At 34.7% G+C, this 124,846-nt stretch overlaps 3 protein-coding genes across 5 annotated transcripts; 1 reads left to right on the top strand and 2 right to left on the bottom strand.

The window, feature by feature from the left end:
* The first annotated feature begins 19,414 nt into the window (after positions 1-19,414).
* LOC128993968 (ATP-binding cassette sub-family D member 1) lies at positions 19,415-63,226 on the top strand. The gene is made up of 13 exons (XM_054418115.1): positions 19,415-20,368; positions 31,036-31,274; positions 40,233-40,405; positions 42,756-42,930; positions 43,363-43,481; positions 44,985-45,144; positions 45,977-46,074; positions 46,399-46,544; positions 47,459-47,570; positions 56,375-56,493; positions 57,602-57,727; positions 62,003-62,072; positions 63,033-63,226. The coding sequence occupies exons 1-13, from the start codon at positions 19,740-19,742 to the stop codon at positions 63,075-63,077; spliced, it is 2,211 nt and encodes a 736-aa protein (XP_054274090.1). The 5' UTR covers positions 19,415-19,739; the 3' UTR covers positions 63,078-63,226.
* On the bottom strand, positions 62,763-82,728 carry LOC128993969 (elongation of very long chain fatty acids protein 4-like). 2 transcript variants are annotated; one of them, XM_054418116.1, is made up of 8 exons: positions 82,677-82,728; positions 79,619-79,693; positions 70,501-70,709; positions 69,277-69,354; positions 67,925-67,981; positions 67,429-67,534; positions 66,690-66,826; positions 62,763-66,012 (listed from the first exon to the last, which is right to left on the bottom strand). In XM_054418116.1, the coding sequence occupies exons 2-8, from the start codon at positions 79,686-79,688 to the stop codon at positions 65,848-65,850; spliced, it is 822 nt and encodes a 273-aa protein (XP_054274091.1). In that variant the 5' UTR covers positions 79,689-79,693; positions 82,677-82,728; the 3' UTR covers positions 62,763-65,847. The 2 variants fall into 2 exon arrangements, with proteins under 2 accessions (XP_054274091.1, XP_054274092.1); XM_054418117.1 differs by lacking the exons at positions 79,619-79,693; positions 82,677-82,728 and adding an exon at positions 77,760-77,901.
* A 20,495-nt stretch (positions 82,729-103,223) lies between these two features.
* On the bottom strand, positions 103,224-118,245 carry LOC128994429 (elongation of very long chain fatty acids protein AAEL008004-like). Of its 2 annotated transcripts, none has more exons than XM_054418989.1 (8): positions 118,137-118,245; positions 116,591-116,657; positions 113,823-114,013; positions 110,017-110,103; positions 108,975-109,031; positions 107,954-108,059; positions 107,270-107,406; positions 103,224-103,476 (listed from the first exon to the last, which is right to left on the bottom strand). In XM_054418989.1, exons 2-8 carry the CDS (start codon positions 116,652-116,654, stop codon positions 103,276-103,278), a joined length of 843 nt encoding a protein of 280 aa, XP_054274964.1. In that variant the 5' UTR covers positions 116,655-116,657; positions 118,137-118,245; the 3' UTR covers positions 103,224-103,275. The 2 variants fall into 2 exon arrangements, with proteins under 2 accessions (XP_054274964.1, XP_054274965.1); XM_054418990.1 differs by lacking the exon at positions 118,137-118,245 and adding an exon at positions 117,786-117,857.
* Positions 118,246-124,846: the final 6,601 nt, after the last annotated feature.

The raw sequence follows: 124,846 nt of genomic DNA on the forward strand, positions 1-124,846 counted from the left end.
CTTTTTGATTGTTAGTTGAGCTTTGTGTTCTTTGTGTTGTGTTGAGTAATTAATAAAGTTGGGTTTTGTAAGCGAGTGCTGAGTTTCATTCCTGAGCTACGTCACCCAAGGTAACAGTAGGTATTCCAAGAGGAAAACGACGGTTACAAGGTGATGGAAGCGCCAGGAGTTTTGTAATTTTTTACAAAACTTCGATCTTGGTACCTCTTAGAAAAATAATTGGCTTTAATTTTTGGGGTTCTAGTAATGTGAAAAGTTTGGTTTTTTTTTAATATATTTTTTATTATTATTTGTAATCATCACTTTGGTGCAGTTTTTATTCAGTTCTATTTGGGGGTTCAGTTTTTTTTGGGACAGCAGTGAAGCGCTGGAATGCCGTAAATGTGAAGTTTTTCAGTGTTATTTTGTGTGAGTCTATGCGTCATGTGCGGGTTGCACGTGAGTTCGATATGTGTTCGTGTCGGTTACACGAGTGTTCTATGTGTCATGTGCGGGTTGCACGTGAGTTTGATATGTGTTCGTGTTTGGTTACACGAGTGTTCTTTGCGTCATGTGCGGGTTGCACGTGAGTTCGATATGTGTTCGTGTTGGGTTACACGAGTGTTCTATGTGTCATGTGCGGGTTGCACGTGAGTTCGATATGTGTTCGTGTTCGGTTACACGAGTGTTCTATGCGTCATGTGCGGGTTGCACGTGAGTTCGATGTTCGATATGTGTTCGTGTTGGGTTACACGAGTGTTCTATGCGTCATGTGCGGGTTGCACGTGAGATCGATATGTGTTCGTTGAGTTTATTGTGTATCGTGTTTGGAAGCACGAGAGAAATTGTGTTATGTGCTGAGTGCACATGGTTGTTAAGCATTGCGTGCTGGATGCACGAGGTATGTGTTGTGCTGGATGCACAGGGTTTTCATTTGTTACGTGCTGGGAGCACAAGGTGAATTTGTGTTATGTGCTGAGTGCACGAGGTATTTTTGTGCTGTATGCTATGTGCTAGCTGTACAAGGTTTTTATTGGTCCTGTGCTGGGTGCACATGTGTAATGTGTGTTTCAGATGTTGTTGCTGTGCACAAGTGTGTGTATTTGCCTGGTTAAATTTGTGTTGAATCTGGGATCTTGTAGTTCCCAGGTTTCTCGAAGATGTGATTCTGTGGTTGCAGACCTGCTATTTCCACCCTAGAGTGTATATTGTGCGAATAATGTGGCGGACACATGTTGTCAAACTAGTCTGTTTCAGCTCTTTATGCGCAGTAGATGCAGTGAATAATGGATCAATATATTATATTTTGTAGAAGTAGTTTGAGGGATAGTTAATTATTTATAGTGTATTATGGTGTACTGTTTTAGAAATATATTTGAGCTTATACTTTAATTTGATAGTAATATATTTTTTTTCAGATGGGGATTTTTACAAATGGTTAATACTGTTAATGATTAGAGTAGGTGTTCATGTTGATATTTCAGAGTATAGCACGAGCAAAGTTGCGGTGAGAGAAGTCAGCATGTTTGTAGGCTGAGGAATGCTGAGTGTGGTGTAAATGGCCTCTCTGTGACCTGACCTTGCTGAGTGCTGACCGTGTTGTGTTACACTGTTTACCTTTTAATACTGATGCTCTAGAGTTTGCTTTGGGAAATCAGCAATGCATGAATGTTTTATTTTGGGAACAAATTTTTGTTTTTACAGGTGATAGATTGTTGGAGAAATTTTAAAAGGGAAATTGGTTTTGCTTACGGGTTAGTTTGTAACGATTTGGGCCCAAATCATTTTTTTTTTCAGCAATCATGTTTTTGAATTTTTATCAGAGAATTACACATGCAATTTTTCAAGTTCATTTTCTGAATTTATGTATTGCTTTTTAAGTTTTTGAAGTATGTGATTTAAAAATGTAGCCTACTGAAGTAAAATGTTTCACTTGTTTTAACACCAAAGCAAAGTAGGGAGTGATTTGAAATGTTTGTTTAACTATTATTTTTTATAGTAATAAATTTTAGTTGTGTTTTTAAAGATACTAAGGGAAATTGAATTTGATTCGGGAGATGATTTTGTTTTGTTAGGTAAGAGATAAATCGCATGACTCCCCGAAAATAACTGTATTGGGAAATAATGTTTTAAATGTTGCAATAGTGTCCTTTAGTGAATTTAATAGTCTCACAAAATTTAAAGACAAAGACGGATTATGTATTAAAAGAATATTTTATTAAAATATATTTTGTTGTTTAGATTTTTAATTATCAGGGACTTAAATGGGAGACAAATTGAATATTTTTGTTTATTCAGAATTAAATTAAATTATACTAGAAGACTGTTCCATCATTTATTGTTTTAAATGCTTTGAAAAAGGTTATATTTGAAGAATTTAAAGTAAATCAATCTGAAATTATTTATAATGTTTTGTTGTTTAATCATAGAGGCCAATGATTTGTTAAGGTAACACATTCCAAACACTTCCCTTAGTTTCAATAATTTTTGTTTCAATTTTGGTTGTTTTGTTTTGTTCTTAATGTGAGTTTGAGAATTTCTTTAAAAGTCTAGGGTTTTTTTTATAAATTATATGTTGTATTTGTTGTGAGTTATATGTTTGTATAGGCTTCCTATTTACCCATTCCCACTGACCAACTGTAGACAAGGCTACAAGAACTTCATGATTTGCCCTGTTATCTTCAACATTGTGATCGGAGGAAGAGACTTTGTCAAACTCAATGAAAACTGGGGAAACGCAGCTGGGGGCAAGGGCTTTTAAGAAGAGGAGAACTTCAGGCTGCTGTACACTCAATCAATGGCAAAATCAGTCCAACATCATTGTCAACCAAAGTCGATTCATCATCAATGCTGTCAAGGAACGCTGGATGGACTACAGACTATAGACACCGAAGTGGGAGACATCGCAGAAGACATGGCTGTGGTCAAACATCTGAAGACCAACGACTGTTCGAGGAGGCTTTATCAACGCAACTGCTGAGGAAGTCAGCAAACAGTTGGTCAGTTGTTCCCCTCCTAAACCTTATTTTGATTTTGTTTAGGTACAATTTTAAAAGATTTTAATCAGTTTTTGTTATTAATTTTTTTTCTCTCTCTGAGTGGATGTATCTATGTAGTTGAGACGCTGGGGACATCGTCTGGAGGAAATGGGGGGATGTAATAGGAGGGTCAAATATTGTAAAGAGGAAGTGTTTGGCAATGTTGTGTGAGTAGGCTGGTAGTGTTGTTAAACAATAACTTGTTGTGCTGACCTACTGAAGGCTGTTGCTTTAAGTAGGCCAGTGCACTTGATCAAGGGGTCAGTTTTGGTGTGTAGTGTTTGTGTGGTGCACCTGAGGACGGGGTCCTGCTGGGGGAGCTGGAGCCCAAGGCCCTTGGCCTTGGGTCCAGGTAAGAAAATGTTAAGGGTTTTCAAAATTGGGGTTTAGAGTCTTTTCCAAATTGGGTTTTAAGTTCCTAACTCATTTATACAGTTCCAGTCTACTCTACCTTTTTGATTGTTAGTTGAGCTTTGTGTTCTTTGTGTTGTGTTGAGTAATTAATAAAGTTGGGTTTTGTAAGCGAGTGCTGAGTTTCATTCCTGAGCTACGTCACCCAAGGTAACAGTAGGTATTCCAAGAGGAATACGACCGTTACATTAGTGATAAGAAAATTCAAATGAAACATAAGTATTCTATTTTGTACTAATTAACTTTATTTTATTAGTTACTGTGGTTTAGTACAGTTCTAAATTATGAACATTTATAACAATTTCAAACTTCAAATACAAACTCACAGCCGTCAGGGCTGTGAGAACCAAAATTGACCACCACGCGGAGTTGGACAGTCGGGTTTGACAGGTATCTGACTCCTTGAGAAAAGTCATTAGGTTTTTGATGATTTGGAATCGGGCCCACCTGTTCCTGATCATTGGGCTAATGATAAATGATCCTGATTGATGAACCAGCTGATCTTAGTAACAAAGCTACACAGATCATCTCACTCCATTCTACACTCATCCTTCACTCATATTTGGGTTGAAATACGCACCTAGCGTGGGATCTTCATCTTAAATTATTGGTAATCATAACAAAATAATAAATTAGATTTACACTATGCCGAAAGGCCAGGGTGAGTACTGTGTTTTAAGGTGAAGATGAGAATGAGGAGAGTGTTGAAAGGATGAGGATACCGTATAGCTTAGTTACTGATCAGCTGGTGCATCCAGGTCTATTAGAGTCCAGTGATCAAAGGCAGATGGGTCCTGTTTCGAGTTATTGAGAAACTACTGAATCTTCGAGTACCGTATCGATAATATGAAGGCAATCACAATATCCACTCAGATATAGAAAAGGTGACTAGCCTTCCTCCTGGGAGTCTCAAGGATAGAAACAGCTTCCATATTCCTGGTCGTCGGGTGTCTAGGCGGAATGAGCCTTTCACGCAAGCAGTATACCTACTCACTACTCAGTCGCGTTCACATTGAGAAAGATAAATGTAACTATTGGGAGTTGAAATGGAGATCAATGGACAATTTGTAACATTATGCAGTGTGTAGTGGGACAGAGTGCAGGGTTCCAAACTGAACTAGGTGAAGTTTGTCCTTTGACGCTCTTCGTGGTGTATGTCAGTATGCCTAACCTTCAAGATAGATTTTCAATAAGTTTGAGCCTCACAGCTTTGTGAAAAATAGGCTCTGTTTTATTTAAGACTTTCAAGAACAATTAAAGCGCCTGCATTGTAATATAATGAAGTTTAACTATACATATTACATGGGATGGTAAACTAAAAGGCGAGCTAATATAACCCAACTAACCAAAGTGATCCGGTAACTATTAAGATAAAAAATGTGCCAATATACTTAAGGATAGAGGCATTGAATTACGTACATGTCAGACGACAGTATAGGTTTTAAGTGAATTGAGGAAATTGAAAAGAAACTTAGATAGGTTTAAAAACCGCTTGAGTGAATTGGCAATACTTCTACCGTCGGAAACGTTGTGGTAGAGGAATCAGACCAATGTTGAAGATTTACGATTACTATAGAAGGAACCTGCTGTAAAAAAGAGCAAAGAATCGCAATTTAAGTGCGACAGTTGGAAATCCGGCCTCGAATTTTATTACTTTGCTATAAAATTGATTGGACTATTTTCGTTCTCTCTGCCTTGATACGCCAAAATAGAATGTCCTATCCAGGATTCCAATCACTCACCAGCCCTGTGCGAATTCTACTCTTATTCTAAAGAGAATGGAATGTAGTCCCACAACTTCCTTCATTTCCTGTGTCGTAATTTTTTTTTAGAGAAATTCTGACCAGTAGACATATTCTACATCCGGATTGATAATACGCAACATAAATTAAAGGAACTGAATGTTTCATAATTGACCTTGAATGGTGCAAATAGACATCCAATTGTAAGTGGTGTACCCAATACAAGGATAAGCCTGCTTTTATGTTTTACGTTTAAAACGTTTAGAGTGCGCTGATATCGGCTTTGAATTTCTCTTTTTAGGGTAGATTTGAGCTTTACTGTTTGGTAATAATACCAGAAAAAAGCATTTGGTCATACAGTAAAAATAATTTTATTTAGTTTATTGAAAATCAAGCAGTTAAACAGCTAAAAACGAAACACCCTCTGCATAAACAGACGGAACCAACCTTAAAATTTTCTTCCGCGGATACATAAGTATAAATCGACAAGAGTAAGTGTAATACATGCTTTTGTACACCCAAACATCCATATTGTGTAAACACAACATGCTTACTCTATGGAAACGTAGAGTACATTGCTCTCTGGAGAGAGGTCAGTGGGTTGTTCGGGTCGCGCGGGAAAGCTGTTTTGGAGGCAAGGAGAACCGCCTGCAATCCTCGCTTGAGAACCACTCTAAATTAACCTTATGCTACAATCTTGGGCAAACTAGTAATTGGCATTAGAGCGCGTTACTTCACTACTAGATGGTAATATGTCTATGGTGCATTATGTCGACCGTAGAGCTGGCATAGGGGATATCTGTTGTCGGTGCCTTCGTCTAGTCAGACTAGTAGACCTAGAATTTAATCGACCCTAAGTTTTCCCCCCAAATTAACTTTCTCCTCTAAAGCTATTGTGAAACGTTTCACCTTTTACGAATAAAATACCATAGTTACTCCTACGGCTTGTTCACGATAAGGGTTGTTGACAAGCTAATAACTCCAGTTCGTTTAATTTTTTTTTATTGTGATTTTTCCACAACATTCATAAAATATTAGATCTGAATTTAACAAAAATGACTTTTGTTTTGACTAAAATTTAGTATTTCATAGTCCTTTAACTCTAAACAAAATTCTACAAACAACCCCCAATCCTGTACAAATTACAGGTTAAAAGTTATTGCATTTTTGTGATTTTACCCATAAATAGTTACTCGTTGAGCTACTCCCACCAGTCATGATAAGGGTTGTTAACATTTAAGCTAATCGGAGAAAGTGTGTGTCAGTTTGCTGATACCGTTTATTTATAGTAGTTTTAGGGGAACACAAAACCACTTAAAGTCCATGATTAAAGCAGTATTAAGTGGTTTATGGAAGGGTGAAAATTTTTTGTGTTATAAATTACGTTATGATGTGGAAGATATACATATTTTCTTGAAAAGATGCAGACATAAATATTCCAATTACTAGTATTGTTTCGTAAATTAATAACTTGATATTTGACTTGAAAACGAACCTTGGTTCGGAAACACTTAGGGCTTTGGCCAAGATTAAGGTTTCTAAAGGGGCCTTGAGAAATAATTATCGACACTAGTAAGTTCATTGAGACCATCGATTATAGAAACTACGTTAGCTCCTGAATTCATTTGTCAACTATACCTGTTCACTTACAATATCTAAAGAACACAATTTTCCTATGGTCACAGCTCGTTGCGAAGCACGGACAAAGGAACTTAATAAACTACCTTAATCACCTTTGGTCAATCAGATATAATTCTTTATCACCCACATTCATTCCTAGTTAATTGTCAATCGACCTGCACGTGTCTTGTCTGTGTGTGCGTGTATGTGTGTAAGTGTGTGTTGGTGTCGGATGACTGACGATTACACAATGTATTGCAAGTTGATGCAATTACAAGCTGATGGGTTTATATCTCGTGGAAAACTGTTATGGTTACCTCGTAGCCATGAACTGGGTGTTATGAGTACTGTAGCTCTTCTGATGTACAATATAATATGATCTCTAGAACGCTTCCTAAGGAGAAAAATATGAATTTAAATTATTTTCGGTTAAATGTAAGATCACGTTCTATCTTAAGCTTCGAAACAAACAAAAATCTCATATAGCTTAATTAATTAAAAACAATAACGTTCATAAGGTAAAAACTACGAAAATAACCAGTTTCTTTCCTAGTCCCAACATGAACATTCAGACGCAAACATACACTGCCTCACTGCCTGCTACATTAAGGCCAATAAAAAACCCGCCATCCCCAATACATACATCCCCAATAACATCTTATGATATACATTCTTTCTGGTTATATTTTTGAAATTTTAATCTTAGGGCATTTTGATTTAATATTTGACTATAGAATGATTGACTGATTTTTTAAGGTGCTTAATTTATTTCGGGATATTTAAGTTTTTTAAAGCATTACATCAAGTACCGATTAACTGCTTATGAGTACTATGTATTTTATTTTTTTTTATAAATTTAACTAATTATCCTGAGGTATAATATAATTTGAACTAAGCAGCAACAAAAAACTGTGATAGGCAATGAAAACTGTCAAAGTAGGATTGTTTGTTATGTTTATAATTTAATTGAATGAAAAATTTGTGATATTTTGTGAATTATTAATCGTTTCTTTTTCCATATTGTTTCGGTGAAGTGGTAAAACATAATGTATTGTGTATGGTATCTATCATAGCCATAATGGCTATAATAGATACCGTAAATTTAAAGAAGGAAATTTTATCAAACTATGTGTCCTCCCCCATTGCAAACGCTAAGTTGGAATATAACTGCAATACGCATTTTACACTAATTATGCCAACCCCGTACGAAGGACGGGTACCTACTCTGCTAGTTTTTTTTTTATAAATTTAACTAATTACCCTGAGGTATAATAAAGATGATGTTTTACTTGTCCTAGTTAATCTGAACCCTCCAAAAGAATATAAAGAGTGTACAGAGGTTCTTTGAATGCTCATAAGGCCCAACCAACGAACACAGAAAAATAATTATAATAAATGGACTTTGTGAATTCAATACATCCCATTGTTAACACACTTGGGGGGCGAGCTGGTCTAGTGGTTAGAGCGCGGGTCTTTGGTCCCTGAGGTCTTGGGTTAAAATCCCACAAAATCACCAATGGATTTTATTTAAGTGATATTGCCGCAACCCTTAAGGTCTAGCCTGAAGTAATGTGAAACACAATCCCGGGCTCATGCCTAGCGTCCTAGGACAAAAAAATTGTGACACTGCAATTGTCCATTAGCGAGTATTCAAACCATGTCCATGTTGGTATGCAATTTGTTTCATAAAGGTGGGGGAATCGAACAAGAAAATGTGATAATGACATAATTCTACTCACTACGAGGAAAATCCGGAACGATTTTACGATAACGCTGGCAAACGATTAAAGACACTGGCGGAGGCGAAGCAGCATTAAAATAATTCCCGCCTAGCCGGGTGATGCAATTGGCTGATTATTGTAATATCTTTGCACGTGACTGTTGAAACTCGTGTTCGTCATACTTGCCTTGAGGTCCCTACCCTGTCTCAAAGTCGGAAAAGGTAGACCTACGATAATTATCGTAGACCTGTGTGTGTGTGTGTGCCATAATTAAATATGTTGAAACTACTGCTCCTCCTCACTATACCTAGAAGTGCTTATGCCTACCTTACTATCATTGGTGACGCTGAAATGATGACTATTGTATCTGTACCACAATTTTCAGGTTCCGTACACCGTGCAATTCGCGTATGCTTAACACTGAAGTCCGTACCCTACCTCATTGTCAGGGACGACACATGTAATCATTATTGTATGTGTACGATAATTTTATTATTCCTTGCAGAAAGTTACAAATTATAGAACTGTAGGTATCGTCTAAATATTCCTACTAAAGTAAAATCATGTTGATTCTACGACTGACCATTGGTTTGGAAGATGATCACGATATAAACTACACACCTACAAAGTATAGATTTGAAGCATGCGGCTAATCAGCACAACAAGATTTTCTGAGGTAGGCCTACTTAGTTGAGTTGAGATGTCGTGTTCCCTTTTATAAAATATACACTGTAAAATATATGCTACATTCTCATTAGGAGAGTAAAGGATTAATGTAAATGCCTCTTCTATAATATTTATGAACTATAAATTCCTTAAAGCCCCAAAGGTATTTATATGGATTGTTCTAAACCCTATAGGGCGATCCGATGGAACCATACTGCCCCCTGACAAGCCTTGGACGTTAGGTAACAATACAATGGTGTTCTATTTGATTTGATCCAAGTTTTATGCCGTGATCCAAGTTTTTATGATCTTTATTAAAAAGTCAATAATTAATTGTGGTTTTAACACCCCAATGGATAATTTTTTTGGAAACAGCGACAACAAAACATCCTTTAGTTCTCAATCTACTTCCTAGAATCTTATTTCAAACAAAGAAGTAACGAACTACGAATGAATATTTAAATATATCCGTTTCGATTCTTGTACCAGTACAACCGCATTTTACCGATTTTACTCTCACGGATGGTTCCCGGAAGATTCTTGCTACTTCATACTCCTTATTACTTCGACCTTGTACTTTAGAAGTGCAAAGCGCAGAAGTATCTCGCTGTCTGCTCAATGTCAGAACTACAGCCTCCAAGGCGGCCTCTGGTCGTCCTTCGGTCCTGGAGGACGTCGCTCCAGGAGGAAAATGGAGTTCCGTGAAGCTAAGCCACGCGCCGCGCCTGTGCTACCTCATCTTGGACTAAGGTGGGGTCCTTCCCACGTGGTTCATTGTTGAACTTATATAGGATCAAATTTGTAAGTCAGTCTTCTAGAAGATCGAAATTAAAAAAATATCGTTGTTAAAACTAGGTCAAGGTTGGCCAAGGCTAGGTTTTTACTAGGAAATCTTTAGGTCCAATTTACCTTAGGTTGCCATTTTACCTAGAATTCCACAAGAGTATAAATATTCAGAATGTAACAACACACCATCAATGTGGTCGTATCCTTGAGATATTTTCGGAGTTCACAAGTTTTTGTATGAGCAACCTTTGTCAACTTGCGAGGACGTATGTGGTTGTGGTTTCTAAAACCACGAGTTTGCGGGTACAAACCAAATTCACCAATAGTGGCACTAGTGTAAGAAGACATTTACGTAATAGTTTAGTCTAGTAATAAATCTCTTTAAATCTCTGGTAGCTAAAACTTTGCTTAAAATGGGATTAGGACGAATGAAAGAATTTAAAAAGACTTGGACAACAGTTACACCTTCCACCATTCTGAGGTCTAAAATTAAAGAGTCTGAATTATACAACTCAGTTAACAAAATTATGTTTCATTGACAGTTTGATTCTTACAGACAAAGACCTCTAAAAACTACTAAATCAAAACATGTTAATATTGAAATAATTTTAATCTATCCAAGAAAACTAATGAATGAAATTTATCACAAGTCTAACACAATAAATTATGGACATAACCCTAAAGGGATTTTGAAACCAAGAACAAGACAAAATCTGTTTGAGGGCAATCATAAGAACGCGTTGTTTAAATTCGTAGTCTAATACCCCCGTGGCAGAAAACCTGCAGACTAAGTGAATTTCCATTTGCCTGATTAGATTTACACGTAAATACTCGTATTATTCCTTAACCACGAATACTTAAGTTTTCTTCACCAGGTATGTTAATTGTGTTTTTTAGTAAAATTTTAATAGCTTGGTATAAAATAAATAAATTTGCCAAGTTTGATACATATATACAAGGCCTTTTTATTCATAATTTGCCTGCAGAAGTTCTGTAACATAATAAGTAATTTACTAAATCATAAGATTACATTATCCTGTGTGCGTGCAATTCTGCACGTAGGCTGCATTCTTGCAGATTGCAGACTGTGGATTGCTGATTGCACTATCTCTGCAACTCTGCAATAGCGTCAGTAATGTGAAATGCCTATAAGAATGACAACTGTTAAGTATATACAGGCTGTCTTGTAATCGTACCAAAACTTGCTAGTTTGTTTTATGGAATGGAACGAATCTTTTGTTTGTACCTAATGAACTTTTATAAAAGTCACTATATTTTTTTATTTTTTTACGTTTTAGAAGTCTAAGCTCAATTTCTGTCTGTCTGTCTGTCACGGCCCAGAGGGCATTTTACGGGGCCTTCTCCTGAAAAACGAGAGCATGGATCAGCATTCAAATAGTCTTTTTGTTATTTTTGGATTGACGAGAATGTCTTTAGCCAATAAAATATCACCTCACTACATTTGAAATAAAATAACGGACGTTCAAAAAACAGCTGTTCGGATACAGATTATTTTGTCTAGCTGTCACTGAATATTATGTTTACATTAAAATGTTGTTTACAAATACTGCTACCATTTCCAATGACGTTTTGTAAGAAAATCCAAAACCAAGTGATATTAAAAACGTTGTGCCTTACATACATAACGGATTTTATTAATCGCAAAAGTGCAATAATGTGTAACTGTAAATGAATTTAAATTTCTAGTCATCAGTATGTACCAAATTGTACTTGAGTTTTGATAACCGGGAAACGGACCCTTAAAAAGTGCTGTATACGGAGTTTCGCCTGCATATCTGGAAAAATGCACACTAAATATGCAAACCAACTGCTGTTCTGATTATATGAAGGTTTCAACTGACTACATGATTCCGTCCGTAGAACGGGTACACAGCTAGTGAGTATATAAATAAGTAGGCATACATAATTAGTAGATATAATGAACCTCTATATCCTATTCTACGTCCATATCTCGAGCGAGAAACACAGGTAAAGAAACTAGTACAATGATATGAGCTGTTTTTCATGAGGAAGGGAGACATCTCATGTGTCCATTGCATCTTTTGCATCCTACAAAAACTAGTCTACTAGCTTTATGAGTTATTGCACAACACAAGATATCGTCAAGTCCTCCACTGTCCACTAGAACAAAAACACTAAAAGTTAGTTACAACATAACCGGTTGTGGCACACTATAGTGTAAGATTATTTAAACGACTTGAGTTGACTATAAAGTGTTTTTAAGTGTTTTCTTCTGACATAAAATTGATTAGGCCTAGTTGAGTAAATAATCCGCAAAAACATATAGGTCTAAGGTATAAAAATCGTGTCACTAGGACAAGGTTACTATTTGAGGGGTTTCGTGGGGTTTACAACTATGTTAGAGAACTAACTTTCTCAAATAGTAAGAAGTTAAAACTACATGTTGTTATTGTTAACAAACAAATAACATACAAATATACTTATTCAATTATATTTACATTTTGTTTTTCATTAGATATTGAATACATTACTGCATTTATATTTTGGAATAGAAATTACGATTATTTTCCAATTTTGTTATGTATTTTTCACTAAATTTTGTAACTTATTTTTTGCTAAAAGGTATTTTTTATTGAGTAATGGAGAACTGTAATGGTGGGAATATAGTGAAGATATTTTTATGTGTCTTAGTGATCAGCTGATCAGTAGCATACCCCCATTGATGTATTTCTATGTTTCTTATAGATATCTCTCAATCTGTTTATGATGGAATACTATTTGGACTTGCTGTATTCCTCTATACAGCAAGTCCAAATAGTCTCGGAATCTTTGAAGAAACAATATAAAAATAGGACGGAAGATAAATCTATGATTATTCAGATACAACATAAACAACGCTACATGAATAACAAACACAAATATTATTTACTGGAAAGTTATCGCAAACATGCGTTATCACACAAATATTTACTTTTCCCGAATTTCAACTTTTACAACAGGGTGAAAGATCACAGTTACGTATAAATTTTATGGGTTGCATGTTTGACTACAAGTTGTCCTGAGCCGCTTTCTATATTCCTGCGGTCCCAGTGTCGGTTACAAAACAAGGAAACGTGTCCAGAAATAACAGTCGTAAAACAACACAGAGATCCGCTGACAACGGCACTTTCTTGTCGAAATGTCTACTCATTATTATTGGAGTTGATATAATAATTTTAGTTTGAAATGTATAGTAAATACTGTAGGAAGTTCAAAGAGTACGCTTAGCACGAATTTTAGCAGAATATTTGCAGATAACAGTCAGAAGGTAGCCGGTTCGATCCACAAAAGCTCAGAAGTTTTTCAATGTTTCGAACCTGGACTCAGCTTCCTTGATAATTGGGCTTTCAGGAAACGGCTATGATTCAAACAGTTGATCTTACAATTCCAGGGGGGTCAAATTCCACCCCGTACATAAATAATTTGATGTTGGCAGGGGGTACAATTCCAGGGGCTTCAATTCCAGCGGCTACAATTCCAGGGGCTACCATTCCAGCGGCTTCAATTCCAGGGGCTACAATTCCAGCGGCTACAATTCCAGGGGGTACAATTCCGGGCCGTAGATCTCCTGCTCTTTTTAATTTGTAATATAACCATCCGGCTCACTGATCACTTGCTCACATTAAATAGATCACGTTAAAATCAAAGTGTACGGGATGGAATTGTACCCCCCCCCCCCTCTAGGCGTGACGTCAAAATGACGTCAACAATCGGTGGGATACACTTCCAGGAGGGTACAATTCCGGAGACCCGATTCGTTACTTTCTGACTTAAATCAGCTGTTTCTCAGTACTCTGTTTATTAAATTACCATAGTGATCAAGGAAAGCTACAGCTGATATCAATCTCCAACTGACAACGTGGTTGATGTTTTGCCGTAGTAGTTTTTTGCATCAACAGAGTTGTCAGTTGAAGATTGATATCAGCTGTAGCTTTCCTCAATCATTGGCCTTTGAATAAGTAGTTCTGTCTGAAGAAACAGCTGATCTAAGTCAGTAACGAAGCCAAACAGATCATTTAGACTCCATTCCACACTTGTTTATCTATGGCAGAAGCGAGAAGCGGTGAAAGCCACCAAATGTATAGAAGTGCTCGATTGTTTCATGCCCAGCCGAAGTCCGTCACGTTTCTAGACTTTAACCGCGCCCACCGTTCCAGGTGTTGTTGTTTCTTACCGCATACCTCTACGACATAACTCCATACCCGGGGCGACGGGCAACATCCCTGGTGAAAGGCGCTGTCCACATCTGGAGTTAGGGAACGCAACAGGTGGGATGTAGGACTGTGCTGTAATCGGTTGCTGGGGATCAACGGTTGCGCAAGTAACTGTGACCAGATGAATGTCACGTGACCAACCTTTAGACCCGTGTTGCGATACGAGAAACGGTGGAAACGGGACGTGTTGTGCAACAGATGTGAGGGGAATAATGGATGTGGACTGCTGTATCAGTTGCACAAGGAGATGTATGTGAATTGGATGAAGATAAAAACGTGCTTGTTTATCTGCACCGGTTACAAAAGAACTGTTCTTATTGTACAATTTTCTTTTGTCAGCTGATTTAATGCAACAATTTGATCAAACATAGTTATTTTCGTGATTATTTCAAATGTTTGCTAACCTTAGAATTTGTACTCATAAAGGTTTGGGAGGAAACAAGGAATTACTAATGTTTTATGACGTTCCAATACGTTCAAGCTGTGATATATATTCTACGTGAGCTGAGAGACATTTATTAAGACGAGTGAACCGAATTGGACGATTCTTTTTTTGTTGTGTTCCTTAGTGCCAGGGGAAGGTTTTTATGTAAAGAAAATGTATAATCCATCCAACCGTTATTGAGTTAAAAAAAATTGTTTTAAAAAATTCAAAAAATGTTTTCATTAAACTGTGGGATACAATAACAAGTGTTAAAAAGTGTTAATTTTCAAATAAAACCTGAAGGCGAGTGAGCACAGCAAACGAGCTCATCTTCAAAATAAACTAGAGTTTGAAATAAAACCACATTAGGACAGGACGACGTCTGTCGGGCCAGCTAGTGCTAAATAAAATTTGTTTCAACAAAGCACAATGAAATATAAATATAGATGAAGATATTCCGCATAAAAGTAAGATAATTTAGAAGTGAGGGTGAAATTGTATCAAAATACTATATAGTTTTTTATACGAACATTAAACAAGTCTTAAATCAAAACTTCAGCTTTTTAACTAAACCAGTATCCAGTACACAGTAGAATGTAACTTTTTAGTTTACAATCTTATTATTAAATCTTTTAAACTAATCGAAATCCTCTATCTTATGATAACCAAAAAGCCTACAACTAAACTTCCAGAGTTAAATCCATTAGAAACGTGGTAAAAGATGATGGACGACGGAAAGAAAGCGGTTGAAAGATTATTCAAGATAAAAGCTGTTCCAAAGACGTTGTTGATTACTCTGTGGTAGCGTTCTCTATGAACCTCAAGAAGAAAGGTCAGCTCCACATTTTCAATCACAATCTAATTAGGAATAACTTCTAAAATTAGTGGATATCTTCTATCTATCCTTTATTATTATTTCCACAATCCTATAACATGTTTTCCTGAGATAAAATGCATTAGTAACGATGACTCAAAACGATGGCTTAAGAAAACAACAAAATTAAAACCGTGGAAAGATTCTTGATTAGGTTGTGTCACAGATATCAGCGCATCATCAAGATTAGGGCCTACTCTATGGCGTCGTTCTCTTTTGTGCCGTAAAGGCTGACAAACCACATCCTACCAAAATTTAAGATGATCGAAATCATCTTTCTATTTTAGTATAGTGACCACAAATCCTTTTAAAATTTTCATTGTTCATCAACATGTATTTTACAGATTGCAATGGGAGATTTCCACAATAATTCTTCCAACATCATAAAGTTCACATAACCAAAAATTAGGTTCAATCTTTAATACGTATTTCATAGATAAAGGTAATTTAAAACACGTCAAACGACGACTTTTGAAAACGAAACTCCTGTAAAGCGGTTACAAAATGCATGATTACTGAGCCAAAGATATCATCGCGTTGTCGATTACTCTATGGCGGCGTACTCTGTGTACCGTGCAGACTTCCCGCGCCCGCGGCTACGATCAGCTGTTATGTAGAGTCGGCTGCTGTGCGCTGTGGCTGTGCCGCTAGATCATTTTCACTTATCCTCAGTAAACAGCTCATTACAGTAAGTCATGCTTGATGTACCAGTCGTTAGTGGTGTTACTTTCCAACGCCTGCAGCTACAGTAGCAAGACGATGGGAATGTTTCTTGACAATTCATCACTTAGTGATCGTTAGGGAAGAAGGAAGCGGATAATTAGTGTTAAAAGCTTAACGTATGTCGTATAGGTATACAAAGTGTGGTTGCGGTTGTAAATTATACTGAAACATACTGTATTCCTCCTGTGATTGTTACATTCTCGCTCGATCGTTCGGAAAAGAAAGTAGTCTTTTTGGTGGTTCGAAACTGGACCCAGGTGTCCTTGATCATTGGACATTTAATAAATAGTCTTGGCTAAGGAAACAGTTGAATACACTGGTTATCACACTCTTCCCTCACCTTGATTCATATTAAGCTCAATACATGTACAGTGTGCATACCTATCTCGAGTTGACTGATTGGAAGAAGTGGTGATAAATTGATCGGCCTACGTTACCTATAAGAATCAATCCAAACAAATTGTATCTATCGACACATGATTGTTGAACTAAATATCGTTCTTAAAATTGCAAAATAAAATAAAAATACCCAAAGTGCATAAATTTTAATTATGAGTATTGTTTGTAAAATACTAGATCATAATATATGTGAGATACAGATTATATGTGAGATATATGAAGATAATATATGATAACACGTCACGCTGCTGATCTATGTTGTATATATATTATTTTTTTATATTAAAAAAAAGGTGTTCTGTTCTCTTTGTGCAGGATTCTTAAATGCATTTGTCATTAGTTAAAGTAATTTATATTGGTACGTGGGTACATACATTTCCTTTTAATTAACTTTCTATATTTGACATGTCTCTAAAACATTTCAAATGTAATCCTTTGATATTTTACTTTTTATATTCTGAACCAAGAACAAAAAATATCCAAAAGAATAAACCTAAAAAATACACAAAACAGCGAAAAAAAAACAACACAAAGAAAATCGAAACTACCTGAGTAGGTAAATCACGTTTTTGTTGCGGTCAATTACAGTTGCGAGCACGATTACTAGAAAAAACTGCGAGTGACGCATCAAAGATACGTTTACAGCTGATGTTGTGGCGGGAAACAAAGCAGATCAGCTGACTAAATTCACGTGATCAAGTGAGTAAGAAGGCTATCAGGTGATAGAGGACCTGACTCACTACATCAGCTTCGCATTAGCTGCTTGGCTACGTCATCAAGTAAACAACGTGTCACTTTGCTGTTAAAAAAAGCTGTAAAATCAACACTCATTTGATAGCCACTCTGTTATTTTCCTGTAGAAAATTGAGAAGCCATCATTACCCCTTAAAACCAAGTGCTTTCACGTTTTCCGTATAGCGAACATAAACTAATACTACTTGTTGTACCATGGAGTAACAATAAACATACCGTAACTGTAGTCTACTTCCATATAGATTTTATTTTCTTATAGATGAGCTAAATTCTCTTACAACGTTTTAAGACATGTTTCTGTCCGGTATTAGTGAAGCAATCTTTGAGATTTTAAAATGTTGGTTTGGTTGAAACGATGCCTCTAGGAATCGAATGAGGTGACTATTGAACAGATTATTAATTTTATACGCAGTGTCAATCCAAGAGACGGGACGGGTTACTTCTTACACAAAGATACACTCAATATTAATTTTGCTTTTATCCATTTACTTTATATTCATACACACAGATTTTAGAATATTAAAAACACTTTTGGGTGTAACTCAAACGTAACATGATTAATTGATTATGCCTACAGGACATGAATCACACATTTACGAAAGAGGCTTTCGCTTTTACAATAGCTTGATACGTGTAGATATGCGGTGTACAAAGTCAATGCTTGTAAGTACGTTACCTTTATGATTGACAAAAAATGTACAATTTTTTATCATTGTATGTTAATTGTTTGAACATGCAAACTTATTAGAAAAAAGTATCGAATTGAACTTAAGAGATTGAATAATGATTGTTCACTAAATATGAATTCAAAATCAGTGTAGAATGGAGTGAATGGAGTTGTATCTTTCAGCGTTGTTTCTGGCTTAGATCAGCTGTTTCAAATACCAATGACCAAAGACAGGTGGGCACACTGAACCATTCATAACTTCCGTTTCACGAAAGAATGAAAAGGACATTCTTTTTCTTTAAGAGAACAGATGAGTTCTCCTAGACTCCAGAAGTGATGTCTCAACATACGATATGATTGGTCACAGCCACGTAACCGGAAGGGAAGCAGTCTGCAGAGTTTGTTGTGTCTGCTACTGTGCCATTGTGATCTGTGGTGTTGTGGAGAAGCAGTGAAAGTATTGCATTGTTGGGTCCAAACCCAACGGAACATGTCATGGACCAGCGAGAGTTAGTGAAAGCCAACAGCCTCCACTGTCACTTTTTAGAGTTTTATCTCATAGTGTGGAGTCACTGACCCTCCTTTCTTTTGGATAGCTAATCTACTGGTATACCTTGGTACTTGGCCATATGAAGAGGTCTGACTGATACCCATGTTTATAGTGTACTTCGAAGCTCGTTCAGTTGATCTTTGACTACGTTGAAACGCCAATCGCGATTCTCGGAGCAAACTCATCAGTCCAAACCACATATAGTTCGATGGTCCAAACCTATAGAGAAAAGTTTTACGAACACCGAAAGGTAAATTACTTAAAAATATAAGTTCTCAAGAGACCCAAAAATACCTTTTTAGAGAAAAAATTTCAAAAAAGAGTGGTATGGGCTTATACATCAACATCACATTATGGGCAAAACACGACAAGGGTCTTGGCCGTTTTCTTACAACGAACATAACACATCCAAATATATTTTTACAAGATCTAGGATTTGTTTAAAATTTAACAACTCTAATAGAATCAACTATTATAGTTTTATACAAAAGCGAAGCATTGAACACGTTTTTTTATGATTATAGGAAGAATAGAAAAGTAACCTTTTTAAAAACTTACTTTAATGAAAACTTCAAGAGACATTTGTTATCAATAAACAATAAAACTTACTATTCCATGGTCATAGAAAAAAAAACATTCTAGTAAGATATCTTAGAGGTTGATACTATTGAACAATATTCAAAAGAAAACATGAGATACATTTATTGTCATGTGACGTCACAGAACGAAGTTTTCTCATAAAGATAAACTCAAAGGCCACAGATATGACGTCGGTTTGCTTGGAAGTGGTGGTGGTAGTCGTCGGCACTCGGCAATGCATCAGCATCAGTGTTCCTCGGGTCGTTGAGCAGTATTGACGCCGTTCGCTCGTGTACTGTCTCTAACTGACAGCTCCCTCCTTCAGCTGATTTGTGTTGTCTTGTCAATACTGACATTGACTTCTAGGCTGCGAACTGTCAATGTTTCGCGAGTGATTGTGAAGGTGGAATGTATCTTTAAACATAATGTAGACTTAAGTGTGGTGGGAAAGTGAGTGTTTAGTGTAATTTCAATCCCGGTGCTCAAATGTCATATCGTTCCTTTATAATTTATCTCTAAACTAATATTAATTTCGCTTTCAAATTACGACGCAGTAACAACATAACCTCAAAATGCCCGCTGTGATATCCAAGTATCTCGAAGAGACCGCTGTAAAATATAATATAAACAAACAAAACTGTAGCAAAGCCTTGGTTGCTGCTGCTGTTTTAATGTACGGTTGTAAGATTAGTTACCCCCTGGTGCAAAACCTATATAATAGGACTAACAAAATAAACTATACCAAGTTTAGGTGTAGCCCCAATGAAAGTAGTCAAAGTGGACAGTCTGATTCAGAAGATGAGAAGTTACCACCAACAAACAACAACCTTGCAGTACCAAATGGTAATGTTAAAAATGGTGAATATGTCGACAACAAGAGAAAACCCAAGGTGCGACCAATCGCTCCTGGATTCAATAAGGAATTTATAATTCAGCTTTACAAGCTTATTCGGCTAATGATTCCTGGTGTATATACCCGTGAAGTAGGATTACTTATCCTTCATACGCTAGCTCTGGTAACTAGAACATTTATGTCCATCTATGTGGCAACCATGGAGGGAAGAATGGTTAAATTCATTGTGAAGAAAGATGTGAAAAGTTTTTCATTCATGTTATTGAAGTGGTTAGGTGTGGCTCTTCCAGCAACGTTTCTCAATTCTACCATCCGTTACCTGGAAAACAAACTGGCTTTGGCCTTTAGGTAAGTGTATTATAAACTTAGACTTATCATTATTCATAAAAGTAATGGATTCCCAGGTCCTATGCATTACTAGAGAGTTGAGAGAAATCCTAAATAGAAATCTTTATTGTTATTGATCATAGATAGGCCTAGTTAAATAAATGATTCAAAGTAGCGTTCAAAACTTTAAAATACAAAGACAAGTTAAGGATATAAGTTACATTATCAAAAGCTGTCTATAATGTTACAGCTTGGTGAGATGCATCGTTGCATATACAGTAGACTCCCCCTTATCCGGAAACCTTTTAACCAGACATCGGTTTAACCGAACTACGCTCAGTAGAGGTGACATCTCTTTATCTGTACAATTTTTATCAGAACATCGGTTTACCCGGAGTAGATCGGCAGGAAGTAGGCGGTACTGATAGGAATATTCTTGTGGAAAAGATTTGAGACCAGTTATCACATGTATAAATACAATGCATTCATAAATTTAAGTCAAATACTGTATACAGTATGCATTTAAACGGTCCGTTTTAACAAATTTTTGAGGACGTCGGTTTTACTGGAAAAACTATTATCCAGAATGGCCTCGGTCCCAAGGAGTCCGGATAAGAGGGAGTCTACTGTACTGTTTAAAAGCAGACATTTGATATTGGGAACTTGTAAATGGACAAGATGGAGAGATCACCTGCATGTGATGCAGAGCCTCTCTCTTTATAATATTGTTCAAAATGTACCATTGAACCACATTTTAACACATTGTGTTTTGGCCACTAGGGACATAAAAAGAAAAATTAATCGGACCCAGGTATGTCTTACCTAAGGGCCTATGTATGGAAATTTAGTAAAAAAACAAGTTATATATTATCTGTATGATGTAAGGTAAGTTTTAAGAGAGTGTCTGATCAACAAATTGTGTCTGTAGACCTCTAAGGAATCAATATACAATTCTTTCTTCTCCATTTGAATTGGGGGTAATACAGTGAGAAACCAAAATAAAGCTCATTTTCTCCTCTTTGAGACTTGCTAATTGTTAATTCAATGAAATAGTGGAATCATGAGGTTTTTATTTTCTTTAGAATTTCTAATAAAGCTGGGGTTTCCGTTTTCCCTCGCAGTGGTTCACAAAACAGTTCATAACTCCTGAACTGTTTGAGATATTTTGATGAATAAAAAATCAAAATGAAAAGCTAATTTTTTCCTCTACAATCCACTTGCCCAAAAATCAAGTAATATGCAGTGGAAAGCTAAAATAAGAGGGGGGGTACACTTACCCCAGATCAAGGGGGAAATGTACACCCCAAACATCATTTTATGGAAAAAATTCTTAAAAACACAAAATTCATATTTTTACAAAATAAAAAGTACATATATCCAAAACTTTCCAAATAATAAGCTCAGCAAATTTGATTTGTATAGCACCTACAGGTATATTTTAATCTGTGGTCAAAGTTGTACTATGATTTGGGCCGTACGCTTATCCTACTTGAACTTACCCAATTATTCATTGCTAACTAAAATGTTTATTGCTCATTTTAAGATTTGGGTTAAAAATGCGATACCGGATTGTAAAAATATAGGTACGGTACCGATAAGTATTTTTTGGGTTGGAATGTAAAGCTTAAAGTGTGCCAATTCATTCTACACTCACCTTTTATTGAGATATAGGGATTGCTTAGTATCATTATTGGTCTTTACTGGTCATTGTATGATGATCAATCAGTTACTCAACTTGTTCCGCATTCTATATTAGGCCTAAAAACTTTGTTTGGAAATAAATTGAATTTTCTCAACACCAACTTTCTCTTAGTTTTATTGCACTACAGTGCAGTATGACAAAGATGCCAAAGTCTAGGAAAACAAACCATACCGGTAGTCATGTTGAAACTACACACATAGTATAACCATAACTAGTTCACTAGGTCGCTTGCTCAATGCCAACTCAGATCTATAGTGTGGGGTGATATATGGTTGGTTATTGATTTGTTTAGTTTGCACTCAAGACTATGCCTACGCCCCTGCCCCATACAGTAATAACAATTTGAAACAATTGATACAAAATTATTGTCTCAACTGAGAAATAAATAAATTCAACTTGGGTAGTGTAGAATTTTAAGGGATTAGAGGTATTTTGTTTGCTTATTAAATGTCTCTTACTAAATTATGTCCCATTTATTAATACTTAGTTTGCAATTTAAATTGTTACTATGGAAATTAAGATTTTTTTCTGTTTAAGATGATTTCTTCTTCATCAAGGATTTTTTTTGCTGGAAATAAATATGGGCAGATATTTAAACATAAAATAAATAGATTAATTGCAATTAATACTAACATAATTATTCATTTGTAGAGACAAACATGCATAAAGCAAACGTGAAGTTACTTTGTTGAATTTTTTTGTTACTTTTGTACTATTTTAGAACTAGGCTATGCCAGCAAAACTCTGTGCATCTCTAATTCATGAGTATTATTTATATTAACTGTAAAATTTAACCAACATGTTTGAAAACATTTCCTTAAAGTGCTGAAAACTTAACTGAAACTGATAAGTATCTAGGCACCTCTAAGGTAGGTAGATAGGTTAGTCACGATGTTTTCTATTTAAAACCCACTAATATTGCTGATAGCTAATCCACTATTTTTCTGCGCTAATAGGAGGTGGTTTTAATATCACACTAGTTTAAATTTTTTGACACTCATCTAAATATAGGCTACTAAATGCAGATGATACCTGAAATAAATGTGAATCCATCTAGTTAATTATACAGTCTATTTTGTTTTTCTACATTAATGAGCTCATTTTCCCACAGAAAAATTACTTTACATTATACCTAAAGAAACTATTAAAACAAAAAATGTTTCTTTATTTAATCACAACAGGTCAAAATCAAAACTGATTGTTGGAAAGTAGCATTCCTTCTTTGTAAACTAATGAGGTGCTCATGTCATTACAAACTTTTCTCATTATATTTCTAAGATTACTAAATAAATTAACGGCAAGGTAGGCTGCATGTCATGTAGTCATGCTGTCTTTATTGGGCAACTCACTGGTGGAACAAACATACCATGACATTTTGTTTAGATCTGGCTATTTCACTGGTTACGGCTATTGGTATTGAGGGTGATCATGGTTTAATCTAAACTAGGCGAACCCGTGCGAATTCGCACGAATAAATTAGGATAGCCTATATTGTAGCAATGTAGAAGTTACGTCGTTGTATCGACGTTGGTCTTGAGCTCTATCGTTGGCTATATACGTTTTTTTGCTGTTCAGTAGGAGTATTTTGCAGGACGGAGCTTATCATGCTGAAAACTTGCGCGAATGGATTAATATCAACCAAATGTTTAGTCAAAATGTGCATGAGTTCAGTGCTGCAAAAGCCATTAGCTTTGTTTAGTATTCTTTCTTGAACATCGGTTTCGACGTCGTAGATATACATTTGGGCATATGTGGGATACTCCCCTTCTGACGGTTGAAAGGTGCCAATAGAGTGATGAATTGTGTCGTGCACCTTATACATGAAAGGCCCTCCACCGTTATGTTCTTCAATTTTAGCTCGAGTGCTGACCATTGCGAGCGCAGAGTTGTACAATCTAATGTTCTCTTTGTAGTTTCTGCTCAAATTATTTGCTCCATTAGGTAGGCTCTGGATATAATAACTTTCTCGGTATGGTGGTAGATTAACTTTTCCTTTATTGCAGCAGGATGAAAATCCTTCGCCTCGTCCTCTTTGTCCACACCACATTTCTGACATTTTAATGCCATCTCGCCGAGTGAATGCTGCTGAGTTCTTGTATTTGTCAGTGTAATTTTGTAAGTACACGTTGCCACTAACTGTTCCAGCTCCTCGTCTGGGCGCATTACGTTTTGCATTGCTTGCCGTATTTTGACTCGCAGTTTCCGACCTGCAATATTTCTTTGTCGTCGGGTCCTTGGTATGTTTAAACTAAAATAAAATGTAAAACTTTTCTCCCGTCGTGTCCTATAGGTAATATTTCTTTGCCGGGTTTCTAATTATTTTTTTAAAACATGCAAACTGTTTACATTTCAAAACCAAACAAAACAGCTGGGATTTCTTTTACTTATGTATTGACATCTGTTTCAGAATATAATAACATTCAAATCAATCACAATGTTATTCTTATGGAAGGAACTTTGAGGGCAGCCCACGCCCTTCAAAAGATATATTTTGAAAATCTAAAGCCAGTTTGCACATCTACACACCTAGACGAACATTTTGGTATATAATATGTGGGGTTAAATCTTAAAACAAAAAAGCCTTATTGTTCACAAAGTTTCATGTCGCGTATTAAATATATAGATAACTTCTATGTTAACATGATTCATATGTATGTTTAGTTTAGCATATAAGTACTTTTAAGTAAACATGCAGTTTTGCAATTTTAAATCCCAACATCTTATTACTCCGATTATATACGTAGTTTTTACAGAATTTGACGTCAAAATGACGTAAAAATATCTTTTATATTGACATCTTTTACATCAATTTTACACAACATTTGTACAATCTGAGTAAAAAAATGTGTGTTAGTCCTTCATTCTTTACCAAGCCATCCATATACTTTACACTATGAGAAATATCTTTCTATTTTTCTAAGGTAGGTCTGATATTACAATATTGTAGTACTCGGCCACTCACTCTTTAAAAGTTACCATGCAATTGAGTGGAGCGAGAGAAGTTCTTATACTACACTCCTGCTTTTGTTTTAAAAGTACTCCTCCTGAACAGCCGAAGCGATCCACATGAAATTTAGCACACTTAGGGTACAGTACGGTAATTAACTATGGGAAGGTACCGGTATAAATCTGAAACGGTACAAATCGGACGAAAGGACTTTTCACTACCGTACACAAATTTAATTTTTAAGAAATTTAACATGGACCTTATAGGTTTATTGGTCGCCATGACATTATTTGCATGATAACAATAAATAGGTAAACAAAAGAGTTGTAACATCTATGTTAGTCTACGAATCATCTAAAATAGCACATTACAAATAGGTACAGAGCAAAAGGGAAGAACAATTGGAATAATATGAATAAATGAATACGTGAATAAATGATATCGTGGAGCATAATTTACTACAAAATGAAGAAGGGTCGCCGGAATTAGGCTAATGCACCTTCAGATACTCCAAATAGCCATTCCATTTATGTTAACTTAGCATACCATTGACTTTGGATACTGTAGGTGGTAGACATTCCATTTACGTGAACCAGACGTACCATTAACTTTGAATGATGCAAATAGCCATTCCATTTATGTTAATCAAATATACCATTGATTTTGTATACTACAAGTTGGTCTATATTTCTCATTTATGCGAACCAGATGTAACATTGAATAATGCAAGCAGACAACTGCATTATACACCTAGTCTTATTGATTTTGTTCCATGTGCAAACAATAAGAAAGTTAGAATGTTTGGATTTTTTGCTTTGTTTACATTTTCTACATTTCTATGTCGATACCATCGATACAGTTCAATTTCGCTCTACAACATACAAATTTGATAAACCAAGAATATTTTATGAAGCTCAAGACCTTGGCTTTGACCTTATAATCAATCGTAGAATATAGTAAACTGTTTTTGAAGTTTCTTTTAAAGAACCACATTACTCTGTTGTGAAAAGCTCAAGCTTATTTTTCCAAAACCCTTCCACCATAACTTTAAAAAAATTATGTATTGATATACATATCAATCTGCCTAATAGTAGTAAATAAATATAAACTACTGGTACTGCAAAGCTAAAAGCAAGAAATTACATTATTACTAATACAGTGCAATACAAAGTTTATAATTTGTTTAATTTATTATTGTCTAGACCCTTAAAAATAAAAATTTCCAATAAATTTCCAATTTAAATAAACTTTTCTTGGTTCTGTGTATTATTTTTAGACAATTAAATAATTTCTGATCGACTATTGACTTAAAAGATTTAACATTTAACCATCATGAAAGAGAAGGGGATGATGATAACATATATCTATATGCCTAGTGTCTCGTATGAAATTTTCGGGGGAAAAATAAAAATTAAAAAGTTGTCTTGATAAATAGGTTTTGATGAAAATTAAAATGTCAAGCAAACAAAAGTAAGGACATGACAAGCCCAACTTGACATGATGGATTTGCCTTGGTCCAACATAGAGTATCCTTATTACATAACTGAGGCCGCTACACCTTCGTCAAGGTCAGCCTCTGACATTGATTACATTGTTACCTTGCAGAGGCGCTGTCACTTCGAGTCTTTGTTTAGTTATCATGTCTTGAACTTGCATTCAATGTTTGTGAGGGGCATTTACAGCTGATCGATTTTAATACAGCTGATCTTATTAAACAAACGGTATCAGTAATCTGACAGATATTCTCTCCCATCAGCTTGTCAACATTATCATGGGAAAGCAGTAGCTATGATATTTTATATGGAAAATTACAAAAGTTGCAATAACTTTGAAATTTTAACTTTACTGCATTGGGATGGTACCGTTTTGTTTAGAATCATAAGGACCATAAGGTACTAAATTTTAATTAAAATCTGTCGAGCAGTTTCTAAATTAGATTTTTTGTTACTTTATGGGGAAATTGAATTAATTACAGTAAATTTTGAACAGTTATCTTTACAGCAATGAGGGTTGTACCAATAGTCAATGGTTGTACCGTTTGGTTTAAATTTGTAAGGACTATCTTAATAAATTTAATTCAAAATCGTTCAGGCCATTTTTAAGATAAGTTAATATAAGATATTATTTTAATTTTATGGGAAAACCACAATTAAATATCAAAATAGAGATGGTACTATGAATTAGTACCCACATACCAAATTTCTTCAAAATCGGACCTACCTCTGGTGTGGTCTGTTGTAGCCTGTACAGATCCACACACACACACACACACACTACTTTTTTGGATTCAGAAACTCAAACTACAAAATGTTGACGAAATCAATACTTTCATTTCATGGGCCTACAAAAAAAGTATACCAAAAGGGAGAAAGATTATATAGCCTATTGTAATGGTTTTTTTCTAGTTAATTGTGAGAATCATTAAAAAAATACATAGGACTTTGTTTGAAAATGATACGTTAAATTTAAATTGTGGCAAGCTTCTAGTGTATCCAGTATTATCCTCAGTATCAATTGGAATTTTATTGTAGATATCAATAAGAATTAATTAATAGCTTACCTATCTAGTCTTTCAAAATTTACTAGTCCTACTTTAAAAAAAAATCCTTTGAAAGACAAAGAGGCAGTTTTTTTAGTTTGAGAAATCAAACACTGGTAAAAATGTTTGGCCACACCTGATAATTTGATCCCACCTAGTCATTTAATTGCTATTCATGGCTACACCTGGTCTTTTCAAGGTTAGATAAATGATCGATACCATAGAGTTTAGAAGATTGTGAATCGAGTTGTCCTGGAGCCAGAAGCATTTTTACTGCCTGAATTTTAACACTCAGTCATTAAAGAATTCTTTTGAAGCGCAGAATGTTGATGTAGAGTTAGTTGAGTTGAGTATGTATAATGGGTGGTGTTGTGATGGTGACTATTATGTCCTGATCTGAATTGAACTCAGATGGTTCATTTGAAGGTCAGATGAGTGATTAAGAAGTAGAGGACAATGAACTGCTTTGTAATGGGTCCAGATATAAGACCTGGTAATTTAGTTGTAAATAATTTGAAGGTTGCAGAAGTGTTATGAAGAGGTGATTGTGAACTTTGTTTATCAAATACATTGTCATTTGCTTTAAACCCATGTCATTTTAGGGCCAAAGGCATCTAGGTGTGGAGAGGATGTTGATTATGTTTAGATACAACCTGATCATTTAAATATTGATCATTTAAGGGTTTATTATGTATAAGATTATACAGTGAACTAAGATGACTAAAAGTCTTGTACATCTTGATAACTAAACACTCTTGGTCATTAACCATAGTAATTTAAAGGTCAGAAGAAATGACGAAGTAGATTACTATGAAAGGATGATAAATTGTGTTGCGTTGTCCATGGATCTGATTGCTGCCTGATTTGGACCCAGTCATCTAATTAACTTAATTATTGGAAGATGAGGAGGAGGTGTAGTGAACTGCATGTGCAATATTGGAGTTAAATTAGATCGTGAGGTAATTTGAACATACCTGGTTGTTCAATCACGAATAACTTAAAGATCAACAGTGGGGACAGTGAACTGTGTGATGCATTTTGGTCACCTTATTTTATAAACACAGAGAAGTAAGGTACAGAGGAAACACACTTACATGGTGTCTAGAGTTCGACCCTAGGGAAAGTTTTGAAAGCTTATCGATGGTTTGAAACTGGGCCCAGCTTCCCTTCTCATAATATGATCCTGATTAATGAAACAGCTGATTTGAGTCATTAACAAATCTACATGGATTATCTCACGCTATTATATACTCATCTTTACTCATATTTAGCTACGCACCCAAGTGCGCCCTGTCTCAAAGAATTGATAATTGATCATTTATAAAAGTAGTAGAAGAAACAGTAAACTCGTAGTGTAAAAGTTAAACCATACCCTTTTTGGAACATCTAGTCAGGAACAACTGTTTGTGGCATTGCAAGAAAATTTAGCCATGTATCTTTTAACCGAACCTGGTCTTTGAATCCCAATTCGTTCTGATACTGGGATAGGAGGTGGCAATGAACTGGGGTTAAATTTTATTATAAAATCATTCAATATACATCTGGTCATTTAAAACCAAGACATTTGAAGGTCAAGGGAGTGACCAGAGTGTTGTAGGGGGACGCTGAACCTCTTGTCCACGAGTCACGCTCAGACTCCATTCTTCTGTCACAGCCGAGTGATTCCCAGTGTCCTTGGCCCCGTAACCAGTCCAACGCAACACAAAATAGCCTCCTCGCACGACAGGGAAACATCCGTTCTCTAGAATACCTTGTCAGAGAGAAAACCCATGTCTATTGTATATGCCTTTTGCAAGCATGATACATCGGTTTGAAACATTTTTGGGCGATGAAACAAAAATACACCTGTTGATAAATATTGGCAGAAAAATTCAACAGAATTTATGTTTGAAGTAATAAATGCATTGCAACCAATAGAACACTCAGAATGAAGAAAAAATGCCAAGAAGAAAACGACTACCCTACATGCGGGACCTGAGTGTAGATGAAGTTGCCTTAATATATTTCGATCATGATTAGAACAATTTGATTTTGAATTAATATGTTGAAGTAAAGGAGAGGCAAATTTAATTACAATGAGTAGTAAATGGAATTATGGGTAGTGCAGATTTTGGTTTTTCTTAAGGTGATGCCAGGGAGTCAGGGGTTCTATTAAGTATAAATGCATTATACTGAAATAATGCAAACAATATAATAATCATTTATCGCATATATCCTGTGATGCAATTTTATGTTGCAGGATAAAATCTTTTATTACCGTACTGACTCTTTGCATTGTTTTGTAAAAGTATGACATTATGGTGTTCAACTTAATAAACCCAAATACTTTAACTTTAGCAACCCCAGTTACAACATAGATAGAAAAATATAATGTTACCATAGAATCACACAATTTCAATAAATCTTTATACAGATTCATCTTTTAAATTTTATACAGATTTTTAATAGACAATTGTAAAACAAACCACTAAAATAATTCAAACTTCGTACCGGTATGTTTATTTGAACAACCCTTTTATAGACTAGAATATATTTCATTTTAAATCACAATCACATTTAAAACATTCAATGAAATTTTAAAATTTCAAGGAAAGAACATGTTTGGATTGACATTATTTTTGCTAAGTGCCTTAGAATGACTTGTATGGCTTGCAATTGTACCTACTGTGTTTCTGACATTATTCAATGTTGACTTCTTATTACCAAACAAAGATTGTTATTATTATCACCATTGACAAATCGGTATAAACTAAGGTTTCTCTTGACAGTTTCAATTAGAAGCCTCATTTGAAACCTTCCTGGCCAAAGGCAAATCAGTAATGAATAAAACATGTAGGCCCATTGTGCCAAGAATCCACTGACATTGAGCTACCTTATCTTTAAATTTCACAAAAAAGTTGATTGGTTTGTTGAAAGCAAACTTAAAGAAAAATGATTGTTTTGTTGAGTCAACAATGAGTTACGTGGTTGTAAACAAAAGATTTCTATTTATTTGTCTTTTGTAGTTCTTAACTTTAGTTTCCTTTAATTATATTGGCTTCAGAGTAATTCAAACGCTAGCAATATGCTGTTATTATTATTGTTAAAAACTTTTTATTTGCATAAAATTCATAAAGCTTCCTTGGTCACTACCACTACGAAATATATCTTCTGAGAAAGACATCTTCAGTGCAGTATTATCGTTATCATTCGAGACGGGAACACCACGTATGTGCGCATTTGAATCAAATATGAGTGCAGTATAAGTGTAGAATGTTTTTAGCTTATGTACCTTGTGTAGCCCTGTTACTTACCAGCTGTTTCATTAGTTAGGACCATTTATTACATCTTAGCGCCTGACACGTGTTCCAGTGCACTGATGATTCTGTCAACAAACGTCATCACTTTGTAAGAATTTCCTGTCTTTGAAGAGGTCATATCCACAACTTAGTTTGTAGTGCCATCATTCTTTTGGTAACAATTTTCAATACAATTTTATAAAAACAGATTTTCTTTCACAGGACGAGACTTGTAAACCACTCGTATTCCTTGTACTTCAAGGACCAGACATACTACAGAGTGAGCAACCTGGATGGTCGGATAGAGAATGCAGATCATCGTTTGACAGAGGACATCTCAGCGTTCACCACGTCCGTCGCTCATCTCTACTCTCACCTCACCAAGCCACTGTTTGACTGTGCGCTCATCGGGTTTGCTCTCATGAGGTCGAGCCGGGAAATGGGAGCAGCCGTCGTACCTGGTATGTTGTTGATTTATGTTGATTTCCCTTAATTTGATTTCCTTTCAGATCTTGCATGACTAATATTACTAAATTAATTGTTTTAATGTACCATGGGGGTGAGATGTGCCTAGAATGGTAGTGGATGAAGTAAAGAGTGCTCTCAGATTTTATCTAGCTCGCTTGTCTGTGTCGAGAGATTTCTCATCAGATCGGATTCCGGATAACCAATGAATATAAAAAATGTATAAATACTAGATTTTCCTGATAACATATCAGATTAGTTACTAGGTCCAGTATAAAAATAGTGCTATTCCCAAGTATTTAAAAGATTCATTTACGTTTTACATCGCTCAAGACCGTAAATTATCAATCACCAAAATGACGAATTAACTTAGCTAACACACAAAGCTGTACAGATTATTTCACTCCATTCTGCATTCAAACAGCATTCATATTCCTCTTAAGACATACTTGATTGTAAGTCTATGTCTCAAAGAATTGATAGATTGAATGTGAATATTTTGTACTGTGTACACTAGTCTCAAAACAACTGTCAATTAATCAAAACCATACCATATCTTAAAGGTTATCAAATTAAATATCTTGTTCAAAAAATATTAAAGACACTGAATATTAATTGTACCAGCGCCAGACCCTCAGATAGCTTTTCTGCCAACTAGCTTAGTTACGTTATTATATTACTATTCAGAACATTCTGCTGACTTGGGTCATCAGCATATGCAAGTTGTGAATCAGGTCGTCAACATACAATCGGCAGTTAATGATTTGGCAAATCAGAGGCAGAGCAAGGTCACAAAAGACAATCAATAACTGTCATTGATTAAACCCTCTCACAATTTACTATGTTGTAGCTTTTCCCACGCTTTCCAACAGGATGTGAAAATAAATTTTAACAAGTTTTAAAAGTTTTAACAAATAAACGGTATCAGCAAACTGACACATACTTTCTCCCATAAGCTTGTAAATAACCTTTATCATGGGTAAGCGGTGGGTGTGATCCGTATATTCTATAAGGATAATTCACAAAAGTTAGAATAACTTTTGAACTGTAATTGTTACAGCAATCGGAGGTTGCACTATTTTTGTTTGGAACAATAAAAACCAAAACACATTTTATTTTAATCAAAACTGTATTTTTCCTAAAATCCAATATTTTGTTATTTTATGGGTTTTATAGAAAATAACATAAGTTACAGTAACTTTTGAACCGTACTTTTTACGAAAATGGGATCTGTACCACTTTTTTCAAAATTTTAAGGACCATAACATACTAATTTTAATCAAAACCGGCTTTTTTTCTAAAATCCAATTTCTTGTTTTCATGGGAAAATAACATAAGTTACAATAACTTAGGAACCGTAATTTTTATGGAAATGGAATTTGTACTATTTTGTTCAAAATTTAAAGGACCATAACATACAAATTTTTTCATCAAAATCGTTCAGGCCGTTTTGAAAAAATCCTATTTTTCCATTATTTTATGGGTTTTATGGAAAAATTGCCATTTAAAAAAATTAAAAAAAAACGCCTGTAGGTATAATGGATTAGTACCTACGTACCATTTCATCAAAATCGGACCACAGGTGTGGTCTGTAGCCTCTGTACATATCCACACATACAGACATCACTTCGAAAACCACTTTTTTGGGTTCAGGGGGGCCCAAAACGGATATATCCACCCAAAACTCAAACTCTAAAATATTGACGAAACCAATACTTTCTCCATATACTGTGTATAGGAGGAGAAAGTAAAAATAGGTTGTACAGTATTACCATTGATGATTAAACTGCCCATATTCTATACACTCAATGGCATACTAGACTAATTAAAGACCACATAATTTTACAAAATATTCATGTAAATAATTATACTATTCAATACATAGAAATCTACTTAATATATTTAAGAAATGGAATTACATTTCTTACCATAATACCAAAGACATTAAGATAAAAGATTATTGGCTCGATTTTGATAACTGTAACTAATGCTTTTATAACAGGCCTTTAATTGAAATTATCTTATTCTGACCAATCCAGCTCCTATCATGCATCTAACTGTCTACTCCGAGAAATAATCAAATACTAAGGAGAAATTGAATTTTAATACCAGTAGGCTATACAATATCTATTTGTGTAACTAGTGGGCAAAGTGGCACTTTGCTGCACACGAGAAAAAATGTTTACGCACGAGCCGTAGGCAAGTGTGGAAAGTATCTCGTATTACACATTATATTTTTCCTACAGTAATGAAGCATATAAATAATTAGTCTTTCAAATACTGTACAACATGTTTTTAGGTTAGGTTGCTACACCTGCTGATCGTAGTTGTAATATCTTTAAGTATTGCCAACTTATTTTTTTAAACGTACACGTATTACATGCCTAATAAAAGCACACTGTTTTGGGTTGTTTGGTTGGAATACTGGTGTGCGGTAAAAAAAATTAAATAAAAAAATAAGTAGGTGCAGCAATTAGCAAATTTCTGTGCTATAATCAGTGCAAGGAAGGCCACTTTGTCAGGTGACTGTAAGAAAAATATTTTAAACATTATCAGTTAGGCTAAATACTTTATAGCCTACTGTAAGAAGATTTTTCTTATAAAAAGACTTGTAATTTTTAAAAAGTTGAAATATTATCAGTTACTCATCTTGAATATTGAAGGTGTGCAGTATTTCTTATTTATTTACATAAATAAAACTTCAGGATTTTTACCTTCTAGTATAACAAATACATAGGGTATCTAAATGATCAGGGTACCGATTAGGTATTAGGCCTAGAAGTTTGTATATTTTGGTATAGGTTTTACAAATACTTTAAATGGTTAACCACCTTCATATAATTATTTGTCCTGGTTTTGTTAATTTTCAATATTGTACTACCAATTTAAGATTTAAAGAATGTCCTAATTTTTAATTATAAAAACTTTAAACAAATCTTGGATAGGTATATCAATACTGGGAGTGTGCCAACGTAAAAAACACTTTGTCTATAAAAAATGAAGTGTAAATGTATTTTGAGAAAAGTTTTATGAAGTGAAAACTTTACCAAGACAACAATTTGTTGAGATAAATTAGCAATTTGTGGAAGGGAACAATTAGGTTATGTGTGCATGTATCTATTCAGCTCACCCCCTATCTACAATTCAATCACTGCTTTACTTCCTGTATTGTAATAGAAGACAGGTCTTTGATCTCTGCATACCATTGTTTGCACTAACATGAGTAAGCGAATTAAATGCAATTCTAATTTGGCTGGTATTAGTTGCATTAATACGTTCTAAATAGATTTGATTACAAGTTCTAAACTAGTTTCCTAGGACCCAATCTTTTCTCGAAATCCACACAATATTACAAAATTCCCACCGTCACCTTTTTTGCATGTTTTTGAGACTACTTTTCTTAATCTCATCCTACTGTTAACTTACTTGCAAACTAGTTTTGCAGTTTTAATTACTACTATCGATGCATCATGGAAATTCCAGTACAAAAGTCAAGACAAACAGGACAAATTGCATTAGACTTGATTCTGTTGCTACTTACAATATTCCGGAGATTAAAATTAAAAGGACCCAATGGCTCTTTTTTTACATTAACTTTACCCTACACATAAGCTTTAAGTGTGAGGTCATAAAAATCTTGTTTGATAAAAAAAAACTAAGGGATGATTTTGTACAGTTTGTGTTTTACTAGCAGTTCTATAATTCACAGTCTAATTTGTTTGATCAGTTACACAAAATACAACTCAATTTTTTGTTTGCTATCCCAGTTTCAATAACTTGAATTATATTAGAATTACCTTTGTTGTTGGCTGAGATCTCGGAGGTAAAACGTCTGTACCACCCTACACCCTAATCCATTAAGGTGCATTAGACGTCACCCTACACCATAATAGATATAGGGTGGCAATAACATCTTAAGAACTCATGCAATAATAACAAAATTAAACCTAAACAACTCTATTTTGTTAAAAAGAGGATCAGTATGTCCTTAACATAAAGCTAAGATTAACACTAATACCGAAACCCCGGTCTGACAGGCCCACGGGAATTTTCAAAAACGCATGTTGGCAACACTGTTTACTTGGTAGATTCCATTCCCCCAATACCTTCCCCCCTTTTCCTCCCCTACCTATTGATATATCGTTTGTTCATTTTGCATGGGTGCCATGACCTTGACAGGTTGTTTGTTCATAACATGTCCGTCTCAGAAGCCTAGCGTTAGTGTATTTTAAAGTGGGGTCTCACAGACCGAGGGTTTCGGTTTGTGTGTTTCTAAGCGGGGTCCATTATTTTTCAAATGGGGTCTCACAGACCGGGGGTTTCGGTTAACGTCAGCCTAGGTGGGGTTTCGGTATTAGTGTTAAAATAATTTAACATTTTGACATTTTCTTCATTTTGACATGTTCACATTTTGTTTCACCATTGTTTAGTTAAGTTAAACAGCAAATAATAACAAGATTTCAAAAATAAAAAATAAACGGCTTCTTATGAAAGTATATGAGATTTGCAAGAGACATATTTAAAAGTATGTGATTTGTATTACTTTTGTGAATGGGCATCAAGTAAATTCTAATCAACAAATATTGTACGAAATTTACAAACTTTAACGTTCAATTTATTTTAAAGTTTCACGTTCAGATTTGGTTTTTTCTTCTTTATGTCCCAAGTTCTTTTTGGGTAAATTTCTCTTCTTTTCTATATTATTTAACCGATGACCATCGCCGATGGTGCATGACCCCATCAGCTGGAACTTGTAATCAACAATCAAACGTAATCATAGATAATACAGGAGAGCCAGTCTGTGAAAGTACAGCCGTTTCTCCAGTGTGGTTAGTGACGGACGGGCGCGGGCACGGGATGGATAGAAAGTAAAAGCTATTACGGTGAAGAGAGTAACCTGAGATTAGTCACAGTGGTTCCTCTGACACGTCTCAACATGAACAGGAAGTGGTTGGTGGCTTGGATGATTATACGCTGGCTTCAACCCTTTGAGCACCAGGGATTTTTAATTGAATTAATTGTTTTATCATGTTTTTATCGACTTTTGATCTCAAAAATCCATATTTTGTGATTCCTAAATGAATAATAAACAAAAAAAACCTTAAAATAAAAACATTAACTTAAACAACCAAACACAAAACATGAAGATATCAGGCAATTACCAAATAAAAATATTCTGAATGTCACAACTGCTAGATGAAATTATTATTTCAAGAACAAGTAATTCAAGGGCTTATTCAGAAATCAATGCACCGATGAAATCGGACTTCGGAAAATATTCTTAATCGAAACAGAACACGATTTTAAAAATATAAGCCAAAATTGAGGAATATGAAAAAAGATTGATAAAAACAAAATTACACATGATGTTACAGAAAATGTTTACATCTTCAAAACTTATTTAAGGCCATAAACATTTGCAGATCATGGAAATTCAAAAACAAAATTAGGAAAACAATTACACTTTAATAAAAAAATATTTGTAAATCTTACAAAAAACTCTTATAGTATTTATAAAATTAGAAAAAAATGAAAACTTACAAGTCAATAACTAATTTAAAAAAATTATCATTTTATTCTGTATTTATTTAAGTTAGACTATTGTAGTATTTGTAACGGGGAAGACAAAATCAATATAACAATTATTTAAAACTAATTGTAATATAAGAATCAAGAACTTTATTGTCATTGTTAATGATATTCACGACTTGATATACCGTACATGACTTAACAAGGCCTCTGAGTTAACAAATGTGCTTAAACATTACAAATTACAATATTAACCCTAATTATAATAATTTATTATTTACAATCAAGCGAACATTAATACTTTCATATTAATAGTAAGGATAGCCTTCAAAAGAAGTAGCGAAATGCCTATTTAAGGTGTAACTGAAGATTCCACCTATCCCATCAGCTCCCTCATGAGTCGTTTCCTGTTTATTTTAGATGGGCCTCCTTCATCAAGCTGAATGTGAAACGTATAAGGTATATTTTCCTCATATTTCTGAACAATGGGCATTTTTATCCTATGGGTTTTATTTTATGGGTTTTTACCTTAGGCGTGATATAGGTCAATGTTTTCTATAGTAATCTCAGGGTTGAGTTCCGATATGAACTCAAGATTTATCTGGAACCTTGCCTAACCTAACCTAACCTTGAATATATTTAAGTTATTTACCTGATTCATCAAACTGTCAACCGATATAGAGTGACATGTAATCCTTGACTCATTCAGGAGTTCTCTAGTACTTGACGATAAAATAAAACTCCTTGAGAGTGATTTCCGTATCTAATGATTTTCAAATATCTTTACATTAATTTTATCATTTCGTTGAGACCGCAGCACAATTCTATTCATGAGTGAGATACTTTGTTTAGGTTTGTTACTGACTATAACCAGCTGACTGGACCAGCCAGCACTCAACAAATTATTGAAAGCTAAATGATAAGATCCAACTTATCCAGTTTTGAACCTTTAAAAAACTTGTCTTACATTCAGACTGGCTCTCCTCTGATTACTTTAGTATCAACAAATAGTTGTTTCACATACTAAGTATCTCTAGGGTCGCTATAACAATCAGCCCACAACCGTTCAATATTCCATTTCTGTTGAGCAGCCATTGTTTACTTTCTTTATCATTATTGACAGAATAACCTCCAGTTATTGTTTTGTTGAGAGTCTTGAAGATAACTGACTTGCGTAACATCCACGCTCTAAAGTTATGTCAGTGGAGATGGCATTTTAGTAGTTGTAATTATCAAGGTTTCCTTTATTAGGTTCCTAATTATCCAAGGTTTCAAACGTTTTGTAGCAACATCAAATAAATTATCCTGATATTTTTTTAGAAGGAAGATGGAATGAATGGTCTTTATATAAGTGTTTTAAACATTTTACTATGTCTTTTGATTTTCACAGTAAATGTTTTGAAAAATTTTATTATTTCTTTTGTTTGTTTTGATCAGCAAACTACGGTTACTACTAACAACATTATTGATAGTTTTCTACCCTCAAGTTTAACCCTATCAAATTAAACCCCCTGAAATTCGAGAATTCATTCGTATTGATTTAATTACGCTGTTATAGAGTATAGTTAACCTGAAAGTATTTTTGATACGATGTCTGATATAAAGTAGGCTTTGTTGTTTGATTGTGTTCCAGTTCCATTATTGTGTATCGATCCTTGTGAAGGTGACACCAACTGCAGTAGAAACTAGAGTCCCCTACCTTCATTTTAAAATTATGGCTACTATCTTGATTCTATGTCAATGATTTAAATAATTTCTCTAAAAAACATTAAAGTTTGATAAATTTCTTTAAAGACTGAGGAAATAATTTGATTATTGGAAATATTTAGACTTTATAACAGCTAAATAAGTTTGGTTCACCCCCCACGATTCCAAAAACAAACTCAACCCTTCTACATACTTAAAATATGTTTGTTTTATAAACCTCGGGTTTATTAAGAAAGATTATTGTCTCTATCTGCTATAAAAAAATGTATGCAAGCATAATCTTGTGGGGTGGTGTGTGTAGCATATTGTGTTAGTAGTGGAGCGGAAACACATGGAAGTAGTTTTCACTCTGCGGTTTCCTAAGAAACTATATCAATTATAAATTATCAATCATTGAGAAGGGGACGCCATCTATGTGCATATTTTGACCAAAATATGAGTGAAGGATGAGTTTAAAATGGAGTGTGATGATCTATGTTGTAGCTTTGTTACTGACTAAGATCAGCTGTTTAATTAGTCAAGATTATTCATAGAGCCCAATGATCATGAACAGCTGGGTCCAGTATCAAACCATTAAAAAGCTACTGACTTTTCTCAAGATTGATCCGGCAACCTTTTGATTGTTAGGCGAGTACTATAACCACTCAGCTACTCAATCAGTTATTTTGGAGTTATTATTAAGGAACCAGTATTTTTCCGCAACAATGTGAGGGTTCCCGCACTGGAAAATTTACAACTTCATCACTGTTCTTGTGTGTTCAAACTCAAATAAACAAAACTTAGATATCAACTTAACCTGAACAAAATATGATAACCCCAAATCATGTTCTTTCCTTGGGTGTTGGTAATAGGTCAAATAATGATTGAGATGTCATTTGTTGTTTAGAGTAATTGATTTATTCCTTGAATGAATCTTTTATACTAAATGATCAAACTAGTTTATTGATTCCCTCCCCCCTTTTTGTTTATCAATTGAAAGCAAATGCCTGGATTTTTCGATTTATATTACTGAGTATACAAATTATAATGAAGAGTTTATTAAATTCAATGAAGTGCAAATACAACTAGGTAGAGTTTGAAATAATTATTATAATAACTAGCTGTTGGCCTGTCCTACGTAAGGGAATCAAGTAGACAATTAAAACTGAATTTAATTCTTAACAGCTAGTTTACACACATAAAGGAAGATTCTGGCAGTTTTAGTAGGGTAAATTATCTTGTAAACAAATATAACGTGACCATCCATTTCTTTCATCTGATTATAGGCCTATACGATTTAATATTTAATTTTAATTAAAAACCTTAAATGTTATTTAACCTTTAAATTGCCTTATTTTCTGTACTTTGCTTGCTGTCGAAGTATGACATTGTAAACTAAAAAAAAATATTTGCTTTTTCCTTTTTACCGCCTTTGTTAATATGACGTTGACTGAAATACAGACTGGCTAGAAGAGTCGTCAAGTATGCGTGAAGCATGGGATCAGGTCTTAATGTCTACGAGTAACACTAGGTCCAAATAGCAAATGTACGATGTAACTATTTAAGCTTTACGTTGTTTGCCACAGGGGCATCTGCAGTGTCGTAAGTAACACCAGCAAGGAGTTCTTAGGGTTTTGTAAAATTGTTGTAAAAATATCAAAGGATTTGCTGAGAAATTAGTGCTGCTGGACTATCAATTGTCCAGTTTAACGTAACAAAGAAATGGTCTCTGTTTCCAGGTCCTCTGTTGGCGTTTGTGGTGGTATCACTGACTGGACAGGTGTTGCGAGTGTTATCTCCCAAATTCGGAGCTCTCGTTGCCGTGGATGCTGAAAGAAGCGCCAACCTCCGAAACATCCACGCTAGAGTCATCACCAACGCTGAAGAGATTGCGTTCTATGGAGGTCACAAGGTATTCACTCAACAAGTTTTAAATATTCTTATAATGTTGCAGTTGCAGAGCTTTAAACTTTGACTGGCAAGAGAGAGTGATTCAACATTCATACCCCTTAAATGTTTGTGGATATGCCAAACCTTAACCTGTAACCTATATCTAACCTCTCATTCTTGCAACAAAGTCAAAGACTTTAGCCTCCAGGCACACACGTTAGCAATATCCGACGTTAGTAACATACCTGATCAATTGAATTGTTAGATAAAATATACCAAGTCTTAACTACAGACAATTAAAATTCAGCTATCAATTGTTTTGAAAGAGAACAGTCTCTGGTCTTTTTATTACAATTACAGTGGCCTGTCATAGAAAATGAATTGAACAGAACCGTACCTCGTAAACACCCTCGAATAATCTATAATCAATTGCTAACCTTTTGAGCCCATAAACAAATATATTGCACAATTTTTTTCAAATTAAGTCAAACGTTTTACATGCAAATTTTGTCTGTTTTAAAATGTTTTATAGTAATGTGCATGCTTCTGATAGCTAAACCTAATGGATATTGGGGAAAATGTGGATAAATTGGTAAATGGTACATAGTCCTACACTCATCTCCATTCATTACTTGGATTAAAATACCTACTTTGCATGGTCGCCATTTCATTGAAAAGTAATCAAGTAGTTTCTAAGAATTTCCAATATTTATATGTTTGTAAGAACAAAATGTATTTCTGTTACATTTAAAAATAAACCATTGATTATCTACAACAAGTATTTCTAGAAACTTTTAAAAAGTTTCTAGAGAATAACACATATCACAGGTAGAACATTTTTTATACGTAATTGCCAACATTACAACAGTAATTTGTCATAGTCTGCTGAGTGTTGAGGTAATCGTAATTGAGTTGAGGTAACGATGATGCATGGTAGTCCTGACCTTGAGGTAAGTCCATTCTGTCAAAGGAGGTCTAAAGTCAAGGTGAGGTGTCTAATTACAGTTTCAATTGTCTTCACAGTTTATAATTGCAAGTCACTACTTTAACTTGGTTTTTTGTGTGATAATTTATTGCAATTATCTAGTTATCAAATGACAAAGCGTTAAAAAGATGAAGTACTCTTCTTAACTCGTCACAAGGAAATTACATGGTTGTGTTATAGTTTGTTCATAGTCATTATGTTAAATCACACAATAGGGGATTAACATAAATTTGGCAGAATTAGTATTTCAACTTGAACTAATTTAGTGGCTGTGGTTTTCTTAGTATTCAATTGTCATAAGTTTAACGTTTTTGAAAAGGCTCTACTCAATTGCATTGTCAGTTATTATTATGTTTTGTTTAAAAAGAGGTTGTGGCTCCTTTTAATTTTTGAATTTCCATGTATGCCCCAAAGGAGTGCAATGTTATGCTAAATTTTAAGGGGCTGCACTGGGACCTAGCCTCACTACCTTTATTTCCCATTCTGTCACACTACCAACTGAGCCATCTTTACTCGTCTAAAGAAGAAATCACAATGAGACGGAATATCCAAAAAATAATTTTAACTATTTTTGAAACTCAAAACTCTTTTTCAATCATAAAAAAATTTTAATGAACTCGTCTCAAATGGCTTGGATTTCATACCTTCATAAAGATCACCAAACGTTTAACAACTAATAAAGTTTAAAATTCCCATGGAACCAAATAATTGACTACATAGATAATTGACTAAATAGTGGAATTGTATGGGTGTGTTAATTTAAATTTACTGTATAAAAGGGAACAGAGTTCAAGATATTTTTGGCTAGAGGTTGTAGTGAATAGTCTTGAAGCTGTTCCTCAAGTCAAGTGTCAATATCACATGAATCAGTTTGACAAACCATTAGCAACCCTTAAAACCCCCCTGAAAAGACTTTTAACCCTAAAAAGTTATCGTCATACAGCATGTCGCTAAGGGTATCAATACGTAAATTTGACGTACTGCCGGCCGTTTTACCATACACAAAGGGTATTGACACGTAAGTTTGACGTAAGCGTTCCAAGAAACTGACTAGCAAGTGCATAAAGAAATACTACGACCCAACCAAGGCAGCCATCGCAAGGCAAATGACTGCTGAGAGCACTGCCGGAAGGAGGGTATTGTCAGTTGAGGGGGTGGGGGGTGAGATACTAAAAATAACTCGCACTACGTAAAATTTACGTGCAAGACCCATCTAGGGTTAAAGCAGAAAATCTCATCTTACAAGCTGTACAGCCCTTGCTACTCAGTCAAAAAGTTATATGCATTTAAAGACTTCTATTATCTTGTACCATTTTTCTTTCACTTTACCTTTTACGTTTAACAACTAAATAAACGGTTTGATTTATCAATGTGTTCTTGTCCGCAGGTAGAGATGGGTAACCTGAGATCTTCATACAACTCTCTGGTCCGTCACAAGAACCGCATCCTGGTCCAGAGGTTGTGGTACGTCGTACTAGAGCAGTTCCTCATGAAGTATGTTTGGAGTGGCACTGGCATGATCATGATCTCCCTACCTATCGTCATGAGCAGCCGAGAACTAAGTATGTTGTTTGACTTAGTATGATTGAATAGTAAAAACATTGTTTTAAGCTATGATGATAAACGACCTACTATAAGAAATTATTGATAACAGCAGGGGGTAATAAATGAACTTCAATTTACAAGTTCACCTGCTCCTGCTTTTTGGCTGCCGGTTTTTCTAAAGCAAAACAAGTTGCCTTGTAGGTCTTGAGGATTGATGTCTTTACTGCTCATTTCCTTGTCAACCATTGCTTCAAGAAAATCATTTTGTTTCCCTTGAGATGCTCGTTAAGTGGAAGATATTGCTGGGAGACACTTTTCATCCAGCTATTAAAGGCACTAAATACAGTAAACAGTCATGTGGAAACTTGAACTATTAATGGCTTAAAATTAATCATTTTTGTAACTGTCCAAATGCTATACAGTAAGTGCTAAACTTATTTTCTACACAGGTTCCAGTAGTACGGACGAGTCATCCAACGTGAGTGAGCGTACGCAATACTTGACAACGGCTCGTAATCTCCTGGTGTCGGGGGCTGATGCTGTAGAAAGGCTAATGTCCTCGTACAAGGTTAGTGATAGAATATTATATTTAAATAACTGTATTCCTACAGAAAAGAACTATAAGGTTGGTTTTATTTTAGAGTAAAGCAATTGTAAAAGGGCAATGTGTAAATTAAGGTATGTAAACAAGCCTTATAATAACAGAGTAATATATTGAAAAATTTGAAAGCAGCCCTGCGTTCTTTACTTCCTTATACTGGCCGTATATCCTGGCCGTGTTAGGTGGTTGGTTATATCCCTGTAGTTTAAGGTTTGGACCTTATTTTAATCCGTTGCCCGTTGACACAAGTGTATGGAAGTAAAAGTTTTATTTAAATGGTGTTTTGTGTTTTGAAAAGGTATTGTAATGTGTATGATGTTCCATTATTGTGGTCCATTGGCTATAAGTGTCAGTTTGAATGATTCAGTGTTCTAAGTAGGAAAACTTTGTTAACGGAATATCCATGCGGTTGTGTGAAAAATTACCAAACTAAAGAGAAATATCTAAAAAAGCACTGTTTACCATTATCCATGATAAAACCGGTACTAATGTACAAACAACCTCTGTATTTTGCTCTTATCCTCCATAAGATATTATAAGACAGCTTTAGCAAATTCCCATATAGGGAATAAGCTACTGTAGATCTCATGGTAAGTTCTGGACCCGGATCCGATGTACTTTTTTGTTTTAAGGTCTCCAGAAGCCAAAAACACCATCTGTTCTAATTCATATAAATGGGTTTTTCTCATTTTTAACCCTAAATATATAAAATTTTGCAATTTCTTTCAAAACCACTTTGTGAGCTTAAAAACAAAAATTTAGTATATTGAAGCGTTGTTGTGCTTATGTTATTCTTATGGAGAAAAAGTTAACTGTTTTACTTGATGGAGAAAAAGTTAACTGTTTTACTTGTTTATAAAAATATTTTGATCAAATTTGAAAATTTTATTTATATTATACTATAACATTTTGCTATTAACATTAAACTATATAAACACTTAATTACCTTTCCTGTAGCAGAAAACCTAAGTACTCGTTAAACTAATAGTATTTAAATAGGGAATTTAATATTATATTTTTAAGAAAATATTTTAGTGCAAATCCAATCAGGCAAATGGAAATTTTGAAATTGGCCTAGTCTGCAGGTATTCTGTGGTGGGGGTATTTATTTTATGCTCTGGTAACTTCTGAACATAAATTATTGTAAAACCTGTAAATAAGATGAACGATATCTGGGATAGCTCAAACAAACTGCAAAAAGAAAATAGTAATAGTAGTAAATTTTATTACTTGATCAAATCAATAAAAAAACTAATAGTTTTAGTAGTCAAGATCCTCTAAATTTAATTGGATAAAAGAAGAGAATACCAGGGTATAAAAAATGTGTTATGAGGATTATTTTAAATTAGCATCTAGTGTTTACACACTTTGTTTACACTCAACGTTCAACCGCTAAAAGCTCTAGACATTAATTATACTATATAAACTGTTTTGTATCCTGCCTAATTTGACATTCCCCCGGTTACGCAGGAGATAGTAGAGCTGGCAGGATACACGTCCAGAGTCAGTCAGATGCTGGACGTGTTTGACCAGGTCAGTCGTGGTCAGTACCGCAAGACCACGGTCGCTGCCAAGTCTCTCCTGAGGTCATCATCACTACAGTACATCAACGGACAATTGCTGGTCAAAGGTACATAACCTCTCATCCTATTGAAAAACTGAAGCCTGTTAGATAATTTCTTATAAAGAGACTAATCTATTACCATAGGTCTTATGGTAAGACCTGGACCTTGGATTGATTTACTTTGATGTCTCCAGAGGCCAAAAACACTATTCTTCGAATTCATACATGTATATCTGTAAGCCCGATAACTGGAGTAAAAATATTCCGATTTTGATTACGTTTGGTACAAACGTGTAAAATTACAATTATTTGAACAAGTTCACGAACCAGCATGATCGGACTGTGGGAACGGTTTTTTTCAGGGGTTTTAAGCGGTAAAAACTTTTTTCCCAAACCCTTTTGTAGAGCTTAAAAATAAATATATATTGAAGTATGATTGTACAACTAATGGTTATGGAAAAAATCACAATAAACTGTAAATTTTAAATTTTTATCTTATTTTTATGGAGGATAAGTAAACTTAACTACTTTGCTTGTTTATGGAAATATTCTAATCAAATTTAGCAAATTTACATATTTCATCCTAATCTAATGTTAGGAACAAATAGTTGTTATAATAATATAAATATTAACAATAACAATATTGACATTTTAAGTGAAATGTAAGTTCATTTCACTTAAAAGGCACTTTATCACCTTCAGCAGCAAACCTAAGTCCTTTTTAAATTAAGTAATTTAATAGGGAATAAATATGACATTTTTAAAGGAGATATTTGCGATAATTCTATTAGGTAAATTGAAATTCGCTTAGTCTGCAGGTTTGCTGCAACAGGGGTATTTGTTATCATTGAAGGTAAATCTTGTTATGTATTTTGAGGGTATCTCTATTGTTTTCCAGGGGAAGTTTGTGACAGTCCTGATGGCAGTATAGAGTTACGAGAAGTTCCGATTGTCACTCCCAACGGTGATGTTGTCGTACCTAGTCTCAGCCTTAAGGTAAAAGAAGATTATGATATATTAAATTTTTCCTTTTTCATAGAGGATGCAATTTCACTTTTGATGTCTGCCTCTCTAGTAGGTTTCCATTATAACACGTTTTTATTAGCTCATTTTCTTGTCTGTACGATATACATTTTGCAATCAATTTTTCAACTCAATCAACCAACTGCAATCAATCAACATACTTCCCGATGAGCTATAGACTTGAAACTTATATCATAGCTCACAAATGAATGACAATGCAATATTAAATAATTTTTTTTTCACATTTCCCAATAACTTCAGCTTAATCACATGAGAATTGTGACAATTCTGTTACAGGTAACGCCTGGCTCCCACCTTCTGATCACAGGTCCGAATGGCTGTGGCAAGTCATCTTTGTTCCGAGTGATCAGCGGACTCTGGCCCGTCTACGCTGGCAAACTCATCAGGCCGATGAACTGCACAATGTTCTACGTTCCCCAGAGGTGTGTTTGACTTTTTTCGTGATAAAAAGACCAAAATAAAATACTCAATACTTGAACAAGTACCAGGTAGGGGTGTATAATTAATTCTGACGAAGGTTCTGAGAAATTTGAATTCCCTCATGACAAGTCTTAAACTTGGTGTCTTTGTCATGCTTATGGAATATTTGAACAAAAGACACACCATCATCAATGGCGCTCAAACAAAAGCTTCTGTATTTCATGCATATAGTTTTTAAAGTTTGGTTTTGCCTGTCTAAATCCACATTTCCTAACATACTAACAAGACACCAGTTTCTTTATTTGTCTCTTCTTAAATCTCAAAGCTAAGCAAGGACAACAATTTACTAGTTAGTGCTCTAACTTCCATAGCCTGTGTTAAATCTTTACTGTCAACTGTTTGTCAGTACCTTGTATGAAAACCCTTGTAGCGTCAAATATTTGAGGCTTGTCTATGGGCGAAGCAAAGAGAAGTAAGGTACAGAGGAAATACGTTTAATTGACTGTCGAGCACTTTCAGCTCTGGTATGTTCGGCTGGAAATTACTTGTGATGAGCGAGGAAGAGCCCGAATATCGAGCAATGTGCGGAAATTACTATTCCACAGGGCACAGTCTTCCTCCACCATGAGCATTGTAGTACATGAGAGCCAGGGGGTGGTGTTGGACTTTACCCTAGACACAAGCACTAGCGCTAGACTATACTTAAGTGTACCATTCATTGTTTGCTCTGTACCTTACTCTGTGCTTCGCCCATGGACAAGCATTAAATCTTTGATGCGACAACAATGACATACAAGATACTGTAAAACTGACAGTAAAAATTTAATCTATACAACCAAGATACAGTAGACTTCCTCTTATCCGGACACCTTTTCATTGAGTGTCCACTTTGACTATAGTCTTTCTGTTTGTACAGACCCTACATGACCCTGGGCAGTCTGAGGGAGCAAGTCATCTACCCTGAGAGTTTGTCTGAGTGGAGCAACAAGGGAGTATCTGACGCCATGTTGGAGGCTTGCCTTGAAAAGGTAATGATCAGTAGTGACCAGTCAAGCATGATACAAGCATGATGTGAACAAGATAAACTAGATTGGAATCAACCCAGTGTTGGCCGAAATTGTAAGGGTAGCACAGAGAAAACAATTTATTGTTAGATATTGACCCTTGGAATTTCAAAGAGCCTAATTTAGTATTCTTAACAAACTCAGTGTCTTACTCAATTTTCAGTATAATACCTTTCGGATAGCAAACTGTTCAATATAAATAGAAACTTCAGTATCCAAAAATTAATGTTGCTACATACAAAAGAATTAAAATGTTGGTAATTTTATTAACTTTCTAATAGTCTAGGCATATTAGGAAAGTTAGCAGAAAGTTTAGGTACAGTCCTAATCATCACTTTTCTTTATGTTTTTTGGGTCGCTGAACACGAATATGAGGTTTGCTGACAGATATTTTGCCCGGAACATTGGTTATTTAGTGAAAAACCTTAAAATTTGGGCACTTTTTTTGGTTTTTTGGGCAAATCTCAGTAAGTATGGGTTTTTAAGAAAATCCAGCTTTTTAAAATTAAAGGTGACAAAATTTACTGCAAGTTTCCTATATAATGTTTGTTTCTACGACGAACCGTTTCGCCACTAGAGCACAGTAAAAAAGGCCAGAAGTACAAAAAAATTAAAAACATTGCTAAATGCTGCCGTTTTACATTACGTTTCCATGGAAACAACCCATGTTACGATAATTTTAACTATTTATTCATGATAACAAACTGAAACACACTTAAAAATATCCCCGCCGCAGCAAACCTGCAGACTAAGCGAATTTCCATTTCCCTGATTGGATTTACACTAAAATGTCTCCTTAGAAATATCACAGTTATTCCCTATTTAAATAAAAGTTTAACGAGTACTTAGGTTTGCTGCAACAGGGAGGGTGAAAAGGTGTTTTTTGTAAAATGTAATAATTTAGTATGAAATTAATGCATTTTCCAAATTTGATCAAAATATGTTCATAAACAAGCAAACTACAACAGTTTACTTAGTCTCCATAAGAATAACATGGGCATTTTAAATTTACAGATTTTTGGAATTTTCTCCGTAACCAATAGGCGTATAACAACGCTTTAATATACTAAACTATATGTTTTTTTAAGCTATACAAAATGGTATGGAAAGAAATCGCAAAATTTTAAGTTTATAGGGTCAAAAATAGGAAAAACCAATTAAACCCCCCATAAAGGCGGGGACACACTTGTCATACACCCTTCCGATCCGACTCCGATCATACTGTGGTACGACTGTCGGAGAGGGGAATGGTACATAGCTTTGAACGCGGTTGTTTACACCTCTCCGACACGCGTCACGTCATACTCCGATCCTACTCCGATTTTGACTCCGATCACGCACCGACACTGCAGTCTATTTGTTTGTCGGATGCAGGATGGGTTGTTTCTTAAAAATCGCATTTATTCTTAAGATTTAAGAATAATGGTTTAAGATAAATATATGCCGATGCTTGATGTGAAATCTGTGCGTGCATACCTTCAATTTGAGACCTCGATCATGAAAATCGGACGGGTAGAAGAGCCAAACGAACTCGAGAGAGAAAACCCAATGTGCTTAATATATAATATGGGCACTTAAGTAAACCACCTAACTTTCTTTCCATACAGAATGAACCCAAATTCTTCGTTTTCCACTGCCCTTCAGAGATGTCTGACTTTCTTCCTCTTCATCTAGACAAACCGCCATCATGGCTGAATCCCGAAGTCCAAAGTTTTTGAACATGTTTACCACCTTCTACTGCACGTAGTTTACAAATCAGACTGGCAAGTGTTGATCGACCAGTGGAGGAAATCGGAGATGGGTCGGAAGCGTGTATGACATGTGTGTTCACCCCCTCCGATCCCGCACCGATCCTTCTGGAATCCCGCAAATCGGATCGTAGTAGGATCGGAAGAGTGTATGACAAGTGTGTCCCCGCCTTAAATCCCTGTTCCCATAGTCCGATCATGCTGGGCAAAACCAAAAATGAAAATAAACCCTAACCGTTTTACAAAGGTTTTACATTGGGTGTCCATGGAAACAACCCATGTTACGATAATTTGAACTATTTATTCATGATAATGAACTGAAACACACTTGATCAATCTATGCCAAGATGTATGACTGATGACTGCTGGAACATTTCCCGTTCCCACAAAACCCCCATTTATTTTCTCAGCACAGGGATGTTGCTGGCCACAGGGTTGACTGCTATAGTGATTGAGAAAAAAGGATGAAATACATTAAAAGAGTTGTACGGTAGATAACTTTTAAATTTGTTAACGTCAAATTCAGACGAGTAGACCGTGTCCAGCCACTTGCCATAGTAAATAACGCGATGAAAAAAGTAGAGAATTCTTACCCGTAAACCCCAACACATTGTTTCAACGTATCAGCATCGCTAAGAATTCTGATGAAGAACTAAAACACTTCTTGTCCTACGAACTGGGTCCTTACTCTTTCTCGTTGTTTGATAATAACAGTTTGCACAAAGAACCAAATCAAATCTTTAAAGGCCTAAAGCTCCTGTCCCCATTGAAAACAAGCACTTCCATGGTCAAGTGCAGTATGTTATTGATGGTGGGTTCCTACTACACAAAAGTTATGACCAGAGCATCAACCTTTCAACCTTAAAAAACCAAGCATCAACCGAGAAAAACTTAATCGACCACATACTACCCACTCCTTGCCTTGCTATAAAGAAGAAAACTGTAGGCAGCTGAGAATATTCAAAGATAACCTTGGTCCTCAGTTTCTTACCCTTGAGGAAGCCTTAGAAGTGAATTAGAAGTGAATGAGGATGTGGAAGAAGATGTTTTTTCTCTCATCTTGGGCCCATAAAAAATGGATGGAATGCCAACCTTCAACCCGAAGAGTGAATTACATGATCCTACCAACCAACCTATTCTGAGATTATTAACATTATAAAAAGAAAGATTGTCTCCATTTTCCACAATTTAATCCTAAAAGACGGGTATTTCTTTCAGGTGGAGTTTTGCGGTCAGAAGACACACTAGTTAGTTTATTAGTGAATTTCCCCTATAGGGAATAAGCTATTACCTTAGTACTCATGGTAAGACCCGGACCCGATTTATTTTTTTCGTTTTGAGGCCCCTAGAGACCAAAAACACCATCCGTTCAAATTCATATATGTGTCTGTTAGGGCGAGAACTCTAGCAAAAATCATCCGATTTTGATGGAAATTGGGACAAACGTGTAAACCTACGTCTATTCGAACGAGTTCCCGAACCAGCATGGTCGGACTATGGGAACAGGGATTTATGGGGGGGTTTTATGGGGTAAAAATTGGGTTTTCCTATTTTTGACCCTATAAACTTAAAATTTCGGATTTCTTTCCATACCATTTTGTAGAGCTTAAAAAACAAATAGTTTAGTATATTAAAGCGTTGTTATGCGCCTAATGGTTACGGAGAAAATTCCAAAAATCTGTAAATTTAAAATGCTCATGTTATTCTTATGGAGACTAAGTAAAATGTTGTAGTTTGCTTGTTTATGAACATATTTTGATCAAATTTGGAAAATGCATTCATTTTATACTAAATTATTAGTCCAGGCGCTAAACGGGTTGAGTATGCACTGAAAGTCTGACAAAATTTGACTTTTGATTATTGTTGGGGACATCTAGTAGATGAAAAAAATCTATGATGTCGCATTTCTAGGGTGGTCACAACTCGGGGGGGAGGGGGGGAAGTTGCGCGCGTCAGTGGTTTACGTTTCCGCGTCTAACTCACAAACGGTTAATGATAGAAAGGTGAATTAAGCGTCTATCTACGCCTAAATATATTGTATTTTAAAAAGGTTATTACAACCTTTCTTCTATCTCTGATACTTTAGGCGCTAATCAACATTTATTGCAAAAAATAAAATTGAAAAATACTTTAAAATGAAATATCGGAAATATTGCGCTTGTTTAGGGCATGTTACCAACTATTTATGGTTAGAAAAACTAACAAGTAGTACAAAAACACAAAGTTTAAAGACATCTGTGCAAAAACAACAGAGCTACGTTGATTTCAGTAAGAGTAAACGTGGAGAATCCGTAGTAGTATCGAGGCGCGCATGGATGGTACGTAGCCCACAGTCAATATAGGTTTGATGTTGTAAGTAACTATGGGAAAGCTGAATTTTTCTATGCTGTTAGACCATGTTGAGATGATCATTTCCCCGAAAGTCAACACTCCTCCCCCCTTGTGCTTTCCTCTAACCCCCCTTTTTAGATAAATTTACAGCCTCTTAGAAATTAAGCCATAACTTTAAAACGGGTAAGGATAATAATGCAATCTTTTATTAATCATTTTGCGTTACGATAATCTACAAAAAGAATTATTAGATAAATAAATATTTGAAAAGAATTATTATAGATTTCTAAAGAAGAAGAAGAAGAAAAAGTGTTATAAAATATCAATACAGTGTTTTTTTATTTAAATGCAAAGAACAATGGTCAAAGACCGTCTGTTTTGTGTTAGACACACTTATTTTAAAATATTTTAAAACAGTTTAAAAGAGTCCATGAATCACGTACCATTTTTCATCAAATAAACTGATTTCAACTACAGAATATACACAAATAGCACTACATAATAATAAAGACCAGATATTAATTGAATGAATAATAAAATTTGTAGCCTACTGAGAATCTGAATTTTTCCTACAAACAGTTAATAATTTATAAAACAAACCTGTTACTTTTATAATTTACTTTGATAGATACTTAACAAACAATATTTTATAATTTTTTTTTTAAATTACGTAGATTTTCCCCACTTTTGTATTGATACCTCAATTCTTAAATTTAATAATTATAGTCCATTATCAATTCCCACCCTTTACTCCACGCCTCTTTAAGATAATTTCCATGTGCCCGCCAATCTTTGCCATTTAAAAATTCAAAAAAACTCATATTAATTTAAATATATAACTTGTTAAACCAAAATTGACGTATCTTTTTTTAAATTGGACATTCTGCTATAAAAGGGTACACGTTTCATCCCGGTTGAGATTACATAGTGAACATACATAAATTTGATTTTCCATATAGAGTTAACTTTTTACTAGACGACCCCCTTTATTTCTAAAAAAAATGTTTTTAGGGATGGTTACGAATAAAAAAAATATATATCCACCATTTTCCAATATGGCCAACAACTTTGTTATTTCTTATGGAATACGCTGTATTTTAGTATTCTTTTAGAATTTAAAAGCTATTTTTTAACGTTTCTATTCGTGACATTTTTTCTCTAAACCTACCCCATTTAGGAGTTACAGCGTGTTATATAAAAGAAAGGCTTGTGGTGTACATTCGGCATCCTGTAGCTCATAAAAGAGTAAGTTGAGAGAGAAAGTACAAAGAATAAATAAGTCACATATAAGTCCTCGTTCAAAAAAAATATATATATAAAATATGTTACAAAATACTGATTTTGTTGTTTTAAAATGGCCACCATTTTCAAAAATGGTAGCTTACTTTGATATTGGAACAATTTATTTTATGTTTTTTTTAATGTAGATGTGATTTGAAAACTTGTTTATTCTTTGTATTTTCGCTCTTAAACTTACTCGTTTATGAGCTACAGGATGCAGGATGTACTCACAAACCGTTTCTTCTTCGATGTAACACGGTGTAACTCCTAAACAAGTAGCTTTAGAGAAAAATGTCAAGAATAAAAAGGTTTAAAAATTGTGCGTTTACATTCTAAAACAATCATAAAATACAGGGTATTCCATAGGACTAACAAAGTTGTCAGCCATATTGGAAAATGGCGAACAATATTTAAAATTCGAAACCACTAAAAAACATCTTAAAATAAAGGGTAGTGTCCCATAAGAAGTTAACTCTATATCTCATAATCAAAAGTTATCTATTGGTTCACTTTAGGTGAACCCTGTATAATAAAATGAGGCTCTGGCGTACAGCAGCAAATGCATGATATTCATTCATATGTATCCACTACAGTCTGTATATGTACTGAATGAGCTACATAACGTTAATATAATCTATATAAAGCGGCAAATTCAAATACAAAAACCATAATATACGTAATTTTTTTCATTGTTGCGGTGCACAAAAAAGCCAGAGTCGTGTAAAATCAATATACTGTATTATCTATAACCACTATATGCAAACAAACTGTTAATAACTATGTATCATTTTAAAATGTAAACTATGCACCCCAAATTTTATATCAAACATTTTGTTGTGCGACCTCGTATAAAAAATCCACAAAAAAAAGTTTCATAAATTAATCCGTAAAAAATATTTTTTTATGTTTATGATATTTTTTAACTATGAATATTTAGGATACCATGGTAAATACACTTTTTGTAGATTATCGTAACGCAAAATGATTAATAAAAGATTGCATTATCATCCTTACCCGTTTTAAAGTTATGGCTTAATTTCTAAGAGGCTGTAAATTTATCTAAAAAGGGGGGTTAGAGGAAAGCACAAGGGGGGAGGAGTGTTGACTTTCGGGGAAATGATCATCTCAACATGGTCTAACAGCATAGAAAAATTCAGCTTTCCCATAGTTACTTACAACATCAAACCTATATTGACTGTGGGCTACGTACCATCCATGCGCGCCTCGATACTACTACGGATTCTCCACGTTTACTCTTACTGAAATCAACGTAGCTCTGTTGTTTTTGCACAGATGTCTTTAAACTTTGTGTTTTTGTACTACTTGTTAGTTTTTCTAACCATAAATAGTTGGTAACATGCCCTAAACAAGCGCAATATTTCCGATATTTCATTTTAAAGTATTTTTCAATTTTATTTTTTGCAATAAATGTTGATTAGCGCCTAAAGAATCAGAGATAGAAGAAAGGTTGTAATAACCTTTTTAAAATACAATATATTTAGGCGTAGATAGACGCTTAATTCACCTTTCTATCATTAACCGTTTGTGAGTTAGACGCGGAAACGTAAACCACTGACGCGCGCAGCTTCCCCCCCTCCCCCCCGAGTTGTGACCACCCTAGAAATGCGACATCATAGATTTTTTTCATCTACTAGATGTCTCCAACAATAATCAAAAGTCAAATGTTGTCAGACTTTCAGTGCATACTCAACCCGTTTGGCGCCTGGACTATATTACATTTTACAAAAAACACCTTTTTACCCTCCCTGTTGCAGCAAACGTACTCGTTAAACTTTTATTTAAATATGGAATAAATTTGATATTTCTAAGGAGACATTTTAGTGTAAATCCAATCAGGGAAATGGAAATTCGCTTAGTCTGCAGGTTTGCTGCGGCGGGGGTATTTTTAAGTGTGTTTCAGTTTGTTATCATGAATAAATAGTTAAAATTATCGTAACATGGGTTGTTTCCATGGAAACGTAATGTAAAACGGCAGCATTTAGCAATGTTTTTAATTTTTTTGTACTTCTGGCCTTTTTTACTGTGCTCTAGTGGCGAAACGGTTCGTCGTAGAAACAAACATTATATAGGAAACTTGCAGTAAATTTTGCCATATTTAATTTACAAAGCAGCATTTTCTCAAAATCCCATACTTACCGAGATTTGCCCGAAAAACCAAAAAAAGTGCCCAAATTTTAAGGTTTTTCACAAAATAACCAATGTTCCGGGCAAAATATCTGTCAGCAAACCTCATATTCATGTTCAGCGACCCAAAAAACATAAAGAAAAGTGATGATTAGGACTGTACCTAAACTTTCCGCTAACTGTCACTTATATTCCTAATATGCCTAGCCTATAATCCTAAAGTGAACACTCACAGAAAGAAAAACGTGCTAGGAGGAATGGATACACAACTAACTTAACTTACACAACAAGTGAGTTCCAGGTAGTTGGCAGTACTGTACACACAAAAAGTTAACAATAATCTATTACTTATTTAATACGTAAGCAGGTTTTTTGTGACAATTACTCCTCCGAAACTACTGAACCGATTGACATGTTTTTGGTGTCATTGGAAAGAGCGTAACGTGAAGTTGTGCAGGAAACTTTCTTTTTAGGGAAATAATTAGAGAGTGAGGCCCTTTGACCCTTCAAAGTTTTGTATTTCTCCATAAGATTAATTAACATGGGAAACAAACACAGTTATGAAACTCCAGCTGTTGCTGTTGTCAGAAATTAAAAGTGAGAAGAAGAACATATGTTAATTGTAAACAGTCAAGTGTGCTAATATAACATTTTGCTACAAACATTTACTGACTTGGTTGAAATGAAATATTTACGATTTGAATTCGGGGAAAAATGATAAGATATTTACAAGAAATGTTGATTATATCGATCTGTTATGTACATCTTGAGTATTTCAAAATAACACCCGTAATACTTAGCAATTGCTTGAATTAGAGCAACAGGTACACTAGTATTAAAATTACTTTTGCAACTGCTCGTTTACTACTTCATTCTTAAGAAGCCCGCTTGTAGTGGTGACAAATTACAATGATTGCGCTGTGGTGTGTAGTAAACTGCCTGTAGATTTTTTCTTGGGTAAGTTAGTATTCATTCCTACTGATGTAATCCTAAGCCATGTCCTTTTCTCTCCATAACTAACCCTCAGAAAGAAAATTAAATTAATTGTCCTACAAAGGAGCCAAATTTTTCAACCTTCCTCTAAAACACCTGAGAAACAAAAATAATCGGTTTCAAGATTCAACCGCTAAAGAGACCCTTGAACAGGTTTGTAAGAGTTCATTACAATAAAAACACATGATTTTCTTGATAAGTCAGTTAATTGAATGCAATCTCTATTACATGTATGGTGTAGAATGTACTTGACCAGGATTCTGTATACAGGTCTCCCTTGCCCACCTGGTTGTGAGGGAGGGAGGTTGGGACGCCGTGGCTGACTGGAAAGATGTCCTATCTGGAGGGGAGAAGCAGAGGATGGCGTTGGCTCGTCTCTTCTACCACAAGTATGTCAACAAGTTATTCTCAGTTTAAAATCTTAAAATGATATTGATCCCGGCCAAGGAAAATTACGCTTTGATTTTTAATTTTTTTGTTGACAATACATGAAACTTGAATCTGAAGTAGTCCTTGCTCGCTGGCATGAGAAAACCGATTGTATTATAAACAATTATTGGAATATTTGGCTGTCACTTACAGAATTTTTAATCAAGAAGGTTTTAATTGGGAAGAAAGAAGACTGAATTCTTGTAGGGAAAAATCTTTCCTTCCATCAAAACAAATATTAAACATTCTGTCAGTGACAATGGAGAGTGTCAAATAGGTTTTGAGTTTTCTAGTTATTGTGTACAGTTTAAAGTTTTGGCAAATCTTGCATTGGGAAGGACTGTTTCCGATTGGATCATCTTCAAATGGTCCAAAATCGTTTGGTCCAACGTTTTTATTGACGTTGGTTTGGTACAAAATTCTTGATCCAATTTCATTTGGTCCAAAATCGTTTGGTCCAACGTTTATATTGCCGTTCGTTTGGTCCAACAGTTAAAAAACTCGTTCGTTTGGTCCAAAATCGTTTTATCCACCACTTGTAAAACCGTTCTTTTGGTCCAAAATTGTTTTATCCAAAAGTACAGGCCAAACTAGAAGTACAATTTTGCATTGTGGAGTAAACCTATGAAAATATACTGTACGTTTCACGGTGAGGGACACCTTCAATGTGAGGGACGCAATAGTTCATACTGTTGGACCAAACAAACTCGTATTAGAGTGTTGGATAAAACGACCCGATCAAATGGTCCACCGTGAAACGTACAGTCTATTTCATAAGTTTACTCCACAATGCAAAATTGTAATTCTGGTTTTGCCTGTACTTTTGGATAAAACTATTTTGGACCAAACAAACTGTTTTACAACTGTTGGACCAAACGATTTTGGACCAAATGAAATACTCCCTTCCGATTCAGGTAAGCCATCCATCCCAACAGGAATCATTAAAGTTAAAATATATGCCTTTGTTCAATTTGATCTTATTCACAGTTACACTGACATATTAACCAAATCAAAATTCATTTAATTTTAAACTGATTCCCTAGTTAAAACATTGGACCATTTTTTCAGGCCTGCGTTCGCTTTGCTTGATGAGTGCACAAGTGCAGTCAGTATAGATGTCGAGTGCAACATCTACCAGATGGCTAAGGATCTTGGAATCACCTTGCTCACCATCACCCATCGACCCAGTCTATGGTATATGCAATGCATTATCATCATTTACCATAGCACTCATGAACCGATTTTCCTATGGTTCAATTTGTGTGTAAATTGTGTCGGAATGCATTTAATACCACTGATCAATAAAGAGAGAATATTTCTGCCTTTGACTTTGTCAACTTAATCTGTTTCTCCGTCACAGAATGTTCCTCGATTGTAGATGAATTGTTAGCAGTCTGTAGATAGCTGTGAAGTGGAAATTCCACTTCCATGATAAATTGTGACATGAAAACCCCCTCACCAACTGTCATAGTATGATAAACTACGTCAGAAATTCTAAATCAATAGTAGCACTTTCTATGAGGACCACTCAAAACATCACAATCAAATTTACCAGGCATCAGTAATTACGGTCTTGTATATTTTCAAATTAAATATCAATTCTTGTTTTTTTTTTCAGAGAAAGTATTTAGTGTCAGTAAAAATACATGATTGTAGAAAAATAAAAATGTACAATACAATACTGACTTTCCTCCTAAAGGATAATCTGAAGAAAATCTTAAGCAAAGTTTCTTTCTGGTTTTGAGTTTGTATTTGGTTTAAAACCTTTATCATCAAATAAAAAGATCTATTTACAAACTGCTGTACTTAATAACTGAAGAACAGATTTTAGTATGTGCTCTAAATATGTACTGAACAATCTGCATACAGTCAAATGAGATACAAAACATTCAATTAGTATCAGCACACTGGAATGTAACTAGACATGAAGCACATTTAAATACAACGATCTTATTTTTGAATATTGTAGGATTATATTACTTGCGACTACTAAAGTCAATTGAAATGGACTCATTCATTTAATTCAACTCTTTTTAGTAAAAATATTCCAGTAGAAATTGAAGAGTGGTCGTAATTTTTGCTTTCTAGCAAATTTCCAAATAGGGAATAACCTGTTAATGTAGATCTCATGACCTAAACCTAGGACCGATTTACTTTCCGTTGTTACTTTCCAAGAGGCCAAAAGCACCATCCTTTGGAATTTGTATATATACACAGTGTGTTAGTCAAGTCCAGGAATGGTTTAATATATTTTAAACTATTTGATATAAAACCGTATAATTTGGTATACCTAGGATACTCATAAAAAACTGAGGTTTTATTTATCTGGTTAGGGAGACAGCCCATGAGGAGTGAGAGGGAAATCTAAAAAAATATTAACTATAGGTCTTTGTTAGTAAAATTGAATGCCACAAATTTGAGCTGAAAAGAAAAACTCAGTCAAAAATGGCTCAAAGATTTCTTGTATTTGCAAGTTTGAATCATTGAACGGCTACCATTTTTGAGCTCAAATTTACGGTATTGTATTCTAATAATAAAACTTTTTAATTTAATTTGATCTATATATTAATCTATGCTTAAAATTTATGATTTTCTTCCGACTTAAAACGGGTATTTTAAGGAGGTACCGTATCATTGCATAGCAATTTCAAGAAATCTTAGAAAGGCTGCCATTTTTTTACTTGATTGTCCATTTGAGTTTGTGTTTTGCAGCATTGTGATTTACTAACAAAGACCTTTAATATGATGTTTATTTAAGATTTTCATCTTACTCCTTGCGGGCTGTCACACTGAGCAAATAGCCCAGCACTGAATTTTGAATTAAAACAGTTTTCATGACCAAACTAGTAACTTTGTTCTAAGTTTGGTAGCTCTATCTTCATTATAAAATACCCCCGCCGCAGCAAACCTGCCGTCTAAGCGAATTTCCATTTGGCCGAATTGATTTTCAATTGATCTATTTAAATAACATTAGGTTTAACACGTTCGCTACTGCAATAGTACGAAATTTTTCATTCACATGGACCAGCGACGCACATATGCGACGGCCGGTTTCCACGCATAGACTGCCGTCGCATATATGCGACGGCTAGTCACATTAAAATAGACTGACGACGCATATTTGCGTCGGGGTTCTAATGTTATTAAAATGCTTATATCTTTGTAACGGTCTATTTGAAGGCACTGAATTCCCTGCAGTGGTCTACAGAGATGTCTGACGCACAACTGCGTCGCTTGGTCTGTGGATATGATGATTGGTGACGTCATATGATAATTGGAAAAACCGGTCTTTACTTTTCTGCATCACCGTATATATGTATGCAGTATGTATGATGCATTATCCTCTGTAGCTTTTATATTTGTTCAGTTATAAACTGTTTTTTTTAAATATCTGTCTTTTTTACTTACTTTTACCTCAAAACACAAACGAAAATGAACTGTCGCATATATGCGACGTTTGGTCTATTTCAAGAATACTATGATAATTTTCACTATTGTCTCTGCTGTAGACCGGGCGTCGCAAATATGCGACATTACAAAAGGTTAAAAAAATACAAAAAACAAGAATAAATTATTTACAAACACGATTGTAGCACATTACAATGTAAATGATCACTGTTTTACAGGTTTTCACCCGTGGTCTGTGTGTACTGTTAACCAAGTGACAGCCGGTCTGTGTGTAAGATTCAAATGTATACCTTGGTCTGTGGCAATGACCGCGGCGTCGCATATATGCGACGCTCAGTAGCGAACGTGTTAACGAGTACCTAGGTTTGCTGCTACAAGGAAACTAATAAAGTAGTGTGTTTTTAGTAAAATATTGATAGCTTACTATAAAATAAATAAATTTGCCAAGTTTGATCAAAATATATCTATAAACAAACAAACTACAACATTTTACAATATTCTCCATAAGAATAACATGGGAATTTTAAATTTACAATTTTTTTAGTTTTCTCCGTAACCAATAACCGTACAAAAACACTTTGATATACTGAATTGTTTGTTTTTTAAGCTCTTTAAGAAGGTTTAGAGAAAAATTGGGAAATTTTGTGTTTTGAGGGTAAAAAGTGAGAAAAACCAATTTTTACCCCATAAAACCCCCCATAAAACCCTGTTCCCATGGACCGATCATGCTGGATCGCGAACTCATTCAAGTTTATCCCGCCTTACACCTTCAAACCAAATTTCATCAAAATCGGATGAAAATTACTCAAGTTATCGTGTTCACGGACACATATATATATATATAAATCTATATATATACCTATATATATATATATACATATATAAAAATTTGAACGAATGGTGTTTTTGGCCTCTGGGGACATTAAAATGAAAAAGTAAATCGGTCCCGGGCCTAAGTCTTACCATGAGACCTACGGTAATAGCTACTTCCCTATAGGGAAATTCGCTAAAAAAATATATTTTACTGTTTCGGGACTGTATGTGTCCATTACCATGATTGCTTGATTAAAATCATTAGATTTTAATGAAATTTGGTACAAACAAGACCATTTATATGAACAGTTTGTAAATCACCATGATCGGCCTGAAGGAACAGGGTTTTATGGGGGTGTGTTTATAGTGTAAAAATTGGTTATTCCCATTTTGGACCCCAAAACATTAAATTTTGCAATATATTTCCAAACAATTTCTTAGAGCTAAAAAAAACCCAAATAGGTAGTTTAGTATTCATTGTATACGAGAGGTCGTCCAGTGGTCGAAACTCGACCAAAAATATGTAATGTACTCACTTCTCTATTTTCACCCCACACTGTAAATAAAACATGTGATTGGAGTTTCTTCCATTTGTTTTGATTTCCTGTTTATATTTCGTTGTTATTTCGTCACCAGCATGGCAACGCATAAGATCCATGTTAATTTTTTCAAATCTTTAAACTCATTTTTTGTGCTTATCTTTGAGCCTATTTAAATTTATAAAGGGATTCTGCACACCTACATGAAAATAGCTTTCTAACGGTATGCGTAGATTTTCCCTACGATGCACACGAGCTGAGAAAAAAGGTTTTAAAGAAACATGCTTGCCTATTAATATATAGATAGATATGAAGCTTTGTTGTGCGCCTTATGGCTACAGAAAAAGTTCAAAAACTATAACTTTAAAATTTCCATGTTGTTTTTATGTAGAATAAATACACTTTTGTTATTAACTGTTATTAATTTTTTTGCTTCTTTGGGGATATATTTTAATCACATTTAAGAAAATTAGTTTAATATGTTAAATTTGTTTGTTTATATTACAATAAAAAACACATTTTATTACCTTCATTGTGCCTAAACACTAGTTAGAGTTAATTTTATTTGAATAGAAAATAAATCTGTCCATTTTAAGGGAATATTTTAGTTGCCTAAATATTCAACCAGGTAAATGGAAATTCGCTTTGTCTGTAGGTTTGCTGTGACTGGGGTATTATGAAAAGTTGTAACATTTTGTTTTCATTACAGGAAATTCCATTCCCAAATTTTAAAATTCGACGGAGATGGAAAGTGGTCTCTATCTACACTCACAGAACAGGTAAGAATGACATCTATAATATTAAAACGAATTTTTCATTTAAGTTTAAATTAAGAGTCGGCAGGACCGGATTTTTTGCCCATAAGGGCAATTTTAATGGTAGAAGCATATTACGGCATTGTTTATAAAGATGAAAAGTTGCAAAACATCTCATTTTAAAGCTATTGAAAACGCGGATGTGATTTGCTACCTACTTTTTTAATTTTTTTCAAACTACATAAATATATTTTGTCTTAAACTGTGGTTTTTTTCAACCTCAAAAACAAATCTTGTAAAAATCCGAAAAGTAATACACATGGAAAATATAAAAAAAATTTGCTGCTCGGTAATCAAGCTTACGGTGCATGATTGATATGCTTCTACGTGAACGCATGTTTTTGCTGATCGGCGCTAACATAACCACTGTTTACCCTGGCATCTGATGGTCAACAACAATGCAAAATTATTGACTCCTGGCGACTCTTGATTTTATGTGTAATTAAACAGAATGTTTAGGGTCAATGACGTAGATATGGGTCCAAATGTTGAATATTCTTGGTAATTTGTTCAAAAGATAATGATTTAAGGCAATATAAGTCACAGATTTGTGCCAAATCCAAAATATTTGTTAAAAAGGGTTCATTGGATTTTTCATCCACCAAAGTTAAATTAGAAGCAGCAATTGTAAAGTGGTATAGTTTATTAATTTTATTATTTACATATGTATTTGCTCAAACAATGGCATATTGTACGTGTGTTTATACATTCATTTAGGTATCACTCACAGTTTTTTCCCAGATTATGCATACTTAGGTTATTACAAACAATTCTTCAAGGCAAAAGGTACTGAATACAGGTTACTTACTGTAGAACTGTAAATATAACATTTTATTTACATCTATTCTTTAACCATTTTACTCTTATTTTCTTGTTGATCTTTTTTGTTTATCTCTCTATAATTACCCAATTCTTTAATTTCAGGAAAAGGATTCTGGGGTTCTCAGAGAAGGTCTAGTAAACAGCTGAAATTAGAAATCTCTACTATTGCAATCTTTACAGTCACTCCTTCTATTTATGATCAAAACTGTATACTCTTATGACAATTATACTGTAAACATTTACAAAATATGTTAGGTTTAGTATGTATTTAAAGATCAAATCTTTAAAGCAAAACAGATTGAGTTTTTATCTTACCTATACACTACTTAAGTTACTTTACAGCTATCTACAATTGAATGTCAGTTCTATTTTTACAAATTACAATTTAACGAAATAGCACAGTATAGAAATACAGTTTTGACGAATTTCCCATATAAGGAATAAGCTATACCGTAGGTCACATGGTAAGACCTAGACCTGAGACTGATTTACTTTTTTGTTTTGAGGTCCCTAGAGGCCAAAAACACCATTCATTCAAATCCATATATGTATCCGTTAGCACGATAACTCGAGTAAAAATTATCTGATTTTGATCAAATATGGTACAAACATGTAAACTTAAGTTTCTATGAATGAGCTCATGAACCAGCATGATTGTTTTATTGTGAGAATGGGGTTTTATGGGATAAAAAGAACTCTTCTCATTTTTGACTCTCTAAACATAAAAATGCAATTTCTATCCAAACCATTTTGTAGAGCTTAAAAAACAAATAATATTGTATATTGAAGCATTGTTGTTAGCTCAATAGTTACAGATAAAATAAAAATAAAAACACTTTTGTAGTTAATTTACTGATATATTTATTGACATTTTACTAAAAAGAAAAACACTTTATTACCTTCCCTGTTGCTGCAAACCTAATGATATTTTAAAAGGGAACCGATATGACATTTTTAAGCAAATATTTTTGTTAAAAACCAGATAAGGCAATTGGAAACTCGCTTGGTTTGCAGGCTTGCTTCGGCAGGGGTATTATTAGTTTCTAAAAAAGTTTTTTTTGTAGTTTTTTAGCATCTGAAAACAATTTAAAGGTATTTTCATGTTCTGTAACACTTTAATGTGTCAAATCATTACGACAAACTAATTTCTGTGTGTAGTGTCAGAGTGGCAGGTTCAAGTAAACAAAATATGAAAAATTACAACCTCCTAACCTATAGATTGTCCTTTGATATTATACACAATAGGGGAATCGCAAAAATATAAATTTTATCCTAAATTTATAAAAATTGGAGCACATTGATAATGTAACCTCAAATGCTACAAGACATGAAAAACATCAAAATTGTCTTCAGATTTTACATTTGGATGAAAAAATTAACATTGCTTAACAAACATCATGATAACCTTTATACGAAATCTAAAAACTAGATCACATTTATTTTAACTGAAAGCTAAAGCTAAGCTAACTTAAGTCTAAATACAAAACTAAATAATATATATTCATCAAATACTAAATATAATCCAGTCCATTAGTTACAAAAAGTAATAAGTTGTAATTAATAATTTTCCATTATCAAATTAAAATTTTAACTAATAAGCGAAATAATAAAAACCTGAGTACCCTGAAATTCATTTTTATTTAAACTGATACGTATTTCGGCACTAAGGCCATGATCACAGTATGAGCTACCTATATAAAAGTATGTAAACAAATAAAATAAATAAATAGTTAATAACATATGTTTTGAATTCATATTAAATTTTGATTAAATGGTTAGGTGTATTTTTTAACATGTAAATGTGCAAGATTCTTCCCTGATTTGTCTGATTTTTTCATGTATTGGATTTTGTTTTTGTTTTTGCATTACATTGAGAATTTGGTCGCCGTATTCTTTTGAGTGTAGGTATATTTGTAACTCTTCTTTTATATCCATTTTTTCACCCTTTTTTTCATAATTTAGAATTTTGACACATTCTTCTAATTTGCCATAATTGTGATTATTTTCTAATAAAATGTGTTCTGCATACATTGAGCGTTGGGATGTGTTATTGTTTGATTTTACGGCTTGGATATGTTCTTTGAATCTGCATGAAAATGTTCTTCCAGTCTGACCAATGTGGAATTTGGGACAATTTAGATGATTAAAATTTTAAATATTAAAACATTAACATTTTAACATATGAAATTACTCTCAAGAAATTGATTCTATTTACAACCATTGATAGAGAATGATAACTTTTTAAGCAATGATTTTAGTTCTTCTGAGGGAAGCATTATCACGCTTTAAGAAATGTATAAAATAAGTAGGTTACCAACTAAAAATGAAAATCTTTTTAAAAAAAAACTAATGGTACTGTGTGATGTTAAAAATTATATTTTCTATTACGCATCATAGGTATTTTTAAGTTTAACTTGAGATGACAAATATCTTTCAATTGAATTAATTCAGTCTTAATAGTTCAGTTGTTTTCTCAGAATACATTATACCAAACATGAAGTAGCCTATAAGAGACAAACCCTGACCATTGATAATATAATATTATATTACAAAAAAAAGCTTTTGCTTGATAACAGTAGTCTACATTAATTATTTGTCATCCATGTAGGCATTAAAAATTAAGACCACATAACTATCAAACAGTTATTACCTTTAAAGAAGGTATGGTGTGATTGTAAATTAGCTATTGTTTATCTCTTTTAAATTTGAATAATTTTCTTCAGTAGATAAGTTATTGTATACAATTATTATCTTTAAGCGTGGCACCATTTTGGCATTTTCTGCAACTATTCACTACTTCACAACTTCTACAACATACAGTGAAGAGAAACTCTTCAAAGGTTTGAAAATATATTTTGCTTTCGAACTTGTAAGTCTTTAGATTCTCAACATTATGTGGAATTCTAACAAATCCTATTTACTGCTTGAGTTTCTTTCTGTTGTACGTTTTGTGGTAAAAGTTTACAAACAGAATAAGAAAGCTTAGGGTGTTTACTACGGCAAATTGTGTGAATCTTCTAGGAGTGTCACAACCAAAGACGAGGAGTTGGCCCAAGTAGCATATCAGGAACACAAATTGTACCTGAAAAATATGGACATCTGTTTACCAGTTATTTTAGGTATTAATATCCATTTTAGATTCTTATACTAAATGACCAGCTAGTTACCTCGTCTTACAGTACCTTTGGACGATTCACCACATGTTTCACTAGACACTTTTGTTACTGAGTATGATCAGCTGGTTATTTACCATCTATTACAAATCCCAATATCAAGGAGAGCTGAGTTTATTATAAAACCATCAAGACTCTCCCTAGGATCAAACTGGCGACCTTATTCCTTAATCCTGATCCTTAGGATTAAACTGGGACAAGCAGTCGACGTTACACATATTAGATGCGTGCCACGTGATTCCGGCGTTAAAAGAATCTGCTTATAGTGGGGAATACTATAGCAAGGCGGGGAGAGAACTTAGCTGGAGACAGGCAATTCTGTTCTGTGCATACTGCAAGCTGATAAAAATAAATTCTGCACCGATGCCCGGCTATTAAAGTCCACTTAGTTCTTGGCATGCACAGCAAATAATATCATTTTTCAAAATTATTTTTCCTAAATTGCCTAAAGGGATATAGCTATAGAGAGTAGGCCTCTAGCAAGAGGGGGATTTTGTCCTCTTCGTTTGATGGACACTAAACAATCAGTATACATAACTACGATTAGTAAACAAAAATTATTTTACTATATATGAAGAAAGTATACCATCTGGATCCAAGTGATGTAGGGTTTAAACCACAGCAGTCTCTGGAACTTGGGACCGAGAGCTGCCAGGAAGTAGTAGCTGTACATGACAGCGTGGACAGCTGAGTTGACACATCCTATCATCAGGATCTGGTCTCCTGCAGAGAACAAAGAAATCTTGGTAAAAATATGCTAAGGGAGAAAACTATATGACCAACCTCGATTATTTTATTCTTTGACTTAACAGTTTGCTTTAGAACATCATTACCAAAATACAAAATTGTTTGTGACGTACATCCTAATTGCCAAAACCTAAAGGAACAGTCCAACAAAGATAACGAGTGTAAAACATTTTTACCCTTATATGCATTTTCATATTTTTCATAAGCACCAAGACAATTTCCAAAATTCCAATCAGAAAAGTGTTTTTTATTATTCTTAACACTAGTCAATGACAATGCCAAAGCTACTCTTAGTAAATCACTATTCACTCTCAATATTATAATTTATTATGTTTGTTGTCTTTAGCAGAGTTAAATCTCTGGAAGAAATCAAATTATTTATTGTAACAACAACCAAACAAAGAGACTTTTCACACAAAAGATGTGGTGTACAGAGTTTTGGTTTTGTTTAAATATAACAATAATTTGCATTATTTGAGCTTTTTAGAGTCTTCTGTCCCTACAAGATGCTACAGGCCACTAGTTTTTCCCTAAAAACTACAGGTGTACAAATAATAAATTAACAAAACATATTTTACCTCTCACATATTTGAGGAAGGCCCAGGTAAATATAACCATATTTGTGTGGTGGTAGACATGAAGAAACGAGACTTGGGTTTGCTTCTTTCTTAGCACAAAAAATACCTGTAAAAAGTAGTTATTTATGTTGATCATTTACAATTCTTTAAGGAAAGTAAATACTGATAAGGTCATGTAAATAATATCTAATAAATAGTAATTAATTTAAAGCTCCAACCTACCTCAAAACCCCTTCCTGGTAATGGGGCTGCTACCCATTTTGGTATCACCCTTTTACTTTCTCCCCCTATACTTTGGGAGAAAGTATTGTTTTTGTCAAAATTATCCAGTTTGAATTTTGAGTGGATATATCCGTTTTTGGGCCCCCCTGAACGAAGTGGTTCTCAGGTATTCTGAAACCATCCTAAACCAATAATATATTTCATTAAAAGCTTAACCCACATTTTTTGGAACAAGTCATACATCGTGCCACATACTTATGTGTAAAATACTCACAGTGTCTAAAAGCTCAACAAATTTTGACATGAGGTAGTACCACACCAATGAGTTCATCTGGAAAGTAGAAAATATTAGTTAAAACTTTTAAATTATGACTTGCTTAGGATTTTACAATAAAAAAGCTAATCAAACATTGCTTTTCATATCCTATTTTTTCTCCATTATTTAACTGTTAGGTGTTCGAGTCATTACAAAAACTAGGTGTTTATAATTTCTCTGTTTATAAGTGTCTCAGTATTCTAATTCTTATAATAAGTTAGTTTTCTTTTCATTGAGAAAAACTTGAGTTCCTTAACTTCAGGAAATAAACCAGTATAGACGCAGAGGTGTTTGGCCGAAGCCCAGCGGTCCCACCACCACCCCTGGCCGTAGTCAGAGACTTATTCACCAGGCTGCTTTCCTGGAAAATCTTCGGATTCCTCTTCCTGCTGTCAGCTTCATTCTTTGTCCTTACAGGCACATTCTGTGCCCAACCAACACCTCTCCCCTCACCTAGTACCCTCTGTACTAGGAGTTTTTTTTTCCACCTTCTTATAGTATAGACACAGAGAAGTGTGATACTGAGGATACAAGCTTATGGGGGCAGCCATGCACTTTTAGCTCTGGTATGGTGGCGTAAATGTACTAATTGTACTGATAAAGGAAGAGCCCAAACGGTGATGGCCACATTAATTACATATTACATGTGTATAGCAGTTGTATGGCTAGGCCATGAGTGGACAAGAGAAGATACTTCAATTGTTATAAATATATTCCAAGGAGTATCACAAGGTAGTTGACCACTTGGAAGACAAAGAATGAGTTGGAAAGATCAAATAATGAAAGGCATCTGGAGTCATTAGAGGAGGAGTAGATATAAGTAGAAGAGAATTAACAAAGCTAAAAAACCTTCTAAGATTCCTTATTCATGGAGGTAATTAAAGTAAGGTATCATTGCAAAGTGCCTTTCAAGTGGTTTCTCTTTCTTGGGAGTGTTTTGTTTTCATGGTTGGATCCAACTAGGCTATATAGAACTAACAACAGAGTAGTTCAAGGCAAGCAGTAGATGCTGCTTAGATGCCTTTTCTGAGGTATAGATACTGGTAGATTGACTGTTAGATACACTTAATTACTGCCTTTCCATTTCTTTGAGTGGATATGGGCTTCAGTGGCTTGGAACCTTGGATTTTAGCTTTAGAGGAAAAGATATTTTTGCGAGGTTTCAGACTTCATTTCAAGGCATAGGTCTATGTACAAATGTACAACCTACGGATTATCACTGGATGGCTGTTAAAAACAATTTGACAATGAAGCATTCAGTAATAATTGATTTTACAGGTAAAAACTGCTGATTACAAGTTCATGCTTACCCTGTAATTCTCTTGATCATTTGCCACATTTCTGGACTGGCAAGAAAGCTTCGAGCTTAGCCTTAGTTCAAAAATTGCCTAAAAAACAAATAACATTGAAATTAGCACCAAGATAAACAAAAACTGGTAAACTTATGCAATACTAGCAGAGTACCCATCCTTCGTACGGGGTTGGCGTATAAGTATAAAATTCTTATTGCAGTTATACCTACTCATGCTTTGCGTTTGCATTGGCAGAGGACACGGTGTAGAGTTTGGAATGTTTGAAAGTTTGGATCTTTTAATTTACGGTATACTATAGTATAGTATAGCACACCGACCTTAGCTATAAAACGTTCTACCACTAAACCTAAACAAATAGAAAAAAATTATCATTGTATATCACAGCTTTTTTGTTGCTGCTTGGTTCATAAAATTAGCTGTTGTTGTTGTCATAGATCATCGATCTCTGTTAGAGATCGATGTCATAGATGCAAAAACATTAATAGTGCTGAGCCCTGTTGGTAAACCTTATAACTTTTTAATGTTATTCAATATCATAGAACCAACTTGTAGTTGAAACAGCTGACGAAATTCTTCAATTCCTTGAATACTAATAAGGTTAACATGGAAAACTCTAGAGCCACTGGGACAGAGCCCTAAAGGATATGTGAGATAAGAATATGTCTATATGTTAATCGGGAATGTTAGCTATCATCATACCAAATTTTATCAAAATCCGACAAGTAGTTAATGCGTGATTGAACTTCAAACAAACAAACAAACACACAAACTTTCACATTTATAATATTAGTAAGATAGTGCAGAAACAACTAGTTGTTTCTTAACTTCTAACAAGAGACATTTTTCTCTAAAACTTTTCTTTCATTCATTGTACTTTCTTTTACATGAAATGATAGACAGTATTGACGAACAAACCTTCTTTTACACACACACTGAGGATGCCCCTAGTTTGTTTGTTGTGTGTAACTAAACTCCTTGGAGTCCAGAGAAAATCATTGTCTGAAATGTCTTTTAAACCGAATAAAATGTTACTTAAAAAGGTCGTCATGAAGCTCTGTATAATGTGCTAAAAAGCTTAGTTGGATATTGATAAAGTGAAAAATCAGCTGTTATTAACAAATAAAAAGCTCAAACTAAAACTAGGAACAATTCATTGATTTAAAACAATCCAGGCGTTATTGGATGGTGAAATATTAACTTGAAATAAAACTATTAGATCACCTTAAGAATCCACCAGAGGCTGAAGACGACAAGCACTCCGTTGTAGAGCATGAGCAGTGTGCGAAGTTTGAAGGGACTTCGACAGGCCATGACACGCGGGCCCAGCTGTAGCACAAACACCAGGTAGACAGCAGTGATCGCCAACATGGACCACGGCTGAGACATCAGAGGCCATTCATCTACTGTGACGCTCCAATTTTGTGGTAGATCTGACAACATATCAATTGTTTATTTTGTTATATCCACACCATCGTCAAGAAATAATTTTTACATTTGGACTTCTCATAAACATATGGTTTGAATTTAAATTAATATTAGTGCAAGTTGTTTCCCAGCAACAAGATAGTTAGTGTTATTGGTTTTTGAGCTTGATTCATGGACAAGAGTTTTATGGTTTTACCCACGAATACTAGAAAAATACCGGTATGGATCATAAGCAAAGTCAGTTCTATAACTGTGTGTTCTCAATTCTATGGCAGTAACAGTAAAAACCCAAAGTAAAAACTCAACAGGTCATGGGGCCCAGGCAGAAATAGAAGTGAGGCTTAAAACATATTAAAAATAAATCAAGAACGGGATTGTTGTTTGTAAGTATCAAGTTGATAAGTTATTTTGATAAATGTTTTATTCAAGGATGAAGGATTGTCTGAAAGAAAAGTTTTGCTAATTTTAAAAGTGAAGAGTTAAAATCAGGAATGGCTATAAATGGGCATGAAAACATAGAAAAATTGGTTGATCAATAGTCATTTAAATTTTGGAAATTCCAAACAACAGTTATTTTTAAATCATATGGTATACATGAAGTAGTATCAGGGGAAGAAAAGTAAGAAGACCAAGACAATGAAGATAAAAGGACAAAGGGGAAGAAGAAAGACGCAACAGCACAAAAACTTTGTCACACATCCATAGACAAAAAGTATTTGGTTCACATTTTGAATGATGAGACTTCACAAGGTATGTATACCTACTAAGTTATGCCAAATATTCTAAAGACAGGCTGAACAACAAATACCCCCGCCACAGCAAACCTGCGGTCTAAGCGAATTTCCATTTGTCTGAATTGATCTTCAATTAAATTTATTTTAATAACATTGGGTTTAATGAGTACTACCTAGGTTTGCTGCTACAAGGAAATTGATAAAGTGTATTTTTTAGTAAAATATAATATAATATAAAATAATATAAAATAATAATATAATAATAGGCTATATCAAATATATATAATATATATATATATATATATATATATATATATATATATATACAGGGTGAATTTTAAATGAGTTCCCCCCCTACTTTTTTCTACATTTCTTAAGATATCATCTCCGGACCACGTCAGATCATTGTTGAGTAGTAAGTACTTCATTTTGACTGGGTTTACATTTTTGGCCGCCATCTTGGATCTGCCATATTGGATACAAAGTTTTTTTTTCAAATGTAAAGGTAGGGTTGTGACCCATTATTTCAAACAAGAATTTTACGCTGATTACAATGCCGCAATTCGTTTTTAAAACTCTTGATCCGTTCTAAAGTTATGAGGAGTTTTTATAACTTTATTTTTAGCCCATTTTAACATTGTGCATTAACAAAATAAGCCCATAATCTCAAAATAGTGTTAGATAAAGATAAGTATACACCTTTATAAACAGTTAAGACATAAAGTTATAAAAAGTCCTCATAACTTTAGAACGGATCAAGATTTTTAAAAACTAATTGCGGCATTGTAATCAGCGTAAAATTCTTGTTTGAAATAATGGATCACAACCCTACCTTTACATTTGAAAAAAAAACTTTGTATCCAATATGGCGGATCCAAGATGGCGGCCAAAAATGTACACCCAGTCAAAATGAAATACTTACTACTCAACAATGATCTGACGTGGTCCGGAGATGATATCTTAAGAAATGTAGAAAAAAGTAGGGGGGGAACTCATTTAAAATTCACCCTGAATATAATACTGTAATATATAATAAAATAATAATATAATATAAAATATAATAGCTTAGTATAAAATAAATAAATTTGCCAAGTTTGATCAAAATATATCCATAAAGTAGCAAAATACAACAGTTTACAATATTGTCCACACCTAATAAATATATAAAGATATAGATTGTAAAAGAACAAATTACCATCCTTATATATAATACGTGAAGGTGGTTTCTACGAAACACTAGTCCTCCGTTAATAATGGACGGATTTTTACAACCGATGTGTCAAAATTTAGCATTTTTTTTTGTGTAAACGCCCCCTTTCTCCAATTCCTATAATAAAAGTCCCCGGGCTTTGCCCCACAGGCCATCAACATCCCAATGGGTTTCTTATGAAGAAAAGATTTTGTTTACTTAAACAAACGAATAATTTTATTACATCTGTTCATAGTAAACACATGACACACAAGTGGGCGTTTGTTTTCAGAGTGAGCTCGTTTTTAGTTCCGATAACTGGAGTGGAGTGATTGATTACATTATCTAAATTATGACTGTTATTCGTTTTGAAGTTACGCCTGTAATAATTTGCAATTGCTCGATTTCGAGCAACAGGTGCACTAGTTTAAATAATAGTTATTAGTGCAGCAACGCGCGCCGGGTAACTGCTAGTAATAAATGAATGTGACATAATAAAAGAAATACATTTACATATACATATATTTGGGACGTCTAGTACGCCGGCGTAAAAAGATCTTTAAGTGAAAATCCAATCATCATAATATATGGAAATTCGCTTGGTCTGCACGTTTTGTTGCGGAGGTGCTATTTTTTAGTCAGAATAAAAACTTGACTACCAAAGCCATAAGGAAACGTCCATCATTAATGACAGATGCACGTTTGTCTACGTCAATTAAAGACATTTTCTGTGCCAGTTAGTAAAGATGAAGCTTAAAGGAAGATGGTAAACTCGCTGAATAAATGTTTATAAAAATAACACGTTTATCAAGTCTACAAATTCTTATTATTTTAACAAAGAGGTCTTTATTTGAAGCCTTTTAAAATTGAAGTATTAAAATAATTGTGTTAATATCACGTTAAATCCATATAATTTAATTACATCCTACCTTCAAATGCATAACGAGTTAAAATTTAAATTCAAAGTTTAAATACAGGATTTGGCAAAACATGATTTCAAAGAATTTCTTGTAATTAAGTTTTACAACTTCCGTATAGTTCTAAATTTCTACGTCTTCATAAAAATGAATAACAATGAATTTGTTTCAAATGCTGCCTGATTTTGGTTTGTTTTACAAACTTTATTACAACTAGTATGTAGTAAGTAAATATAACACTAATTACGCTTGGTAAGGAAATAAACACGCGAATGGCATGTCATGATTATTTATTTAGGATTGCGCAGCATCATGTTGCTAGTCTTTACTCACGGTTAACCACTGTTTGCCGCCAAAACACGAGTCACTAAGTTTGCTTTTTTATGACGCTTACTTCCTCAGTTGAGTAATGTTATCATCAAACTGAGGTAAAAGAAGGTTAAAATGGCAATTTCGAAGAAGCCGACTAAGAATAATTATTCGAAAAATCCTTGACTTAAATGTGTGTATGGTAACGAATATACGTGTGTTTTTGTGTGTACCGAGTTCGGTTTGTATATTAAGGTGATCATAGGTCACAATTGCGTTTTTCTCATCTCCGCTTTTGTATCTCGTTTGTTTGTATATTGGTGTGTAATGTTTCCAATGCGTTTGTTTGCATTTATATGCGTAGTATCTGGTTCATTGGTGATAAAGGTTGTTGACAAACTTATGGGAGAAAGTATGTGCCAGAATGCTGATATCGTTTATTTGCATTAAACACAGCTAATTTGAACTAAGCAGCAACAAAAAACTGTGATACGCAATGAGAACTGTCAAAGTAGGATTGTTTACAATTATGTTTATGTTTTTAATTTCATGAATGATTTGTGATATTTTGCGGATATTTAATAATTTATTTTCCCCTATTGTTTAGGAGAAGTGGTATTTAAAACTTGAGTGTAACTGCAATAAGCATTTTATACTTCATGCCAACCCCGTACGAAGGACGGGTTCTCTGCTAGTAATCTAGATAGATATATTTCAATGGAACTGTTTAAAAAAACGTCCAACCTACGGCCTTTAGAATAGCGGGCCAGTTACGTAATATTTTGATGTTTTTAATCCATAGGCCTACAGTTTCTGTTCTAATATTCATTGTTTGTTTGTTTTATGTGTTCAAAGCCTCATGTGTATCCCTGCAGGTGTGTTTGTTTGTATGTCAGTGGGTTGCCCTCAATGAGACGTTTTATGAACAGTAATTGACGCTTTGTGCCTTCACTTGTCCCATGACGAGTCCTACTTTGTATCAGAGTTCTTTGTGTCCAATTGTAAGTTGTTTAAATACGCATTTATTGATTAGCTATACACATCTATATTTTAATAAGCAAGCATGTTTATTTAAAACCTTTTTCTCAGCTCGTGTGCATCGCAGGGAAAATCTACTCACTGTTAGACGGATATTTTCCTGTAGATGTGCAGAATTCCTTCGTCAATTAAAATAAGCTCCAAAATAAACACAAAAAAATAATTCAACATTTAAAACATTAACATGGGCTTAATAGGTTGCTATGATGATGATGAATAACAACGAGATATAAACAGAAAATCAAAACAAATGGAAGAAATTCCAATCACATGTTTTATTTACAGCGTTGGGTGAAAACAAAAGTCTGTACATTACATGTTTTTGGTCGAGTTTTCGACTACAGTACTGGACGACCTCTAGTACACATTATTATGCATTTACTGTAATCTATTGGATTATATGTTAAGAATTAACTAACCAGTGTGTGAGATAGTTTTACGTGGTATTTTCAACTTATGAAAACTCTTTTATTTTTTGCATATATCTATTTACTTGTGTTTACATTGGATTTACTTAGTATTGTAAATTCAAAAACTGTATTGTTTCAAATAGTGTTCGTAGATATGACTTTTCTCCTTGAAGAAAATACTCCCTAAAATAGGTACCGGTAATGCATGCATTTGTTTACATGCAATCTCTTGTTCTAATTCGTTAAGACCCTTTCAATTCAAGAAAAAATCTTGTTTGGCCAATGTTATTAGCCATAAATCTAAAGTAGGCCTTCTAGCGTTTACTTTGGACATTTTACTGACCTATTAGTATTATTTACGGATGACAACCTTTAATGGATTAGTAACGAAAGAGAACAAATTTTAATTTTCAGCCTTCTTCTCACATGGTGTACTGTGGTACTTTTACTCTTTTTGTCTTGCGTACTACATGTTCTTGGAAACACAGCAAATGAAGCTACAGCCTACTTTTAGTTACTGTTATTGTTTGACACATTGGTGCGAGAAAGAAGTTATCTACAGCGCACTCTGTGTGCGTGTGTGTGTCAACTGTACTAAGTTCATCATTATGGTAAAACCATAGACAAAAATAATTAAATATAACCTGTCAGCCGTGCAGTGGTTCGCATGGTCGCCCTAGGTTCTGGTGCACACCGCTGGGAGCGCCGTGTAGCTACGTAACGCGTAGGACGTAACCACGTGGCGCTCCCAGCGGTGTGCGCCAGAACCTATGGTAACCGCACCACAGCTTATTCACAGCTGATTTAATTATTTTTGTCTATGGTAACTGACTGAAACCATATGGTTATGACAAGTTGATTTGAGTTGACACTAGTTTATCTACATGGTTTCACTACTCTCTACCAATATTTTAAGGTATTATTTCTGGGTTCATAACAAATTCACATTTCTCACGAATCTTAAAACCAGCGTCACTATCTGTTATTTTAATTTTTTTAACGAGAATAACTATAAAACCGCATAGCTTCTTAAAAACATAAGAATAAAATGTTTTGGAAACTTTACAACAAACCCAATGACACGTTAATATTAAAAATCCAATACAAACTGAGATGCTGGTATGACATTTTTGTGGTGCGCGTCTATTAGTGTAGGTCAATGTACGCTAGCTCTATCATCTGCAACAGTAACAATCGCTGAACCAACATGGTACGAGTGGTTTCATAAGCACTAGGATGTACACAAATAAATCCATCCACAGATATATTTGCTACTAGGTGTAAGAGCCTAATGTCATAATAGTTACTTCCCTGCAGTGTTGTTAACGTATTTATTTAGCTCATATGTAACATGATTGATAGTGTGTTATCTTATCTATTTATTTAATCGTGATCCACTCTCTTGTGTAACTGATAACTACAACAGATTCACATAATTAACCACCTAAATTTCTCTCTTGATGGCTGGGCCACTTTAAAAGGTGTATTGTGGGCGCAAAGAGAAAATTCATCTGCATGATGAATGGAGAGGGCGTAATTATTGTAGGCCCATATAGCACATCACATGGGAAGGTAATTATTAATAATTATCAATCTTTGAAACGGAGAGGCCACCTGGGTGTGTATAACCCAAATGTAGAATGGTGTGAGATCTGTGTAGCTTTGATACTGACTAAGATCAGCTGTTTCATTAGCCAGGGGAATCCATATATAACACCCAAAGTACCCATGAACTTTTGAGAAAAATTTAAGTCATACCCCCATAAACCATTAAAATGTTCATCATGACGAGAAACCTTGCACAAAACTATCCATTATTTCATCAATTAAGGTCGTAATTCCTTTCTAAAGGGAAGTTACCATTATACCTAATGTTAAAAATACCTCAGCTGTACTTATTTGTATGTTAAGCTTTCAATTTATTCCCTTATTAAAATCAGGTGTGATTATTTGTTAAGAGTTACTTTTATCATAGACAAAACTTTTTGTCTATGGTTTTATACATCGATGGACTGAACCTTATAAGAGCGATGGAATTTATGACAAATCCTTCAGGGAAATAATTTGTTGAATTTATGATAGGCTAATACAGTGTTTGTATGATAGGCTAGGTGTTTGTGAATGTTTGATAGACTAATATAAATGTTTTCGTAATTTATTAGCGTAACAGTTTCACTTTTATCACATTTAAAACCATCGGCAACAAACACAATTTAGTATTTCCATTTAACATTTTAAGAGAGCGTCATTTTGCAATTTAAAATGTTTTTTTTTTATAAAATACTGTGAATAAGACAAGGTAGGCCTACCTATGTAATTCATAGATATTTCCCAAGTTTTGTAAAGATGTCTTTGTAGGATTCTATTATCATAGTTTTTTTACACCCAAAATAAATATGACACTTAAACCACTACTAAGACAAATAAACCAACTATTTTCAAGCAACAAATAACATACCTGAAGTCATTCTTCACGTTAAATACAGTTGTCACAGTTTACAGTACCAATTTAACGTCAAAATTATACACTTAACTGCAATTGCTACACAACGGGACCTATAAAAATTGTGGAATTTGATCACAACCGACAATGTACAGCTCAACACATTCACTGACGAATTCAATTGAGTAAGTTAGCGCCATTGCATTTCAAGTGAGGCCAATCATGCAATTAGACATCTGTTATATAATAGTGAATTGAACTCTTTTGACAAACACTAAATTGCTTGTGTTACAGTAACGGTAAGTACCGGGGGACCGAGCCATGGCTCAGTAAATGTAGTTTATTTATATTGTAAAAGCAATCTAAAGGAAACTCACGTTTTATTTGCAACTAATTTTGGTTTTTACTATCTAAGTTTCAGTGGAATTGAATTGTATTATGATGGAAATTTAACCTGGTTAATCTACCACATATTAACTTATTTTACAGTCGATGGTAAAAATCACTTGTGTTTATAATTAATGGACTTGCATAAATATTGTTATGAGAGTTTGTTTGGATTAAAACAGCTAATTGAAGTTTTTGTTTGAATTATAATCAACAGTAAATGAATAAAATATTATTAAATATTTATTAGACTGTTAAACCAAAGTTTGCTAACAATTGCCTCAGTACTTTTGGGATTAAGTTTTGGTAGTGGAAAGTAAGGTAAAATAATCAGTATTTGATCGGAACTATTTCCCCCCTCGAGTTATTTTCAGTAAAATCCTTGCTAAATAATAACAACTGAGGGTTTTTCTTTTGTACTGTACTTTTAAATTTGCTATTATACTGTTGATGGCTTGTTATAAACACATGTTACAAGTCGTTTGTTTACTTTTTCGTTGTTATTTTGTTCAACCAACATAGTAACTTAGCAACCCATAAGTCCAATGTTAAATTTTTAATTAGATGTGTAGTGAAAAACGAATTTTCCTGAGGTAGTGGCTGTCGTCAATCACGATTTGAGGCCAGAAATAAATTGTTTACATTTGAAGGAAATAGTCAAAGCAGTTTTCGAGACCTTTATGCAAGCAAGCATACATACATACAAGCAAACATTGCTCATAAAATACATAGTATATAGGTTAAAATTCAAAATTAATGTACCCAAAAATAGGAACGCAGATTATTTTCAGCATAGTGGTTAGCGTTTCGGACTAGCGATTTAATCCCCGTCTTATATACAAACATGTAAAAGGTATAAACAACTATCCCATAGCTTTTTTTTATATTTTTTTTTACAAAAATGCCACAATATTTACATTAAAATTAAAAATAAGAAACGATAAAATAAACACAGCTAATACGTTTTTCCGAGCTTTACATTGGGACAACAGGTTAAAAAGAGAATGACAAAATGGTGAAATTTAGAATACAAAAAAATTGTACCACCATTGATCATAGAATTTAAAACTTAACACTGCGCACAAAATATATGTATACAACATATTGCCTTACTTGATACTAATCAGCTGTTCCATTAAATAAAGTTTATAACTTTTGAAAGTGTAAGTGCAGTAACTGAAAATAAAACTATTATACTTCGTTCGCAATATTTAGGCGGAGGGGAAGAAATTTATCCTCTCCACTGACCCTTACTTTTAAAGTAATAGCTCAACAGCTTATTAAGTAACATGCATTAAATTCAAAAAAGTGGTGGGGGAACTTCCCCTCGAACCGCCTAAGTATTGTGAACAGATTATAGCAACGGTTTTGACTTAGAAACAAATTAAAGCGATTTTCTAAACAAGTGGCTGAGGTATTGTTTGAAACTGTGTTAAATTCCCATAAAGATATAGGCTAGTAGTAAGTCTAACTCAAATGTAGTTTACCTTTGATTGATGTGTAGTTACTGTTGAAGTCCAAAACATCGAGTGCTTCAAGCACAATATCAGAAGCCATGGTGTCTGAAACATACATGCCGATGTCATAAAATGGAACAAAAACAAAATGTTATAGACAAAAGCCATAATTGCTCGATAAAATACCATAACATACCAGTTAAATGAATAACAATTAAGTTGAACATTTAACTTTTAATTTAAATTTTAGTAGGCGAAGCCACGACGGTTTGCAAATGAAAAGATAAAAACAGAAAGTAAAAATTTTAACACATTCACTGACGAATTCAATTAATTAAATTATGTAACTATCTCTATTAATATTAAGCATGATTTAAGTTTTATCCAAAACTAAATCCATTTCAAATAACTTAAAAATTTGTCGCTTATCCAGGAAACAGCTGTTTGCCTCCTGCTTTATCAAATTGGATTACGAATACTAGGTACTGCAATAAATTTTTACCGGACAACAGCTTATTACAATTGGCAATGAGTGGTTATAAACAAAATCAGATTATGAGTAGTGATTGTTAGTCCTTCAGTCGGTGGGAATATAAGGATTTGTCCAGATTTTTTTTAGTTAGCTTAGAGTAGTACGGCGTAAAATGTCGTAAGTCACTCGTCCAAAATGTGTGTACCGGACTCTATGGTAATCCCGAATTCGACTTCGTCTCGCATGGGAACGACCACACTCGTCTGGTACTGTACTTATTTTCAGGACTAGTAACGTAATATACCATTTCCACACTACATTGTTTTTATGGTGTTTCCACACAATGATTAAGTCCGGAAAACAGCTGTATGCATCCTGCTTCATCAAATTGCATTTCATTACGTACTACTGTACTGCAATGAGTTTTTACCGGACATCAGCTGATTATAATTGGCAATGAGTGGTTATCAACGAAAAATTAGCCTTAGTTAAAAGATATGATTTCTAACGTTAAGTCCTTTAGTCGGTTTAAATATACAAGGCCGGTTTAAGGGGTCCGCGGTCGTGTAGGCAGCATCCACGTCTCCCGCGGTCGCATATACCCACCTCATCATCGTCACCCACAATCGTGGTCAAATTCAGATCATTTAGCGCGTTTGTGTAGTAATAGACTTTGTTATTGGCTTCCCCGGTCACGGAAAAATGTTGAATATCCTCCGCCCGCGGTAACGAAAACATTATTGTCTTCCGTGGTGGCGGCCAAATTATAAATGTCTCCCGCGGTCGTGTATACATTATCATCGTCTTCCGCGTTCAAAAGATTCGGATGTTAGCATTTTATACTCGTATTTTAAAATTTATCCAGAGATAATCCTTAGCCTACCACCATCTAGTTTTTTACGGGTGAGGGTTCCGGAATGGTGTTCGCTTACGCTATATAGCTAGAAAAAGTCTGGAACCAGCTCTGGGAATATATAACGGATTTGTAAAGTTTTTATTGTTAGGTTAGATTAGAGTAGCATGGCGAAAAATATCGTACGTCACTCATCCAAAATATGTTTTTCACCACACTATTATGTTTTTGGCTGTATTACATACGTTAATTGGTGGCCGAAAGTTACGTTTTGCTGGCGATGCCAGCTGTCCATAATTTGGGGACCGAGCAGGTTTTTACAGGCCGGGGCCGCAAAATCAGCTGTCCGCTTACTTACTTAAAACATGAATGCATTTTAAATACATAATCAAAATCCATAGCATTTCAATAGAATTGTGTTATTGTCACCGTTGCCTAGCAACTATATATTTTTATTTTTGCTGATTCCTCAAATTATTTCTTCACATAACCTTAAAGTTGTAGTTGTGTTGACTATCAGTGTGCATTATTATTGTGGTGAATAGTGGTAATAGGGTATAGTGTGGTGAAAAATAGCGTTCGTACCACGGACCGAAATGGTTTTGCGGCTCTCGATCGATTTAAGTTCTCGACTTCGTCTCGAACTTAAAAACTATCTCGAGCCGGCAAAACCTCATTTTCGGCCCTAGGTACGAAATATACTATTTCACACTAGAATGTTTGAACGAACTTCCCACGCAAGGACTTAGTCCAGAAATCAGCTGTTTACCGCCAGCTTAATCAAATGGGGTTTCATTACGTACTACTGTAATGTAATGAGTTTTTACCGGACACCAACCAGCTGATTATATTTGGCAATGAGTGGTTTTAAACAAAAACATAACCTCTCATAGAGGTTATGAGTATTGATTGTTAGTCCTTTTGTCGGTGGGTATATATAAGGATTTTTTATTGTCAAGTTAGCTTAGAGTAGTATGGGGTAAAATATCGTACGTCAATCGTTCAAAATGTGTTTACCAGTCTTGTATGGTAATCCCGCACGGGAACGGCCACACTCGTCCGGTAAACACCTATTTTCAGGACTAGTAACGAAATAGCCTTATTAACGTAGTCTACTCGTATGGTAACCATACTCGTCCCGTAAACACCTATTTTCTGGACTACCGGTATACTATTAAAAAAATTAAAACAATGCATAATACACCACGATGTGAATGATACATATGAAATACAATGTAGAAAAAAACAGAATGATGCACCCCCTAATGCAATACTAAATACGCCACAAGTAAAATGCAATGTGGTAATTTATTTTAACTAAATTGAAAGTCAAATAAATTGCGATCACCCTCCAGCTTTAACTATGAAGAGTAGTAGATGCAGGTACCCCAATACCACGTTTAAGTTATAACCGGTTTGAGAATGAAAATTATTTAGTTGATAAATTTACATAGTGTGCAGTTAAATTGATGATTTCTGTCTTTTAATCCGACTTTCTAACCAAGACAAACTGAATGAACAACTTAGTGTAAGCTATTATTAGAGATTCAAAAGAGAAGATCGAATTTTGACAGTGGCAAATTATATTAAAACATAGAACGAAAATCGGTTACTGCTGGTCCATCCAGGGATATTTACACCGATAAAGGTCATTGACATATCTTTTATATGTAGAAGTAACAATATATCAAACAAGTTAACTAAATACTGTCATCATGCACCTACAGAAGTAAGACAGACAGACAGTGAGAGATACAACTCACGTGCGAGGTGTGGCTAGTGCGGGCGTCAGGCGACAAATGCACCAGAGATCGCTACTCTTGTCCTTATCACTATGTGGAGGGGAGACACATCGCGATAGATCACATCACCTTAAAAACTGTAACTTTTGCCAATTTTTTTGGTTACCTATAAAACCAAATTTATGGGGAGTTCCAGTAAAGAACGTTATTCTAGGATGCAGGTTTTTACATTTGCAACCAACTATTTGTAGAAACGGTTATACACGTAGATTTAACTTCAGGTTTTTACAGATTGACAAATCCCCAAGTTGACCACCGATGGAAATTACAACCCCCAAAATTGACCACCGGTTTAATTGATAACCTCCCCTACCCCACCAAATTGACAACTAGCGCAATTGACATATTCCAAAAATTGACATGAAATGCACCCTCAAAATTGACCACCGGTGCACTTGAAAAACCCTCAAAACTAACAACCTGTCCACTTGACAAACTTCCAAAATTGGCCAGCGGTTTAATTGATTACCTTCGGCCAACCAAATTGACAACCAGCGCACTTTACATATCCCAAAAATGTATGTAGTGCACACCCAAAATTGACCACCTGTGCACTTGAAAACGCCCCAAAACCAACAACTGGTGCAACTCCCAAAATCGACCATTAAAGCACTTGGCATACCTTTAAACATTTTAACCGCGCATTTGTCATGACTTCCAAAACTGCCCCCGCCCCCGGTCCAGATGATATATCCTCAATAATAACTATTCTTGTAAATAAACGAATTAGGAAATCATTCATTTAAATGCAATTTGCGTGGAACCCAATAAGAAAACCTTCAGGAATTTTATTGAATCAGATACTCCTAAACACATGTTTACAACGTTAGGTACTCGGTACTCTTATAATTTAAGGGTTAATAATGGGGCTAGTCAGATGGTAGCATCTTTAGTTGTCCTTGATCAGCGTTTAATAAATGGTACTGGCTGAAGAAACAGCTGGTGTAAAGCAACAAAGCTACACATTGCACCTAATTCTATTCATCCTTTACTAATTTTGGGTTAAAATACTGTTGCACCCCATCTCAATTGGTAATGGTAAAATGGACAGCCTACATCGCTGAATGAATGAAATGGAGAGTATTCGACATAGAGTAAGGTGCCTGTAGGCATTGCTGACACAGAGTAGTGAAGAGTGGGTCGCCCCGGATAAATCTAACGGAACATGACATAGAGAATTGCAAGTCAGCATCATCACGGGTGGCTATAGCTTCAGTATGACTGTCTGAGGCGTGTAAAAGAGGCATTGTGGGCCTCCTGGCTCGGTCTCTGCACAAATTGCAGCCGGAACGAACCTACGAACATGAACTGGACTGGGAATAGGTTGATGCACTTGACATTCAAAAAAGACGGGTTGAATTGTGGGAAGCCGAGTTGTTAGGGTCAAATACCATGACTAAGATTGGTATATAATTATTTTTTAAGAATTTAGTGGCCTCTTTTAACCTTGTATTTGCCCGTCGACATGGGCCACAGAGGCCTGTGCGTGGAACGTATCCAGCAAAGCAAGAGGTGAGCATATACAGTAGGCTACAACTTGGGCCCGAAGTCAGCGGCGTTACCGACTGAGCCTACTCACCAAAGTATTTCTGTGGGTTTAACTACGATAATTCGATCTTTGTATACCTACTGAAGTAGACAAACAATCGCAGACTAAAGAAATAGACAACTTGTGTGATGCAAACTAATAGACCAGCTGACCCAACGTTGTCAAAAGTTTGAATGGCTTCCCAAAGAGTGAACTGCTGTCAAAATTCGACCTATTCCTCAAGACTTGATATTTCGATAGTTAGGTATGAACTTTGACTATTGATAGAGACATGCATACCATTCTCATGTTAAGTGGTGGCTATTTTAGAATGAAAATGAACGTAGTTTGAATTTGCTGATAGTTAAGTGCACTGAGATGACTGCAGAACTGACTTTTGACGAATACGAAAACTTGTACCCACGTCAACTCGGAAGAGCAACTTATTGTTTACTCCAACACCAGTTATGTCACGTTATCTTCAATAGTATCTAAACAGGAACCCATTATGTAAGAGGATCAGTGAACTATAAGTATGTTTCATTTGATGCGATATCTACTTATATCAATCATCAGACTATAAATCTTTCTCTCCCACCTTCCGCTGGATAACTTACCGAAAACACTGATTCTATCTAGGGTGGTCTAGATCATTTTCACCGTAACGATGCAACAATAGAAACAGCTGTTTTGATTTGTTATCATTCCGTTTATTACTAATCAGGACCCTCTTTGATGGATTGGCCATCCTTGTAGATCAGCCTAGTTTTGTAGACTCACAAATAAAGAATGTTTTTTCACAGTAGAGTTTGTAATGATGATTTCGTTTATTTGCATATTTTTATTTCAGAAATCTTATACATTTTGACATTAAATAAAACTATCCAGACCTATTTGTTGCAAATTTTTCTTATTTTATATCTGTACATTATATGACTTGTTTTAAATATTTCTAGTAAAAATTATTCCCGAGAACTGTAAGAAAAGCTAGTTTGAGACGATGTATTAGTTGGGCATAATATTTTAGTAGTAGCTTACTGTTAAGTTAAATTATTCATCAACTGATTATAAGACGTATACGAAGTACACTTTAAAAAAGTATTAATCGAAAATCAAGTAGCAAATTTCAGATGATTTGTCATGCGATTTAAAATTATCATATGTTATTTATTGTAAGGGGAATCAATTCTTTGTAGTCTAGTCAAGATATCAAATAAACCCCCTTAACGTTGAAAAAATGCTTTAAAAGGGTTTTTGATGGTTTACATTTCCAATAAGTATGTGAAATAATATACTAAAAGTCTAATAAAATCAGAGTCTCGGAAATCGGGGTTTTTTTCAATATGGCGTCCAGAAATTTGAAAAAATATTAAAACTTATTATTTTTTCTGTAAAATATCTTCTTTTCCTCCAATTAAGACCGAATTTGGTACAAACCCGTAAAACTGTATTATCTCGAAATACCCCCGCCAAAGAAAACCTGCAGACTAAGCGAATTTCCATTTACTAAAATATGTCCATAGACAAGCAAGCTATAACACTTTATTTATTCTCCATAAGAATAACATGGTCATTTAAAATGCACCTTTTAGCAAATTCCCCTATAGGGAAGTACCTTTTACCGTAGGTCTCATGGTAAGACCTAGGCCCGGGACCGATTTACTTTTTCATTTTGATGTCCCCAGAGGCCAAAAACACCATTTGTTCAAAATTTTATACATGTATAGACCTATATATTTGCTGCAGCGGGGTATTTTTTATTTTCTCCGTAACCATTAGGCATAGAACAACGCTTCTATATTCTAAATTATCTGTTTTTATGAGCTCGACAAAATGGTTTGGAAATAAATTGCAAACTTTTATGGTGAAAAATGGGAAAATCCCATTTTCACCCCGTAAAAAATAGGAGATCTTAAGCATACTCAATTTTGGGCTTTACCTAGACACAAATCTTAAATACCGTATACACAAATCATAATACAAAAACTTTCTTCAGCGTTATATGTTTTGAGGTGTATGTCACTAATGTAACCTGAACATTCTAAAATTAAAATATTTTGTCTTATGGTCTGGCAATCCATGGAGGAACGCCCCAAAAAATGTAGATACAGTTCTGAAACTCCAAAAATGCTATAAGAATCATGCTATAGTTAGACAAACGAACAACTGTAAAAGATAAATTTTCAAAACTACACATTTTGACTGTCTATGATCAATAAATATATACTAGACTGTGTTATGTGTGTTAAAAATCAACTAGAAAATTTTGAAATTAGAAAAAAAAATTCCATTCATATAAAACTAGAAATAAAAATGATTTCAATTTATCAAAACATAATCTCAGCTTCTATGAAAAAAACCAAAAAATTGAAACCTTTAAGAGATCAACATTTTTGAATAATTTTCCTGCCAAATTAAAAAGTAAAATAAACCAAAATAATTTCATAAAACTAGTGAATCATCTGCTGCAAAAGAATCATTATTTATTTAAAGAGTTTTTCCAATGTAAAAAAAAAAAACAAAAAAAAAATGCTCTGCTAGAAAAAATAATCAATAAAAACAACTGTAGCAACTCCCCCTTGAGTAAAATGAAATTAAAATGTAAAAATATTAGCTGTAATCTGACGTTGACATTTGACTCTATTCATGTATGTACATGCATTATAAATAAAGACCTTGGATAGTTGATCGAACCTTTGCCAAAATAGAGTTACAATGCCAGAACTAAATTGTATGCAATTGTGCCGAAATATTGTATGTAAATTGTGTGATTCGTCACCATTATGTAGGAACGAACCACTGTTTCCTTTTCCACCAGGAAATCTCCACAAATAAGTTTTCCCTGTCCTGCCACAAACTGCGTTTTATAATGGCCCATCTCCCAATCTTTTTCAAGTCTCTTTCTGATGTTAGGTAGGACTAGGGCGACTTTACTACCTTGTAGAACTTGATGAAGGGTATGTAATCAAACGGCACTTCAATCAACTTCGAGCTTGTGAAGTGCCAAAAGATTCTACTTAGCTCATTGCCCCAAACAAGGCAAGGAAGTCCAAACAGACGATGTGACCAAATAGCCAAAGTACCTCCTAAGCAAACACATCGAACTTTCATATTCCGAAACACCAATCAAAGTAGCTCAAGACAACCGCCATTCATGGGAAAATCAAGATACGGCATGTTAAGTAAATTGATAGGCAATTCAGAAAGTTCACTTGATACTGAAAATTTCTTAAGTAGCACTTCAAGTGGGGAAGGTACTGCAGTCTCTGGAACATCGAGTCCGACAGTGAACTTTATGCTTAATACTAAGACAAAAAGTCCTATACATAACAAGGAAGTATCAAGTACAAGCAGCCAGCAAGAGGCACAGGAGCCGAATACCAGCAGCCAACAAGAGGCACAGGAGCCGAATACCAGCAGCCAACAAGAGGCACAGGAGCAGAGTACCAGCAGCCAACAAGAGGCACAGGAGCCGAGTACAAGCAGCCAACAAGAGGCCCAGGAGCCGAGTACAAGCAGACAACAAGAGGCACAGGAGCCGAGTACAAGCAGACAACAAGAGGCACAGGAGCCGAGTACCAGCAGCCAGCAAGAGGCACAGGAGCCGAATACCAGCAGCCAACAAGAGGCACAGGAGCCGAATACCAGCAGCCAACAAGAGGCACAGGAGCAGAGTACCAGCAGCCAACAAGAGGCACAGGAGCCGAGTACAAGCAGCCAACAAGAGGCCCAGGAGCCGAGTACAAGCAGACAACAAGAGGCACAGGAGCCGAGTACAAGCAGACAACAAGAGGCACAGGAGCCGAGTACCAGCAGCCAGCAAGAGGCACAGGAGCCGAGTACCAGCAGACAACAAGAGGCACAGGAGCCGAATACAAGCAGACAACAAGAGGCCCAGGAGCCGAGTACAAGCAGACAACAAGAGGCACAGGAGCCGAGTACCAGCAGCCAGCAAGAGGCACAGGAGCCGAGTACAAGCAGACAACAAGAGGCCCAGGAGCCGAGTACCAGCAGACAACAAGAGGCACAGGAGCCGAGTACCAGCAGACAACAAGAGGCACAGGAGCCGAGTACAAGCAGACAACAAGAGGCCCAGGAGCCGAGTACCAGCAGACAACAAGAGGCACAGGAGCCGAGTACCAGCAGACAACAAGAGGCACAAGAGCCGAGTACAAGCAGCCAGCAAGAGGCACAGGAGCCGAGTACAAGCAGACAACAAGAGGCCCAGGAGCCGAGTACAAGCAGACAACAAGAGGCACAGGAGCCGAATACAAGCAGCCAGCAAGAGGCACAGGAGCCGAGTACCAGCAGCCAGCAAGAGGCACAGGAGCCGAGTACAAGCAGACAACAAGAGGCACAGGAGCCGAGTACCAGCAGACAACAAGAGGCACAGGAGCCGAGTACAAGCAGCCAACAAGAGGCCCAGGAGCCGAGTACCAGCAGACAACAAGAGGCACAGGAGCCGAGTACAAGCAGACAACAAGAGGCACAGGAGCCGAGTACCAGCAGACAACAAGAGGCACAGGAGCCGAGTACAAGCAGCCAACAAGAGGCCCAGGAGCCGAGTACAAGCAGACAACAAGAGGCACAGGAGCCGAGTACCAGCAGCCAGCAAGAGGCACAGGAGCCGAGTACAAGCAGACAACAAGAGGCCCAGGAGCCGAGTACAAGCAGACATCAAGAGGCACAGGAGCCGAGTACCAGCAGCCAGCAAGAGGCACAGGAGCCGAGTACCAGCAGACAACAAGAGGCACAGGAGCCGAATACAAGCAGACAACAAGAGGCCCAGGAGCCGAGTACAAGCAGACAACAAGAGGCACAGAAGCCGAGTACCAGCAGCCAGCAAGAGGCACAGGAGCCGAGTACAAGCAGACAACAAGAGGCCCAGGAGCCGAGTACCAGCAGACAACAAGAGGCACAGGAGCCGAGTACCAGCAGACAACAAGAGGCACAGGAGCCGAGTACAAGCAGACAACAAGAGGCCCAGGAGCCGAGTACCAGCAGACAACAAGAGGCACAGGAGCCGAGTACCAGCAGACAACAAGAGGCACAGGAGCCGAGTACAAGCAGCCAACAAGAGGCCCAGGAGCCGAGTACAAGCAGACAACAAGAGGAACAGGAGCCGAGTACCAGCAGCCAGCAAGAGGCACAGGAGCCGAGTACCAGCAGACAACAAGAGGCCCAGGAGCCGAGTACAAGCAGACAACAAGAGGCACAGGAGCCGAATACAAGCAGCCAGCAAGAGGCACAGGAGCCGAGTACCAGCAGCCAGCAAGAGGCACAGGAGCCGAGTACCAGCAGACAACAAGAGGCACAGGAGCCGAGTACAAGCAGACAACAAGAGGCCCAGGAGCCGAGTACCAGCAGACAACAAAACGCCGAACACTCACAAGCAGATGCCCCCAAGATTTGCCGATCAACGAGAATCAGGAAACCCATCAAAAGGATGGATTTGTAAATGAGTTTTCTCTCAAATAAGTGGAAACATCCCGTTTTCCCGGAAAATGGGAAAAACGGGAAATGTTTTTTTGCTCAAAACCCATGTTGTGGGTACTCAAATTGTGCATCAAATTGTGAGTTATACCCACCCACCCACTAACTCTGGTAAGGTTATTATCCTAGGTTAGGTAAGGTTAGGTTAGTTTAGGTTAAGTTAGGTTAGTTTAGGTTAAGTTTGGTTAGGTTAGGTTAGTTTAGTTTAGGTTAGGTTACGTTTGGTTAGGTAAGGTTAGGTTAGGTTATGTTAGGTTAGGTTAGTTTAGGTTAAGTTTGGTTAGGTTAGGTTAGTTTAGTTTAGGTTAGGTTACGTTTGGTTAGGTTAGGTTACTTACAATACTCATGTTATTGATAAACTAACCTAACCTAACCCAACTTAACCTAAACTAACCTAACCAATCCTAACCTAAAATAAAGCCCGCATTCCACAATGGCTTAGAGTCACCCGCAATGCTAGCACTATGCGGCAGTATATGAGTAGCCAGCGGAAATAGAAATTACATATTCTTTTTAGGATGAAATTCCGCACAATTTGAGTACCCACAACATGGGTTTTGAGCAAAATAAAATTTTTCCCTTTTTTCCCATTTCCGGGAAAACGGGACGTTTCCGCAAAAAACGACAATCATTTTTGAAATCAGCGTGAAATTTCGACCATTTTGAAAAAAAAAATTAATTTCGCGTGAGGTCCGGAGGTCGATATAATTACTGGCTTACAAATAATGCTGTTAATCAGAAATAACTTTGATTTTCGAAAACTAAAAAAAAAATCCAAAAACTTCGGTACTGATACCATATCAAGTGAAATATTGTTTGAGCAAACTATCATGAATTGTTAAAGCTTTACGTTGTTTACGTATCAATGTTTTGTGGCCTGTGTATTTATTTACTTATTTATATATTTTACCTCGGATTTACACCAATTTTACAGTTTGATTAGTCCTACATAGGATTATCATAAAATTTGATGACACTATCAAAAATTTTAAATAATTATTTTGTTTGTAATTTGCTTTGGTTAAAGCGTAGCAAGTCCCGTAATTCAATTCTGTATTTGTGTGTGTGTATGTATGTCTGTTGGTAACGCATTAATGTCCTTATTTATCAGTGTTTCGTGGGAAAGACAAGAGCACCTTTGTCAATGAAAATTTCAACCCGAATAAAGTGTGCAGTAGTGAGGTTGAGGTAGTATTTTAACTACTTTTAACCAGTGTGAAAAGTAACTTTCAATTACAGGCCTACCATAGGGCTATGCCTCATAGATCTATAAAGCAATTCCTTTTATCATCAGATATAAAATATGGACTAACACGATCGGGTGACATTCAATTGTGAAGCATACGTTTTGGCTTGAAACTGTCAGATATTTAATTTGCGAAGGTAGTTTTGCCAGCATATCTGGAAAAATGCACACTTAATATGCAAACCAACTCCTGTTCTTAATATAAGAAGGTTTCAACTTACTACAAGATTCCCGTACGTAGAACGGGCACACAGCTAGTTTATAGATATTTATTTAAGTAAATAAAATATGTATATTGAATTTTAGCTTGCGACCTTTATTTTAAGAACTATTAATGGATTGTTCAAGCAAAAAATACTCATATAAAAAAAATTGGTTAGAATAAAACATACTGGAACAGTATACAAGTATTTTACCAAAATCTTGGACGCCATCTTGAATTTTGGACTTCCGAAACTCCGATTTCTTTAGACTTTTATTCCTGGTAAATGCACATAATTCTAAGTCAAAATAACCAATAAAACAATTTAAAGGAATTTTTTAGGGTTCTCGTATGGGATTTACTCGACTATTGACACAACCACAGTTTTCCTTGTCTAAGGAGAGGTTTTTCGTTTGTTTTTTGTACCAACATCTTAAGTTAGGTTCCGAACCACTGGTCCAACAGCATCATCAAATGTAAAAAGCTAATGGTGTTTAGTTGGATTTGACCCCTGTCCTTCAGTACACAAGAGCCGCGTTCTTACTCCAGCCTTGCTAGAGTATACAAGGCCCCACTAGAAAAAGCTTACTTATACTTACCAGTATACTTACCAGAACAATTAATTGTTAATAGTCCAGTCAATGAATGATCCAAAAGTGGGTGTAGAGTGCGTGAGCAGGTAACTAAACGATTCCTTCAGAAACTTGTTCAGGGGGCTTTGGTGTTAACATACCAAAAGTCCTGACTCCTAGGTGGTGAGCCAAGGGGTGGAGGGGGGAAAGGGGGGTTAAGGTACGCATTTTGGGTTTTTTGATTATACCTCGAAAACTATCAACTTTTGTATCCTATACTAAATTATAAAATTAAAGAAGATTAAATTTTCTACAAGAAAAGTATATAATGTGTTTATTTTAGGTTAAACAGATTACGATTACTTATTTAATTAATATGTTATTAAAGTACTCCTTCCATAAGAAATAAATGTAAATTAGTATGCGAAATGGGGCGAATCCTATCCGCCCAATGTAAATATAACCGATATTCTGGAAATCTTGACAACATTTCCAGTAATTTGACACTTTAATCATAAAAATTGATCCAAAATTAAGGCGAGGGCGAGGTAAAAAAATGTCGTGTTTTTGTGTTTTTTTATAAAGAATTATAAAAAACCCCTCAAATCATCCCGTTTTTAAACGCTCACCCTCGCTTTAATTTTTGACAAAATTTTGTGATTAAAGTGTCAAATTGCTGGAAATGTTAAAGATTTGCCCCATTTTGCATACTAATTTACATGTATTTCTTATGGAAGGAGTATTTTAATAAGATATTAATTAAATTAGTAATAACTCGTAAATTGTTTAACCAAAATAAAAACATTATGTATATACTTTTCTTGTAGAAAATTTAATCTTATTCAATTTTATAATTTAGTAGGCTATAGTATACAAAAAGTTGATAGTTTTCGAGATATAATCGAAAAACCCAAAATGCGTACCTTTAACCCCCCCTTTCCCCCCTCCACCCACTGGCTCACCACCTAGGAGTCAGGACTTTTGGTATGTTAACACCCTAAGCCCCCTGAACAAGTTTCTGAAGGAATCGCTTAGTTACCTGCTCACGCACTCTACACCTCATTCCTCGACTGGACTATAATGGTTTCAAACGTGCAATTAAAATATAATATATTAAAAAAGTATAAACATGCAACATTATATATTTTTTTTAAACATTTTGGAACGAATCACACACCGTAATTATACAACAGGTTTACCATAATTTTGTTTCTTTAAATATTCTAGATTCCTGATTTTGGATAATTACTTAACAATAATTTTAAAAATAGTACTTACGGTAAAGGAGTAAATCGTCTTCACTTGTAAGCCACAAACAAGGTGACTAATGATACAATTTCCAACAACACAGATGTTTATTACCGAAGTCCTTGCATCGACCTAGACACAAAGCAAATTCAACCCTTCCCCTACCTTTCACTAACCACTCTTGACTGAGGCGTAAGAAACAAGTTTAAAATTAACCGGGTAAACTCTCCCAGTAACTGGCCATCCCTAGTGCGACATCCATTAGGCCCAGAGGTGAAAATCAGACTTATTTTCCCTCTGACCAACAGCAATTAAAGTATATGGGAAAATTGAACGTAAATCCCTAGATGCGTAAGAGTATTTACATGTTAATTTTATCCCTACGATTATTTACTATTTGGTTCACTCTACGCTCACTTTCATCCCTGCTATTTATCGCTGCCTCACTTTAGTTCCGAATTGACTAATACTCTATTTAGATCTTAGATGTCGCCACCAGCCGTGGGTGACTCTCTCTAGCTCAGGTCAGCTTTCTAAGTGACTCAGAAAACAAGGGTGTATTCATGCTGTTACGTAACCATTGAGGTTTAAGCCATTAGAAATAATCTTAATAGGACTATAACTAGGTACAACGCAGTTGTCAGCTTCAGAGCGGAGCAAGCATATTCAATCAATACTTTTGAGAAATATATCTAGGCTGCGGCCCTGATCATTCCGAATGGGCTTGGATTCATATAACTCGGATGTCCACCCGCAGTATCCAAAGTCAACTCTATATCTGGCTTACGTAAATGTAATGCCTGCTGTTTGCAGTTTCCATAGTCAATGGTACATCTGTTTTACGTCAATGGGTTGTCTACTTGCAGTATACAAAGTCAATGCTTAATCTGGTTTACGTGAATTATATGTCGACCTACAATTTGCAAAATGTTATATCTTTTTGCAGTATTTAAAGTCAATATTATGCATATGCTCTAATTAGTTATTAGTTTTTTAGTATATTAACCTATGCTCAACGTTATTCATCAGATTGTTCTTTCCTATTGTTCTGTAGGTCTATGTGTAGTGTACTTATATAAATTAAAGACATTTTAGACGCGAATTTAACTGAAATTTGACTTTACATCACTTTTATTTGTTTCTTGGGTGTAAACTTTCAAATAATCTTTAATACACGTGACCAGGGTGATGTCACGCACTTTTTAACTCATGTTTAATTCATGTATAAAGTGTGTGACATAAAATGTAACGTGTACTGAAGGTTATTTGAAAATTTATAGCCATGACAAAACAAAAGTGATGGAATGTAAAATTCCAGAATTCACGTCTAACATTTTTACCATTGCGTTTTGAAAATTCTTCGTATCAAAGTCAGATTTGCGGCCGTATTTTTTTTTAAAGCTCTTTAAAATGATGTGCTACTTGATAGGGGTTGCCATTTTAAAGCTTTAAGTTAACCCCAGCAACCCCAATTTGTGGGTGGAGGGTGAATTTAAAAATACCCCCAAAAAGTACTTTACATTACCCTAGTAACTTGTATCGAAGCTCGTTTGAATATATGCAGCTGTTCAAAATTTAACTAGGGGGGACTATTATGGTGCATCTATAAGGAGGAAATACGTTTAAATAATGTTATTACCCAACGGAAATAGGTGGAACTACTTAAAAATCAGATGTATCCACAAACAGCTTAATCATCTTGATAATCCCAGGTGCTAAAAGCAGCTAAAATAAACGTCCTAGCAAGCTAATGAGCTGTTTTCCAATGTAAAGTCAGTTGCAAGATGTTAATTTTGTCAACTCTAAAACGAATAACAAAATATACACAACAACTAGAATGTAACTAGTTGAAGCAGTTTACGCAACTTAATACGCATACAGTGGAGTACAACAACTTTTAATTTTGATCGAACTACAAATCCATTGTATGAAATTTAAGGCGTTCAATTCAAAATCATTATCATTATCATTATCATAACATACCGTTTTATGAACCGATCTTGCTGTTTCGCAAACTCATTCGAGACAACTTTTAATAAAACCCAGCGAAATATTAGTCGAGCTAAGTAGCTATCGTGGAGACGGACACACATGCATACCATATAGTTGTACTAATAACGTTTTTGGCCTCTGGAGAAATTATAAAGTAAATCGGCCCCGGTCCTGGGTCTGGCCCTGCCACCTACGCCAATAGCTTCTTCCCTATATGGAAATTGGCTAAACTTGGCATGATTGATCTTTTATACTTCGGAAAGAATTTTCCTCCTTCGTTTAATCCCACATATTCTACTTACTCTACTTAGTCAATTATTTTTCTATGCCTTTCCACAGACGATTTTACTGTGCAACAAACTGTGCTACTCTTGTAATAAATAGGGTAAAAATTCATCTTTCAATTTGAACAGGCAATTCATTTGTTTATTAAAGCTACCACCATTGCGCTTACAGCCCCCATTTTCCAACATAGTGGTGAGTTCATTTTTAATTTTAAACACTAACAAAATCTATAATAAGTTTTAGTAAATGCAAGGCAGTAAAATCACACTGGATTGAAAATACGTCCAAAGATACTAAGTTTTCTTACACCTTCAAACTATGCGATGTACTACAGAAAACTAGTTTTACTTCTTGGATGTGTAATGAATTATATTTTCACATGTACTTAAATTATATCACGTATCACGTATATAGCCTATTTCATAAGTATAAAATAATCATCTGCGTAAAGGAATTTGTAATAAGTATCAAATAGGCCTACCGTATTAAATAAACGGTAACAGCAATTTAACACATTACTTTCACCCGTTAGCTTGTCAACAACCTTTATCATGGCACATGGCTAAGCGGTGAAAGTAACTATGGTAGTTTATCGGGGAAATCACTAAAGTTGCAATAACTTTTAAACCGTAATTTTTACAGTAAAAGGGTTTGTACCATTTCGTTTAGAGTTAAGAGGACTATAAAATACACATAATTTGAATCAAAATTGGTCAAGTCGGGTTTTTCAAAATCCAATTTTCCATGAATTCATAGGTTTTTACGAAAAGAAAAACACAAAAGCTCCAATAACTATTTAACCGTATTTTATACAGCACAATAGGAGTAGTATCATTCTGTTCAGAATTTAAAGAAGTATAAAATACTTATTTTACTTTTAGTGGGGAGGCAAATTTAGTAAAATATGTAAAATAACAAAGTTGGCTCACCCCGAAAGGTAACCGGTGAACACTATTCTAGATGATATTGTATAGTAGTAGAGATGATATTTTGACCGGTGTTCACTCTGTATGAGTGGGACTCTCTTTTCTGGACGCCATTTTCCAAAATGGCGGATGGCACTGTTTGATCTCTCTATAACTCGAGCAAAAATGAACCGATTTTGATGAAATTCGGTATAAACGTTTAAACTTACATTTATTCGCACGGGTTCACGAACCAGCATGATCTGATCATGGGAGCGGGGGTTTATGAGGGTTTTATGGGGTAAAGATGGGATTTTCTTATTCTTTGCCCCCAAAGCAAAAAAAAATCCTGTTTTTCTCTAAACCATTTTAAAGGACTTAAAAAAACAAATAATTTAGTTTAATAACGTATTTTTGCACTTTTATTGGTTACGGAGAAAATTAAAAAAAGTGTTAATCTAAAATTCCCATGTTATTCTTATGGAGGATATCGTCAACTCTTGTAGTTTGCTTGTTTATGGATATATTTTGATCATACTTGGTAAACTTATTTATTTATTCTAAGATATTAATATTCTACTAACATTCACGCTTTATTAGCCTCCCTGTAACAGCAAACCTAGGTACTCGTTAAACCTAATGTTATTTAAATTGAATTAATTTAAAAACGAATCAGGTAATTGGAAATCCACTTAGTCTGCAGGTTCGCTGTGACGGGGGTATTTTATTCTTGACATTTCTTCCTATACCTAGTGGTTCAGGAGATATAAGCAGTTAAAGTTGAGGTTTCCTCCATGTTAATTAGATTGATCCGTTTTAACTGTCAACCTAATCTAATGTATTTCCTGTGATATTTCGTTACACTTCTTAAGGAGTGCAAACCCTTTTGACTATATAATAACAAATCTAGATTATCAGGCACATCTCAGATTCGCCCAATGCGTTAAAATACTTGGTATGTGGCCTCTTGTCTGCCAATTGAGCGGAGTGAGCATTGATATAAATAAATCACCTTATTTACAAATAAAATTTTTTATAAAAAAATATTATAGATTACAAAATAAAAACATAAGTAAATGTTATTGATCAATAAACCTCATGAATTTAAGCCCTCGTTATAAGCAATTGCCATCTTTTTTTTCTTTACTTACAATTTGCTTCTCTTATTTATGCTTTTGTCTCTCTCTATAGAAAATGGCTCAACATACAAGCCCTAAATTGTTCTTAATCTTGACAATTCTACGTAACAGCCTTGACAAGTCTACCTAAGCCTGATTTACAGTACATTATTGACTGCAATGTACCGAAATCTATGGACAAGATTTATTGAATATTGCCTTTGAGAACGTTTTACACCATACTGGTGGATAGGCAACAAACAACCCGTTGTACAATGTTGGTCCAATTTATTTTTCAAAAAATAAATGTGTGGGTCAAATTGTACTAAAATGCATATTTTGAAATCTCTTAGTTAATTTTCTGTTTCGGTAAATTTGTACATGAAGCTACCGTACCTATGCTACCATTACATATGACTGTAGTACCGGTAGTCCAAAGATTATTTTGAAGTATCACACGACAACCTTTTGAAATGAAAATGTGTTTGTTAAGGGCTTGGCATGTAAATTACAACATGAATAAATCATATACATTAATAATAAACTAAAAGAAAATTATTAAAAACGATATAAAATTAGTTTCTTTATTAGGCTACACCATTTAATTTGAGTTGTAGAGCCTGCACTGTGTTAGTGTAAAACCTATAGAATTGGATTGTAGTAAATTAACCTGACATAAAAATGTCAACATGCGGTTCTGTTGGCTGTAACAATTCTTCTAATTACGTGAAAGTAGAAGGAATATCATATCAGAGGGGTATAAGCTTAGTTATGACCATCGATGTATAAAACTATAACGTTAGTTAGTTTTATATGTCGATGGTTATGACTGGACTTCAGTACCTACAGGCCAAGCAGTCTCAAGTCTAATATACCTACGTATAGTTATCGTAACTGTACTTCTGTTTAGGCCTAGGTAATTACTGTAGGTGACTGTTTTCGCTATTGTAAATTACAGAATTCCTGATTTATAAATGCAGGTTCTATTTTCAATATCAAAGATTTTCTTTTACTGTATTTAAACCAATATTTGATACAGAACTAATAGCAATAAGGAAAATTAAAAAAGAAACAACCTGCTTGGAATAATTCAATCAACGTACAGTAATTTAGGTACCAATGCGAATGCAGACTAAGTGGATTTCCAATTGCCTGATTCGTTTTTAAATTAATTCAATTTAAATTACATTAGGTTTAACGAGTACCTAGGTTTGCTGTTACAGGGAGGCTAATAAAGCGTGAATGTTAGTAGAATATTAATATCTTAGAATAAATAAATAAGTTTACCAAGTATGATCAAAATATATCCATAAACAAGCAAACTACAAGAGTTGACTATATCCTCCATAAGAATAACATGGGAATTTAAAATAACACTTTTTTGAATTTTCTCCGTAACCAATAAGGGTACAAAAGTACGTTAATATACTAAATTATTTGTTTTTTTAAGTTCTTTAAAATGGTTTAGAGGAAAATAAGAAAATGTTGTGCTTTGGGGGCAAAAAATAACAAAATCCCATTTTTACCTCATAAAACCCCCATAAACCCCCGTTCCTATGATCAGATCATGCTAGTTCGTGAACCCGTTCGAATAAATGTAAGTTTAAACGTTCATACCAAATTTCATCAAAATCGGTTCATTTTTGCTCGAGTTATACAAAGATCAAACAGTGACATCCGCCAGATTGGAAAATGGCGTCCAGAAAAGAGAGTCCCACTCATACAGAGTGAACACCGGTCAAAATATCATCTCTACTACTATACAATATCATCTAGCATAGTGTTCACCGGTTACCTTTCGGGGTGAGCCAACTTTGGAATTTTGGCCATTCGCCTCCCCACTATTATTAAATTACTTATTACTTATTTTTATCAAATTCGTTCGGGCCATTTCCGAAAAAAAAAGATATTTCCGTCATTTTCTGGGGTTTTAAGGGAAAATCGTTTTTTTCAATTAGTTTTTTTTACATTAAAAATCAAAATTTAAATAAATTAAAAAAAACTCCTGGAGATACATACCAAATATAGTACATACATTCTGAATTTCATCAAAATCGGACCAAAGGTGTGGTCGGCAGCTCGACACATACAGACAGGCATCACTTCGAAAGCCACTTTTTATGGTAAAGGGGGCCAAAAATTAAAATAGCCACTCAATACTTAAACTCGAAAGTTTTGAAGAAGACAATACTTTCTCCATATAGTAAGCGTATGGGGAGAAAATAAACTATTTACTATTAAGGCAGGGTGCACACTGGAGAAATCCGTTTCAGGAAACCAATTTCATGAAACGTGAAACTTTAGTTGCTCGCAACAGATGGATTAGTTTAACACAGGGTAGTGCACACTGCGTTGCATGAAACTGTGATTTCATTTGTTTCTTGCAACTGGTTTACATGAAATCCAAAAAACAGATTTCGTATAGGCTTCAGTTTCACGTTTCTATTGGTTTTCTTGACTTACCTCAATGTATTGTTATTTTTCCTCAGCTCACAGAGCTAGGCTGGTTTTATGCACCGCGACAGTTGCGAGTCGCGAGTCGCGCCACGTCTTGCGGCTGACAAAAATGTCACGCGACAGCGACACTTTTTTGTCGCGTAAACTCACATCCGGTGGTGGGGGAATTAAAGAAATCAGTCTGTTCTCAATCCAATGTTGTGTGTTGTGTTTGTGATGTAGAAGTGATTATTAAGTTGTTTAAATATAGACCCTGTAGTGTTGTACACGTTAATGACAAACCCCCAGTTATTTAAACAACACATACAATTTACAGCTGGAATTGGGTCAACCCTCTTAAAAATGTCATTACATAATATAATGATGTAATTTATATTACAAATAAATGGCAAAGAACTCATTTATATACTAATTATTAACATTAATCAATATAAATATATGGAGAATATACCACGTGGAGTATAAAAAATACTACTGTCGCGCCGCGACTGTCGCGGTGCATAAACGTGCCCATTTGATCCAATAGAACTTGAACTTGAACCCCCAGTTATTTAAACAACACATACAATTTACAGCTGGAATTGGGTCAACCCTCTTAAAAATGTCATTACATAATATAATGATGTAATTTATATTACAAATAAATGGCAAAGAACTCATTTATATACTAATTATTAACATTAATCAATATAAATATATGGAGAATATACCACGTGGAGTATAAAAAATACTACTGTCGCGCCGCGACTGTCGCGGTGCATAAACGTGCCCATTTGATCCAATAGAACTTGAACCGCGCGCGACACATTTTTTGAAGCTGCGATTCTAAAACCTGTCGCGGGTATTTAGAGATCTCCGAGTCGCTCGCGCGGCAGTTTGTCGCTGTCGCGGTGCATAAATGCTCCCATTTAACTCAATAGAACTTGAGTCGCGCCGCGACACGCGACTGTCGCGGTGCATAAAACCGGCCTAAGAGTCGCTCCGCGGCAGTTTGTCGCTGTCGCGGTGCATAAATGCTCCCATTTAACTCAATAGAACTTGAGTCGCGCCGCGACACGCGACACGCGACTGTCGTGGTGCATAAAACCGGCCTTTAACCTCCGGTTGGCGTCCTTCTTTTTTATTAGTGGGCTAAGTAATTCCACTAAACGTTCAAAAAGAGGCTTTGGCATTCTTAAAAATATAAAAATATTACAGGATTACTGCATAATTAACGAGCTACAATGTAAGTACTGTGTTGACCATCCCTAATCAACGGGTGAACCCAATACTTCCTTCTTTTAGTTTTCTTTAGCCATCACCAATATAGTCACATCATCATCATTCGAATTCATAAGTCACATCATCATCATCCGAATTCATATCACGAAACTGATGGAATCCCGTTTCTTCTGTGTGCATTTGTTAAAGAAATGGTTTCCTTGAAACCAATTTGATGAAACCAGTTTCCTGAAACGGGTTTCTCCAGTGTGCACCCTGCCTAAGTAACTATATTTACTGTTTTGTCGTGTTGGCAACGAAAAGACAAAATGTCACAGCCCTCAATCTTATTACGATACTTACTTTACTTCACTTACAACAAGTTCGTTATTGGTAATATAGGAACATTGTTTTACATTACATAATTCAGTAATAGTGCGAAATGAATAGTCTATGTGCATTATAATTGAGTTTTAAAAATACAGGGCAATTTTGGGACAACCTCACATCTATCTTCTATCATAGATAAAACATACTAGTCTATGCTTCTATCTATCTATATCTATAATATTAAAACGAAACAGGATTTTTTTATTTCACGATTCTGAATCAACCACTTGACGGATTTTCATGATTTTTGTGTTGAAAGAAAGGTAATTTTGAGAACTAGGGAATGTCGAAGCCATAATTTTAGTTTAGGGTTTCAGTTTTTTAGAAATTAAGTTTTAACTTTTAAAAAGTCTAGTAGCCGACGCTAGCAATTTAAAGTATTTTCAATGCTGGTTTAACTAACAGCTGGTTTGTAACTGTCATTGAAATGTTTATGTTACGAGTTGTTTGTTTACAAAAATATTGTTCGTTGGTGTTTGCCTACATACTATTTCACTTTAAAATGTAGGTAGTTTTCCCCTACCGTGAAGGATCTGCGTTATCAGGAAATGTGTTATTTTGAACTAAACATCTCAAACACTTGCGTTTAATCAAGTTTTGTCGTAAATGCAATCTGTGTAAGTATTTAGTTTGTGCGTTGCAAATTTCAACTCATATTTGGGAAATATTTTGTCAGCAGTTTATCGCTTAATTGTTTAAGATATAAGTGGTTTACGTGTTGATACTTCTTTTTCTGTATGTTTGAATGTGAGTATGTCGGCATACTAAAATTTTGGTTAGTAATGAAAGCGTCAATCGGTGTAGTAGGTCTCTATAAAACTGTCAAATAAACTGCAGCAGAAACCAAAGTCGACTCATACCATACCAACTATCCCCGTAGTACTGATGATTCAGAAACTTGGGCACTGACCAAAGATCCGAAAACCTTAATGCTGGGTTAGATAATAAAGTGCAGAGAAAATATACAGACCAGTTCAAGATAACCCCCGAAGGCCCGGAGGTCGAAATAAAAAAGAACAGAGAGCTAAGAGAAATGTGTTAACACCCAAACATAGGGATGCTTTCCAGAAGTAGGTAAAGCCTGGATGGACAGGCTCTGCATAAACTTTAAAAAAGTATATTCCAAGGAGTACCACACGATAGACGGGAAATATCAAGTTATGAAATGCATCCTCAGACTGGGATCTAAATTTTGAAGAGGCAGTTGATAGAAGAGAATCCTCATAAAATTTTCAGTGGTCACGGAGGTAAGATAAGGTACGGTAAGTACATAAGTAGTACAGTATGCAATTAGAGGTTGCATGTAGCTACTCTACTCACAACCAGTGTGAATCGGTCACCAATCTCACTTCAAGATTTTTCAAATCAACACAAATGCTGTTTTATGGTAAAATTATCGGATTTAAAATGCACATCGCCATATTTTAGGTCTATATTCGAATGGAATAAATAGGTGGTCACGTTACATTTGTTTATAAGGTGATCTTTCCCTAAACTGCCAGAATTTGTGTCTATGCGTGTAAACTAGATGTTCTGAATTATTCCGTTTTAGTTGACAACTCGATTCCCGTACGTAGGACGGGCCACCAGCTCGTACTAGTTTAACTGCAAACTTTAACTTTAACTTTTAAAGCATTTTTGAGGGACTCACTTGCAATTATTAAATTTAATACTCCCTATACGTATTACCATAACCGTAATTTACACAGTATTAAATAATAGTGTAAAAGGTGGGCTCATAAGAGATAATAATCAGTCAAATAAAGACACGTACATTACCTCTAAAATTGATAAAACTTTCATTTAAACGTGTTTCAAACTCACCTCAAACTATACTTCAGCATCCATTAAGGTAAATGAAACATCACCGTAAACAGAAATAATTATTTATTTACATAACCTAGAATTAGTGACTTTTGGAACGTTAGTTCGATTTTGATTTCTGCAGGCATGTGGACGCTTGCTGGATCTTCTTGCTGTTGAGGTAGGCTTTCCTGTAGAAGTCGCTGAAGAGGTAGAGGAACACGGTGCTGTTGAGGGTCATATAGACGGTGAGCGCTTTGGGCAGCTTGCAGTCGAAGGCGAGTAGAGTGAGAAGGTAGACGATGAAGATTATAAACTGGCCCTGGAAGAATGTAAATAGTCATATGTAGAATTGTGTGTAAATGAACTTATTTTACAGTATGTTCAATACATTTTTAGAAAAATAAGTAAAATACTTAAGAAAAAATCTGTGTGGAGCAAGCACCTGTCCATCGACACGTCTTGCTTAAATAGTCGAAGTCTGAATTAAATCTGTATTTTAGGTCCAACACGTGAACAACACTAACAGCCAGACTGTTTGGTTGATCTTTAAGTTTTTCTTGATAATTTTACTATGGTCTGAAATAACTTCTTTGACTTATTTGATTTTGAAATCGTTTCTAATAGTTTAGATATGAACCAGGGTGCGCCAATAATGCTTCTAAGAGTTTTAGCCTGAACGCGTTCAATAATTCCAATTTTAGATTTACTCGAGGTGCCCCAAAGTTGAATGCCTTATGTCCAAATTGGGTTGATCACAACTTTATATAGCTACATTTTGTTTGCCAATGATAATTTTGTATTTTTGTACCTAGTAGCAATAGTCAAAGCTAGTAGTTAATTGAGTTTACGAGTTTGCAATTCCATTGCTGTCTCCTGCACCAGATATTAGTTCTCCAATTTAACTCTTTGTCAAGGGTACCTAAATATTACCTAGATATGTAGAATAAGCATACGAACGACCTACAATTGTTTTTGTTACTTCAATGCTCAAATGGGATTAGAAAGAAGAGTAATTAGTTTTACATTGTCAATCGTGTCAATGGTGTAAATTCAAAGTCTGAACTCACTGTTAGGCTAATAGTCCAAGCAAACTAATCAAACTTACATAAGGATCGTTAAAAAAATTGCAAGAAAACGTTTTATGGTTTTTTTTTTTTTGTAGAGTAGGGTTTGCAGAAGGACATACTAAAAGTTGCCAAAAATCGGTGCACGAGAAAACCACTAAAATCAGAATTTAAAATACCGGCTTTTTCCAACATTGGACAAACTAAAAAAACATATTTCACATGCATTTGTTATGCACATTTTTCGAGATATTGACTTGGGACCACCACCTGTATTTATTGGGTGGTTAGTACTTCATTTTTATAGGGAACATGTTTTTGGCCGCCATCTTGGATCCGCCATATTGGACATAGATAATTTTTTTTCAACGTAATGATAGTGTCGTGACACATCATTACCAACTACATTTTTACACTTATTTCAATGCCGAAATCCGTTTTTAAATATCTTTATTCATTTAGAAGATATATTCAAACGAAAACTCTCCAACATACATTTCTTATGGACGTTTCGTAGTTTGATAATTTTTTTAAACTATTTTTCTTATATCTCCAGTTCTTATTGACGCTTGTAGTTCGTTCTAGGCTTAAAATATTCAGTAATGTAAGGGCTTTCATTTGAGCTCTTGATCATTAAAATCAGACGAGTTGAAGACCAGCTAAAAATTTCAGAACAATATTAAATTTAACTTTTTAGAAATATATTTTTATTAAAAGATTTATAACTTGGGTTGTTAATACGTCACAAAGTTATTTCTGGTCTCAAATTACTCAGTAAATGTTTGGCTTTAATTTTATTGATCATTAAACAAAATCTGACAATTTTAAAATGAGTCATGGTTCTTAATTTAACATTAAAATGTATTTATTTTTAAATTTGTCTTTAGTTAAGGACATATATCCCAAACCCTAATAACTCCCGGAAAGTAATCCATAGCTAAAATAAAAGTCAATAATTTGGCGAATTATTTAAGACTATAAAGAGTTTTGGGAATTATTTAGAATTGGGGATATATGTCTTTAACTAAAGACAAATTTCAATATAAATACATTTTAATGTTAAATTATGGTCCATGACTAATTTTAAAATTGTCAGATTTTGTTTAATGACCAATAAAATTAAAGCCAAACATTTACTGAGTAATTTGAGACCAGAAATAACTTTGTGACGTATTAACAACCCGAGTTATAAATCTTTTAATAAAAATATATTTCTAAAAAGTTAAATTTAATATTGTTCTGAAATTTTTAGCTGGTCTTCAACTCGTCTGATTTTAATGATCAAGAGCTCAAATGAAAGCCCTTACATTACTGAATATTTTAAGCCTAGAACGAACTACAAGCGTCAATAAGAACTGGAGATATAAGAAAAATAGTTTAAAAAAAATTATCAAACTACGAAACGTCAATAAGAAATGTATGGTGGAGAGTTTTTGTTTGAACATATGTTCTAAATGAATAAAGATATTTAAAAACGGATTTCTGCATTGAAATCAGTGTAAAAATGTAGTTGGTAATTATGTGTCACAACACTATCATTACATTGAAAAAAAATATCTATGTCCAATATGGCGGATCCAAGATGGCGGCCAAAAACATGTTCCCTATAAAAATGAAGTACTAACCACCCAATAAATACTGGCGGTGGTCCCAAGTCAATATCTCGAAAAATGTGCATAACAAATGCATGTGAAATGTTTTTTTAGTTTGTCCAATGTTGGAAATAGCCGCCATTTTAAATTCTGATTTTAGTGGTTTTCTCGTGCACCGATTTTTGGCAACTTTTAGTATATCATTCTGCAAACCCAACTCTACAAAATAAAACCATAAAACGTTTTCTTGCAATTTTTTAAAGGTCATATCCTATATTTCTCCGACTATAAACATGACAGTTTTAAATTCCACAGTAAACTTGATACTATTTTTAATCGCCTAGTCAACTCAAATATGCCTAAATTTCCAAACCCCTTGATAAGTTAAAAAATCTATACAGTAGTACACCCAATAAGGTTAAGATTTTCTAGTAAACTCAATAAGAATGACATTTCTTAGTGAAATAATATGAGATTGAAATTGTAAGTTTTTAATCACCTTATAAACTTAACAAACTTGACAAATCTCTTTGTTTCAATAATGTGGAACCCTTAGTAAACTCAATAAGGATAAAATGTCCTGTTTTCACAGTGGTGGTTGGTTTTATTGAAACAATTTTCTTTCAAGGCTATTAAATAATTATTCAGTTATCAATTGTATTGGACTTTGTAACCCCGTTTATAAGGTTCACGTTACGCTAGGTGCTATTTATAGGTGTAATTAAGATTGAAGAAAAGAAAGCTCATTTGAGTTAATGAGTCGTGAAATATTCGTAGGCCTATATGATTACTTATGTAATACATTACTTGAATAATTCATAATCTAGAATCTATGTCAGAAAACCTACAGTATCGTTTTCTTAACCATGAGCAATGAAAAGTTCTCCCTCAATGTGTAGCTTCTAGCTGAATAATGACCTGTTTAGTTGTTTTACTTAGTAAAGTTCTTGACTTTATCATGTTTTACTAAAATAGTTCAGTATGTAACAATTAAGAATTGCTACCTTCTTTCAAAGTACAATCACATTCTTGAAATTTTAACCAAAATTCATATTTCTGGCCCTTGGACTTATAGTATTAGGACAATCATAGGGTTTACATACCTCCGTCAAATAGTCAAACGATTAAGATTGATCTTACTTGCTTCGTTGTGAAGACAACATTTTAAAACTTGCAATTCACAACGAAACATTCTAGGTACTGAGCAATCTAAATTGATGAACTATTTGACGGAGGTATGTAAAACATATTATTGTCTTAGAAATTTTACGTCAGCTCTAACAACACGGACAATAGTGTTTCAAAATCAACCTCTCGTTGTCAAATCATATTCACTGTCACTAAACCACTTACACCACAGTACGGGCGAAAAGTGTGGTGTTGAATATAATCTGACGATGCAATTGACGCCAAAAAGGCGATTCTCTCTCAAACTGTCAAGAAATTGAATACAAACCAGTTGCAGCTTCGTGATGTACTTCTTCCACCAGAGGTACTTCTGCATGGAGGGCCCCAGGGCAGCCAGGAGGTAGTACAGGTACATGACTACATGAACGAACGAGTTGAGGAATCCTATGAGAATACCTTGTTCTCCTGCAACAATAATAGTTTGGAGTGATGTAGTAATCAATGTGTACGGAAAACAATTTTGGATTTTGTTCTTTACAGGATTAGTATGTCATAAGTTATTGGTGTACGTTTAGAGAGTATTATTTACATTGCTATAAGTTTGTTTCATAGCTGTGTTTTGCAAGGGTTATGAGTCTGTATATCTTTTACATAATAGTAGGATCATAAACCAGGATTTTTACTTGTAGGCTATAGCAAGAAAAGTGGTCAACCATTATAATTACGATTAAAGCCCTAGTTCCATATTGTTGTAAAATTTCTATAATTGATAAATATGATTTAAATCACATCGGTTTGATCAAAATTGTATAAACCTTTTTAATTGGCTATAAATGAATAGACTGGTAGGATAAAAACTTAATCAAAGTCAAACATTTTATTTACAGTAACATTGTTTTAACTATTTAACCGATTTATTCTTGATTAATGTGTGTAATGGTGGTTTTGGTTCATGTAGGTGTTTCACATGTTTTGCTGACATGCTATAGTATAATTAATTAACCATAGTCACCTTTGACGTATTTGAGGTAGGCCCAGGTCGATATGGCCAAGTTGCTGTGATGGTAGACGTGTAGAAATGTTACTTGCGACTGTTTCTTTCGCAGTACGAAAAACACCTTCAACACAATAAAATACATGACAAGGTCAACAATGCAAGAGACAAATCCAACCAATTACAGTATATCAAGATTTGCAACAGTTATGCACATTGATCACGGTTTTAATCTACAACTAAGTTCAGAAAATAATCGTGTAATGTATAGTTTCTTAAACGAAAGATGAATGAATGTTATAATAAGAAGAACTGCAATAAAGATAATGTTAAATTCATTTCCCATTTAGGTGAACCCAATAATTGCAAATTTGAGTGGACGAATACTTTTAACAATGAAAGGTGGTATTCCAGAGCTACATAAAGAATATGCTTATTTGTTCATCTGGATTTTTTAAGTGCAGCAACAGAGTCTTCAATGTGCAGTCTGTACTCAATTTTATAACAATACAGTATGTTCCTTTCGACTGTATTTACATCTACTTGCTAAAAATAAATAGCTGATATGATCTTCTGTTAAAATCTTCGATTGATGTTGTACGATTTTTTCTTTATCATCTTTCCAATTTAACTCATGTTAAGTAGATTGATAACCTTTTTATTAACGGTTGAAAATATGAACAGTTTAAATAGTTTAATAATGAATGATACACATTACATTGCACTCCTTAATGTACGATACGAGAAAATTGCTTTTATATTGCAGTTTCCCGACTATATGTGGATATCGTGAACTAATTGAAGATGATAAATACATGTCCATCAACAAATGCACAACAAACAATCGCAACCAAACATTAAACAAAGCCAATGCCCGGTTGTAATTTGCATTTTACTCATCACCAGGACAAATACACAGAGGACATCTCAGACAACCTTCACACTAGTCAACACAAAGTCAAGGACATTGCAAGAACCACTTCGGTAGTCTTTGTTTGCGCATCAAATAATTCATACAAACAATGTCTTGTGTGCTTACCGTGTCTAGTAGCTCGATCAGTTTGGACACGAAGTAAAACCATGCAGCTTCTCTCAACTGAAAAATACAAGCACAAAATGATCAAAATCTTGAATATTTGAATCCAAGCATGCAGGAAATTCAGGTAAACAGAAGAAATAACTTTTTAGTGAAATCTATTTAGAATTTTCACACCACAGGTTGTCCATATGTGTGTGTACAGACATTTTTTCAACACTGAAAATGAAAACGAAAAAACTAAACCGTGCAAGATGGAATGTGATGGATATTATTGCTTATGCAATTCACTTCTAGTTATTGATGCCTGGAACAAATATTTAGGAGCGTTTTACGCACTGTTACATGCGAGCACAGAATAAAGAAAGATACATAAATAACCTCTATATTCGGTGATTTGAGCTTGTTGATGTTAACTTAATATTCTTCCCTATTAAAAGTACACTTGACGATGTACAATTGTAACGTGTGTTCCTGTCTTGTTAAATGTATGATGTGATTTTATGTTGACTATTTATTTACTTGTTATTTCACCCTACTTTAAAACTAGCTAACTAAAACTTTGGATGAACTAATGTTTGTGCTCTGATCGTAATCAAAGTACAATCACATCATACATTTAACAAGACAGGAACACACGTTACAATTTGACTTTAGCTGGTGACTAATATCCAAGGAAAGATGTTCAAACATGGCACTAACGTTTTTGAAAATCTAACTTGCATGGTTTATTCCGTCAGATATACTAGAGGTAGTATCTAGATGAAACCTGTTCTGAATTTGTAAAATGGCTAAATTTAGCAAGGTATTTTAATAATAAAGTTTGATCAAAACCTATTGGGTAAAACTTTTGACTTTTGGGTCTGATGATGATTGGAGTGTTCAATCGAAAGCTATCACCACTCAGCATCATGTTTATATGTACTTACCGTCTTGTGGGTTAACAGTTCAATTAATTTTACATACGTTTCAAGTGTGTGATTAGATGTTATATATTTACTTCCCGTACAATTGTATAAACAACACAAAAGTAATAAATACTTACCGGGTCTTGGACTGGATTGTGTTCCTTAGACAGAGGTTGACACCCATGCTGTATCATGTATTGAATAGCACGGTCAGTGGTAAAAAGCTGAAACAAAGTTATGTTGAAAAATTTGTAATGAGAGGTTCAAACATATTATGGTGTCACGATTTTGTGAAACTTTATATCAATGTTATTTGTACATCAATGTATAATCTTCGTAATTTGGTAGTATTTGTGCTTGTAAAATTTACTGGATTTGAATTTTTTATGGTAAAATATATTATTCAAACACTCTCACAATATCTTAACTACTTTCTTCATGCAATGAAAAGATGTAGGTTTACATAGTTTCTTATATTACCGCCTGAATGTTAAAGTATCCACCTACAAATTATTGAAAACTTTCTAAACGTTCGCCCGTTTTGTGTTTGCTCTTCATTCTATTTTTATCATTTTAGGCCGAAAATATTAATATTTTACAGTAATATAAACTTGATTCATAAATCATTCAAGTTTTCACACAGAAAAAATATCTCAGAAATCCCACATTTTAGATTTATCTACCCCTTTTCCATGTAAGAAATAGATAGTTTCCACGTTTTCGTCATACTGTAGCTAAAACAGTTGTTTTTAGCGAATTTCCCTAGGGAATAAGCTATTACCGTAGTACTCATGGTAAGACCTGGACCCGGGACCGACTTTTTTTTCGTTTTGAGGTCCCTAGAGGCCAAAAACACCATCCGTTCAAATTCATATATATATATATATATATATATATATGTGTCCGTTAGCGCGATAACTCGAGCAAAAATGATCCGATTTTGATGAAATTTGGTACAAACGTGTAAACCTACGTTTAATCGAACGAGTTTGCGAACCAGCATGATCGGACCATGGGAACAGGGATTTATGGGGGCTTTTATGGGGTAAAATGGGTTTTTCCTATTTTTGACCCAAAAAACATAAAATTTTGAAATTTCTTTCCAAACTATTTTGTAGAGCTTAAAAAAACAAATAATTTGAAGCGTTATAATGCGCCTAATGGTTACGGAGAAAATTCCAAAAAATTGTTAATTTAAAATTCCTATGTTATTCTTATGGAGAATAAGTAAACCGTTGTAGTGTGCTTGTTTATTATCATATTTTGCCCAAATTTGGAAAATGTTTTTATTTCTTACTAACTATTAACATTTTACAAAAAAAGAACAGTTTTACCCTCCCTGATGCAGCAAACCTAAGTACTTGTTAAACTAATTCTATTTAAATAGGGAATAAATGTGATATTTTTAGGGAGACATTTTAGTCTAAATCCAATCAGGCAAATGGAAATTCGCTTAGTCTGCAGGTTTGCTGCGGCGGGGGTATTTTAAAACATTTGTTGTGGGTCTAAAGTAGCTCCCCTCCGGGTCTAAAAGGCCTTTTTAGTCCCTAGGGAGTAAAAATCAGCTGTTGTAAACTTCGATTGTAAGCATCAATAGCATGTATTGAAATTATTTATCGATTGATTTAATCGGTTGTAGCTTATTGTTGCATTAGTTAATAGTTGGACATAACGATAGTATAAGGTACACATAAGACATAAGGTACATAAGACTTTCGTTTTGGTAATAGACGAAATGATCTAATCACTTACTTAACAGCTGCTTATTTGCATAAGCAAAATTGAAAACCAGCTGGAAGTCGTTTAGAGAGGTTATCTTTACATGAACAGTATTTTCGTTTCATAACTTTATTTTTGTTAAAATGTTGCAATATGACGGAAACCATAGTACATCACACAGGCAAAAAGTGTCTTTTCAACCCTTGCTAATTTTCCGACCTCGGCTTCGCCTCGATCGTAAAACCTGAGGTCGGATCGAAAAGAGTCACTTTACGCCCTAGTGATGAAATATACAATGTCATGACCATTATTTATGTCGCTTGGAGAATAATGGTACACATTTGCGACACACAATTTATTCAAACCTGACCTCAATCCTTAAGATTTAAATACTCCAAGTTACTAGGTCTGATTTTGTAATTCGTTCCGGTTCAAGTGAAAGGGCTTGTGTAAGTCTAGTTATTTATAAGTCATTCAGTTTCACTTTTTCCTATTTCCCTGTCAATGAGCGCCCCGAACTCCCACGATGACCACGTGATCGTTGTCACGTGACCCAGATATTGCAATACAGATCTAACGGTCTTCAGACGGAATAAGACCATGGAAATCTGCAGGGTTTCACTGCAACACCCCGTGACCTACAAACCTTTGTGTTTTCTTTGGAGACCAAACAAAAAGTGTCCTCTCGGTTTTATCCGTCGGTTCTTAAATTTCACAATTGGACAATACATTGAGTCATTATTGATCAATTAATTCAATTTTACCTCAGATAATTTAATGTTTTATTGATTGAGTGATATTACAAAATGAATGATTTTGGTCATCAACTTATGTACTGGGATGAACAAAGTGTGCAGCTTATCCACTAAGTGTTATGACATCATTTGAGACATCATCATCAGCTCGTGGGTATGTCATGTGTGTATTTTGTGGTTAATGGTGGAATGGGAATTTAACAAATCGAGATAGTTAATGTTGCTTCCATAATTTTACAGCCAATTCTTTGAATCATGAATTCATAAATCTATAACAGCATTACCCGATTTAAATGGTTGAAATGTAAATATAACCTGATCGAAATCGACTCAACAATCTTCCACTTAATCATGTAGTCGATTTAAAACAGTTTTTAAGGAACACCAACCTCAAATAGAGAAATAAAAACAATAGTTTCTGTAATTACAGCTGTAAAAGCCAATTCAATGAATGAAGAAAACATCTTGTCGATACAATCACTAGTAAAATTAGTTTTCCCTCTCCAATACAACTTTCTATTTCCGTCACGTATCGATATTATTTGTTGCAAAGTCAGAAAATTAGACACAGATCTTGAACACAGATTCATTTCTAATTACCTAGTTAACTTGTAGTAAGATGTATAAAGTGAAAATAACCTTCAAAGACACATTTCGCCCCACCGTTGATTGTTGTTCTGATAAACTAAAGCTAGGTGTCTCCAGTAATTAAATTATTGTGACATCGCAGTGAAAGTAATCAACAAGCCTTGAACTGGTCGTCTTACAGCCAAAGGCTGGGAGAAGAAAAACAGTGATTATCTTGTAGTCAGTTGATAATTGACTGTATGAAACAGAACTTGTCACTATCGCAAACAATAGTGTTGAATTTTGTGTTTATCGTAGTTGTATAGAGTTAAACTATTTACAACGATTATCATCGTTATTGTGGCACTGGTTTTAATGGGCCTTGTTCTAATAAAGAAAGTCGCCTTCGTCTGTGAGTTCTATAATGCATGCTTATCTAGATGGCTGGAAACAAACTGGACAAAACTTATAATTTTGATGGGTCAGTTAGTGTTATAGTAAATTCTGGATGAAGGATTTGTCAATTTTTGACCTGTTAGAGAGTGTATAAATACTGAAAGGATGACAGTTCAGGTGTTTAAGGACCCAAATTAAACAAACTCAGAATCAGACTCTGAAGTTTTTTACTGAGCCAAAAGGTTGTTCAATAGCTCAGCTTTTTCGCCTGCTTAAACGATTTCGTCCATCAAGTGGTTGGGGATGAAGGAGGGAAGGCAACAGGTTGTTAAATCCGTACATGAACCAATTCAATCCCTCTATACAATTTTGAATTGCCTACAGAGTACATTGTTGTTTAATAAAAGTTTGGTTTATCAATTTAAACTTCCACAACATCACTTGTTTACACTTTCAACAACTTAGAAGGACGAGTTAATTTAAGTAAATCAATCAAAATTACTCACCCTAAAGCACATCCAAGTGCTAAAAACGACTTGGTAGAAGTTGTAGACGATCATGACATACTTCAGGTCGAAGGCTGGTTTCGTCTTCATGAGCGCCGGGCCCAACTGGAGTACGAAGTAGAGATAAAAACTGACGATGGACAGTACAGGCCATGGGCTGCTCATTAGGGGCCATGAGTCTACTATGGGGTCTGAAACAAATCACCATATGTTCCGATAGATATAGTCAGCTGATAAATTACATGTTTATCTGGGATTTTGACTTTACCACCCATTTATCTAGTCCATCTGTAGCAATTTTTTTTTTTTCACAAAGGAGCCTCTCATATAGTGTGCTAATGTCAAAATTGTTTGTTACTACAATTGTTGACGTGACACCAAAGACGCTATGGTTAACAATAAATCGTCTTTCATGAAGAATAGATTAAAGAAACTTTGTTTAACAGAAATTAGCTCACTCTGTCAAAAGCTTCCAGAGTGAGCTAATGTTTGTTACGTCCATTTTTATTCTGACACTGGCTCCAACCATACAGTTAACATGGGAATTGGATGTGTACTGGAATCACAAGTAAGTTAATTCTCTTTTTGAGACAGACCCAGGCAGGTAATAAGGCCATCACTCAGGAGGAAATCAACATATTATGGATATTTTTCATAGCCTGAAACGTCGATGTGCAATTAATAAGAGAATGCAATGGTCATGTTATTCATTCTTGTGCATTCACATACAGCGATGCGATTAGAAACATTGGTAGGAGACTGGTTGGATTTAAACCCGGGGCTCTTGTGATAAGGTACTAACCAATACTCAAATAACATTATCAGACTCCCTTTTCCTCAACGAGAAATGTTCTTATAGTGAGGTAACTCATAATAAGGCAACACGCCCTTTTTTAGATACAAAAACCTTTCAAACATTACTTTTATATAATCAAACATTGTATTGTTTAATTTAGTCAATTAGCCTATCACTTTTTTAAGAGCTGTTGAATAATAAGAACTAGTTGAACGAAGATCATACAAAGCTTTTCATATAGGGTAATGACCTCTAAAAGTGTTTCAAGGTTAACGATGATTCACCTACAGAAAACACAGGTAATAAAAACGTGCTTAATGTCGAGAGCAATTTAAAATCGCATTTAAAGAAGTTGGGACAATCACAATTACAAGAAAGACGATATTTCAAGATGTTAAAAAAGAAAATTGTCACGTTTTTTTCCTGGTATTTCCTGAGATTTACGATTAGATGTTTCCTTAAATTAGTTAAAACAAGTAGAAACGCGACTACTCTCGTGGATAATGCGCTGGACTTCTTCCCTTGAAGCCCCAGTTCCAATCACCAGTTGAACCACACAAATCACTATTTGTTTTAGCAACGAAAATACGCCTGGAACACCCTTCAAAGTTTATGTTCGTCAGAAAATATCAACAAAGAGAGGATATGGGAAATCAAAGAGATAAAAGAATATTTATCTCCACAGCCTAATCCAGGGAATAATTACTTAGTAGCAGAAATGAATCCTATAACTGATTTCAGGGATAAAATATCATAGTATTCGTTGATTATCATATTTATTGATAGCATGTTGAAATATTGACTGGAAAAGGGGGCTCGGAGCTCGTCTCTTTTGGTAAGTTCACTTGTATAGAATATAACAAAGGTTTTCTAGTTCTAATATATAAAAAATATAACAAAGTTTTAACAAAGTTCTGTCATAGAGGGGAACTACCTCATCGTCGGAGTATTCCCTCCACTAACGAAGATTATTGTCATTGATACAATTTTACCGGGATTGCCGGTTTATAAGTTAGTTAAGTTGGGAATTCAAATCCACCACATTTAGACATTTTACATTTACGACGTAGTATCTACAAAAATCCCTGTAAAACTGATCATCTATACGTAATCTATACTGTATTAGTCCACTACCATTAGCCAAAGCCACTCCACCTCATATTATAGACGCAACCACCGCATATCTCTTTAAACAAGACGTCGTCCAGTGGTTGAAAACTTGACCAAAATATGTTATGTATAGGACTATTTCCCACTCCAGGCTGTAAATAAAACGTGTGATTGGAATTTCATCCATTTGTTTTTATGTTCTCTTTATATTTTGATGTTATTTTGTCACCGGCATGGCAACTCATAAAGGGTTTTTTTATTTCAAATTAATTGTTCGTGTTTATTTTTGAGCCTATTTAATTTATAAAGGGATTCTGCACATCTACAGGAAAATATCTTTCTAACAGTATGCGTAGATTTCCCCTGTGATGCACACGAGCTGAGAAAAAAGGTTTTAAAGAAACATGCTTGCCTATTATTACATACAACCAACAGCATTACTATATAATACAAAGCCGTTATTATGGTCGTCTTAAAACGTTGAAAAATACTACATGTTTGGAAAAATTGTCTATCTTCTTTTTTATATCCATCTAGGAAAAAAGGGATCCAAAGTGTCTAAATTATTGTTCCGAACTTTACTCTACTGTTTTCTGCCAAATTGGTATAAATAATTTCTCAACTATTTAAAAAAGATTTAATTTATGTATTAGAAGAAAAGAACTTTCCTTGCATTAGAAAACTCTCTATACAAAAGCCTCTTAACTATTCATAGACAATGATTTTAATTTGTTGAGAGGTTGAGTTGCGCCGTTACAAAGTCAAGCCGTTTAAAGACTGAAGTTTCCCGCTCTTACCTTTGGACCTGTGTATATTAAACCTAAAATGATTAAAATAAGCATGTCCCGAATTAGAATCTTACCTTCAATCGTTTCATTGAGGATCTGTTGATAGTTGTTCTGCACGATATGCAGAAGCCTAGCCATGACCTGAAAATAAATTACAAGTATTGAAAACGAAATATAAATTAGTTCATAGCTTACCAGGTCTATTTTTCTAGTCGTTGAAAAAAAGTATGAGCGACAGCACACCGTGCTAAGAACATTGAATATACTCGTATATGGTCAATGTTTATACCAGCTGACCTTAACACCGCGTTATCCAGTACATTATAAACATGCTGATTCTGCATGTATGGCTGTGTGTGGTACAGCTTTGAGATTTCGTTGAATATCATTGGTCTAATCAATAGTTGGTTTGTAAAATTTCACTGCAAAACATTTAAACAAGCACATTATCCTTTTCTACGCCCTTACTCCATTTCGAAAATTGTGGTTTAGCAACTAGTATTTTTTTCTTTTAAAGAATCGTACAAAAATACTACACCATATTGAAATATTGACATAGATTATATAACTCTTAATTTGAACTGCACGGTGAAATGAAGGCGTGACAATTAAAGACACACTACACACTATTAAACACACACTATACAAAATAACATTGAATTTTAGTTTGAAAAACAATAAAAGTATGAATGGTAATTAATGTTAAATTATATTAGAAGTGTGTGTTGCTAAAAATAGTTTCAACAAGTGAATCAATAAATTGTTATTGGTGATATAGATCGATTAACATGATTAACATTAACATTATCCTAAATAAACATTCGGTTTGTTATTAAATACTTTTTATACATGACAATGTTAACAATTATTTGTTTAAATAATCCAATAGTCCACAGATATATTAAATTAGATAATTATAGACCAGCCAAGGAAACTGAAAAAGGGTGTCCAATTGTGTAGTTAAATACTACAATTTTTATTCTTTATCAAACGACAATATTTTAACCATTTATATGACGTTCAGTCAGCTATAATGAAATACGATTAATAGATTTACCTACAAAGTACAAGATACGATAAATAAATGAAGCAATACAGCCATTGCAATCCCCAAAGAAAAGTTAACCAAACTGTATTCTTACTTTTCTATTGCTAATATTTATTTAACCATTTATTGCTTCTAGCTATCTTTTTTCTATGTTATAAAATTATCCTGAGTTCTGTAATTAATAGTTATTTATTAAAACTATTTTATACAGTTTATATTACCTATTCCTCTGACAGACTCTGTATTTAGTTTGAAGTATTGCGAATAGTCAAGCTGTAAAATAAAATACTAAAGATTTTATCCGAAATTAAATTGACGTTTTAATTTAACACACTGATTTCAACGAAACTTAAAATTCATTTTGAAACATGAAGTAGTAACTTAGGAACAACTTTTAAAATGCACAGTAATTTTTAAACCTTTAAATACAAAATACAGTAGACATTTTGTTTTTTATTTCAAAAAATTGCATTAAATTCAACAATTTTATTAACTTTAAGAAATAATTATTTTACACTCAAAACTTTCCTATAAATATAAAATAGTAAATCCATACTGAAAATTGTACTCACCGGTTCGACGACTGCCTGTGGCTGGATAGTGCCTGAGCGAAGGCACCGAACAGAATGGTACTGGCTACACACGGCCAGTATGTCAGTAGGTGAGGTAGTATCGTTGTGTCCCTTGCATGCCACCGGTAGCGGGGCCTTCCCGAAGATATTGTTTTTTGCGAAAGCCTCGTGGAAAATTTAGCAAGATCTGATTGCTTACCAGCAATGTACTGAATTGGTTTTAAGGACTTGGGAAATATGATGAACCTAAAAATCCTTATAATACTGTTTCTAAAAATAAATTGTGTTATTTTATAAGAATGGAAAATTGTATTTTAGAAAAGCAGGTTTTTTTGTTTGAAAATACTACCACGAAAGAATGCCTGCCTTATAAAATATTTGGTAGGAAAGAAAAAATTGTGTAAAAAATTAAAGATATGTGCATTTCATCAATCGGAAATTAAGGTGGAAACGGTCTATATTTGAACATTTATGTTGGATTCAAATTTCAGAAAATAACTTCTTAATCAGCATATTAAGTAATAATAATATTACAGAAAGTAAATACAAATATGTCTAATATCACTTGAAACAAAGTGTCCAATCGAAATCGATCACCACTTAACATCTTTTATATGTATTTAACGTCTTGTGAGTGAACAGTATAAATGTAAATATATATTGAACTATTATTTGACATATTTTTTTGTGCTTCCAGGTCAACTTATACTGTCTTAACAAGACGGTAAATGCACATGAAAGATGCTAAGTAATGATCGATTGTGATTGGACATTCCAATTATAATTGGAATGTCCAATCCTGATTATAATCAGGCTCAATAGGTGAATTATACACCGTAATTAACACAAAATACTGACTGGGTACTGTAATTTTTCGTTAGATTACGGCAAAAAGTATGTCCATGCTACGTATATGGTCCAGGCGGCAAAATGTTGTTATATTTATATAGATCTCCAAAATAACGCTATGATTTTATCGTAATTTAATTTTTTTTTACCTATAATCTTATATGAGCAATGTTTGCTTGTATGTATGTAAGCTTGTATACTTGCTTGTTTGCATGCACAAAGATATTGAAAACGGCTTCGATGATTTTCTTCATGTGGTGTAAATAATTTATTTCAGGCCTAAAACGTGACTCACGACATCCACTACCTTCAGGAAATTATTATTTCACTACACAACTAATTTGAAAATTTAAAAATTTAATATTTATTATGGATTGCTAAGTAACCATGTTGGTTGGACAAAATAACAAGGAAAAAGTAAACAAAAGACTTGTGAGTCGTATTTATAACAAGCCATTCACAGTACACTAACAAATTACAAAATACAGTAGAAATGAGAAATATCAGGGGCCCATTTCATAATAAACTACAAGTTACAAGTTACAACTTGTAACTTGTAATTTCCATTAGATTTGCATTGGGCGATCAGCTGATTTACTAATAATATTGGTTTGTACTTTATTATGAAATGGGCCCCAGTTGTTACTATTGAGCAAAGATTCCACTGAAGATAACTCGAAATAGGTAGGTGAAAATAGTTCCGATCAAATACTGATTATTTAACTTGGCTCTCTCCTACCAAAACTTAATCCCCAAAGTAACCAGCTGTTTTAATAACAAAATGTCAAAACAATGTTTATGCAAGTGTAGGCTATTATAAATATAAATAAATGTATTGTGTATTGCCAGGTTGAAATTTCCATCATAGTAAATTGAAATTCAACTGAAATATAAATAATAACAGCCAAAATTAGTTGCAAATAAAACGTGAGTTTCCTTTATATTGATTTTACTATCAAAATAAACAGGTACTTTTTTTATTAGTGCAACGAAGTGAGTTATCTGGTTAGGGACAGTTAGAAAATAGTCCCGTCAAAAGTTAAATACGATGTTCTAAATGATTAAACACATAATTTTATTTTGAAAAAAACGTAATATATACCCCTAAAGATATATATTGTCAAACTATAAGGATTTTTGTTACATTGAGCTCTGGTTCAATTTAAACTAAGAAAAAACAATATTCCTTCAACATTCAAACGTTCTATTTCCTAACACTTCGTATATGGATGTGGACATTAGATGAGACGAGCTCAAAGACGCGCGATAGTGACGTCACTTCTCAAAATTGTTGACAGTTGGCTAAACATTTAACACCATCTTATTCTTACCTGAAAATTTTATATTTAACGTAGTATACACTCATCTCCATTCATACTTGGCTTAAAATACCTACTTTGCATGGTCGCCATTTCATTGAAAAGTATAAAGTAAAACCATTGACTTTCAATGATATAAGTAGACTTCTCTTTGCATTATAAACTGGTATAAATAACTTTCCTCATTTTAGGGAAAATCTTGTAAATCTTGTGCTTTACTATCTGCATAGAAAAATAGAATTAAATATTTTTAATTCTATTTGTCTATGCGATCTGGTAGCAATTTTTGAGAATAGCAATACTTTTAAAAAACGAGTACATAGTCAGTTTAGTTGAGTTAGAATCGTTTCAAATTCAGTGAAAATAACAAGGAATAAATGGTAAACATAAAATGCAAGTTAATCCAACGGTCTCATTCTTTAAAGTCTTCAGTTTATTTACAAGAATGGGTGATCTAAATGAGAGCGAGTTTAATCTATAGTGAACCCCATAAACAATCAAGGGCATGCAATGATTAACGGGTTTTTTGTCAAACCTACGTAGTTACTTTCGTTATTACTATTTCCCTTAGCATTAAAGTCAGATCAGAAAAAACTATGAAAATCGAAATTAACATTGCTTTTGCATTAACAAACTTAACTTTCGCCTTCTCGTTTTTGTGTCACAAATAAAGAAACGTTAAAACCCTGTAACATAAACTGTAAGTAACCATTTGTTTTTACTTTTTGCACATGCACTAAACATTATCTAAAAAAAATATATAAATAAGTACATAATCAAGTTAATTGGTACATTCAATTCGTGTGTTCAGATAAACAGTAAGTTAATGCTTGATGCCTTCAAATCTGAAGTTTGCTGGTTTTTACCCAAACATTGGTCTATTCTGGACCTACTAGATCCCATTTATTTAGCTTTTACTCAACTAATTAATTCGTGTATTTATATGTTAAATAATTAATGCTATCTAACAAACGCACAATTTAAACACAGGTTTGAGTTTGTACCGCTCCATTGCAAAAAATGTAAATACACAAAATAAAAATAAACATACTGTAATTTAATTATGATCGTAAATTCGAAATTATTTCTAGTTACAATTAATTATGTGTAAATATTAATAATTGAATTATTAAGTGCTAGACTGATTTTAAATTGAAATAATCTTTTCCAAGGCAAAATGTCTTAATTAACTATGTGGTGTACTGGACAGGACGTAGCTTTTTGCAGAGTATATCACGATAACGGAGACGTCAACGATCTCAGACATCTGTCACTGACAATGACATGACGAAACTAGAAAATGGCGGCCTACATAACAGAACGGCGCCTACATACGTAGAAAGTGGAAGTACGCGCAAATCTCAACAACTCATCGACTCATCCGACGGGGCCCGTCGGAAGGAGGAATCTTTAAAATTAAAAGCCCATCCGACGGGCTTCTAAAGATTCCTCTTTCATAAATTACTGTATATCAGCTGTTTTCATAATTTAATTATTTTACACAGTTAGAATTTTTGACTCTTTTGTAAGGGCACGGCTCAATCAACAATGGTATTTTTTGATTTGTTTGTTTGTTTACCTTTAGTTACGTAGCATCATCAATTGATAACCCCGCCACAGCAAACCTGCAACTTAACTGATTCAAACGATCAATATCTCAAATGAAAGTCTTTATTTATACATTATAGGTTTATTCTAAGACCATGACTTATAAAATAACTAAAATAAAAATAGAGTTACGTTATCATTGATTGAAGATAAGTCCTAAAATAATTATTGTTGATTCGTGATTCAGCAGCGTGCTTCAGGTACGTCCGATTTTAATTATCAATAGCTCAAATGAAAGCTGTTACTTTACTGAAGGTTCTTAGACCAAACATAGGATACTGGGGTGATCAACGGTCGACGCTATTGAGGAGGTGAAGCGAGCCGTGATGAGTGCTGAGGGTTTTAACCACTAAGTAACTCCCTTAAAGGTTGTGCTGCTCGTAACACTTGATGTGCAAAGGCATTTAACTCCGCGACGTGGTGCGATATACTGGGCCCTTTGGAGAACACCTTCCACGTTCCGGTATACCTCATGTCCATCATAGAAGATTACCTCCGGTTTCGCCTCCACATGTATGCCTAAAGAATTCCCGCTGACGATGAGTGTCCCTTCTGGCCGCCCAAGGTTCCATACTCGGCCCAGACCTCTGGAATGTCGGCTACGACAGCCTTTTGACGTCTGAAATGCCTGAGGAAACTGTTTTGGTTCGGTACGCAGACGACGTTGCAGTTTTAGCTGCACGCAGCGTTGAGATGGCCCGTATCGAACAATGCCTGAACCCCGCAGTCCACGGTGGTTGCTGGAGTCATCATTCCCGTCAAACCTTTGGCGATGGAGAGGACCAGACAACAGAGGAACGCACCCGCACCAACCAGCTGTGGCAGAAGAGCTGGGAACAGGAGACATGGGGACGCTGGACCAGACGACTGATACAGCTAGTCCAACCTTGGGTACGGTTGTGTACGGTTGGGTACGGTCCAATCGGTGGTACGGAGAGGTGAACTATCACCTCACCCAATTTCTTATGGGTTACTTCCGCCCTTTTCCGGTCGTACCTGTTCAGGATGGGCAAAGCCGTGTCACCCGATAGCACCTACTGCTCGGGCATCCCCGATGTTCCCAATGACGCGGAACATACTTTCTTCCGCTGCCAGCATTGGGAAAGGCCCCGCCTGGAGTCTCAACAGTTTGTAGGACTACTGTCGGTGGACACGGCCATCCCGATGATGACGGAGGATGATGACAATGGGACCTGTGTGTCACATTACATCCAGGGCATTCTCCAAGCCAAGACGCTCGACCTTGACCGGGATACGGTGTAGGTCATAAAGAATACGAATGTCATGGCTGCGAGCCCCGAGGGCTCACATTTTGGTCTGACTTGAAGTAATGTGACAAACAACTCCAGGACTCTAACAGTCGTAATTATACCATTGCTTAGTGATTTGTTATAAGCGGAGAGCGGAGTATGTTTATCTTTGGCATAGGTTAAAATAGTTATTTGTGTAACTTGTGGGAAAAGTGGCACTTTGCTGCACACGAGAGCAATGTTTACGCACGAGCCGCAGGCGAGTGCGGAATGATCTCGAGTGCAGCAAAGTCCTTTTGCACTCTTGTTACACATTATATTTTTCCTACAGTCACTATAATGCATATAAATAATTAGTCTTTCAAACACTATACGACACGTTTTTAGGTTCAGCTGGCAACACAAATAGGTGCCCTAGAGAAAGTAGTACCCGGTCCGTATCACTCCGCTATTTTTCCTCGGCAAGAAATGTGCTCCGCGTTTTGAGAATATTGTTCCGTATGTTTTTGTAATTTGAAGTGGTTTCCGCGCCTAAAAGAAATGCTTTAAAGGCATTTTATTGTTTATTAAGATCGTAGGAATGTTTTAAAAACGTTTAAAAGAAAAGTCCAGAAAGTTCAGAAATACCGAAAATATAAACACGAAAGTCAATCAGCTGCTCATAGTATTATTATCTTTAAGTGTTGCCAACCTATTTTGCAAGCGTACACGGATTACGTGCATAATAGAACCACGCTGTTTTGTGTTGTTTCGTTGGAATCCTGATGTGCGGCAAAGTATAAACCGTACGACAAAGTATAAACCGTACGGCAAAGTATAAATATGCATCAATTAGCAGCTTTCTATACTATAAAAAGTATAAGGAAGCCAACTTTGTCGGGTGACTGTAGGAAAAAATATTTTATTTTAGAACAGAGCCGAGCATGGATCTTGTTTTAGTTCGAAACTAAACTATTCCTATCAATTTAAAGAAAATCGTTGGAGCCGTTTTTTTTTATTCCGCAAACGACAAATGTCACTCGTTATAGTATAGAGATATATTGTTTACAGGAAATATTTATAGCACACTAATTTATTTATATATTTGAATACCGGTAGCTTAAGCCTAATTCAAGCTTCTAACCACATCAAACTTTGCCCAGCCCCAGCCCCACCCCCCCCCCCCAAAAACGACCTAATTCAGTGATTCCGGAGGCTATAACAATGAATAAAAAAACTAAACTTGTAAAAAACTCGCATTGACTTTTTCAAAACATAAAAACCATAAAACCTGTGAATATTGCATATAAATACATTTTACAATAATTGGATGAAATCGTATAACTATTGGAGCAAAAATTTTGGTTTTATAAATTGTTCTTAAATTTATAAACTGTTAAATTGTCTACTTAATTTTACCACTAAAAATCGTGATTTTCTGCTGTTTGTAATTTGATATCTTTTTGAACTTTGTGTCATTTGATTGGAAATTTCAAATGCTAAATAAAAGTGTTCATGATATTTTTTTCATAAAGTTGCAATTTTTTGTAATTAAGTTACATAAATAAAAATGACTGCCATTTTGAATTAAAAAAAAATTTATACCGACTTAATTTTTTCCCCTAACATGGGTTTCTTCTACATTAAAATAATAAAAATAATAAGTTTCATAAAGATTGGTTGGCAAATTTTTAAAAATGTTATG

This window comes from Macrosteles quadrilineatus, unplaced genomic scaffold (assembly GCF_028750875.1).
Source record: "Macrosteles quadrilineatus isolate MER2022 unplaced genomic scaffold, UCM_ALF_1.0 Scaffold_5__1_contigs__length_97177068, whole genome shotgun sequence".
Taxonomy (NCBI): Eukaryota; Metazoa; Arthropoda; class Insecta; order Hemiptera; family Cicadellidae; genus Macrosteles; species Macrosteles quadrilineatus.

Bases quoted from the DNA above. Each gene is read 5' to 3' on its own strand.
- LOC128993968 (XM_054418115.1), top strand. From the start codon at position 19,740: ATGCCCGCTGTGATATCCAAGTATCTCGAAGAGACCGCTGTAAAATAT. The intron at 43,482-44,984 runs GTTAGTGATAGA...CCGGTTACGCAG, and splicing joins GGCTAATGTCCTCGTACAAG to GAGATAGTAGAGCTGGCAGG. The intron at 46,545-47,458 runs GTGTGTTTGACT...CTGTTTGTACAG, and splicing joins ATGTTCTACGTTCCCCAGAG to ACCCTACATGACCCTGGGCA.
- LOC128994429 (XM_054418989.1), bottom strand. From the start codon at position 116,654: ATGGCTAGGCTTCTGCATATCGTGCAGAACAACTATCAACAGATCCTC. The intron at 109,032-110,016 runs GTAAGTATTTAT...TGTATTTTTCAG, and splicing joins ACAATCCAGTCCAAGACCCG to TTGAGAGAAGCTGCATGGTT. The intron at 107,407-107,953 runs GTGACTATGGTT...TTATTGTTGCAG, and splicing joins CTACCTCAAATACGTCAAAG to GAGAACAAGGTATTCTCATA.
- LOC128993969 (XM_054418116.1), bottom strand. From the start codon at position 79,688: ATGGCTTCTGATATTGTGCTTGAAGCACTCGATGTTTTGGACTTCAAC. The intron at 69,355-70,500 runs GTGATCTAATAG...TTTGTTTTTTAG, and splicing joins GCCTCTGGTGGATTCTTAAG to GCAATTTTTGAACTAAGGCT. The intron at 66,827-67,428 runs GTAAAATATGTT...TGTTCTCTGCAG, and splicing joins CTTCCTCAAATATGTGAGAG to GAGACCAGATCCTGATGATA.